Source organism: Lepisma saccharinum, chromosome 22 (assembly GCF_977018435.1).
Source record: "Lepisma saccharinum chromosome 22, izLepSacc3.1, whole genome shotgun sequence".
Lineage (NCBI taxonomy): Eukaryota > Metazoa > Arthropoda > Insecta > Zygentoma > Lepismatidae > Lepisma > Lepisma saccharinum.
In genome coordinates, this window is record NC_139250.1 from 61,363,519 (window position 1) to 61,507,697 (window position 144,179).

Genomic DNA, 144,179 nt, shown 5'->3' on the forward strand with positions numbered 1-144,179 from the left:
TCGAATACGACGTGGACGTAGGGGACGGGTTCGTTCATCCTCACAGAGCGGACCTCTACCTTCAATTCGACGTGGTGAAGAAGGAAAGCGGAGACGCAGGTGGAGGTGAGGAAACACAACACCGTCATCGACAGAATCGATTATCCAGGCATCACGTCGACGGCAGTGGGAACGTTAAAATTATCCAAAACGGACGCAGCATACTATCAGGCCGGGGGATTCGAAGCCGGGACCAAAATATCGACGAGAAGTCACACGGTGCTATTTCCCATGCGTCTGCTGCCTGGTTTCTTCTCGGACTACAAGGAGATCATGTGGAAGGGAGGACTGAGGATCACGTTTCGAAGAGCGGCCAACGACAACGACGCACTGATGCGATACGCTACTTTGGGTCCGGACTGCACCACGCCGATTGCCAAAACTTTACCCGAAGCAGCCAAGTGCGTCATCCGGAGCATGGAATTGAGAATGCCGATCGTGGAATACGAAACGAACTACGCCCTCAAGTACAAAGCGGAGATCTTGAAAAGTCCGCAGGTGCCGATTCACTTTCACGGTTACCAGTGCGTGCAGAAGATGGCGTCGGGAAGTCACATGGAATTCGACGTGACGACGCAGTTCAACAACATACAGTTCGACATGCCAGATTTCGTCGTTGTACTTTTTCAGACCGGGCGAGATAACGATCAGGAAAAAGATTCCAGCAAGTTCGACGACTGCAAGATCAAGAACGTTTATCTGAAGAACGGCAGGAACGAAGTGTTCCCGCGCGAGAATTACAACCCCGACATGACCAAAGACGATTACCTCAAACTTTACGAAGCTTACACGGCTTACAAGCGCGTGACCGAGCGAAACGTGGACGTGTACTACACGCCCAGCGAATTCAAAGCACGGAGACCCATGACCGTTATCAACACATCTAAGAGAAAGCAGGTGGTTGTTAACAATCGCACCAACATCAAGGTCGTGTGCGAGTTCCACGACGCGCTGCCTGCCGATACTCTGTGCAGCGTCATCCTGATTGCAGAGAAGTCTTTTGTGTATGATGTCAAGAATGAAAGAGTGACCGAACAGTTTTAAGTACAAGAAAAAAAAATCACATAATTCTCAAAAAAAAAACCTACTGACCGTAGGTTCAAACATTAGATTAACTTGCAACGCAATGTTTAGGATGTACTGCGAGGAACACCTTCTTACATTTGTGAGAATAATCTGGAACAAAAAAAAATTAAAAAATTAATTTTGGTGCATTTTAGAAATAAATCACACTTGAACGCACAAAGGAACTTCCCCTTTAGCCCTGCGTGTGCCCCATATTCACCCCGTAGGGCGCGGCAGGGAGTTAGTCCCGCTAAAAAATCCCAAACCTCCACCTGTTTTTTTTTTTTTTTTTGCATTTGAAGATAAACACTATTGTTCAAGTATCTTGGCTATATTAAATTAGAACATCTGTTACATGAATTTTTTTTTGTTATTTTTTCTTCATACATACATACATACTATTTACTACATTTGAGGCATATCTTACTAGTTTCTAGACGAAGGTGGCCCCATGGGAGCGTGTGAATCCCACATTGGAGAACGCACCTCTTGTCGTCGTTGGGATCCAGGGCAATCTTCCTCACCTCGTTGGTGGTCAACATATGGTCGACGCTCTGGACGATCTGTTCTGCTCTTAGAACCGACGACCTGGTCTTGAGGCAATCGACGAAGTCCTCGAATGTGAGATGCTCCCGAACCACCTGTCTGCCGACACCCTTGGCCTTCTTGGTAACGCTGCCCTCGGCTTTGATGGCATAGGCCTTGGCGCGAAGACCTGCAAACTCGAGAATTACATCACCGTCCTTCTCGTCTTTCAGTTTGCCAGGCACCTTCTTGTTGCGGGCCAGGATGCCGTACTTGTTTTGCTGGGGATAGCCCGAGGTGTCGAAGAGGTTAACCAAAGATGGAACTGTGGCTATATCCCCGTATGCATCGGGTGAGCGGACGTGGTACACCAAGCTGTCCGTGTCCGTGTAGAGAAGCGAGATGTTGTCGTTATAGTGCTGGCGTAGTATCCCATAATATGTTTGAATCATGTGCAGCTTGCTCAGGTCTAATACTGAGGCACCAACATAAATTGGCTTGTTGAGCATCACCTCGTTCTTCCTCATATGCACCAGAGCAAGCTGTTCATTGTAAATGGTCCTCGATTTGAATAACGGGTTTGCTACGAGCCTGCGACATTGTGCTTTGTTTGATATTAGCCTCACATCTACACGATTTCGCACATACTCCATGGTCTTGCCAAACACCGCATTATTCATGAGCTTGAAGAAATCGCGATCAAAATCAGAAGTGGCGACTGTGCGATGTTTGGTGTTGAGCTCGATGTATGGCCTCAACCATAGAGAATGCTCGAACATCAAAACTCGATGTACTGTGCGGACGGTAACCCCATGCTTCATCAACCACCGGAGGTTTTTGTAGTGCAGGACATAACGCTCTTTGGGCTCGAAGTCCATGACGACCTTTGCTTGGTTCGAGCCAGGCGAGCATTTGAATTCCGGGACTGGCGGAAGATCGCAGAACAAATCCTGCAGCTTCTCGGAGAACTCAAGGTCCACCTCGGCAAAAAATCCGCATTCCACATCGTCGAAACCTTCAACGTCAAATTTGGAGGGATCAGCCCACTCGAAGCCTCTAAAGGGGAGTGGCTGCATCATGGAGTGTCCGTAGAGGTTATTGACGTCCGTGTACATGATGTAGCTGGACGGTTGTGAGGGGTCGTAACCGGTGGCCATGTGGTGATTGTTGGCGTGCGAGTGTCGCTGCGACACCTGGACCATTCCACCCCGCACGGCACGTTCTACAAACAGCATCATGTCCACGTCCGAAAGAAGCTCAAGCCTGACTTTCGTAACAAGAAGCATGGCCGACCATGCCAGTCCGGGAAGACTGTAGAAGTATGTAGGGTCCAGCTTGTAGATGGTCTTCGCAGTTGCACGAAACGCCTGGATCACATCAGCGAGGAGCGTCACATCAAGTTTGAGGTACGCATCGTGATAGTCCCCAAGATTTTGGCAATCCAGTTCGCGCCACATGGACTGAGCATGGTTATAGTCATCCTGAGAGATGCCCGAGCCTCGCAGCTTGCTATAGAAGTTTGCTCGAGGAGGTAGCGACGTCTCCGCAAACTTGGTAGGGTCTGTGACGTATTCGTAGGGGTAGACCCCCTTACGCCTGAAGAGACCGGCGTCCAAGTTCGGAAAATTCGCAGAGGTAATGTGTATTTGCTCGTCGCTGAGCTTCCCCGCGAGAGCATCGAGGCTGGCCGGGAGGAACCTCAGGGAGTCGAGGAAGCGAAGCTCGACGGTAGAGCGTGATCCCGGGATTCGCACCCACTTGCTCAAGCTGATGTAACGCTCCTCGTTCTGCGCCAGGACGTTGATTCGCATGTCGTCGTACCCAAAGTGAGGCACCAGATGGTGGAAGTCGTATCCCGAGCCATTGTGAAAAAACACAGGGATGAAGCGCGGGTCCCGGGCCATGAGGTTGCATCCGTTGCACCAAGGACGAACATACCTACCGTTAAAGTGATCGTGGTGTTGGACTTTACGGTTGTTGGCGGTGTACTCCTCGACGCAGACAGGGCAAGCGATGGCCTCGTCGTGTCTACGTTGATCGTCGGGGGACAGTGAGAGCATAGACTTGGAGGCCAACAGTACCTTCCCTATCTCGTTGGCTTCCACAACCATCCTGTCTAGAAAATGTTTAACTGCGTCGGGACCGCGATACACATAGGGCTCGGGGGCGATGTGCTGGTCTCGTCGCACCACAACGTATGCGAAACTGGATGCCTCGTGGAGTTGGTAAGGGGTGGTGGAGGAAACTTCGGGATCGGGATCGCAAGTGGACAGGGGTTTGAGGAAGGCCATGGCACCGTGCATGCTAAATTTTTCTGTCACACCAGGATTGGGTAGAATAGTTCGTGCAGGTTTGTTGGTACTGCAGTAACGCATGTGGCGAGCGAGCTTTTCGGCAGCGATGTTTTCTCCTTGTAAGGTCTGGTGTTTTTGTTGTTGGTTGTCAAAAGTGATCAGACACCTTCGACAAACTTCTATGCTACCATGATGCTTGCTTTTTTGACTCGACACCAACCGGGAGAGCGAGCGAATGAGGGTGTAGTGGTGTTGTGTCTCGTCCTTGATGAGCAGGAGGTTGATTTCTCGTACCTCGTTGTTGTTGCTCACGTTGCTCACCCGGATAGGGTACACCACATTTTTGTTCTCGGTGAGACCGTAAACGTTGATGGCCAACCGAGGGTTGTGTGTACGGGCCTAAAAACTTGCCAACATCCGAAAGCGCCACCGGGTAGTCGATCCCAACCATCGCATCTTCCAGCTCTGGCTCGTAATGCATGTAGTGGTTAACCCGGCGTGGTTGGTTTTTCCAGTGGACAGGGTGCAACGCTGCAATCACACACCATACGAAGCACTTGGCGTCACTGTTCTGAATGTTCAGGACGGCCTTTTTTGCCGCAATGGTAGGTGGTAAGGGGACGTAGCTGGAGGCGGAGAGAGGTACAAACTTGCAAAGTTTGATGCATAGTTCGTGAGGATCGCCACACAGTGAACCCCCCTAGCCCTTAGCTTGATGTTCCTCCTGCTTTGCCACCAGCTCCTCGGCAAACTTGTTGTAGATGACCTCGAGGTTGTCGACATCCGCCAGATGCAGCGTCTTCGGCTTGGTGTTGTGGCAGAAGCTGTAAATTTCATCAGACGGCTTCTTGTACTGGCCACGTAGCGATGCGTAGAATTTAGTGGAGTGCGTTGCAAGCGCATCGTTGAGGATGGAAATGATTTTGGCTTGCACGTTCTCCAAAAAGCTACGCACGTCGCATGAGCCCTCAGAAGTGAGGACAAAGTCCTCTAACAAACGCTGGAAAGCAGAGTGGTTCGCTTTCGCCATAGGCTTCACACGTTTGGCGGATGGTGGCGAGTCGGCTTCCGCTTTCCTCTTGGTCGAGCTGGTCGACGGTTGTGGAACAGGTGCTCCGACGACTTTGCATGATGTTATATGCCTTTTCAAATTATTAATGGTAATATGTTTGAGTAGTGTATATTAGGCGGTTCTACGCCGTACTTAGTAGGCATGCATTTGTAGCCTCTTTTTTTACCAATCGAATATCAGTTTTTGACATATTTTGACAATTTTTTGTCGATGTTTTAGCGTTTAGTGATGTTTTAGTAAAATTTCTCTTTTTTCCTTTTTTTCCCACTTGTACTTGGTAGGTATGCATTTGTAGCCTCTTTTTTTATCAATTGAATATCAGTTTTTGACATATTTTGACAATTTTTTGTTGACGTTTTAGCGTTTAGAGATGTTTTAGTAAATTTTTTCCCCCCCACTCACACTTGGTAGGTATATTACGATCTTACGTGATATAACTTAACCTATCCATTTTTTATTACGTGCTAAACTATACGAGAGCCTCTACATGCTTTGACCTACTTTAGAGTACACCCAAATGGAGAGTTCACAAACCGAAAGTGGAGCTCGGTGGAGCTCGACTTAATGGATTTCTCTTGTAAGGCATAAGCTCCATTTTCTCGCAGTGTTGCCAACACCTTACTCGAAAAAAATCACCAAGGTTTCTCTCTACGTTCCGCGCCTCATTTATTGCGCTGACGATGTTTCCCAGCGAAGAAAACAGCACCAAAACATCAAAAACTCACTTTACACATTTGGGGTTCTGCCTCGAAGTGAGGCTCGGTGAGGCTCGCCTAAATGGTTTTTCGTGATATAACTTAACCTATCTTACGATTTTTTTACGATCTTCAGTGATATAACTTAACCTATTATTTTTTTTATTTGCACACCGAACTAACTTACATTATATTTTATATAACCTTGTTGATTTTTTTTTAGTATGTGGCAATTTTTTTAGGAATATTTTTTAAAACTGCTCCGTGACTCTCTCGTTCTTCACGTCGTACGCGAAGGACTTCTCTGCAACCAGGATGATGCTGCACAGAGTATCGGCAGGCAGCGCGTCGTGGAACTCGCAAACGATCTTGATGTTGGTGCGATCGTTGACCACCACCTGCTTTTTTTTCGTCGTGTTGATGACGAACATGGGTCTGCGGGTTTTGAATTCGCTGGGCGCGTAGTATATGTCCATGCTTCCCTCGGTTTGAGGTAATCATCTTTGGTCATGTCGAGGTTGTAATTCTCGCGCGGCGTAAGTGATGAATCCGCAAACAGATTTTTCGCAAGTCTTACCGTTTCCAAGATAACCCCACTTCCGGTCGCTATTTTCGATTTCGGAGCATAGGTTCTATTCATGCTTTTTCTCACATATAGGCGTACATGATGAATCCGCAAACAGATTTTTCGCAAGTATTACCGTTTCCAAGATAACCCCACTTCCGGTCGCCATTTTCGATTTCCGAGCATAGGTTCTATTCATACTTTTTCTCACGTATAGGTGTACATGAAGAATTCGCAAACAGAATTTTCCTAAGTCTTACCGTTTCCAAGATAATCCCACTTCCGGTCGCCATTTTTGTGTATATACTTAGTGTATATACTTAGTGTGTTACTTTTTTTGGTTTTGGTATTTATAAATAATTTTTTGGGACTCAAATCATAAACTATATACTTAATAAAACTATATACTTAAATAAACTGGAAAAACCCACAGGGGTGGGTCAAGTAAACCGGAAGTGGACCGGAAGTAGACCGGAAGTGGACCGGAAGTAAATGTGTGTGGGTGTGGGTGTACGTATGGGTGGGTGTGGGTGTGGATGTAGCTAATAAGATTACATTTTACAAACTAATACACTAAAGGCAATAAGCTGATATGAGCATCTTGGCTTAGTTTTAAGTGTACCGAAAACAATGCCAAGAGGGCAATATTTTTTACAATCCTATGGACAACAATCTGACAGATGCAGCTTTTGTACGTGTAGGGGGGTCATACTTTTCACGGGAAATCCCCGAGGACTATTTTACTAAATTCTTGGATTCGACAGAGTAGCACACTGTAGGCAATAAGCTTATATAAGCATCTTGACATAGTTTCGTCTTGAGATACAGGTCTCTTTTAGATTAAAGTAATTATTCTATTGGGGGTTAGCGGTAGCTCGTAAGCTCTCGCTTGGCTGCATCTTCTATCTGCGGAGGTACCTTAATAAACTTAACCTACACAATCTTTTATTTGAATGGCAACTCTCATATTTTCGGTTAAAATGACCTAAAGACTGCAAAGGCAAGGTTGGCTTGAGAGAAAAGCGTATTACCTGTCACGTTCTCGAAGAGAAGACCAATGAGTTTCCAAGTTAAACTCTCACTCACTTGCTGACGTTAGCCTCTTAAATTCTCACTCAGCTTCGCTGCACTCCACTCCCAAACAAGTTTCTGAAAGTCTGAATCCAGCCTCAATCTCCTTCAAAATCCAACTCACTCTCCTCTCTCCAAAACTCAAAAACCCGAACCACTCTCCTGTTCTCTCCCAAAACTCAAGACCAACTCTCCTGTCTCTCTCGAGCCAGATCCAACTTGCATTCCTCCTAATGAAAACTCCTCCCCTTTTTCTCTCTCATCAATTTTCCTTTGCAAATATTGGCGAATGCTTTTCGCTGAGCTGGTGCTGAAGTTAACACTTTCCTATACTTCCTGTCAGGCTGCCTAGCTACACGTAACTCGAAAATGAAAATGAGAGATACGTGACGGTATCCAGCTGGGCGAAAAAAATTCCTTTGAATTTTTAAAACGTTTAGACAAGTTGCAGGTACAGTGCCGGTTATGCCAATGCAGTCCCTTAGAAGGTCTATTTATTTAGTGAAGAAAAATAAAAATACATTTCACATCAGTGAAAATGAACACTACAGACTAACTCTAAAACTAAAGGGAAGGAAAAAAAATGCAGTCAAAATTAGATTTGGTTGACAGGTGTCAAGTCGTAATCTAATTTGGACTATCGAAGATCAAGACAAAAGCTCTGTGGGAGCAAACTTAAATTAAAAGCCGAGATGGCAATCAAAAATGAGAAGTCCAATGCCATATTTCGTTCGTCTCTTGCATGAATGAAATGAACGCGTGCGTACTACAATATTTATGCTGAGCACGCATACATTGGCTTCCAAGAAATGTTTATCAACACGAGCTAAGCTGTAACGTCAGCTCGGGTCAGAGAACTATGTTTGATACGTCAGACACACACACCACTGAACTCGGCCAAACCTCCCATGAGAGGAGTTGCTTATCACTTGTCTGCTGAACTGACGTCAGAATGGCCAAAGCCATAAGTTGTGGCTCCACCCACTAAGCATGTGGGGGGGGGGGGGGGCTAACACCAAAACACTAGGAATATGGGAGCAACTGCTCACGCCACAATAAATTGCAAGACAATTTGCACTAATATAAGAGGATCCTGGTGAATATATATTTTATCGAAGCACACGCAAGTTTCTCCGTCCATTGAATCTCTTTGAGAGAATAATATATGTATAGAAGATATAAGTACCATCTTCCAATAAAAATGAGAGAAAAAAAGGTTGTTGAAAATATATATACTGCATTACGTATTAAAATACCAAAATTGTCCAACACCGTCCATGAAATATGAGTAGAAATTTGAATACACACGTGATAAATAAAGAAACCCAACTTAGGCCACTACAAATACATAATGAGTGGAATATTAAAATCAAATGTCCATTATATGTGTATATCTTGGTTAATAAAAAAAAATGAAAATCCTACAGTCCTTGCTGTATGGCGTAAAAGTTCCTATGTAAGGTCCGAAATGTTCTGAAGACACGCGAAAGCACTTGCGTGTAGTATCCACTGCATTCCATGGAGTCCGTGCAAAAGTGTTTGCAACTGCGAAAACCGGAACGAGGGTGTCAAAATTTTCATCCCAATCATCACTTGAGAATATCGGTCCTTTTGTAGCTTAAGGAACGAGAAGTGTTCATGATTGTACCACTGGATGTAAAATTCTGGGTGAGGGACGTTTGATGAGGGGTGGGGGGTAAATCTTGAAGATCGGTGGGTGAACAGAAGGAAGAAACAGTTGGATTAATTTGTGCTGCTAACTGTACTGTAGAATTCATCATCCAGGGGAGAATGCTGTTCACCGGACTAGGGAACCTAGTCTCGTAAAGTCTGCCTTGCTGTAGAAGTAACAGCTAAAGTAGGTGTGCTTGGCGGGTTGCATATGCCTGCACTCGAAGATGGTAACACACTTGTGGTGGGGACCGTACATGAAAGTAAAGCTGGTCTTGCTGCGTACGGACGTCTGAATGGTAAACAAATCGAAGAATACTGAAGAAGGGGTAAAATGTGTCATGTTTTCTTCTGGCCACTTGAAACTTGTAGGCTGGGACCCATGACGGGAAAAGTTTTCATCCACTGCATCACTTTGAGCTGGAATATAGTTCTGTCTGGAATTCCAGCGGAAATAAATAAAGTACTTTTTGGGAAAAGGGGGCGTGTATCCGCTGCATCTTGAGGGCCGGGGCGTAGAAATGGGACAAAATTGTAGGTGTGCTCTGGTGGCTGGCACAAATCCCATCGGCCGACGGTCGCTGTGCAGTCCTGAGTTCGAGGAGGTAATGCGAAGTACTCGGCGGGTTTATGTATGCCGGGTGAAAACTGAAATTGTTGACTCCACGAACTGAGAGGCGATGGTAAATGGAGCTGCTCTCAGAAGGTCACCGGCGCGTAGAATTCCAATGTTGAAGGCGTCTCAGGTAATCTCTGCTATGCGATGTAGACGTCATGGAGATACGAGACATTATTAGGTGAGGATAGGAATGAGGTGGCCAATTAATAAAAAAAGGAACAGGGAAAGGTTTCAAAATACATTCTTTAAAATCACAATAACCCAGAGTATGCCATTCAAATAAAGGTACAATATCACTAAAAATGGGGCCTAATGTCAAATAAAATATAATAACTAATAATAAAAAGCAATAAAGAAAGTAAATCAATTTTAAATAACTGATATGCTAAAAATGTGAAGGATTACGATGTGAGACATTATTTTACCATTACGGGAGTGTAAACGTGGTGAAAATATTGATCGAAGGCTAACAAAATTGCACTAATTGCCTCTAAATCTAAAGAGGTGATAATAAACAAAGTAAATGAGCGGAACCAAATTTTTGAATTTATCTTCAAATGTTAATTATGTAGGTGACGTAAAAGGAATTGAATTGACGCAATAATGACGTAGTATCCCTTAGGTACTAGTAGAAGGGAATTTGTAAACAAACTAAAAATGTAATTGAACATGCCTCATCTCAATTGTCGTGTCCATTGATTGACGAATATGAACAATCTCATCAGCAAAAATAAATTGTCAAAGTACTTGTCATATCCATACTACATTATATATCTGAATACTTTATTTAAATAACTCCAACAGTTCACCATTATTAGTACTGAATTTTTGTCTTAGATGTATGAAGATTTCGAAGTGCCAACTTGGAATTGATGTTTCGACGTCGAACGCTGGATCGAGTTATTACCCGAAGTGCAAGGATGTCATGACGTCAGAATAACTCTCGGGGGAAAATTCTGGGGTGGGGAAATTCTAAAAGCTAAGCATGCTGGAACATGGTTCGATCTTTCCCGGCTGCGAGAGCAATAGAGTCGCCGCTAGGCAACAGATTATGCGAAGTCAGGAAAAGGTAACAAGAGATGTATTGTTCTGCTCATAGTCAGTTCCTTGGAAAAGGAGCGGAGTTAGCCATTGTGCATTGTCATATTGCAATCCTGTCATTGTATCAATTTTCACCTTCGGCCGGAACTGTCCAAGGTTACTGGATGTATGGGAACGCTGAATTGCTGCCTTCGGAGTTTGCTAGAATTAACTGACGCCGGTAAAAGGGAATGGAGGAAATTAACTTGCAAGAAATGTGAGTCGCCGGTATGGGACGAAGCTTCACTGGAAATCTGGAGTGGAAAAGGAAGGGAAGGGAAGGGGGGGATTCTTTATTTGCAGCTCGGATTCATCGCGGCGCTCTGGACAGAAAGAAATAGTGGATGCGCAACATACATGCGCCAAAGATCCAAGCGCGTGTCGTTATGTAACAAACGTGACTACACATTTGTGAATGTATCTTGTTCGAGTTCTATGCAACTTGATCATAACAATGATTCCGTATGAAATGAAATCGTTATCTGGGTCATTCAGTACTATTTTAATCTTGTATTTCAAACTTTCTTTTACAGGCTTGGAGCACGGGAAACGAGAACACAATAAAATAATCGTATTAAGAAAACATATGGCAAAGATCGCTATTATTAATACCTTATGCAAAGTTCATACGGATACTGAAACGCTGCGAAAAATATTTCCGAAAATGATAACGCCTGAACTGACGGGAAATTAAGATATAATATTATATTTACTAACAAACTATGCAAAGTGAAAAAGGTTGCAATCCTTTTTGGACCACTTAGTGCGCTGAATTCTCTTTAATTAGACGTGCTAGGAGCTCTATATTGACATATTTAAGAGGATATCGTAGCTATGCGTTTCCTAGTCTTTTATATTAATGCAAATTACAACTATTCTCTTTGGAACTAAATATATGTAGGGTGGGTGGGCAAAAAGAAAGAGGTACCTTAATAAACTTAACCTACACAATCTTTTATTTGAATGGCAACTCTCATATTTTCGGTTAAAATGACCTAAAGACTGCAAAGGCAAGGTTGGCTTGAGAGAAAAGCGTATTACCTGTCACGTTCTCGAAGAGAAGACCAATGAGTTTCCAAGTTAAACTCTCACTCACTTGCTGACGTTAGCCTCTTAAATTCTCACTCAGCTTCGCTGCACTCCACTCCCAAACAAGTTTCTGAAAGTCTGAATCCAGCCTCAATCTCCTTCAAAATCCAACTCACTCTCCTCTCTCCAAAACTCAAAAACCCGAACCACTCTCCTGTTCTCTCCCAAAACTCAAGACCAACTCTCCTGTCTCTCTCGAGCCAGATCCAACTTGCATTCCTCCTAATGAAAACTCCTCCCCTTTTTCTCTCTCATCAATTTTCCTTTGCAAATATTGGCGAATGCTTTTCGCTGAGCTGGTGCTGAAGTTAACACTTTCCTATACTTCCTGTCAGGCTGCCTAGCTACACGTAACTCGAAAATGAAAATGAGAGATACGTGACGGTTTTATGTGTAGCCAAACCAATCTGAGGGGGTTCATGCTTTTGTGTTCCAGTTATACGACATTCTATACTACCGAAAGAAAATCTGCACCCAGTGTGGCCTGGAAAGTCAATCTAAGGAGAATCAATTTCCTAAAAAATGTGGTCCAAATATATGCATTCCTTGCATGAAAAGAAAAAAAGAATGTAATGGTAAGGACTGCCCCACTTACAAGTTACAGTTACAAAGGTTAATACAAAGGACAGATTATGGATCGTAAATCGGCTGTGAATATAAGAACGACATAGAAAAACAAAAATAGTAAAGCTTCTAGTCGTTTTCGCTGCAACGAGTCTAGAGCGGCAGCTTACAGGGAAAGGAGAATAAAGGAAATTAAGCTTCGTCTAGCCAAAATTGAGAAGAATAAAATGGACAATTATCAAAACATAAAACTACCAGAAACGTTTTTCGAACATATAGAATCTTCTGCCTTCACGACACAGGGAAATGAAAGAACCATAAACTTCATATTAAAAAACAAAATATATATCTAGATTCGAACCACATTAAAACACCAGTACAACCATCACAGCATCTACTTGAAAAATACAGAAACAATAATCAATAAAACATCTCATACATCCAGATTATTGCATGCAAATTTCAACTACAAATATCTTGCCTGTTCCTACACACAGACACGAGCCTGGCTGATATTTCTACAGCACTGATGGGCAGGGATGGAACTGCACGTGAAACAAGACAGGAAAATTGTTACACTGCTGAGGAGAAGAGCCTATTAAGAATTAAACTTGTTAGAATTGATTACTGACAAGAATAATTATTATTGATTACAAATATGTTTTCATTGAAGTTGTTAGAGCATATAATCATAGAACATGTGGCAGATATTATTATAGTGATGCAGAGAGAAACATGATTGTAACAAGAGAGCCTGAAAAATATGTCCCTATCTCTGACAGAGCTATGCTGTGATGCTATTATTAGGTACAGGCTTCAGAAAATTATACCCAAGCAGATTTCAAACAAATATCTTGCCTCTTCCTACACATAAACCCGAGCCTGGCTGATATTTCTACAGCACTGATGGGCAGGGATTTGGAACTGCATGTAAAACAAGACAGGAAGAGCATATTAAAAATTAAACTTGTTAGAATTGATTACTGACAAGTTATTGATTACAGATATGTTTTCAGGTTTATGTTGTTAGAACATATAATCATAGAACATGTGGCAGATATTGTTATAGTGATGGCAATATTGCAGAGAGAAACAAGATTGTAACAAGAGAGCCTGAAAAATACAGAATCAATAAAACATCTCATACATCCAGATTGTTGCAGGTTGTGATATCTTATAGAGGTTTGTTCTGAATACTTTATTGATACTCAATGTCCCTATCTCTATCAGAGTTATGCTGTGATGCTATTATTAGGTACAGGCTTCAGAAAATTATACCCAAGCAGATTTCAAACAAATATCTTGCCTCTTCCTGCATACAGACCCGAGCCTGGCTGTGATGGGCAGGGATTTGGAACTGCATGTGAAACAAGACAGGAAATTTGTTACACTGATGAGAAGATCATATACAGCATAAAATCATAGAACATGTGGCAGATATTATTATAGGGATGGCAATAGAGAGAAACAAGATTGTAACAAGAGAGCCTGAAAAATAGAGAATCAATAAAACATCTCATACATCCAGATTGTTGCAGGTTGTCATATCTTATAGAGGTTTGTTCTGAATATTGATACTCAATGCCCCTATCTCTATCAGAGTTATGCTGTGATGCTATTATTAGGTACAGGATTCAGAAAATTATACCCAAGCAGATTTCAAACAAATATCTTGCCTCTTCCTGCATACAGACCCGAGCCTGGCTATGATGGGCAGGGATTTACACTTGCAGCAAATATTTATTTACCTTGATTGCTGTCTCTGCTAAAATAATCAGGGCTGCCTGCTGCGAGTTGATTCCCAACTGCCAGATTCCTGTGCCTGAAATCACACTGAGAGGCTGGACAAAACTCTCCCACAGTTGCATATGTCATGCAAATTATTCTGCCCCAGTGCCTCAACAATACAATCATAAGTGCAATCTCTAAATTTTTGCCTTATAAAATACATGACAAGCTCATTCAAATATATATAGTTGGAATATGATACAAACTCTGGATTGAAATCTTCACCACTGTACAAATTCCCATTATCAGTTGTAACAAATTCAATCTTCTTATTTTTAGATATCTTGTTAATAATTTTATTTGAATATTTATAATGTCTCCAATTTAAATTCTGAGATGCAATCATGGGCATCCTATACTCAAAACAATGCTCATAGCAATTGTTGAACCAATAATTGTCAAACAATTTCAACCTTAAATTATAATGGCACCTGTCTCTATAAAAATTAACAAACAATCCAACAATTCTCTTGTACTTGTTGTATACAAGTCTTTCAATCTTGGTGATAAAATTGAGAGAGAGGCATTGGAATGGCCTGTCACTGGCAAGCACCCACTGCATTTCAGTTCCATTTTGCACTTTAAAAAGGTCATACTTGGACAGGCCAAAAAGATCTAAGCTTTAAATCATCAACAAGTGACTTAGATTTTATGTATTTTGAAATACATCTTCTCTCAAAAAATCCTGTGTCAAGATTATCCATGCAATTAGATAGGATACACACTGCCTTCTATAAGTTATTTGCTTGATGCTGCTGCTGCCTTGTATTCCTCAGAAACTGCTTATGTGCTCAGAACTTGTTGTACCTGTTAAACAAAAATAAATATTAGAATTTTGTTATGTTTATTATATAAAATTTCTTGGGGTTCAAATCAAAATTCTATGCTCAATAAAAAAATATCAGTTGGGTTCAGCAGTGTGTTTTGTATATTTAGTGTGTGTGTGTGTGTGTATGTGTGTTAATATTTTTTGGCTTTGGTATTTATATAAAATGTCTTGGGGTTCAAATCAAAACTCTATACTTAATAAACCTATGACAGGTTGTATAAAGCTGATAGCCTACATGCACAGAGGTAGAATAAGTACAGAAGCACTGCTCTAACACAAATACATATTTACACAGGCATGTCCTAGAAAAACAATGACCTAATACCATGTGTCATGTATAACAAATTGGGGCAGTTATAAACCTGACTCTAAATATGAGTGGATTACAACAAACAAGCAAGAAGTGTCAAATATCAGACCTGTAAGATGCAACAACACATCTGTACTCCTTAGCCACTCTCACAATACTAACTGATATGTAATGCAAGAGCTCTTGCCTTATAATTTGTTGCATAATATTGGATAATAATTTGTTGCACAACATGATGCAATAGCTCTTGCATCATAATTTGTTGCATAATATTGGATAATAATTTGTTACACAACATGATGCAAGAGAAATAAACATGTGTGTGTGTGTGTGTGTGTGTGAGGGGGGTGTGTGTGGGTGTGTATGTGGGTGGGTGTGGGTGAGGGGGGCTTAATTTTAAGTGTAGCCAAAAAAAAACATCAAGGGGGGCATATTTTTGACAAGCTTATGGACAACAATCTCACAGATGTGGCTTTTGTAAGTGTAGCCAAATCAATCTGAGGGGGCTCATCATTTCACAGGAAATTCCCGAGGGCATTTTTACAAAAATCTTGGATTAGACACGGTTCCACACTTGAGCAAAAAGCTCATATAGGCATGTTGAGCTTGTTTTAAGTGTAGCCAAATCTGCCTCAGAGGGGCTCATCATTTCTCGAGTTTATATTATAGCCAATTACAGAAATATAAAGTTATGAATGTATACATTCTAAAGGTGAATAAATTATTTATACATATATATAGTCCGTCACAAAAAAGAGCACCACTGCGTTTCTGCTCCGTTATGAACTATGTGATCTTCTGGCTACTGAACGATAGGAAAAAACAGTTTCTTTCGTTCCTAGCCTGTGAACCGGATAAGAGCAAGGGTGGATCCATGGTGGCAAACAGGGTGGAAATGAATCATGTTTTTTTATTAAATGAAGCTAAACATACAATTTTTAAAGAGTGGTGTTATTTTTTTGCGATGGACTGTGTATGTGTGTATATATATTATATATATATATATATATATATATATATATATATATATATATATATATCCGTTTTCGCACACCAAGTATAAAATAATCTCTGAGAGGTTAAGAGTGAGATGCCTCAAAAGTTACCAAACATCAATTTAACCTAAGTAAAACCTTTACTTGACACACTTTCAGACATTACTAAACTTGTAAAGCAACGGCGCGAAAGTATTGGAATGTTTTCAATAGTCTGTGAAACGGAATGGTATGGAAAATTGTTTTGCACTGAGACAGGAAATGTAACCTTTGGTTGGATAGTGGGCTAAATAACAAAATGCAAATACAAATAACACTGAATGTGCTCACGCATTTAGTCGACTCAAGATGAGAGAGAAACAATGTGTGGAGACTATGATGGTGACTAAGGATGGGCAGATACCACTTTAAACAGATACCGATACCAATACTTGAAAATTGCAATATTCAAAATTTGTTCAAAATATTGATCAATATTAGAATGTAAATAATGCTCTCAAATTATATGCATCAATTTGCCAAGAAACTTGCTTCAAGAATTACACCAAAATACTAAAAATATGTTACGTAATCACAACATACAGTGTGCTTGCATAATTGGTGCAAAATAAAAGTAAGCTCGAATTTTGTACAATTTCTAAGATAATTAGACTCAGCGAAAATGTCGCACGGCATTTTTGCGGATCCCGTGAAAGACCAATATAACAGATAAGTATCTGCTGGTATCGGTAGAGGAATTCCAACTGATACTTTCCGATACCGATACATCAGCATCGGTATCGGTTCATCCAGACATAAACGATCTTCTCCCGCGGTTTCATTACATAATACACAAATGAACATTATTAGCGGTCGGTTTTGAAATAGCAGATAGAAACGAACATGTCTTTGCAGAGCATATTATGTAAATGGAATAAATTCTACATTTCTTTGGGATGAATTAGATAGAACAGAAACAATCTCAAGACTTCTTAGACGTTAATTCAAACAACACACACAAACGGATTCTAAACAAAAATAACGTCTTTCAAATAGTCACATTGCTATTTAAGTATTTTTCTGACGTTTAACATCACACGCTTCGAGACATAATTCGAAATACTCTAAATTGCTCGCACGGTGCACTGCTTCAGGGCATCTATGATTTCAGGACATGTCTGGAAAACAGTTTACTTCAAATCCCCCACTCCTCCCCCCAAAAGTAAGGAGGACTACTCTCTGGGGATAGTAGAGGCAAATTCAGATCGCTAAATAGGGAATCAAGACATTCTGGATACAGATGATGAAGAGCTTTTACACTCAAACGAACTGTACGATGCCTCGCTTCATCTTGTCGAAACCATGCATTTTCCAGGTTAGCGATTTTGTTGGTAAGTAATTCATCGATCATGGTAGTGTAGCGTTCTGCATTCACTATAATCGCTTCTTCGATAGTTATCTTAGAAAAGGTTCTATCCAATAATGAAGGAAGACAAGATTGCACATCTAATAGTTTTTAGCTATGCAATGTCCTCTGCTGAAATTCATCTGGTTTTATCGTCGCTACGTACCGACAATTATGTCCGTTCACAATGAAAATAAGCCTCATCTGAGCAGAGCAGATTGTTCAGTGATGACATCCATTATTGCCTGACGTATATCGATTCGTTGTTGTTTCAGTGTATCACTTAGTTGGATTGTAAAAATGAAACGGTACATTTTTTAACATGCGGCACAAACGTCGTCTTGACAGATTTAATGCAGCAAAATGCATCGGTATTGATCCCATGGTACTCTGGTTGTCAATACACTCATTCCTCATTGCATACAAAACGACGTCTACCTCTTTGATGTTCATCTGTCTTCGCGAAACTTGGACAATGAACACCCACACCACAATAGAGTTGCGTGACAGAACATCCATATTATTAAGCCTGGTTTACATTGGTAGAGTAGCCGGGAGAGTAGCTGGAGCGAGTAGGGTAAAGCGAGCAACTATCCTCGTGAAAACAATTGGGAAGATTACTAGAGCCAGTACTCGCTCCAGTAGTCAGCACAGTCTAGTGGCTCTCCAAGGAGGTTACCGAGATATTTCCTCTCACATCCATATTTTCGCTCGAGAGAAACTCTCCAGAAACCACTGTAATCAATATAAACGCTTTCTGAGGAGAGTGTAGAGTGTGGGCTGCCGTGGAGTGTTGTGAGTAACTAACTAACTAACTAACTAACTCTCTAGCCTTCTTAAACGTGAAGGTTCATGGCTGCAGCAACACAGGCCTTCTTCCTTCTGTCCGTATCCTGAGCAACAACTAACCACTCTTTTCCATCCATACCGATTTCCTTTAGGTTCATCTCAACGTTGACCCTCCATCTTCGTCTTTCCCTTCCTACAGTCTCTTATCATCAGGTTTACCAACAATAATTCTGTAAACTCCTCTTTCCTCTCCCATACGTGTCACATGGCCTGCCCACCTAAGTCTTTTTGATTTAATTATTCTAATAATATCTGGACATGAATACAATTATGTAGTTCTAAATTATGTAACCTTCTCTACTCACCTGTCTCCTCATCCCTTTTAGGTACAAATATTTTAATAAGAATCTTATTTTCAAATACTCTCAAATTATGTTCCTCTTTCAATGTAAGGGACAAAGTTTCACACCCATGTAATACTACAGGCAAAACTACTGTTTTGTATATTTTTATTTTAGTCTTAGATATTAAACGAGAAGAAAAAGTTTTATGAACAGAAAAGTAACAAGCATTTCCTGAATTAAGCTTACTTTTTATTTCCTCTTTAATATAATTTTCATTTGTTAATATTACTCCTAAGTTTTTGAATTTGTAAACTGGTTCAAACAAGTTGTTATCAATAATTAGATTTTCACTGTTACCTAACACTTGGTTTCGGCTCGTAAGCACATATGTAGTTTTCTCTTTGCTAACTTCTAAACCTATCTCTTTAACTGTTTTGAAAAATATTAGGATTATTCTTGATTGTATTTATATCATCCCCTAATAAATCTACATCATCTGCATATGATAACAACTGAGTCACACTATTAATTTTTAGTCCTTCGTTAGTTGCTTTTACCTTCCTAACAGCATATTCTAAGACAAAATTAAAGAGCAATGGAGATAATGAATCTCCTTGTTTGAACCAATCATGAATTAAAAATTTGTCAGACATATTAATACCGACACGAATTTTACTTTCTGTTTCACTGGTGCATACTTTTATCATATTAATAAGTTTCTTAGGTATTTCAAACTCAACTAATAGATTATATAATTTATCTCTTTTCACCGAATCATATGCTTTTTTGAAATCAACGAATAGCAGACGGACATTTTGATTATATTCTCACTTTTTCTCAAGTGTCTTTCTGATGTGAAAACTTTGATCTGCAGTTGATCTGTTACGATTAAATCTACATTGATAATCACCTATAATATCCTTAGCATATGGGGTTAGTCTTGTTAAAAGAATGTTAGATATTATTTTATATGTTGTTGAGAGTAGAGAGATTCCTCGGTAACTATTGCAGTTCATTTTATCATCTTCTTTAAAAAGGAACAATTATGGAATCTTTCCACTGTTGACAGATTTCTTCTTTATTCCATACTAAACGAATTAATTTATGAATTTGACATATTAACGAAATCCCACCATATTTTATTGACTCAGCTGGTATTAAATCAATGCCAGATGCATTGTTATTCTTTAGCCTTTTAATAGAATCTTTATCTCCGTCAAGTTAGGTTCTAGAACTAAAGGTTCTGCTGTGTGTACCTCATTTACTTCTGATTTATCTCGTACATGAACATTTAAATTGTCTTTAATGTAGTTCTTCCATCTATTTAGAATATCGCTTGGGTTCGCTATTAATGTTACTTTTCAAGTAATCTTTTTTTTTAAATTCTAAACGTGTGGTTGACTTCTCTCTTTATTTTATTATAATTGCTTCAATTTGTATAATCAGGTATTTAACCTCCTAATTCTAGACAGATATTTTATTTCTATTAGATTATGACATTCATTACCAAATCATGGCTTACTTTTTCTTGGTTTAAGGTATTCTAAACTTTCTTTAGCTGCTGATTAAATTGCATTACTTATGTGCTCTCAAATCTTATTTACGTCTGTTTAATTTATATTTTCATCATCATTTAAATCCTGCAAAACATAAAATCTATTTGATTGTTTAATTTGGCGATTTTTCTTAATTCTTTCATCAGCAAATTTTCCTGTATTAAATTTTATAACTTTTAGGTTTTGTTGCTTATGATTTATGTCTGCGAGTCTTTCTCCAAACTTAGTAAATACTAAATAATGGTTACTGGCACAGTCAGCACATCTATGTGAACGAACATTACTTATACTATGACAGATCATAAGTTCTCAAGTAGAAAATGTTCTATATAAAAAATAATCAAGCTGTACAAATTACAACTTTACCAGCAATGTGTAAAAAGCTACAATGGAAATCGCGCTGTATGAATTATAACTTTGACAGCGATGTAAAAAAAAAATATTTATAATCTCATTGTATAAAATAGGGTAATAGGAGTGTGGAGATATTCTGTGGCTTACTGAATGGAAGCTGTGGTTGAAAGTTTTTGCGATGCATGTCAATCGGATTGTTTTCTAATAAATTGCACATGAAAATTAATAAAAACCTGAACTTACAAACACCATACTTGTTTTTGACATTTGCATGAGTAAGCGTATGTGGTTTAAGCCTGAAAGGTAAGAATCCTAGTAAGGAAGTTGATCCCCTGTGATTCTCCAGTTACCAGAAGTGTTACGAGAATTTGAAGGCGGTCGCAGAAGATTTTGTGAGACTCAGTACGCTGTCTCAAAGATTATTTGTCTTAAGATAGAGAATGTGTTTTTTTTACAATATCGTAGCAACTAGTTTGTAAAAACGAAATACGTGATTCCGCTATTGTGATAGTGTTCAACTAGTTCTCATGTTTGGTGCAAAGTGAACTTTATGTTGTTTTACGTGAAAAATAAGAGATATGGATCAAATATTGGCTGAATTGCGAGCTATCTCGAAGTCACAAGAGGAACTTGAACAGGGGTCAGGACAAGTGAAAGCAGAATTTAAGAGTGCTTTGAAGAATCTGGAAAAAAATATATAAGAGCTGATCTGAACATCCGACTGAATTTGATGCAGAAGGATGTGTCAATATGCATGCCCGAATGCATTTCTAGGAATGAGAAGGTTAGGAGTGAAACCCAGAAAGTTTACACGGAAGTGAGAAAATTGATACAAGAAAAGGATGATTGCGTCAGGAACTGTTGGTTGTGAAAAACAAACCTGTTTGAACTGAAAGAAAGAGTAGAAAAGAATGAAGCCAAAACTGTATGGTGTCATCGTCAAGTACAATACCAGAGTCTGTCAAAAAGAAACCTGCATTTTCACCTCTAGATCACCAGGAATCTACTGAAGAGTTATCAGAAGCTGAAGAATGGTTTAATTTTATTGCTGGTAAATCCCACACAAGTGAAAATATTCCCATCGAAACTAGTGAATTACATAATGGTAATATTTCCCATGAGGTAGAACATTTAGTGGGTATTGTGAACAATAGAGTGTTGCACGTTTTGTCAGGTGTAGCTGAACAAGTTTAAGTTCGACAGAATTCAACTACTAACATGCTACACAGGTTTCGGAAAGGTGATTCAGTTAGTTCTCCCAGCACAATTAGCTTTCATTCATCTAGGTATAAGAGTAGAAAAAAAAGAATAGGTCCAGGAAAAGTCAATGTGAATAATAATGATAGTGTAGCAACACTTTTCCCTAATTGAACAAGTAAGAGTGTTTCTAGGTGCAAAGATAATCAAGTTTCCTCACATGTTACTAAAATAAATTACTTAAAGTCAGATCAATTAAATAGGTTTCTAGTGAACTAATACCATCTGAATTCCTAGATGATGTCGAAGAGAATTTTGAGTTATTTCAAATCCCAGAAACAGATTTTATGACTTCTGTACCAACGTTGCTCACAAAGGATGCTAAGCAATGGTACAAGATCTCAAACCAAAAAATTTCAGATTACCAGTCATTCAAAATTCGAATCATTATCAAAATTCTAATTGGAAAACAACGTTATTCACCAAAATCATGAATTCCCAGTATCAAACGTCTATTAATGGTTCACTGCTAACATTTTTCATGGACCAATGGAAAATTTTGCAGATTGTTCAACCTAACACAGACGAAGATCAAAGGCTAGCTCAAATTGCTACTTTGATGCTTTTCAAAATCAAGGAACGTTTCATTATGAAACCTGTTACCGAGCTGAGTGAAGCCATCACGGTAATAGAAAATTCCGAAGCCCTTAGCAAAACTTCATTATTTGAAAGGCCACAGGCAGTTTTAAACAGTAGAACTAAAAACTTTGATAATAATAGCAACGTAGCAGTTATTCAAACTAAATGTACTGATCAGACTAAAGACAGGGGTGACAAACTCAAGTGCGAGGTTGTTGATCATGCCAGCACACAGCGTAACTCGAAAAGAATTGTAATCACCAATGCTAATAAGTCTATTTTCTCGGGAAACGAGTAAGTCGCTCATGTCGAGAGGGAGGTGTGATGAGTGTACTTACTAATCCTATTTGCAACAACTAACAATAGAAATCTAAATCACACACACAAAATATTTTATAGTTCAGTCAAAACAAATACCTACCAAAGCACAGGTCATTCAACCCTTGTACAATAATGTTCATTTGCTAGGTGATTCCATGATGATTCGCGTAGCTGAAACCTTGGCAAACTACACTGTTTCATATGATGCACTATGTAAACGGAACATAGGGTTATGTACTAGTGGCAAAACTATTTCCAACCTATCTCAAAAAATCCATCCAGATACCAAAGTTTGTCAAAAAGTGATGTGTCTTATTGGCACCAATGATTTCTTGAGATATACAGAGCTACACAAAATGAAAAATGACCTCAAAGGTTTCATACACAAGTTATTACCTTTAACTAATCAATTGATATTGCTCACGTTACTACCAATCCCAAAGTTTTGAACTGCTGACAACACTGATTTGTGGAGTAAGTGGAGCCAGTAGAGTAAATTTCTAGTAGAGTTAGGGAATGATGAGAATCTCATTGTAGTGAATATTAGTAATCTGTTTTTGAATGCAGATTCTAGAATAAAACTGGATCTATTTGAAAAACACTTAAGAAATCCAAGGAATGGCCGAATTGATTTAATTCATTGGTCAAAGTCTGGGATGAATGTAGTTTTTGATTTCTTGAAACAAAATAATCTGTTCAATGATGTCAATTAGAATGAAATCACAGTCAAGGCAGACATACACCAGTTTAACTCGTTAAAGTAGTTATGAGCTCATGTCAAAAATCAGGTGATGTGAGTGATGCGATAAATCCTGCTATTTAATTCATAAACTTAAGTGAATGTAATGAAATAGATTGCAGTGCAGAAATTAAAAATTGTAAGCAACCCATAAATACTAATAGTAAGCTTAAACCTTCTGCTCACATAAAAGTAAGAATAAACAATAATGAATATACTTCTTTACTCGATAGTGGGGCTGAGGTCAGTGTTCTCTCGGAAATCCTGTGGAAGTTTATTTGTAGTCAGGCTTCTAAACCACGGCTATTGCCAGTTACGGGAATTAAAGTAGTTGACTATACAGGGAAACTAATAGGTTCCACTCATTTGAATGTGAAAATTTGTGGACTTTCCTTTTACATTAAATTCCTGGTAGTCAGACATTTAAAAGTAGACATTATTCTCGGTTTAGATGTCCTATACAATATTGACAGTACTTTAGACTTTGTCCAGCGAGGCTTACTCTTGGAATCGAGAGAAGGAAGCAAATTATCCAAATTTATCGCTGTTTCAAATGAAAGTTGTTCTGAAGAAGAGTTAGATTTCAGACCATCTGTATCTAACATATCCCCACAGTCATCCTCAAATCCTTCTGATGAAGACTTGTGGAAAAGGGTTAAGGATTGTGAACATTTGAATGAATCACAAAGGATAGCATTATTTCAGTTGTTAAAATAACATAAAACATTGTATTCTGAATTACTAGGTCTCTGTAACAAGTATACACACACAATAGAACTTCCACGCCAATAGTTAACAAAAACTATCCAATACCATTAACATATAGGAACGAAGATGGCAGGCAAATACAACAAATGTTCAAAGTAGGCATAATTGAATATTCTGGATCAGAGTACTTATGTTCTCTCTAAGTTGTAGTCGAGCCCGGAGGAGGCATTCGTCTCTGTTTAGACAAACAAAACATCAACAAACATGTCAAGCTTGAGCAATTACATACTATGAACATAAATTAACTCTTAATGACTTTCCATGGATGTCAATGTTTGTTCTCCCTACATTTGGTTAATGCTTTCTGGCAGGTCCCCCTTCACCCCAAAGCAAGAAAGTATACTGCTTTCAGTTTTCAGAGAAAACTTTACCAGTTCACAAGGGTATTGTTCGGGTCAATCAATGAAAGTCTGCTTTCATTAATGCTCTGACATGAACCTTGGAAGGAACGGAATCTTTTACAGTATGTTATGTAGACGATGTAATTGTCAAAAGCATGTCTTTCGAACAACATCTTTTTCACTTAAGACTTATTTTTGACAAGTTACGAGATGCCAACATGACACTGAGACTGGATAAATGTAGGTTTTGTCAAGTCAAGGTGGAACTTTTAGGGCATTTTATCAGTGCACAGGGTTATGAGAAATCTCCCAAGTATGTTCAAGCCATAAAAGACTTACCTGTCCCTTGCAATATCAAGCAACTGCAGAAAGTCTTGGGAAGTTTCAATTGGCTATCAAAATATGTTAAAGATTATGCCATCATGGCACATCCCTTGTACAGTCATGGACACTTCTGGGTTGGAATGATTGCATTGAAAGTTAATGGGATTTTTATATCCCAGAAGTGACCGTGACTGTACCAGTTATTGAAAAAAGGCATAAAGTGGGAATGGAATGAAAGTGCACAATACTCTTTTGAGTTGTTGAAACAGTCCATTATTGCAACGACAATGTTTACAATCCAGATTTGAAAAAACATTCTATGTTCAAACTGATGTATCAAATATAGGCATTGCAGGATATTGTTTTCAACTTGTAGACATCAACATGCATCCGATTGGATTCGTGTCAAGGATTTTGAAACCTTTTGAGAAATGATAGATCCAGTGAAGCAGAAGTGTTAGGAATACACTTCACACTGGACAAATTTAAATCACTGTTGTTAGGTAGAAAATTTACTGTTATCACAGATCATAAATGCCTCACGTGGTTAGAATATCCACACACTTGGAACATTTGGCTTACTAGATGCTCTATTCAAATACAATAGTACTCATACCATGTCGAGTATTGTAGAGGTAAAGAAAACCTCTTGGCAGACCTGTTGAGCCGATCTTTTAATGACTATAATAATGAACACATATTCATGAATAACTTTGAGTATCTTGATGAGTCATTAATATGTGATAAAATCAATTTTCTTAATGAACAAAATAGTGATCCGTATTGCAGTGGTGTTAAATCTGTTCTCGCTGGTCGTGTAAGTTCACAACAAAACAAACATCGAAACTGGAAGGATATATACCTCATTCACTATGACCTACTTACAATCAAAGATTTTCACAATCCAAACCGGATAAGATTATGCGTGCCTCAATCATTAGTAAATATTGTACTGCACAAGTATCATCAAGGTGGTCATTTTGGTACTCACAAGACACTCGGTAAAATTTACCAAATATTTTACTGGCCTCATATGAAAAGAGACAAAAAATCTTACATCACTGATTGTGAAATTTCCATGAAAAATACACCAGATAATCATCCTCCTAATTATCTGGAAATCATGCACAAACCATCAAAACCGGGGGAAATATTATTTATTGATTTACAAGGTCCATTCATACGTTCTTCCAAAGGTAAAAAATATTTACCAACAGTATTAGATTCTGCTAGCCGTTATCTTGTAGCATATCCTATTGGCAATAGTACAGCATCCATCGTAACTAGAAAACTAACGCGTTCTTACTTCATCATTTCGGAATACCAACAATCATTAAATATGACAATGGTCCACAATTTCGTGCAGAACATTTTACAAAAGGTATGAATGCTCTCAATGTAATTTTTTTTTACATACCCAATTATCATTCTAGTGCCAACTTAATGGAGAAATATCATCAGGAAATAAATAGATTGATGCGCATATTTTGCAATGGTAAACATAAGCAATGTTCTAGCCATGTTGCTGCCATTTTATATCTGTTAAATAATTCAATTTGTTCCAGTGCAGGTTATGCTCCTATAGAACTCAGGCTAAATATTGAACCTGAAAATATCTTTAAAAAAAGTACTAACGGACCGCATTCCTGATGTGGAGTCGTGGAAAAATAAGTTGCTTATGGCAGAAACATTTAGTTTAAATAAGAGACAAAAACATATTATAACACAGCACGAAAAACAAGCATCAAAAATTCCAGTAAAGCACGGCGATTTGATTTTCATAAAACTGCATCCTCAAAGTAACACTCTCACTTGTATTGTATAAAACTATTGTAATTTATACAAAGGTCCTTTTGTTTGTATGCAAATTCATGATGATAACAAAGTGAAAGCCAGATGAGGAACACTGGACAAGACATTGCTAATGTTTCCGTAAAAAAATACCAAAGTTCGGCATTGTTTATTGAACAAACAAAAACTTTTGATAAACACACTTTAAGCATCCGTAACGATTTGAGTAGATACATAGCTCAGTTCTGGAACATTCATTTTGTACTTATTCATTTTACCCCGATTTCAGCTAATTTTGCAAGAGAAAAATATCTAAAATATCCATTTTATATTTTTATAGTGTAAAACATAATTATGTTTTTTTACCAAAGCTCAATCACTCATTTCTATAGGGCAAAATTCACAAAAATTGCAAGATTTAGATAATTCCCCCTATATTTTTTAAAAAAATCGCCTTTTTAATAATTAAAGCGAAATGGATTTGTTTTTCTAAGTGTAAAAGAATAATTGAACCCAGGTTCAATTTTAATTTTTTTCAAAATACCCCAGTATCAAATCGGTCCATTTATCTGAACCGAACATACTGCACTTGCATATTTTCATATTACTATATGTAGTACTTCGTCTTTTACACTGTTTGTGCTTGAAACTAATCAGTATCATAATGGCGGTATGAAAAATATACAAATAGAAAGTTATTTTAGCAATATGCGAAGTCTAGCAATTAGCTACGTGAACTCGAGAGCGCTCTGTCATATGTCTTCAGCTAATCGTATTGCTACCGGATGATATATATAATCATTGAGTAATGAATCTTTTTCCAACAAGTACGTTTCTTTGCAACTAGATGGCAGCATACTTACTGCTTTCATGTTCTACAAGTACATCTATTTGCAACTAGATGGCATGGGTGATATAAATCACTGTGTAGGAAGTATCGTCGGGAACCTAACTTGCGTGACATGCAAGAATTCTCATGTAACCTAGTTTTTTTACTCAGACAAATCAATAGTCTTGTCATGAGAATTCTTTGCATGTCAAACATTCCTGAGTGTATTCGTGTGTGTGGAGATTGATGCACTAACGGGAGTGTGTGAATATTGAGGCATTGACCTGTTAAGAATGAATGAATCTAAGTAAGGTCGTAGGTTTTCGTAGTGTTTTTTTCTAATTTAAGAAAACTTTTTTCTTAAGCACTTACTTCAAGCAAATTAATTATTTACACAAATGTTGTAAGAATTCTTATGAAAAATAGTTTTTTTTTACTCGGACAAAATCAATAGTCATGCATTCCAGACATTCCCGAGTGTGTGCATGTGTGTAGAGATTGATGTGACGTCGACCTGTTAAGAATGTCACATCAATAATACTGGCTCGGGAATGTGAATAAATACAAAATGAATGTTCCAGAACAGGCCTATATATCTGCTGATTTACAACTTCATGAGTTAGGTTTGGTTCAGTTGTATAATGCTGTCTAACTATATCTAATGAGAGCATAATAACAAATTGTAGATTTTAGTGGTACCATATTTGTGATATGTGGAGTTTGTGCATATATATTGTCTTTTATACATGTCTTCAATGCATGCATGCTAATTTATGCTTATTTATGTATGTGAGATGCATATGTGATGATTATATCTGTGCATGCAAATTGTACATGATGTGTTAACTTTTTTTACTGGTGCATGTGAACTGCACATGTTGTTTTGTGTTGATGCATGGAAATTGTACAAATTTGGTTTATGCGATTATGCATACACGCTGTACATATGTATTCTCTTTTGTGTTTATGCATGTTAAGTTATTTAATATATGAATCTAATATTTTGTCAAAATCTTACATGTTATATCTTTGTTTATGTGGTGTTTGTTTTGTAACTAATTGCTTGCATGTAAACAATGTTATAATTTTAGTAATGCATCAAGGAGTTGACATTTCTTCTTGATTCTCAGTAAGAAAGTCAAATTTCCCAACCCCTTGGAATTTATGACAGATCATAAGTTCTCAAGTCGAAAATGTTCTATATGAAAAATAATCACGCTGTACAAATTACAACTTTGCCAGCAAGGTGCAAAAAGCTAAAATGGAAATCACGGTGTATGCGTTTTAACGTTGACAGCGATGTATAGAAAAGCCATATTGGCAATCGCATTATATAAAATTGGGGAATAGGATTGAGGAGATATTCTGTGGCTTAGCTGAATGGAAGCCGAGGTTGTAGGTTTTTGCGATGCATGTCAATCGGATTGTTTTCTAATAAATGTCAAACATGTTTGCATGTGAAAATTAATAAAAAAACCTGAAATTATTAACCCCAGACTTGTTTTTGAAATTTTGCATGAGTAAGCGTATGTAGTTTAAGTCTAAAAGGTAAAAATCCTGGTAAGGAAGTTGATCACCTGCGATTACCCAGTTTCCAGAAGTGCTACGAGAATTGGTAGGCGGTCGCAATACTAGTATGCCTTCTCTTATCAATGAGAATATGTTCTATCCGATTATGAGTTTTACTATCTGGAGAAGACCAGGTATATTTATGAATATCTTTATGTTTCAAAGTTGTACTTTCCACGATTAAATGCTTTGAGGTTGTAAAAGTAATCAATCTTATACCATTAGAATTACTTAATTCATGAATACTTTCATTACCAGTCCTGGCTTTAAATGTGTCGTCTTTACCAATCTGTGGATTACAGTCACCTAACAGAATTTTCATATCATATTGTGAAAATTTATCAATGACCTGTTCTAACTCTGTACGAAAATCATCTTTAGTATTATCATCTTTATCTTCCGTTAGTGCATGTATGTTTATTAAAATTATGTTTCACCACCTACCCTGTAAAACTGCATATTATATCCTATCATTAATAAATTCTACTGTTTTTAAATTAATTCTATTATTTATGAAAAATCCTGTTCCAAAATTATGATTTTCAGTACCACCATACAAAAAAGTATAATCTTTTGTTTTACAATTCCCTTCTCCTGGCCATCTAACTTCCTGGAAAGCTACTACATCTAATTCATACTTAACTATCTCATTAACTGTACACTGAAATGCCCCAGGTCGGTAAAGGCTCAGAACATTCCTAACAGAACATGTCTAATTTAATATCCTTTTTTCCTAATGTAGATCTTATCCTTAGTCCAGGGGCCTTCCAAAGACATCCGAGTGGGAGACTATTTTAACTCTGGAATATTTTATCTTGGGAACATCCATGGCCTCATATTGCTGATTCTTGACATGTTTTTTTACAGTGCAGAGTTGTCAGCTCTACGCCTAACCCCCAATATGAATGGAGGACTGCACTTGTCGTTGGTCAGCGGATCCCTCGGATCTACCTGGGAGGATCACATTGTAGTCCACCAGCCATGCCCAATTTCTGCCAATCGTGAGACGCGCATAGAGCTATGACAGGACAGCTGTGTAAATCCCAACAGAGAAAAATGTTGACCATTTCACTCTGTTGGTTGACTAACTGCAGTGAACAAATCACTGGGCAATGAGGCAGTCACATCGCTACGCCTTTTTTAGAAGCTATGATAGACATGGAGTGTTGTAAGTTTACTTATTATTAATTGCAATTGTGTTTTTCAAAAATCAACCATGAATATGAGGTGATTAAATAGAGATAACGTTTCCTCTTAGGCCAGGGTCTTCTTTTCTTTTCGAAAATATTGATATCCTATGAATTTTCATGGTTTTGGAACCCTCTCCAAACGTCTAACGCAACCTAAATATAAACAATTTGTTGGAATTTTACGATAATCTGAACATAGCTGTATTCTCACCTCAAATTAAACCCCTCTCTTAATGTCGCGGAAATTCTGTTGTGGTGTTCGACGATGTGATTCTCGAAAATCAAAATGAAATTAGAAATTATTTTACACAAGGGCGTCACAAATATATGGACTGCTTTTATCACCAGCAGACTTTGTCCATAATTCCCAAACAAGTACTTCGCGACAATGCTAATTTTATATGCTTATTTCGGCAGTATGACAAAAAAAATGTACATGATGATTATGCGGGAGGCGACATGGGATATCAAGAATTTCAAAACTTCTGTCCACGTTTCTGGTTAAATTATTTTGGATTTGCTTCCATCGACATGACAAGAAAACCTAACGATGGAAAATATAGAAATTGATTGATTGATTGATTGATTTAGTTTATTTTACTTCGCGTTTTGTGCCTCTCGGATAATTTGCGAACATGGGGATGAATGATGAAATTATGAAATTGATGAATGGACATTCACAAAAAACCAAGCCCGACCGGGATTCGAACCCGGGACCCTTGGCGTCGCAGCGCGATGTGCTAACCACTCGGCCACAGGGTCGGGCAATATAGAAATTATATTATGTATATATATACAGGGTGATTCGTAAGTTCGTTTACAACGTTTGGGAGGTGATTGTACGAGTGAAAATAGGGTAGAAAGTTCATGTAACAAAATTCCGGAAACGGCTTTGTTGCCGAGTTATTGACGTTTCAAAACGTGGGAAAATATTTTTCCGAAATGAATAATGGCAAAACGGGTGGAGAGAAGTCATCGGTGTTGAGCGGTGTAGGATGTGTGTTTCATCGCGATTGTTTTGTGTTGTACTTGAAAATAATGCAGTGATGCAGCGAGTTTACGACAAAATCCCAACGAAACTCAATTACACCAATAGTGAAGAAAGCTTACGAGCTATATTTCGGATGCAAAATCGGAGACCAAGATAAAGGGTGGGCTCCTCATGTCTGTTGCAATAGATGCTCGCGATATTTACGAGGGTGGTTACATGGTACCCATCTATCCATGCCCTTCGCTGTTCCCATGGTATGGCGGGAACCTCGAGATCACGTTACTGATTGTTACTTTTGTGTAACTAATGTAACGGGATTCTCAAGAAAATCCAAAAATATCCTACAGTATCCAAATTTACCTTCTGCGATAATACCAGTGCAACATGTGAGACCTGTTCCAAAGCCACCGTTGGAATGGTCCTTGGAGGACGAAACAGAAACTTCCTCAGATGAACCGATATCTTCTTTAGGACATGATCCTGACTTTCAAGAGTCACGGAAGACACCGCATCTAACCACCCAGCCAGAATTTAGTACTTGATTTGAACCTGACAAAGAATGAAGCGGAACTGCTGGGTTCAAGACTGCAAGGGTGGAACCTGCTGGAACCAGGGACAAGTATTACATTCAGGAAACGTCAACTAAATTTGTCTTCCTTCTTTTCTATGAATGGGTCCCTGGTATGCTGCAACAATGTCGCTGAATTAATGTAGGAGTTGGGAGAAAACTATAAGTCAGACTAATGGAGGTTGTTCCTTCGATGCGTCAAAAACTAGCTTGAAGGAGGTCCTTCTGCATAATGGAAATGAGAAACCTTCAGTGCCAGTTGCTCATGCGAGTGAAATGAAGGAAACATATGAAAACGTTGCTTTTATTCTCACAAGTGTTAGCTACGACAAACACCAGTAGAATATCTGTGCTGATCTAAAGGAACTTGAAATTCCTGTGGGGATGCAATCATGTTTCACGAAATTCTGTTGTTTCCTCTGTCTATGGGACAGCAGAGCAAAGGACATGCATTTGAAAACTAAACACTGGCCTCCCAGAGAGTGTTACAGACCTGGAGAAAAAAGTGTCTCTCACAAACGTCTTGTCGAAGCCAACAATGTGATACTCTCCCCACTGCACATCAAGTTGGGGTTAATGAAGAACTTTGTGAAGGCCATGAACAAAGAAGGAAAAGGGTTTGAGTACTTACGAAGAAAATTTCCTGGTGTAAGCGATGCTAAAATAAAGAAGGGATATTTGTTGACCCTCAAATCCGGGAGGTAATGATCGATCCCAATTTTAAAGAACAGTGAAGTGAATGTGAGAAAGCAGCATGGGGTGCGTTCAAGGGTGTGTGTCGCAATTTCCTTGGCAACCATAGGGCTCACAATTACTCTGAATTTGTAGAACGTATGCTGGCAACATACAAAAAAATGGGATGCAATATGTCTCTCAAGATGCACTTTCTGTGTTCCCATTTTGAATTTTCCCCCTCTAATCTGGGTGCAATGAGTGACAAGGGCGAACTATTTCACCAACAAATCGCAGAAATGGGAAAGCGTTATAAAGGCAGATGGTCTCCCAGATTACTAGGAGATTACTGCTGGAGCACAGTCTCAGATATTCAACACGCCTGCTACAAGCGGAAATCATACAGAAATACGTTTTGAAGGTGCGTTAGTTTTACTGTTTAATTTAATGTTTACTATTTTATTGCAACTGCAAATTTTAGTGCATGTCTTAACTACATCATTTACAATCATATTTGGCATTTTATGAACACAATGTATTACTACAATTCACATTATCATATTAAAGTTTGGAGCAATATGCTATATTTTACCCTTCTTTTAATGTGCTGTGAAAATTTTTCCAAATTGTTTCCGCCAGATATGGTACGTGATACAGCATTTTTGTTATGGTTTTTGAAATCAGCGCACTCGATTTATTAAAGATCACCTATTTTCATCAAGCGGCAAAATAAAAAAGTTTTAATTTGTTCCTCAGTATAATCAGTGGAATTGAAAAGTTCCACGGACGATTGCACACACATCATCGTTATCTCACCTAGTATGCCCATTAGCGTTGTTGAGCAATAATAATAACCCTTGGTGGCCTCACTTCCACATGTCTCAACATAAGTGGGATATCATCCAACCAGTTACACGATAACGTGTGATCATTACAACGAACAACCTGTTGTTGATGCAGGTTTTCCATGAGCAGGTTACGCTACTCATCCGTAGCTCCTCAATTTCCTAAAGATGGTGAGTGGCCACCAGTCCCATACACAGGAGGAAAGTTGTTACGGTCCCCCCTCCTTCCCACGTAGCCCGAGCACAACGCTTGAGCCTTAGACCACGTGACCACGTGCCGGACTGTGGTAGTACAAATATTTGGCATTAAAAAATTGCAAAAAAATTCAAACAATACTTACTTTAATTGGTAGGAGTTGATAGACATGCAGTTCGGAAAATCTGATGGCAACTTTTCAAAGTAGGAGCAACAGTTGAATTTCACTCCACTGATGGTGCAGTTGCGAAATATGTCTTCGCATAGGCTATGAAAGCAGAAAGACACACATATAACATATTATTTTTGGAGTGAAATCTAATTTATATAATTAACACATACTACTCCATTATGAAAAAAATTACAACTTAACGATTTAGTGTCTGTTCGTCGCTTTTCTTATACTTTAGCATAGTTACATTAAAATCGTGAGCGTAGGATGAAGTCATACAGTACCAACCATTGCCATTTCATGAGATTAACACACACGCAGAAGGTTAATATAGCTGTGTGCATGGTCGTATTTAAGGGGGGGTTCAACGGTCCAAATCCCCCTTTTGGTTCATAAATTACCAGATTATCTGTTCTATCCGCTATGCGCAGAGATTTGTTCCTAAAAATTTATTCAGACTCATTTTGTTCTCATAAATTACAAGCGTATAGAACGGTATACGGATGGAAAGTAAATTAATTCCGCACACCAGATGGGACTGCAAAGCAAATATCTGCAATTTCCTGATAGTTTCGGAATTTCTCTGAAAAATACTCAGAAAACCCCTGATATTTCACAAATTATATTATTAAACATGTAATTTCTGGCCGAAGCAGCTGCTTGTGAACGTATAGCGCGAGGATTATAATTTCATTTGAAGTTCCCGATATGGTTTGTTACCATTCAAGATTTAAGTATTCCTCAGGTTCTATTTTTTATATAATTTGAAATTTCCCAACTGTTTGATAATCCCGAAAGTCGATAAACCATTTTCAAAACATTACATTGGAATGATAAACTTGTCCCTCCCTATTGGAGATTGTAACTGAATCTGGGTTAGCTTCAGCTATTAGTACTTCTACTCTCTCTGGGTTGAGTGGGTGTGTATTTAGAAAAAAAAGGTAGTGAAGAATATCATGATACTGATATAGTGGGTGGTAGAAATTAGGGGGTGAGATAGATAGATAATTTCAGATAAGTGTCCAAAAGCAATTTTTATACATTGTTCAGAACATATTTTAACCCTGACTATAGCCCATTTCTGTGTAATTTCTGCGATATTGACATTGTCAAATCAGTTACATTGTTTTCCCTTGAGTCTTGCCAAAGGAACAGTCCCCAGTGGTTAGTAAATCGCGGGTCCCGGGCTCGAAACCCAGAATGGGCATGGACGTTTGTGGGTCTCCATTCATCAATTTCATCATGTCATCACTCGCCCGATCTTCGGAAATGAGCCAAAACCGACACAAAATGCTAAGTAAAGTAATGCAAATAAACGAATCAATCTTCTTAAAGTAATTTGGTTATAAAAGATGCAAATACTGTAACGTTCTCAAGTTGTTTGACACAAGCTGGACAGAAAAGTATCAGTACTCTGTAAGGTGACTTGTGAAATCATATGCACTAATAGTAGAAACTTTACTGTTTTCCATTTTTGGACCATTTTAAAGTAGAAATGAACCCAAGTTTCTCTGAACACAGTCAACATATTGATATATTTCAAAAACTTATTCCAATATGAAATGCCTATTCCTCATTCTTTGGAACAGTGTGTCAAAATGCTGGATGGCCTGGTTGCTGTTTTTTACATTTTCAAATCTGAACGAAAAATTTGACAAACAGTAATTGAAAAGACATGTCCAGGGTCTGCATTGTAGGCAGTAGAAAATTGTGACAAACTCTTGTTGTTGGTGATCTTGGCTAAACAGCCAGTTTCATCTTGAACAACCGAGAGGATTTGTTTAACATGAAGGAGGTTGAAATAATGTCATTGCATTTCAACGGGAGATCCTCGACTAATGGCCCCTGCACGGTTAGGTGTAAATACAAACATACATATATACATACATACATGCATACATACGAATATTAAAATAATATCGATGATGTTATTTTCAACTTTGTAGCAAGGAGGAAAATACTAATTCTAACATCATAATTCTTTCTAAAGAGAAGCTGGCATTATCTTTTTTAAAAACATTTTCCGCTCATCTTATGTAGAAAAGCTAGAAGTTCGTAAATAGAGTTAATTTAATAAATGTGTGACCTTTCGTGTGGTGACAGAGTGGATTTTGATAGCCGCCAGATCATATCTAGGGACGCTATACGTCCCGAATTTTCAGAGACAATCCGGGAATTGTATAATTTGTCCCGGAGTTTCGAATAGTTTCATCGGGATGCAGAAATGTCCTGGAATCGGGTGGAAAAGAAGAAATGATTAAGACTCCTATTTTCCTGAACTTTTCTTTTATATTTAAAATGCGTGGATCAAATTTTGAAATGCTCATTTTAAATAATCTAAATCTACATTGAAGCACTCCCTTTCCATAATACAAGAGTTAACGAGGTACAGACGGTACTGCAAACACCTTTGACATCACGATGGCGCCGCCGTCTGCTAGCACGGCTGAATTTCAGTTACGATTCTCTTCCATTGTAAAGTAACCTGCTTACTATAAAGATTCAGTGCTTGGGTGCATATCTGTTCAGTCCGCAGTTTTCAAATAAAGTTCCCCCACAATATGGATGTAAATGACAATTATGTTGTACATAATCTACAACTTCATCGGGTCTAGCCCCCCCCCCTCCCACTTCCTAAGAAGCTACCGGTCAGTAGTGTCCCGGATTTTCACTTATGAAATATAGGATCCCTAACTGAAACAAAAGTTGAACCTCACCCCCTCATGTGAGCTATATATACGCCCATGGCTGGGTGTCATATACTTCTGGAACTACGCTTTGTGTGCGGAGTTAAGGTACGAGGCAGTGAATATATTCATTGTTATTGATTGTTCCCTAAACATAAAAAGAAGATCGTGCTTCCCCTTCTTGATCTGAATTGATGATTTTGATGCAAGCTATGCTTTATCTACACTATATTAGGAACAGTTGTGCGATATTTCCTGTACACAATGTAGCATTGCCAATAACGGTGGCATGTGGTGTTTCTCCAATACCGACCAATTGTCTGATAGTTGGCTACTCTCTGTTATTCTCGAGTGCTGTGTTGTCACATTTACGAGTTCAGGACTTAATTCTTCTTCAAGGTGTACAAAGAAATATTTGCGTATGAAGTGTATGGCTATTTCTGTCCGATTCCTACAGCTCTGGTGTTTAGTGTTCTTGTAGAGAAATAGTTTTCTCCAGATATGCATTCAAATGTTTCCCCAAAGCGTAGACTTACTTTATAGTCATACCATATGTTTATTCCTTGCCTATCACTAAATATATTTGGCAGTGTCCTACAATGCTATACTAAGCTACGTGACACTGTACGCTATAATACCCAACATATGGCGTGGGTAAGGAGAAGGGTGTGTTTTAATTAAATTTTAATTTTCCATTGAGCGTTGAAACTCAGCATTTAGGGCATAATTAATAATTTACATATCTTGAGAAATCAATTTACCAACTATCAAACACTGAATCGTGACAGTTATGTTTTCTGGGAAAAGTTATTTAACTAACTAACACTCTACCCTTTATACAGAAGTATACCCGAAGGTTTATGGCTCCTGCAATACAAGCACTCCATCTGTTCCAATCCTGGGCAAGATCAATACAATCTTTTAAATCTTAAACAATTTCCTTTAAGTTCATCTCAAAGTTACTCCTCTATCTTCATCTTGGCCTTACTACAGGCTCTTACCGTCAGGTTTCCCAAAAAAGAATCCTGTCAACTCTTATTTCCTATTCATTTGTGCCACATGGCCTGCCCATCTAAATCTTCTTGATTTAATTATTCTAATAATATCTGGACATAAATACAAATTAGGTGGAAATACATATATATATATATATACATATATATAATGTAGGTACAGTCCCGATTAGCCTTACTGTCCATACAGTGGACTTAAAACTCCAACTCAATCAATCAATCATATATATATATATATATATATATATATATATATATATCTATACACACACGCGCGCGCGCAAATACACACACATATACGTGCTATAGGTGATATAAGTTGAAGAGAACGTCAGAATTACATTGCTTCATAGTTGAAATATACTATCAAGGCACAGAAAGTAATAAATATTTAATATTCGCAAATTTCCTACATATCCACTGTTCTATAAATCTTGATGGAATTATATTACTTACGGAGAAGTCCAACCAGAACCTCCCATAGGGCAAACGCTGAATGCTGGAAAACTCGCGTTCCATCCCAAGTAGCCAGTCTCCATTTCATACGCCACTGAGCTGTGGTAGTAGGTGCTCCAGAGAGAGTTGGATATGTAGACGGCAACCGCTGCAGATGATACGAACACCAAGAGCCAGAAGAGCCTGGAAAATTTGATCAACTCCTAATGTCGCTTATGAGCCATTCCATGTGAATGTGGACAAATAAGGTTAATTCATTTTTGTTGAAAATATCACTTATTTTGTATGAAATTAAATAAAGAAGCTATGGAGAATATGGAATTATTAATACAAACATTAGTTCCGTGTCAGTTTAATAACATTGTTTCAAATCTATTATTACTCTACTTTTACAAACTCACCCCAAAAGTCCGTACTTATCTTCAGGCCCGTAGCCAGACAGGGGCCAGGCGGGCTCAGCCCCCCCTGGAACAGCCATCAGTCCCCTTTCACATTAGTTAAATTATTTTGCATAATTTGTTTGTAGTGAAGAGTGAACATGTAGACAACTTACAACTTTAAGGATAAATCCACAGAATATGAACAGTAACTATTACATTCGCTCATTTTGTTTATGAGCAGAAATAGCTGCAAGTATTTAGAATATTCTCTAGACTTCAAAAAGTTCTTTCATAGGGGAGCTTCTTTATTTGTACCTTCACTGTCCCTGTTGCAACCTCCCGTTTAGACAAAAATCTGTGACTTTGATGTCATCATGCAAGTTCCCTCCGCATCTGCGTCAAAGGTCAACAACAGCTCTCACGTTTTGGGAAGGAAGAGGAGTTTAATTGCTTCGGCCGGGGGTGAAATATACTGTAGGCACTGTGATTAAATATTGTGCGTTTTTTGTGTGTGATATACATATCTGTATCATCTAAAATAGGGGTGTGTAAGGAATAATTTTAAAAGACTTCAAGAGATGTTTAAACCTTTGGTTTACCAAGCCCATTTTGCCAGGTAAGCTTCTCTCTACCGGGCCAATTTTAAGCAAAATGCAGAGTTTCATTTAAATTACTGTAGATCGGAGGCTAATTGTCCTAGACAGACGAATGATATATCGGTAAAAGCGGAATGAACCATACATTCGGACTACATACAATTTATGTAAGTAGTGTAATTGGATCGGTTCTGCATAATACTTGATACGAGGCCTATTAATTTTATTAATTTAAGCACAATAGAAAACCTATTTTGACGATGTTTTTGTCGATTTTATACTTTTGCAACTCTATGTTTTTTCACCTCGTACTTGGTACGAGTGGTACGAGCCCTATTACTTTTATTAATTTAACCACAATGGAAAACTTATTTTGATGACGTTTTTGTTGATTTCATACTATTGTAAATCTGTGTTTTTTCATCTCGTACTTGGTACGAATGTGATAATTTCGTACCAGTTAAATTACGCCTACACATATCTACACATTGCGTAAACGCTGAAACGTTTATATAAGAACGATGGAACGTTCTGTCATCCTCATCTTCACGATTAGTCAAACGTAGCATTCATTCGCTGTTCATATTTTCCGTTCTTAAATTCTAATAATTATGTATTTTATCTAACAATGGACTAAATTATAGACCAAACATTATCGAGAAGCAATTCTCAAGACATTATGCTAAAATATTAACATTGTAATAAGTGTCCTTCCATAGCCCTTTCAGTCTTCAAACTGCTTCCAACGGCTTCCACTTTCTTTTCAATAAAATCTAAGTTATGTTATGTTCAATTTACGGTGCTACCATGTCTCACTACTACACAAAAAATCCTACAGAAGTTTATTTTCCTGGAGGTCCGAGACTCAAAAAAACCATATAATACTAACTATCCTTATCGTTGCGATGTAAAAAGAACATAAATGTCTGTGTTGTAAGTAGAAGAGCCAAAAAATCGAATGTCACAGCTTTTGATGTTATCTGTAAAAAATAACAAAAGCCATGATCTTGTCGAAAATAAACTTGTAGAATCTGTCTCCATCCATACCTAGATCAAAAAATCGAAACATTTCTCAGCCCCTTGATACTTATTTAATTATTTACGCTTGTGTTTGCATTTGCTCTCCTCGGGTTTAAGAAGTCTAGAGAGTTAGTCAGTTAGTTGTTTCCCACTGCACTTTTTGAATTTTGAATAATCATATGTTAGTTATAAATGCATCGTTGACATCCTGTCTGATCATATATGTGTTTGGGTTGAAGCTTCGTAACTGCCTGCAACATTTTTTTCTTCTTTTTCTTATCTGCTTTCTATATAGAATATTAGAAACAACACATTTCCATTAACAGTATTTCATGTTATGCAAAACATTTAAGTTTATATACCATCAGAAGTGTGATTGCAACAATGTTACCACTACATCATCCGACAAAAGCCAGAATCGGTATTGTTATATTTTATTGATCAGGTCATTTCTTTTTTAATATGTACAACTATAGGTGAACATAGTAACTTAAGCCCTCAGAGTCGTAAACCAACAAAAGTACACCTCTGTTAACTGCCTTGTGTTGGGGAAGGGGGGAAAATTGTAGCTGTTGGTGCAATACACTGAAATTTTGTTTTCTAAGTGCCACACATCAATTTCATCATAATTATCATTGTTCATCCTCATCGTTGCCATTAGCCAAAATAGCCTCTTCTATTTTACAAATTTTCGTACTGATATCCGTACACCCAAAGCCTTAGCAGATTAACAGAAATCGTCTGAAGTTTGAACTCGTGACCCCTCCCAATACCGTTGCAAGCTTATTTGTGATTGTTCTTCTCAGTTATTCAAAGTATTTCTCTTTCATATTCATATACACACAAGTAAAGGGGGTTCATATCACATTAGTGATTTTAAATTGTATTCTTGGGGCCACGCACACACTTTCTAACATTGTTGCCTGATATTAAAATAAGCGAAAAACACACTGCTATGCTTAATATAGAGAAACATCCATTCATTGCCAGATTGTACACCTGTATAGATAGAGGTTCATAAGTCTCATCCATCTCATTCTAGGGACTGCATATTTTGTATACAGTTTATAGTGGCATCACAACACAGGTTATAACTCATTTTTAAGTCTGTTAAATAAATCGTCAGTAAATATGAGAATTCTTGCTGTAAAATGTTTATGCTGTTTAACCTAACAGAATTCGAATCACTGAGGGAGCCAATTACTGAGCTTTTGCATTCCACATTAGCAAAACCTTTATATTTATAACCTCAATTTACTAATCGGGGAAATCCCCTTAGCAACCAATCAGCACATTCACATAACCTCCTATAAAGAAAGGGGTAGAAGCATGACATTCCTGAGCTAGTATTATTGATGTGACATTCTTAAGAGGTTAATGTCCATGCATCATTCTCTATGCAGACACTTAGGAATGTTTGGAATGCAAAGAATTCTCGTGAATTCGGGAAATTGCCCCTTAGACAACCATTCGCTCAAATCACATAACCCTCTTTCTCTTTTTTATAAAGAAAAGAGAAGGGTATAACATTCCCGAGACAGTATTATCGATGTAACATTCTTAACAGGTCAATGCCTTAATGTTTACACACATACATAAGCGCATCAATCTCTACACACATACACTCACTTCACACACACATACACACAGGAATGTTTGGAATGGAAAGAATTCTCAGGAAATTCCCCTTAGCCATGCAAGTTACATGATCCTCTCTCTCTTTTTTATAGAGAAAAGAGAAGGTCGTGACATTCCCAAGCTAGTATTATTGACGTGACATTCTTAAAAGGTCGACGTCATATCTACACACACACAAGCACGCACACTCGGGGAATGTTTGGAATGCAAAACTATTGATTTTGTCTGATTAAAAACAACTAGGTTACATGAGAATTCTTGCCAACATTTCTGTGTTGAAGAAGTTTCTTTGGAAAAATAATTGCAATTAAGAAATTATTAGCCCCGTCTAGTTCGCTACACTTTTAGACATATGGTGGAATGCAGGTGCATCCCAGCGCCAGGCAAGTGTAGTAGAACTGTGTTTTTTGAACTTCTGCAACTATAAAAGAATTTTTGTACAATAAAATTGGAATTTAAGCTCTTGCGTAAAACAAATTTTTAGTTTTTACACTTGGAAAAATCAGCTAAATTCAAGATTTTCAGTTAATTACACTAAGAAAGCTCACCATGAAATTGTTAGATTCCTTTTGGGGTTTTCTCTCATACCCCCTCTCTGACTACTAATTTTCTCAGTGGAAAAATACAAAACGCACAATCAAGTCAAAATTCAATCTGTGTGAAAAACAACTTAAAGCACCTTCAAAATAAAGTAATTGTAGTTATTACGATACATTTTTCAGCTATGTTATTTATACATAATTTCCGGAGACAACAAGTACTATCTGATCACACCAAAACTCAAGCTGATCGAAATTACTATGAGCTATGTAGCTTTTATTTATTAATTATTTTTTTTATTTAACAACCCTCCCCCCTTTCACACATGTTCGTTATCCCCACTGAGCTTCTTTGCTCTCTTTACCCAGGCGTAGTGTAGGAAAGTTCCCAGATTCCTTATTTGCGCCTCCCATCTCTCGGTCTCTCCCTCCTAATAACGCTTGTCATTATATTCTCAATGTTATCTTCATTCATTTAACTGATATATTTTTGTCTTGCCTCCCCTGCTTCTTTGCACTGGAGGAGAATGTGAAATTTCGTCTCGTCTTCGCCGCATAACGGGCATTCTACGCTCCCGTCCTCCCGTTTACGTTTAACTTGTGCCCATCCCCCCAGTCTGAACCAGGCCAATCCTGACATTTCTTTTGCCCCACACAAATCTACGTAGTTCCTTCTTCCCCATTCTCGATCCGTATCCACTATTTTCGCTGATGTTAACGATATTTTTGCGTCGCATTCTGCCAAAATTTTCTGTTTGGTAATATATTCCAGTCTGGCACGTATGGCCCCTAGCATCTGCATATCAATTCTCCCCTCTATTCCCTCTTCCCACACCCATCCTAGCCCTATACTGTGTAATTCCGTCTTTATTTTTGCTACCCATTGCCTCCCATTCCCCCCCCCTTATCTGTGATTGTACACAGAGTTTCTTCAAATTTCCCCCCTCCATGGTGATCAGTTTTGCCCAGTATTTAATGCTCCTCATTTTGGCATCCACTTCCTCTCTTAATTTTTTCATTTCCCTAAGTGCCCCACATGTTGCAGTACCCCTCCCTACTCCTAGCCCTTGTTTTAGGAATCTAGACTGTACGACGTTTACCGTTTCCCCTCCCTCCCAGACCCATAGTTCGATGCCATAGAATAGTGTTGCTTCAACTGTGGCCTCATGGACCCCCTCCAGAATTTTGATTGGAATATTTGGTACTTTGTATTTTATTTTTCTTGTTTTTTTCTAACGTAAAACTTGCTTTACATTTATTCCTGTGTACGTGCCTTGCCCACCTACCCGTCATTGTCATCACCATGCCTAATAATCGTACTGTTTCATCCTATCGACACTTGTCTCTCCGTATTTCCATTGTTCATCCTTACCAAATACGTACCCATTCTTAAATACCATTATTTTGGTCTTCTTCATATTTACTCGCATGGCCCATTTCCCGCAATATCCGTGTAACGTGTCTAGACCATTCTGTAGACCTGCTGTTGTGTTCGAAATCAGTACCAGGTCGTCTGCGTATAACAAAAGTGGTACGTTTACGTCGGATATCATTGGTGGATCCGTGTCCCTCTGCGTAATTTCCTCCACGATATTGTTGATGAAGAGGATAAACAGCAGAGGGAAGAGGACGCACTCCTGTTTCACCCCCAGTATTGATTCATTTGCCCCTGAAACGCCCTCATTCCCGCACTTTACGTAAAACTTAACTTTTTCATATGCCGCTTGGAGAGCTCTGATCATTCTGGCAGATATCCCAAAGACCCACAATTTTGCCCACAACATTTACCTGTTAACCATGTGAAAAGTCTTTTCGAAATCCACGTAGCAGCAATATAGTTTTCCCCTTTTGACCCCTAGTTTTTCTTGTATCAATGCCTACAATAAAAGTACATTGTCTATTGTCTGAAATTTTTTCCGAAATCCAGCTTGCAGAGCAGAAAGAACATCAAAAATTTCTCACCATTTTTGTAATCGTCTATATAATATCTGACAGTAAACTTTGCTCAGTACCGACAGTAATGAGACCCCATGTAATTGTTAGGATTGATTTTTTCCTCTTTACCCTTGTGGATGGGGCAAATGATGGTATCCGACCATCTTTCCGGAAACAGCCCCTTCCGGTAGAGTCCATTCATAATTTCCCTGCCCATTTTCGCCATTAGTTAATTTTTATTTGTGCCCTTTATAATCTCAGCGGTTAAGCCATCCCTGCCTGCCACCATTCCTTTTTTTAGCGAGTTGATTGCTAGAGAGTATTCATTTTCTGTTATATCTTCATCTAGAATTGGTACGAAGGTGCCCAATTATCGCAGGTTGTGGATATTGAACTTCTAGCGGATCGGCTGGAAAAGCGTGCGAAATCTTGCAAAGGATGATCAGTAGCTTACCACCGAGCCATATATCAATATTCCTTTGAGATATGAACGTAAATTTGCTGAAAGATGACAAAGACTCAGATACATTAATGGAAACGTTATCAGTCCTAGGACACACACAACTCGTTACTCTGCCTACAAGTATTACGTGGACATCCGAATCGTTAATCGACCACATTTATTCTTCGAACCCTCACTTGCACACAGTTACACGTACTGTCTATGAGGACATGAGTGACCACTTTCTCGTTTACACCACACTCAAAATTAATATAACGAGCACGCCAAGGAAGCTAATTACTACCCGTAAAATTCATAAAATATATGAACCTAATTTTTTCACATTCGATTCTTCTCTTCCGTTCCACACAAGTACATCTCCCGACTTAACCGTGGACGACATGGTCAGTCATCTGGAGTTTCTCATTACGACTGCACTTGGCGAATTTTCTCCCTTGAAAACAGTGAGGGTGAGAGAAAGCAGGAAGCCCTGGATTACCCCTCAAATTATTAAATTAATATCACAGAAGAACGGCTTGTTGAAGAAAGCCGTGGATCCTTCTTGTGACTATACGTGGGAGCAATACAAATCTTTTAGAAGTCATTGCACAACAATTACTAGGCAGGCAAAAGTAAATTACTACAGAGATATGGTGAACCAGACCACTAGCAATAACAACTGCAAATGGAAGGTAATCAATGAGATCACAGGTAGAGAATCAAAAACTACAATGAATCATTTACTAGTCGACAATGTTCTCCTAACGAGCCCGTCCGACACAGCCCATTATTTAAATATTCATTTTTCTAATATCTGCAACGCATCGGCGCACGTTAATCCTCGCAATTCGAACATAAATATTCTAAGAAAAGACCCCAATTCAGCTGTTGTTCAACAAATTGAAGAGTTCACATTAAAATCTGTTAAGGTCGATGAAGTTTTGGCAATTCTTAATAAATTAAAAGTAGAAAAGGCAGGAGGTTCGGATGGCATTCCCAACAGCGTTCTGGTGGTGTTGGCTCCACTTATAGCGGAGCCCCTCGCCGACATAATAAACACGTCCTTCAAAAGTGGCCAATTTCCAACGACCTGGAAGCCCTCCATAATAACCCCAATTCACAAATCTGGATCTCCTACCCAGGCGTGTAACTACAGGCCGATTTCCTTAAACCCAACATTAAGCCGAGTTATGGAAAAAGTAATAGAGAAGCAACTGACAACATTCCTGGAAGTCAACTATCTGATGTCTGATCGACAGTATGGATTCAGGAGGGATGTATCCTCGGAATTATTATTACTTACTTTAATTAATGAATGGCGCGAGACACTGGACAAAGAAAGCAATTCACTGTTAGATTACTTTCCCTGGACTTATGCAAAACCTTCGATACTCTTGATCACAATTTGCTAAAAGAAAAATTAAAGAACAGATTTGGTTTCAATAGCAAAACAATTCTTTGGATGGAAAGTTTTTCGCAAATAGAAAAATTTCAACGAAAGTAGGATTTTCAATTTCCACCGAGCAGTCAGTGTCTGCAGGCATTCCACAAGGCTCTATACTTGGTAAAAAAAATTTCAACCTATATATTGACGATATCACACTAATAAATTCAGATTCATCGATTACGTTGTACGCAGATGACTGCCTTCTCGTCCATGTAGGAGATACGTACTAGGATGTAAAGGAGAAAATGAAAAACTCATTCCCCAAAGTATTAACGTGGTACAGTGTCTCTCAAAATTTTTAAGACAACATTTTAAACCAGGCAACCCAATACACACAAGGCGTTGGTGGGTTGCATGTAGAGTTAGTCTCAATTTCAGGGTTGCCACATGCACAATAAATATTTATAAAATACGCGAAAGAAATAAAAACAAGTATTAGTGTATAAAAGTTAGTAGTGTAAACCTATTGGTTGTACACCACCCTTGCAGGTATGCCTAGTATTTAACCTCAGTTGTGACATATTTTAATGATTTTGATGATTTTTTTATGGAATTTATTGCGTTCGACGATGTTCTAGCCCTATTTTTTGCTCAATCTTATTTTTGGGGCCTACCTTTGTAGGTATGCTATGATCTTACAAGATATAACTTAACCTATTCACTTTTTTACAGCCTTTTACGGGTGATTTTATAGCATTTGACGATGTTCTAGCCCTATTTTTTGCTCAATCTTATTTGAGGGCCTTATTTTTTTAGGTGGAGGCCCTCAACGTAAACGCCTACGATGTATTTTGGGGGCCTTATTTTATTTGTAGGTGGGGGAGGGGCCCCATCAGCGTAAACGGCTACGATGTATTTTTTATGATGTGTGAGGCCCCCCTTTTCACGATGTATGTCGTGGCTTTTTACAATGGGTTCAATGCCCCCACTACTTTTGGAGGGGCCACAGTGGGGGCTCGCAGTGTTGTCAACCCACCCCACGAAAATTTCACCATGTGATATTTTGCAGGTGAAGCTAATTTATAAATAGGAGTTGGCAACACTGACTAGTACCAGAAAGTTGCTACACAATTTATTTATTTTTAAATTTTGCCATATGATATTTCACAGGCGAGGCTAACCTACAAATAGGAGTTGACAGCGCTGACTACTATCTTTGCTGTAATATTTTGTAGCCTTCTAAGATGATAAGTATGCAGTAAGATGGAGAGTTGGTGACAAATGACTACGATCTAACACATGCTAACTGGCAATAGTGGTGGTGGTGCAGTGTTGATGCCCCCTCTCCTCTGTTTTTTCTAGCATACTGATCTATTGCATGCTAACCAAACCTTTAAGCAGGATCATCTCTTGTAATGCCACGGACGGCAACATGCATACCTCTGTCCCCCACATGTATGTAATGTGATTTGTGGGGGGAAGGGGGGAAATTTTAACCTTACAGCTGGCAATGTTTCTATAAAACAACAATCAATATGAACTCTGTTTTGTAAATTTCCGAGCATAAGTTGTATTCATATTTTTACTTATCTGCGAGCGTACATCACAAATCTGCAAACAGATTTTGGCTATGTCCAACAGTTTTCGAGACAAACCTACTTCCGGTCGCTATTTTGGATTTCCGAGCATAGGTTGTATTCATACTTTTACTTATCTTCGAGTGTACATCACAAATCTGCAAACAGATTTTGGCTAACTCGTACCATTTCTTGAGATAAACCTACTGCCGGTCGCCATTTTTAATTTCCGAGCATAGGTTGTATTCATACATTTACTTATCTTAGAGTGTACATTATTAATCTGTAAACAGATTTTGGATATCTCGTACCGTTTAAGATATAAACCTACTTTCCGGTGGGCATTTTTAAATTCCGAGCATAGGTTGTATTCATACTTTTACTTATCTTCGAGTGGACATTAGAAATCTGCAAACAGAATTAGCCTGTTTCTCTCCGTTTTAGAGATATTCCAAAAAATATATACAGGGTGTTTCTAAAGGTCGTTTACAACGCTTGGGAGGTGATTCCTCACACGAAAATAAGCAAAAAGTCTAAGTTCCATTTTTACGACTGAGGCTTCGTTTCCGAGATAGGAGCCTCGCAAAAGGTGACAAAGTGATCGTCACACCAGACTGGGACGAATACTATAACAGATAGAGAGGCGGTTCCAAGGGAATCATAAAGGAATCGTATGTGCTCAGTCCGGAAGTCACTATGAAAAGTTCACTGCACGCATGCGCAATGGAGTCCTCAAAGGAATTGGGGATTTCCAGCAAGAACAATGCATGGAAAAGGTATGTAACGCAGCAAGAAGGACCGTGACAATGAGAAATGCGTTCAAGACAACACATACGGACCTCAAACATCAAAACATGAACACGGAACACAAAATCCGAAAAGTTGAGCACGGTTGCATACCCCAGTTACACGCGAGGAATGAACGAATCATGTCATGTGGCATACGAGAGACACATTACTCCACCAGGAGGAGAGAAAGAAAAACACAATATCAGATGATTACGACATCGTGTATTTTTACACACGACAACTACGTAATATCCCCCCACACACACACAACAAACAACAAATGCTACAATGTCTTACGCACCGACAGTCTGTGTTACTGTACAACAATTGAAGATGTCACTCTCACCACACAAAGGGGGTGGGGAGCAATACCAAGAGTGTTCTCACTAGGATTTGCCGAGGGCGATAATCACAGACGGTTTTAAAAATGTCTGCCGCTCACGTCTACGCAGAGATGACAGTGACGAATCAAGGATTGTCGACTACGAGCAAACAAGTCAGGTGTATCTGCTACCGTCGCGGCGGCGACGTTGATGCGGGCAACGAGGTTCTCAGCTGATGTGACAGGTGTGTCTTATACGAGGGTTTTCATTTCTCCCAGAAGAAAAAATCTAGAGGGTTGAGATCTGGCGACCTCGGTGGCCAAAGCACAGGCTCATCCCTACCAATGAATCTATTGCGAAACTCATCATGCAGAAAATGTCGTACATACGTGCGACCATTCAGGCGAACAGGGAGAATGTATGATCCAATTAAATGATCGATCATGTACTATCTCGCACCTGACATTCACTGAAAACCTGTGATGTTGATGGGCCACAAAAAGTGCATGTGGGTTGTCAAAGTCCCACACATGACTGTTTCTACTATTGAAGACATCCATCCTGGTGAAAATGGCTTCATCTGTCCACAATACCTTTGCCCCGAGGTGAGGGTTTGTGTCCAGCTGATGCAACAACCATTGGCAAAACTCCATACGAGGGCAAAAGTCACGAGGTAACAGTTCTTTACTTTCTGCAGTTTAAAAGGGTGCATTCCTTCCTCTGACAACACTCGCCAAACATTCACATGAGACGTGTTTCGTGCCCAAGCGAGCACGCGCGTACTGGTGCCAGGATGTTCTGCGACCCCTGTTAACACATCTTCTGCAAACTGATGTGTGCGTACACTTCGGGGTCTTCCAACTTCTTGCCGCGGTGGAAACACTGACCCTGTTTCACGCTGTCGACTGGCCACTACCTGAAAGAAGGCGTGAGACGATAAACGTCTATGTGGAAAGCGTTCTCCATAAAGACGCCTTGCCTCACGGCTATTACCTCGTGCCTCCCCATACATGAGATGCATGTATGTTAGCTGCTGGGTCGTATACGCAGCCATCTGTGTAATAGGGAGCTGGAACTGCAAAGTATCGTTTTTGTTTAACACTGACACACTGCACAAATTGGCCGTATCACCGTACGAACACCACAGACCAATTGTTGCGATATTTGACTTGCCCACTCCACCACGTCAACTTCTTCCAATACAACATACTACAGTAGTACTCTTCAATGCGTTAGGCAACCTAGAGCGAACTGCTGATCATATCCCAGCACCTGCAACACGACTGGGACGACTGCCGGAGAGAACCAACCCTTCGAGCTCCTCTCGCGGGTACAGCAGTCATGAAGGTCAAACGTAGACTACGAGAGCCAGACTTGCCTGCGCAACGCTTTCAAAACTGGTCTCTTTTACGTCACAGTGATCGCTTGCGAACACTCTTGGTATTGCTCCACACCCCTTTTGTGTGGTGAAAGTGACATCTTCAGTTGGTGAACAGTGACACGCACGGTCTGTGTGTAAGACATTGTAGCATTTGTTGTTTGTTGTGTGTGTGTGTGTGTGGGGGGGATATTACGTAGTTGTCGCGTGTAAAAATACACGTTGTCGCAATCATCTGATAATGTGTTTATCTTTCCCTCCTCCTGGTGGAGTAATGTGTCTCTCGTATGCCACATGACATGATTCGTTCATTCCACGTGTGTAACTGGGGTTGACTTTTCGGATTTTGTGTTCCGTGCTCATGTTTTGATGTTTGAGGTCGGTATGTGTTGTCTTGAACGCATTTCTCATTGTCACGGTCCTTCTTGCTGCGTTACATACCTTTTCCATGCATTGTTCTTGCTGGAAATCCCCAATTCCTTTGAGGACTCCTTTGCGCATGCGTGCAGTGAACTTTTCATAGTGACTTCCGGACTGAGCACATACGATTGATTCCTTTATGATTCCCTTGGAACCGCCTCTCTATCTGTTATAGTATTCGTCCCAGTCAGGTGTGACGATCACTTTGTCACCTTTTGCGAGGCTCCTATCTCGGAAACGAAGCCTCAGTCGTAAAAATGGAACTAAGACTTTTTGCTTGTTTTCGTGTGAGGAATCACCTCCCAAGCGTTGTAAACGACCTTTAGAAACACCCTGTATATACGTATGTTCTCATTGATAAGAGAAGGCATAATAGTATAATTGACGTTCGTACACATGGAGGTGCTGACTGTGCCAGTGACCATTATTAGTAATTGTTAAATTAAGAGAAATACTCTCAGTGATAAATCATAAGCAACAAAATCAAAAAGTTCTAAAATTTCATACAGGAAAGTTTACTGATAAAAGAATTAAGAAAGATTACCAAATTAAACTGTCAAATAGATTTGATATTTTGCAGGATTTAATGATGATGAAAATATAAATGAAACAGACGTAAATAAGAATTGGAAGCACATACATAATGCAATAGAATCAGCAGCTAAAGAAAGTATAGGATACTATAAACCGAGAAAAAGTAAACCATGGTTTGATAATGAATGTCATAATCTAATAGAAATAAGAAATCAGGCTAGACTTAGGTGGCTAAATAACTCTGATGATACAAATCTAAACAATTATAATAGAAATAAGCGAGAAGTTAACCGCACGTTTTGAAGTAAAAAAGAGATTACTTGAAGAGCAAAATTGACGAAATTGAAACAAACAGCAATAATAAAAATATCAGAGATTTATACAAATGTGTAAAAGAGTTTAGAAAGGGGTCGAAACCTCAAGTAAACTTGATAAAAGATAAAGGCGGTGATTTTCTAGCTGACCCAAGCGATATTCTAAATAGATGGAAGAACTACTTTAATGACCTTTTAAATGTCCATGTAGGAGATAAATCAGAAGTAAATGAAGTCCACACAGATGAACCTTTAGTTCCAGAACCTAACTTGACTGAAGTTAAGATGCTATTAAAAGGCTAAAAAATAACAAAGCATCTGGCATTGATTTAATACCAGCTCAGTTAATTAAATATGTGGAAATTCATTAATATGTCAAATTCATAAATTAATTTGTTTAATATGGAATAAAGAAGAAATCCCTCAACAGTGGAAAGAATCCATAATTGTTCCTGTGTTTAAAAAAGGTGATAAAATGAACTGCAATAAATACCGTGGAATTTCTCTACTCTCAACAACATACAAAATATTATTTAACATTCTTTTAACAAGACTAACCCCATATGCTAATGAAATTATAGGTGATTATCAATGTGGATTTAAACGTAACAGATCAAATACAGATCAAAATTTTCACATCAGACAGACACTTGAAAGAAGTGGGAATATAATCAAAATTTCCATCATCTATTCATTGATTTCAAAAAAGCATATGATTCGATCAAAAGAGATAAATTATATAATATATTAGTCGAGTTTGGAATACCTAAGAAGCTTGTTAGTATGATAAAAATATGCACCAGTGAAACAGAAAGTAAAATTCGTGTGGGTATTAATATGTCTGACAAATTTACAATTCATGATGGGTTAAAATAAGGAGATGCCTTATCTCCATTGCTCTTTAATTTTGCCTTAGAATATGCTGTTAGGAAGGTAAAAGAAACTAAAGAAGGACTAAAATTTAATGGTGTGACTCAGTTGTTAGCATATCCAGATGATGTAGACTTACTGGGGGATGATGTTAATAGAATTTAGAATAATGCTGAAATATTTTTCAAAACTGCTAAAAAATAGGTTTGGAAGTTAACAAAGAAAAAACTAAATATATCCTTACAGGCCGAAACCAAGTGTTAGGTAATAATCAAAATTTAATTATTGATAACAACTCGTTTAAACCAGTTTCCAAATTCAAATACTTAGGAGTAATATTAAGAAATGAAAATTATATTAAAGAGGATATAAAAAGTAGGCTTAATTGAGGAAATGCATGTTACTTCTCTCTTCATAAACTTTTGTCTTCTGGTTTAATATCTAAGAAACTAAAAGTTAAAATATGCAAAACAGTAATTTTGCCTGTAGTATTATATGGATGTGAAACTTGGTTCCTTACATTGAAAGAGGAACATAAATTGAGAGTATTTGAAAATAAAATCCTTAGGAAAATCTTCGGGCCTAAAAAGGATGAGGAGACAGGTGAGTGGAGAAGGTTACATAATTAGAACTACATAATTTGTATTAATGTCTAGATATTATTAGAATAATTAAATGAAGAAGACTTAGGTGGGCAGGCCATGTGGTACGAATGTGAGAGGAAAGAGGAGTTTACATGATTGTTTTTGGGAAACCTGATGGTAAGACACCAGTAGGAAGGCCAAGACGAAGATGGAGGGACAACGTTGAGATGGATCTAAGGGAATCGGTAGATATGGAAAAGAGTATATAAAACTTGCTTAAGATAAGGAAAGATGGAAGGCCTGTGTTGCTGCAGCCATGAACCTTTGGGTTTAAGAAGGCTAGAGAATTATATATATATATATATATATATATATATATATATATATGATAAGCGACAACAACACAGCCATCTATGTGCAAATGTCTGAACTCGATGAATGCTTGAGGGGGACAAGTCATTTTTTTTTCTGTACGTCAACATTTTTAACTCTCTTTGCCAGTGAATGGGTTAGTTAACTTGCAATGACGAAGGCCTTCTAGCAATACGAACTTAGCTTTGCCGGTGTAATTCGCTATAGTATCTTTAAATTTGCATATTTCTCATACCGTCGTTTCTTGTTCTATTAGACGTCTTCAAGAAAATTGCCAATTAGTGAAAACTAATTGAGCACAACAGCAAAAGATGCTAATAAGGCATGCACACAATGATATGGGGATATGTGAATTGTCGGTTTCTTCGGTTCAGACAGAAGGATCGAATTGAAACTTGGATATTTTGCATTTTTTTAATATGATAGCTAAAAAACAGAGATTTTGATTGGCTAATAATTTATACGTGGTGTTTTCTGATTGGTTTAAGTAAGCAAGATTTCTATTGGCTCTATAAATCTTTATAAGTCAGAGCACAGTGCTGATTTCTTACCTTTGCTGAATCGGTGGAGAAACCCATATCGCGGGGGATAGAACCTGAACGGGCTCCACTAAAGTATATGAGACTAGATGCATATAATTTGGCGGAAAAACCCAAGTAAGCTCATAGAGTTTTTTTCGTAGAGCATAGTATTATCTGGTTGAATTTTAAGTTGGTGACATCCCATTAAATTTTATATAAAAAAAATTTAAATTTTATGTAAATAACATATCTGAAATTTCTATTGTTTGTTTGCTCATATTTTAAAGCATATAAAAAAATTTGAATCACCTACCTGTTTTACTCGTAAGAATTATAAGATCGAATGTGTCACTGGTGCGAAACTAATTTCAAAGAATAATTTATCAATACATAAGGCAAGGTGTAACGGAGCAAATCGTTTGTTACCTTCTAAAGATTCTGCTCGATGTTGAAAAGAAATTAGCATTCCAAATCTAAGTAGACATTTGAAAATTTACAAACCATCGACTGGAGAAGGAGCATTGAAAAGAAAAATTGATTATTCTGAAGCTGAAGTTTCTGCTCCAAAACAAATTAAACTAAAATAAATATAAACCAGTTAGGTCTGCATTTAATGGTCGACTTCAGGAAAGCGAAAACTTTTGTACTGAATACATTGAAAAGTAATATTGAAAATAATTCCATAAAAGTATAAGTTGATTTATGTTCCGAATATGAGAAAGTCGATGGTACAACAAAAGTTTTTTATCATCGTACCAAAAACCAGGCTCTTTATTTGGCAGATGTTGAAAATTTGGATGAGTTTTACGCTAATCTGTCAAATGAGTTGATTATGAAACATGACACTTTCGAGGTTAAGGGGTCGGGATGGTCTTTATGTGGTAGTCCTCATACATTAACCGTTTACGTGAAGAAATTCATGCCTTTTTTGCATCGAGTTACGTTCCTCTACCATCGACCATTCAAAGCAAGAATGCAGTGTTAAATATTCAAAATAATGACTCAAAATGCTTTCTTTGGTGCATATTGGCACCTCTGTATCCTGTTCATTGGAAAAATCATCAAGAGCGAGTTTATCATTACAAGCAGTACGAGACAGAGTTTGAAAATGTAATGTCTAGCATTGAATACCACGTGGCATTGTCAGACATATCAAAGTTCGAGTCACGCGCACGAGATTCTGATGAAAAACGCATTGATATTCATGTATATTCTTAAACGTCAGAAAAACATCTTGTGCATCCCATGAGGATAAATGATATCAACGATAATAATGCTCATATAATTAACCTTCTTCTAATTTCAAACAACAATATTCACCATTACTGCCTTATTTGATCACTATCACGACTAATCAGAAGTCAAGCAACAAAGTGTGCAAATCACATCGTGGTTTGTCCAAGGTGTTTGACCACGTTTAATGATCGAAGAGAATTCAATCACCAAATATAAACCTCACGGCAAATTGCTTTTGAAAAACGTGTCGAGCATGAAATATATTGCGGTGACAACAAACCATCTCAAATGTTGATGCCCAAAAAGAAACAAGTCGAAGAATTCAAAATGTAGAGGACTTTGTTTGATCATCCAGCCATTATCGTTGCAGGTTTTGAATCATTTCTGAAGGCACTGTCCTCCTGGAAACCAAATCCACAAATTTCCTCCACAACGATATACCAGCTTCAGAAACCAAATAGTTTTGGTTACATTGTCGTACGACAAGATGAATTAAATAAACCATATGTATACCGTTGACCGATTGTTATCGAACACTTTTTTGAAAAGATGGAAAAGGAGGTATAGCAAATTGTTAGGTTTTTGCAAATAACCAAACCGATGAATTTGTTGACAACACAGCAACGAAAAATATTTGATGAAACTGTCGAGTGTTCAGTGTGCAATCAATACTTCACAAATGAGAATCGTAAAGCGTTTCACCATTCGCACACAGAAGGTCGTTTCACCAGGGAAATCTGTAATGCTTGCAACCTCAAAATTCAAACTCCCAAATCTGGCCCCATATTTATTTATAATGGATAGAATTACGATTTTCATCTCTTAATTTGGAAACTTGGATATGACACACACAAAAAAGATATTCTTGCTCAAAATTAAGAATGATACATTTCTATAAGTAAGAAAGTTGAGATTTCGGGGACAAATAAAACCATAGACATGAGGTTTCTTGACTCGTTCAGATTTCTCTATGCAAATTTGGACGCTCTGGTAAATAAACTTTGTGACAAACAATTCAAAATTACGAGAGCTAGTTTTCCCAACATAGATATAAAACTGATTAGAAGTAAAGGGATTTTTCCGTATGAATATGTAAACAAAGAATGTAAATTTAATGACAACACTCTTCCTCCTCAAAAAGAATTCTTCAGTCAACTGAGAAAAACAAGAAATACGGACATAGAATTCGAACATGCACAACTGATGTGGGATAAACTAGAATGTAAAACATTCGGAGATTATCACAAGGATACTTGAAATTAGACGTAGAAATACTTGCGGATGTTATTCAAGCATTCAGGAAAACTTCAATGTCTATTTACAAGTTGGACCCTGCGCATTTCTTCAGCCTCCCGGGATTAGCATGGTCTCCAATGTTGTTGCAAACGAAAATAAAGTTAGAATTATTAACAGATGTAGACATGTTACTTTTCATCGAGAGATTGATTCGAGGTGGGATGGTACAATGTGAACAGAGATATGCAGAAGCCAACAACATGCACATGGAAGAAAAATATGATGCGAATAAACCATCGAATTACATTTTTCCATCGACGTTAATAATCTCTATGGATATGCTATGGTACACAAACTTCCTGATGGAGGTTTCGAATGGATAGAACCAAATTCCATAAATATTATTGATTTTAACGATTGTGAATTTGTCTTTTTTGCAGAAGTGGATATTGAATTTCCAGAGAATTTGCATGATATTTTTTCCGATGTACCACCGGCACCCAAACTTAAATGTCCACCTAATTCTAATCAACACAAGCTTTTATTAACTTTGGAGAAAAAGAAAGATACGACCTCCATTACAAAAGTCTACAGTTATGATTGCGATGGGTGTTAAGGTATTGGATATTAGAAGAGTCCTCAGGTTTAAACATTCCGAGTGGCTCAAACCATACATTGAAACAAACACACAACATAGAACAGTTGCCACTTCCGATTTAGACAAAGATTGTTTTCAAATTGATGAACAATGCTGTATATGGCAAGTGAATGGAGAACGTGAGAAATCACGTGGACGTGAGATTGCTTTCAGATGAAAATAAATGCAGTAAGTGTGTGGCTGATCCTAGATTTAAATCACGAAACATTTATAACGAGAATCTCTCACTTTCAATGTAGATATAGAAGTAATAAAATTCCTATAACCAATTGATGTGGGAGCAACAGTTTTAGATTTATCGAAACTTCACATTTTTCAATTTCACTACAATGTTATGAAACCTTTCTACAACGATAGCATTTCATTACTTTACTTGGACACCGACAGTTTTATTTATAGCATTAAAACATCCAATCTATATGAAGATGTTAAAAATCCGTCCTTGCTTGATTATTATGATACTTCTTCCTACCCTCAACCGAACAGATTTGTAATTCTATCTATTAACAAAAAAGTTCTAGGTAAATTAAAGACGAGTGTAATGGTGACATCATTCTCGAGTTTACCGGTTTGCGTTCCAAAATGTATATATTAAGAACTGAGAGCAGCATCATGAAGAAAGCTAAAGGTATTGGTAAAAATACTGCACAAAACAAACTTTCATTTCAAGACTATATTGATTGTCTGAAGGAATTGGAGCGGCAGCTACCATTGGAAAAAGAATCCAAAGTGTAGACAATGTGATTACAACAAACAAAGTTAGTAAAGTCGCATTAGATCCGCATGATGATAAAATATATATTTTGTCTTGTGCGATCCACACGTTGCCATGGGGGCACTATCGTTTAAATAGTAGTAACAATGCATACAATGCACTTAAAGAAAAAAACATCGTACACATACAAAAAAAATCAATTATTATATCATAAAAAAATTTACATGCAACTAACCTTACGGCTGGCAATATTTCTATCAACACAAGCATATAAAATAACCTAGCCTATGAACCTGTTTGGCTTCAGGAAGCAAGCTATCGAAGTGCCCGTCCAAACTGCACCATCATCATCACCTCCAAACTTGGACCTGTTGCCCTCCCTACTATTTAAACTTAACGGTTTGCTCATTATTCATCTCAACAGCATCCTGACTCATAACGACGGTGACATGGGCAAAATTTCCTATGTATTCAACAACAACTTGAATTATTACCGGTTCCTCATCTCCGGCAAACTGCAGTTCAACATGAATCCCGAGAACAAAGGGGAGGTCAAGGTCTCCTCTGGCAAGAACATCTATCGCATCAAGCATGATAGGATGGATGTAACTAGAACGTACGATGTGTCTGCTTGCTATTGCCTGTACGTGGAGCTCTAGGACGACTACAACAAACTCATCCCTCTTTTCATAGAAATGAAAATCACTTACCCTATAATAAATAACCACAGTGGTAACAATGCCTTACGATATTTTTGGCCACACGAAACGCGACGACCACGGCAACGAGCTTCTCATGCTCGACGTCAGGGTAAATTAGCTGCGAAGCCACCTGCAAGCTCTGCAGTCCACGCTCAACTCTAGCCTCCAGTAAGAGATAGCCAGCCTATAGTCTCAGTGCCTAGACCCAGTACTCAAGATCGACGCCGAGCTTATATCGCTGCTGCAAAAATATACCGATCTAGCGTCAATAAACAACCTCGAGAACCTCGCACTGAGTGTAGGCAAGCTCCAAAACGAAATTGTGAAGCTGCAGCAAGCGCAATCTTCTGACTTGGAACAGCTGAAGCGACACTTCCAGGACCAAACTAGCACCATCCAGACTACACTGCAAACCATCATCCCGAGTATAAAAACTCAGGATGACTACGATCGCGTGAATGCCAGTATTGCCAAATTGCGTGAACAGTTTCAATCGTTCAAAATTCCTACGTTGGAAAGCTTCAAGGCTGAGCTTCTAGTGGACGCTTTGCATGCAGCCATCAACGCTACAGGACTTCATCGACAATCAACATTCCTCCAGCGAGCTGAATCCTATTGTCCATAGCGTGGCCAATATCAAACTCCAACTTGAGACCTACGAGTATTTCTGGAAGCTGCAAGGCACCATAGCCCACATTGAGGATGCTCTCGCCGTCATCAAAAATGATCTAGCAAACATACACAAAGCACTGGAATCCAAACTGCCTTTCATCAGGATACTCTGGCCAGCGTCCAACAGCAGATCACCAAGTTGGAAAATGTAAACACCGAATCAGAGTTTTCGCATTTTCGTCACTTGATCGACGACATACAGACTAAGTTGGAAACTTTGCAACAATCCACCCCCATCGAGGACGACATAACACAAATACAAGAAGGCATACGCGCTGCTTCAGCTGATTCAGAGTTTTGACCCGATGAAGAAAGCTTTGGAGTAGCTCCAAAGCTCGGTGGCCACCCTGCCTACCTCGCAGGAATTGAAAAGCGTGAGGAGGGCTCTCAACCGTATACTCAAATCCGACGACATAAAAAACATCCAAACCAAAATTGAATTGCTTCGGAAGTCTGTTGCAACCTTACCTACCAACCAGAACATTAGCGAGCTACATGAAATGTTTGCGGAAATAAGAACCCAGGTCCACGACCACGGAATACAGAGCTCCAAGTTGTCACTTGTGGAAAGTCTACAGCAGATTAATGCCAACGTGAAAGAGCAAATTGGGAGCATCGAGGCGAGGCAGGAAGCGACCATAGCCAATTTCAGCACCCAACTACTTGAATTAAACGAAAAATTCAAGAAACTAATTGTCGATGTGAAGATCATGCCTGACTATGATACTTTTGTTCATGCTATCGGGGAGCATCTTGAATCGGTGAATGGTAGATTGGAAGATGTGGAGAGCGAGGTTCGAACCAATGTAAACACCTTGAACGCCAGCATCGGCAATCTCAAGTCCACTGTTGTCATCGAACTGTAGAGCATTCCAAACAGGGAGTTTTCCTCGCCCTTCAATCCAGGTTCCAAACTTTACATGGTGACTCCTGCAAAAGCCTATCACCAATTTTTCCTCTCTGGCACATTTCAGTTCGTCAAGATTTCCTACTGGTCTTTGCCTCACGCAACCCACTACCCAACCATGACCGTAACGAACATCGGTGACGAGCCTAAAACAAGAGGAGTGGAGTTGGTCGATTTCACCCACCCCGAAACTCGCGAGACAGCCTATGCCGATGATGCCACTCAAATTATCGACATAGAAATTGGTGACAAGCTATACATAGAAAACCCTGCATTGTCTACGGCCAGAAATCCCATCTAAGCTATATTTTTTCACACAATGTCTAGGCAGGCTATTGTAAACGAGCTGCACAAACCTGCACAGCGAAACTACAAACGACTGCCGGTAGTGACCAAAGGCATAGAAGACTTGTGGCAAGCTGACTTGTGGAAATGAGCAGTGGCAACTTGATAAATTTACATAAAATCAACAAGTGATACAAGTATCTTCTCACCGTTATAGACACATTTTCAAAATTTGCGTGGGCTTCAACCCTCAAGGCAAAAACAAGAACTTGTGTAGTGGAAGCATTCAATACTATTTTCGATGAAAGTGGCAGGCGACCTCGATTTCATCAAACGCATAACGGAAAAGAATTCTACAACTCTGTCTTTCGGCAATTTATTCAAAAACTAAATATTCAACATTATTCGACCTTTAGTCACATCAAAGCTAGCCTAGTGGAACGTTTCAACCGATCTCTCAAAACACGCATGTGGAAACAATTCACGCTTCAGGGGAATTACAAGTGGCTCGACATGCTTCCGGAACTTGTTAACAGCAATAATTAAAGTTTGCCTCGAACGATAAACATGAAACCAGCTGACGTCAACAAATCTGACGAGCAGCGTTTAATTTCTACGGTTTTTTTTTTCAAAAATACAAATTTAAAAGCAAGAAACCGAAATACAAAATTGAAGATCATGTTGGAATCAGTAAATTTAAGCGTGGGTTTGAAAAATGCTTCACTAAAAATTGGAGTACGGAACTTTTCACCGTAGTTCGAGTCTTACTTGGAAACCGTCACACGTATATAATAAAAGATAATCGCGACGAAATTCTGAAAAGAAGATTTAACGAAGAGGAACTTTCTAAAACAAAATACCCCGACACGTATCTTATTGAAAAAGTATTACGTAGAAAAGGTGACAAACTGTTGGTGAAATGGCTGGGACTCGAGGAAAAAAGTTGGAAAGACGCACACGAGGTGATTGTGTAACGGGTGTTTGGGATGTGGTACGACGACTGACAGATTTTCCATCGAAACTTGAAGATAGGAAAAATGGCGAGCTTCTACACGACAACATTCACTGCCTCATTTTTGGACCTTCTGGATGTGGAAAAACAACGATACTTATTGATAATTTTCTTCTTGCACCCATCTGGTTAAATTGGAAAAAAAGACATCTCTATGTTTTCTCCAAAAGCTTGGCGCAACCGAAGTTTCGTAAGCTGTCGAAAGTGTACGAGAGGTTAGACATAGCTATATTTGCTTCTGAAGTGTTACCACTAGACTGCTGTCTCGAAAATTTGGTGGTGGTTTTTGACGATGTGATCCTGGAGAACCAGAACGAGATTCGCAATTTTTTTACTCAGGATCGGCACAGAGGCATGGACTGCTTCTACCTTGCTCAGACATTTTCCAAAATCCCCAAGCAGCTTCTCCGAGACAATGCTAATTTCATTTGTTTGTTTCGTCACGACTTCACCAATTTAAAACACGCTTACGATGATTTTGTAGGTGGGGACATAAAATACAATCAGTTTTCCAAATTTTGCTATTCTTGCTTGAACCAATATGATTTCGGATTTGTCACAATAGACATGACGAGGAAACCCAATAACGGAAAATACAGAAACAAAATTATAATTTTCTAAAAGTTGCAACGTTACAAGAAACGTCTTGACCTATTATAAGTAACTACATACAAAAAAATGAAACGTAACCTTCCAGACGACAACCTGAAGCTGCGTACCTACCTGGCAAAACGGTTTAAGGGTTGGAAATCCGAGAATCGTGTAATTTACGAAGAGAAAAAGCGTCAGGTCCAACCTATCATCCCTATAAGCACCGGGATATTCGAAAAAGACGAGGTATTCGGATTGTACCCGTTAATGGAAAATAACGAGGGTGTGGTTTGGAAGATTGGAAAGTAAAATGTAACGTTCGAGGGCGACGATGTAAAAGTTAATTTGGCGAGAAGAACAGCTGGACCAGGTATCCAGGCACGGTGGGACTGTGGGAACTTATCACTAAGAAGCTACCTAAAGATTATACAGAAAGGGATTACCAAATTTACAAGGAAATGCTTTTATCATGATGGACGCACTGTACCAAAACAACGATGCAACACAGAATCGCGTGAAATCTAGCAGTGGAGAAAAGTACAGGAATCTCATCAAGCCAATATGGACCCAGCTTAAGACTGGCAGCGATGTCAAACTCTACAACAACTTGTCCAAGTGATTGTTTGGGTAGACAACGTAAGAAAGCTTGGAGATCGATTGCTTGCCAACTTCATTGTCAACGACAACAAAGGTGTAGGTTATCTTATCAAAATCATCAACACCCTGCCTCCCAAATTTTGGAATGTAGCCGAGGGTCGAGGTTTGGTGAAAGACATTATCAACAAGCTACCCTTATAGATGCATCTGCCAGGTTACCAGTACTGCGGTCCGGGTACGAAATTGAACAGCAACTGGAAAGAGGAGACAAGGGAGTGAACCCACTGGACGCAGCGTGCAAGGACCACGACATTGCCTACAATCCTCACACCAATCTTGACGCACGTCATGATGCTGACAGAAAGTTGGAGCATGCGGCTTTCGGGAGAATCATCAGCAGAGATGCCTCGCTAGGTGAACGGGTTGCTGCATTGAGTTCGACCATCGCCATGAACAAAAAACGAAAATTATGGTGGGGATTGAAACTAATTAACATTAGTGAAAAAAAAACAACTTTTATAACCACCCTATCATCACTTCATTGCATTAGGCAAAGCAGATATTGTTTCTTACCCTCCCACGATATATAAATAACATACTATCACCATTAAACCCAAAGGTGTCGTTTACCAAATACCCTACGCAAACCTCAAGTCTCTCGGAACATTATATGGAATGCTCACCAAAAAGAATCGCGAGAAGATACATTCCTGCTTGGCCAAAGGTCATGGAATGAAATTGCTGCTCAGCATTCATCAGTTGAGGAGGTTACAGTGTTCGCGAAAGCAGCAGAAGACTGGAGGTTTCTTATTCAGCATCCCTGCTATCTTGGCAGCTTTGGGTGCAGTAGGCAGCTTGGCAGGAGGCAGTGCCTCCATTGCCAAGACCGTCATCGATGCAAGAAAGAACAAGGCTGAGTTAGAAGAGCAGAAACGCCACAACCTGGCTATTGAGAAGAAGGGGAAAGGTGTGACCAAAAAGCGAAAGAAAAACCTCGAAGCTTTGAAAAAGTTAAAAAAAAAAGAAGAGCCTGTGTCCAACTTCGATATAGAATCTTTGATCGAATCGTTGGGGTACAAGTACTTCAGGGGCGTTTTCATGTCTGATTCTCTACCCTCTGTTGTGAAGAAAAAGAGAGTGTGGTGTGGTTAAGCTAGACAGTTACGAAAATCCAGGTACACATTGGATATGCTACCTCAAAGCCAACAACAACAAAGCATTTGTTTTCGATTCATTCGGAGACATGCCACCTGCTGGCTTGGTAAAGTATCCCAGTGTTGTCATACTCTACTACAATAACGAACGCATCCAGGGTTTCAGCGATGTGAACTGTGGCTATATCTGCGTTTCCATGCTTGTCTTCCTCTCGCAATTAAATAACCCAACAATCGAGGATTTCCAGAAAGCATTGTGGGACCTGAAGCACTATGGGAGTATTCGATCTCACAAGCTAGACTTCGCTTCTGAAACTCGCATTGCATGACGATATCATCTATCCTAAATATATTGCTCTTCGTGCATTCTACAGCATGTACCTGATACCTAATGTGACGGTACAAAACAATACCATCAAGATTGGCAGCGAAAAAATCAGCATCACCTCTGGCCAGTAAAATCTGTCTACCTTGCAGGCTCAATTGCCAAGAAATGTATTGCTGTCGCAAAATTATGTAACTCACAGGGTGGAACTAGTGTCTGTCACGGAAACCGTAGACCTGGGTACCATCTGAGAGCATTTGGGATTCGAGAACAACACAAAGCTCGAACGTGGCATCAAGCACATCGGTGCTAACATTCCTAAATTTCTAGCGATCGAGACTCTGAACATACATTGCAATGAGGCAGAAGGTATGATCACCAAATCCTTGGACGGCATCCCAGGGAGTCACAAGCGGACAAGTATTATCGCTACGTTCAAACCAAACTCTGAGTTCATTGGAGACAATTATCTACACACCCTCCCCACCGATATACTTTCCTGTATCTCGTAACCGCATAGACAACATAGAATTGGCAATTACCAACGAGAAGGGGCAGGTCGTTGATTTTGCAGGAGCCACGACCACTGCCGTAGTGGAGATTCACATAAAATAAATAACCATTATGGAGCAAATCGAAAGTTACGAATTGCAGTCCTTCCCACCCAATCGTCGTACGTTTGCCAACGTCAATGAAGCGAATCGAGAGATAGAATACGACGTGGACATCGGGGACTGGTTCATTCACCCTCACAGAGCTGACTTGTATATCACGTTTGATGTTGTGAAGAGAGACAACGGCGAAGCATTCCTTGCCAATGCAAATTTAAGACTTATATATAATTTTGTGCCGTACCTGTTCTCGCAGGTGGAAGTTAGAAAACATGACACCGTAATCGATAGGGTTGACTACCCCGGGATTACCTCTACAGCTGTTGGAAAACTGAAACTCTCCAAGACCGATGCAGCATACTACCAGGCAGGGGGATTCGAAGAAAGTACAAAAAGTCACACAGTACTGTTTCCCATGCGCCTGCTTCCTGGCTTCTTCTCCGACTATGATTATGTGGAAGGGTGGCTTGCGCGTCACGTTTCGCAGAAACGCCAACGACAACGATGCGCTGTCGCGTTACAGCACCTTGAGTGCAGACGGTTCAGCAATTCCCAACACACTACCCGATCCTGCCAAGTGCATCATCCAGTCCATGGAGCTGCGCATGCCCGTAGTGGAATACGAAACTAACTACGCTCTCAAGTACAAAGCAGACATTTTGAAGAATCCCCAAGTAGCCATTCAATTTTACGGTTACCAGTGCGGGCAGAAACCTGATTCCGGCAACCATTTTGAATTTGACGTGATCACACAGTTTAACAGCATCCGGTACGATATACCAGAGTTTGTGGTCGTGCTCTTCCAGACAGGGGAGGACAACAACCAAGAAAAAGATTTGAGCCAGTTCGACTACTGCAAGATCAAGAACATCTACCTCAAAAATGGCAGAAACGAGATATTCTCACGTGAGAACTACAACCTGAAAATTGCAAACAACGACTACCTGAAACTATACAAGGCATACACAGCTTACAAGAGAGTGACAACCGGCTATGTGGACGTCTACTACAACCCCAAAACGTTTATAGCTAGCAGACCCATGTTCGTCATTAACACATCCAAGAGAAAGCAGGTGGTTGTTAACGATCGTACCAACATCGAAATTGTGTGCGAGTTCCATGACGCCTTTACTGTCGATACTTTATGCAGCGACATTCTTATTGCAGAAAACTTAAGTGTACGATGTCAAGATTGAAAGAGTGATTGAACAGTTTTAGATACAAGAAAAAAATTGGATAATTCTATAAAAAATACACTGACCAAACATTCTTCATACATAAAAAAAATCAAAATACTATAGAAATTTATGACAATTCTGAGTAGTGCCAACATCTACTTGTAGGTTAGCTTCGCCTTTGAAATATCACATTTTGAAATTTTGGCGGAGTAAGTAGCCAACACTGCGAGCCGCCACTGTGGCCCCTCCAAAGGTAGTGGGGGGCATTGAACCCATTGTAAAAAGGCCACGACATGTATCGTGAAAGGGGGGCTCACACATCATCAAAAATACATCTTAGCCTTTTACGCTGAGGGCCCCCACCCACAAAAAAGAATAAGACCCCGCAAATACATCGTAGACGTTTACGTTGAGGGCCCCACCTACAAAAAAAAGGTCCCAAAATATGATTGAGCAAAAAATAGGGCTAGAACATCGTCAAATGCTATAAAAATCCATCAAAAATCATCAAAATCATCAAAATATGTCACAACGTAGGTTAAATACTATGCCCAAATACAAGGATAACATAGAAACAACCATTTTACATTTTGTCGGTTATTTTAAACTGTAGAAGGCTGTAAAAAAGTGAATATGTTAAGTTATATCACGTAAGATCATGGCATACCTACAAAGGTGAGGCTCCAAAAATTATATTGAGCAGAAAATATGGCTAGAACATAGTCAATAGAAATAAAATCCATAAAAAATTATCAAAATATGTCACAACTGAGGTTAAATATAGGTAAACCTACAAGGGTTACTAAGAACCAATATGTTTACACTACTAAAGTGTTAAAAATATCACTATTATATCGCAAATGACAAAATTATTTCTGAAAGAAAAATAAAAGGTTTTCTAGTATTTTATCGCTGATGACTCTACTGAAAGGAAAAGAGGTAAGAGAAAACGAGAGGTGACAAAGGACGGGAGAATGAGAAAGCGAAAGGGGAAGATTAAAAGTAGAAGAGAGAAGAAAGAGAGGATAGACGAGGAGAGGAGATGTAGTGAGGAGAATGGAAAAATATTCTAGGGGAGATGAGGAAAATGGAGCAAAGAAGAAAAAGGAGAAGGAAAACGAGATGAGAGAAGAGTAGAGAGTAGAGTAAAGGAGAGAAAAAGAGAAGAACGAAAGGAAGAGGAGATAAGTGCTTGGAGTCGTAAATCTAAGACAGGAAAGGTGATACGAGGAGTGGAGATGAGTGGAATGGAGATAAGATGTGGAGAAAAGTAGGGAAGGCGATTTGAGATAAAAGCAGAGCAGAAGGAGGGGAGAGAAGAAGGAGAAGGAGAAGAGAAGAACAGAAGGGACTGAAGGGAAGAGGAAGTTGCAGAAAATATCATCTCAGCGCGAAGAATTGATGAATTGGTCATATTATCGACATGAAAAATTCAATAACATTTTCTAATGTATTGGAGAATGTATTAGATCGGTCCCAAATGCCTTTTGGCTTAGTTCGGAGCAAGCTAAAACCTTCCATGTAAGATCTTTCATTTTACCTGCTATTATAACACTAAAAACATGAATGTAATTTTAATATTTATAAAAATTATCCAATTCTTGTCCAATTCTCGGTTCCTTGAAAAGGAGATTTTGTAATTTAATATTTCCCCTCCCCCCATCGTTAATTCCAAACTGAATCATTCCGTTTCCCACGGCGTGGACAATGAACACTATGGGATAGGTCTAAAACTTAAGAAACTTTTCTACTACCGGAAGGGTTTGAACCTACGACCATCAGATTAACAGTCCTGAACGGTAAACACTACCCTACAAGCTATCGCTCTTGAAAGTAAATAGAAGGAGCTGACCAATGTGAAATGTAGATGCTACTCTCCTCCTACATGTAATGGGCAAACAATACTTGTTTGTAACAAAGAAAACGAAGGTAGTACGACTCGGCAAAAACATTTAATGGAGAAATGCACATGATGAGAACTTTTCATTCGATATTTGCGGAGGTATCCTTGTATTGAACTCGAGTGGGAAAAGGGGTAAAATTAGTATGTCCTGAATTGCCACAAATATAAATAGTTATTTCATTAATATTTGTCAATGTCTTTGAAGCAGTACACAATTATCGTTAGAGTATCATAATTCACGACCTTATACATGAAAAAATCCCTTTGAACGTGTGTCAATTCATTTATTTGTTTATTTTGTTATAAATTCCATTTGCAGAACAATGTAGCCACTATACACTGCTATTACAAATAATGTTACCATGCTCTTGTTTATAATAAAAGGAGAATTAAAAGAAGAACACCTCCAAAGGAGGATCGAATATGGGACCGCGATCAATGCTTTCAAGAACTCTAACCAATACACCCCGCCCTTACCTTCTATTGAAACAACAGTTCTTAATTATTCTGTTGCGTCAATATTGTAACAGTTATCCTGCAAAAAGAAGTTCAATACTCTGATATAGCTCCGTACTTCTAGATTTACTCTAAACACATGCATTTGAAATTTAACTCTGAATTTATTTCTTCGTTGTTTGTATATCTACGCTTTTGAATATATTTTATTTGTAATTTTATAACGGTTACATGAACATCTACGAAATAGTTTCTTATAATAACCTCATGTTGACCAAGTTGCCAATATAAACAAATGGAATACAGATTGTCTTGGAGTTTACATTGTTAAAAAGGAGCGGATACACGTATTACTATCCCAATACTTATTCAATAAGGTTTCTCGGTTGTCATAAATTATCACTTAAACTATTGCATGTTGAGCTAGTGCCCACCTAGCCGTCTCTGATGAAATCTATCATTCTTCAGATTCCCTTAAAATTCGACTCTGGTCACTTGTAACTTGCTGGGTGCAGATACTGTGCACAGTGTTTTGGGATAAGAAGCGGCCTTGAATAGCGTTAGTGAGTCACTTTGAACGCGATCAAGCTCCGCTAACAAGGTTGTCTGCCTTTTGAAAACCAAGTCATTTTTGTTCACCGTTTCCGAATGCGATTGCTATTGTAGAAATATATATTCTCTCAAAAGAGCAAGAAAGTAAATTAGACCAATGTTCTCCAGTCGTTTAAAACCAAATATTATCTATTAAACGAAAAGTTCACGATTGCAATAAACCTATCTAAGCATAAGGTGGAAGTAAATAATAAATTTAATACAAAGATTCTCCAAAATTTCTATCCCACGGTCTACGTCAGGCCAGTACCCAGAGGGGGGGCATGAGGGCCATGCCCTTCTCGAACCCTGAAATATTTAAATGTGAAACTTTCAATAACTACGAAAATAACATTGTCGATTTCAGAAATTTATAAAAAATTCAATTTTGTTCTTACATAAATGAATCTGTTTCTTGCGCAAAAGTCTTCAGGCTCCAATATTGGATGGTTTTAGTTTTATAATTGAAAGGCTAGCAGACGTCCGATTAACCGATTTAGTCAGTACAGTGCGTTACTTTCAATCCCTGTGCCCACTTTTTCGAACTGCAATCGTGATGCGAGAATGTCTCTTTATTATTATTTTTTTCTTAACTCACGATTAGACATGTTCCTTATTGTAATAATAATTTCTAGTACGCAACATTTTATTTATATATATATTATTTTCTAAACATAGAATTATCATGACATTTCAATGGCGCTCGCACTATATGAACTATTTTGTAATATATGTCTCCCTCTCTCGTATATATATACATTTGGGTCTGACCCCTCCCTCAAAGAAATCCTACGTACGCGCCTGGTCTACGTCAATGACAGAAATGTAAGCAATATTTTTATTTATATTTAACCCAATTAAAGGAATTTGCAAGCATTTAATACAAATAAGACAGAGCGGAACTACTGTTCCTCTACTTTAAAAATTGTTGTTTTTCGAGGGAAAAAAATAAGAAGGATTTATTCCAGCACCTTAACACAGTGTCCCACGAGTCTCTCTTAACTAATACTGTCAAATGTGAAGTGATTTTATGAATAAAATTTTCCGCCTGTTTACGTCTAACATTGCGCAAATTTGGTAGTAGTTCGCAAACGGTGTAATTATTTCGTGTTACCTTACGCAACAGCAAATACATTTCATAAGACTGTTCTGAACACAACACTTGCGTCAGTAAACAAGCATTTCGTCTGTTGCAGTATCACAGGAAAATAACATCGTCCTGCAATGTTGAAGCCTCTAGATAGTTTTCATTAATAATAATTTATCACAATAATAATTTAGAAGAAAGAACTCGCATTTTCACAACTACCAATATTCTCGTTTTTATTCATCACTTCAAAAATTATTTCTCGAAGATATCTGCTTACAAGAAAGTAATCCAAAAATATAGTAAAAGTTCAACTACATGTATCCCAACGTCATTTACAAGTTTGGAGAGACAGAATACTTAAAAATTGTTGTTCCAATACAAGGTAAAGGCGTAGTGTAGTGGTTAGAGTTCGTGAAAGCATTGATCGCGGTCCCAGCTTCGATCCTCCTTAGGAGGTGTTCCTTTTTTAATTCTCCTTTTATTATAAACAAGAGCATGGAAACATTATTTGTAATAGCAGTGTATAGTTGCTACATTGTTCGGAAGGAATTTATAAAAAAATAAACAAATAAATGAATTGACACACGTTCAAAGGGATATTTTCATGTATAAGATCGTGAATTATGATACTGTAACGATAATTGTGTACTGCTTTAAAGACATTGACAAATACTAATGAAATAACTATTTATATTTGTGGCAATTCAGGACATACTAATTTTACCCCTTTTCCCACTCGAGTTCTATGCAAGGATACCTCCGCAAATATCGAATGAAAAGTTCTCATCATGTGCATTTCTCCATTAAATGTTTACGCCGAGTAGTACTGCCTTCGTTTTCTTAGTTACAAACAAATATTGTTTGCACATTACATGCACGAGGAGAGTAGCAACTGCATTTCACATTGGTCAGCTCCTTCTACTTACTTTTAGGAGCGAAAGCTTGTAGGGTAGTGTTTACCGTTCAGGACTGTTAATCTGATGGTCGTAGGTTCAAACCCTTCCGGTAGTAGAAAAGTTTCTTAAGTTTTAGACCTATCCCATAGTGTTCATTGTCCACGCCGTGTGAAACGGAATGATTCAGTTTGGAATTAACGAGGGGGGAGTGGAAATATTAAATTACAAATTCTCCTTTTCAACGAACCGAGAATTGGACAAAAATTGCATAATTCTTATAAATATTAAAATTACATTCATGTCTTTAGTGTTATAATAGCAGGTAAAATGAAAGATCTTGCATGGAAGATTTTAGCTTGCACCGAACTAAGCCAAGAGGCATTTCGCACCGATCTAATACATTCTCCAATACATTTGAAAATGTTATTGAATGTTTCATGTCGATAATATGACCAATTCATCAATTCCTCACGCTGAGATGATATTTTCTGCAACTTCCTCTTCTCTTCAGTCCCTTCTGTTCTTCTCTTCTCCTTCTCCTTCTTCTCTCCCCTCCTTCTGCTCTGCTTTTATTTCATATCGCCTTCCCTACTTTTCTCCGCATCTTATCTCCATCCCACTCATCTCCACTCCTCGTATCTCCTTTCCTGTCTTAGATTTACGACTCCAAGCACTTATCTCCTCTTCCTTTCGTTCTTCTCTTTTTCTCTCCTTTACTCTACTCTCCACTCTTCTATCATCTCGTTTTCCTTCTATTTTCTTTTCTTTTCTCCATTTTACTCATCACTCCTAGAATATTTTTCCATTCTCCTCCCTACATCTCCTCTCCTCGTCTATCATCTCTTTCTTCTCTCTTCTACTTTTAATCTTCTCCTTTCGCTTTCTCTTTCTCCTGTTCTTTGTCACCTCTCGTTTTCTCTTATCTCTTTTTCTTTCTGTAGACTCATCAGCGATGAAATACTAGAAAACCTATTATTTTTATTTCAGAAATAATTTTGTCACTTGCGATATAAAAGTGATATTTTTAATAGTTTTATACACTAATACTTGTTTTTATTTCTTTCGCGTATTTTATAAATATTTATCGTGCATGTGGTAACCCTGAAATTGAGCCTAACTCTACACGCAACCCACCAACGCCATGTGTATATTGGGTTGGCTAGTTTAAAATGTCGTTTTCCTAAAACTTTTGAGAGACACTGTACAACATCAACAACCTGAAACTTAACGTTGCAAAGACGAAGGCCATGGTGCCTCACACCGGTAAGCGAATCCCCGCTAACATGATAGATATTTCCCTTAATGACGCCAGAGTACCTTTGAGCAAACATTTAAAATACCTCGGAATCATTATCGACCCTCAGCTAAATTATAATCTTCAAATAAATTACTATATTCGTATAGTCTATCACCATTTTTACATATTTCGAAAAAATTAGTAAATATCTCAATAGAAATCTTAGTAGACATTTCTACCCTCCCTTTATTCGTCCCGTATTCGAGTATGGTGCTGGTCTTAGTTTTGGCGGTTACTTAACTCATCTGAAGAAACTTGAAACAATCCAAAGCAATTGTTTTGAATCATACACATGCACCCCCAAGAATATAATTCCCAAAAATTGCGCAAGATTTACAATATACCCACAGTCACTTCGAGAATAAATTACATCTGCCTGAATAAGGTATTCCGTAGTATACATAACAAACCATATCCATTGCATCATAGGATTGATCTCCGTTCTGAGTTCAGCACCCGAAACACCAGATCGTCCTTGCATAGAGACCTAGTAATCCCCAAACCCAACAAAAGCAGATTTGGTCAGAAGTCTTTCTTGTTCCTAGCAGCGGTAACCTGGAATTCACTCCCGACGAAGATCAAACTCAGTACCAGCAAAGCGCAGTTCTGTCGTGTTCTACGTTCATATGCCTATAAATTCTAACTCCAGTAATATTATTTTCAGTGCTTACCCCCCCTACCATTAACCACCCACAAACATATATTTTAAAATTTTCATACCTGTACTTCGAACGGCAATTCCATACACACTCATATCCAAACCCACACAACTTTACACTTTATTTTCTTCTAAATGTGAATAAATCTCAAACATTCTTTATTTCATTGTCACTATAGAACACTATATATACGAATGAAAATTCATAACATTTTCCTTATATGTAACTTTTTCATATTTTTTTACTATATAGAGCATCAAGTCATTATTTGTATTCATTTCGTTCAAAATGAAATGTTCTATGGCTTAATTGTAACCCTATGGAGATAATAAATAATAATAATAATAATAATAACATAAATTGGATTTTATTGCTGGTGTATCAACTTAATTTAGTTTCATTATAATACAGTATTATAACATAACAAAACTAAATTAGTTTACATTTGGTACAAATTGTCTCGCTTATTATTTCCATTTTAAGCTCTGAAATGTCCTACCTCATTTGTGACAAAAACCTTAGTTTGAAGAATCTATTTATGATAGTTTTCATAGCCTTTACATTGTTCATAATCTTACATGTGCATGTTACACCCGTCATAAAATTTGTCACAGGCAAAATATGTTTATACATAGAGAAGGTAGTAATATTTTTAGAATATAATGGCATCTAAATATCTACTAAATTTCTCTTTGTGAAAATATAATAAAATTGTTTCATTAAAGTCATATATTTCACAGGATTATCTGAAAGACTGAGGAAGGTCATATAGTGATGTCACAAGTACGAAAAATGTATTTTTTGTAGCAGAGAATTAAGAGGGGGAGGAATATATTCTGTTATTAAATATCTTTTATCAAGGAAAATGAAATTACATGAAATGATAGAGTTACATATTTGAAGGTGCTAAGCCAGCTCCCGTGGTGGAGTAACTAGCACAATGCGCTACGACGCCAGGGTTCGCGGGTTCGGATCCCGGCCTGGGTATGGACGTTTGTGAGTGTTTATATATCAATTTCATCATATCATCACTCATCCACATCTTCGCAAATTTACAAAGTGGCACAAAATCGAAATAAAATAAAGCAAATCAATCAATTTAAAGTGCTAAGAAAATAATTTCAAAATTAATGTAAATTTGTCAATATGTCACAATTGTCACAGGGGAATTGTCTTTATACAGCTTTCATTGAAAGTTTTTGAAAGAGGATAGTTTAGCTATACTAGACAACCAAATTTAGACAGTGTATCTGTATTGCACATAGACCTAGGTTTAATTCTAGATTGTTGTGAGCAATATACGAAATTATGAAATACACAAAACAAATAAAATATACATAAATTATATATCACATATACAATCATACTTTGTGAAAGTAATAAGAGTTCTCCTATTTTTAAAAGATATCCTCTATTATTTAATTGAAGAGCATATAATTAATATCTTTCCTAAATTATTTTTCCACTTCTTAGCTTTTCTCTCCATTCCTCTTCTCTCTTCTCCTGCCATCTCCTCTCCTCTCATCTATTTTCCTTTGTCCTCTGCTCTTATTTTATCCTTTTTATTTCTTTGACTTCTCTAGTCACCTCTTCATCCTACGTCATGATTAATCTATTTTTTTTGCGACTGCTAGTGAGATCTTCTCAACTCTTACTTATATCTAATCACAGTTTTTGCATTCTCTTCCCCTTCATTCCAGAAAGGAATTAAAAAAGAGAGAAACTATCAAACTCATCATCGAAGTAGCATCTATGACTTTTAAATAATATTTTGTTATTGCAATAATATTCCAGGGTCAGTGAAATTAAAACCATAATCTGTATGGTGTACGAAGTTTGGCACGGAAGAACCACTACCTCCAATGGATTTTGGATGGATAATGTGTCCTGATCTCTTACTCCCGATCTAACGATATCACCGTTGTTTGCAATTGAAACATTTGTCATTTTAAACGATGCAAGTGTAGCAGATCTCACAATATTTTGTTTTATGCGAATGTATCCGTGTCATGAAACATAACATTTGTTCGTTGACTTTACGTCTCGCTGTTCATCCCACAAACGCAGAAAACAATAATTATAATTTCTTTCTGTGATAGTTGCAGAGATAATTAAAAAAATATTATGAACATTTCAAACGTTTGAGATATTTACTCTTAAGAATTCCACGATATGTACGCATAGTGAATTCTTAAGCATTATTATAATTGTCTATTATTTCATCCGTTTTCCAAAAGATGTGCAAATGCAGAGTTAAACAAGATTTCAAAATTAAAAAAACTGTGAAAAAGCATTGATTAGATCGAAACTAAAGGCAACATGTGTATTAGCTATATATCGTGTGGGAAAACTCACTCATTCACTGCAGAGTTTAAAAGGATTCATACAACTTCATTATTTCACCATAACTTACTCTTATATGCATGTAAAATGTATGCGTTACTCTTTCTATCCTATTATGGCAATATTTGATATAACCAAAACTAATCAACACATGGTTTCATGAAATATTTGACTTCAGACAATATTTTATAATAATAATGTTGATTTTGTATTAATTGGTACTGTGTATATAAACTGGGTAGCAAGTCAACTTTGCAGCAGGTTTTTGCATATGTAGATCCAAACATGCTCGGAGAATATAGTTCCGCTGAGACAGGTTCTTTTCCGACACAACTGGATACCTGCAAGAAAACAGTTATTTAACTTGTAATATACAGACAAAATAATACATCCATTAGCAGGTATGGACTTGATCGTTTGCCGTTAAGTAGTGTGATTTGTGGTACAACCATTTCGATAAATGATGAACCCCCCTCAGGCAGATTTGGCTACACTTAAAACTTGCTCAACATGCCCATATGAACTTTTTGCTCAAGTGTGGTACTCCGTCTAATCCAAGATTTTTGTAAAAATGCTCTCGGGAAGTTCCTGTGAAATGATGAGCCCCCTGAGATTGATTTGACTACACTTACAAAAGGCACTTCTGTGAGATTTTTGTCCATAAGCTTGTTAAAAATATGCCCCTCTTGATATTTTTTTCCCACACCTAAAACTAAGCTAAGATGCTCATAAAACCCACACCCACCCATATTTACTTCGGGTTTAAGTTCAATTGGGCGCCAGGTTCAATTTGTTTATCTATTATTAAAACAATGCAATATGCAGAATTCTTCTAGAATTGCTCTGTGACTCTCTCATTTCTTACATCATAAATATATGATTTTTCCCCTATAAGAATAACACTACATATAGTGTCATCAGGGAGTGTATCGTGGAATTCACAGATAATTTTAATGTTTGTCCTGTCATTAACCACAACTTGTTTCCTTTTTGAAGTGTTGATGACAAACATGGGTCTCTGTGCTTTGAATTCATCTGGTGTGTAATACATGTCAGCATTGCCAGTTGTGACCCTTTGTATGCTGTAAATGCTTCATATAATTTAAGGAAATCATTCTTGGACATGTCTAAATTATAATTTTCTCTAGGGAATACCTCATTTCTGCCATTTAAGATATATGTTCTTGATGTTGCAGTTATCAAATCTACTTGAATTTTTTTCCTGATTATTGTGTCTTCCAGTTTGAAACAGTACCACCACAAAATCTGGCATGTCATATTGTATACTGGAGAATGAATTTGTAGCATCAAACTCATAATAAGTACCAGTGGCAAGCTTCTGTACACATTGATATGTATAAAATTGTAAAGGTACTTGTGGATTTTTCATTATATCTGCTTTGTATTTAAGAGCATAACTGGCTTCATATTCAACAAGTGGGATTCTTAGCTCCATAGTCTGAATAATGCACTTGCCTTCATCAGGTAGGGTATTGGGCAGAGCTTCCCCTGTAGAGTTTAATGTGCTGTACCTCATCAAAGCATTATTATCATTGGCAGCTCTTCTAAATGTGATTCTTAAACCACCCTTCCACATAATATCTTTGTATCCTGAGAAGAATCCTGGCAACAGGCGCATTGGAAACAGCACTGTGTGGCTCTTAGATATCATTTTATCACCAGCCTCAAATCCACCTATTTTGTAGTAAGAAGCCTCGGTTTTGGATAATTTTAGTGTGGCCAAAGCTGTGGAGGTAATGCCGGGATAATCTACTCTGTTTATAACAACACCATGTTTTCTGGTCTCAATTTCAGAGAACAGATGCGGCACAAAATTGTCCACCAATCTTATATTTGAATTTGCCGGATAATCTGTACCATCGAGCTTTACAACATCAAATTTAATGTATAGATCTGCTCTGTGGGCGTGTATAAAGCCATCCCCTACATCAAGATCAACCTCAATTTCTGTGTTGGGTTGATTTAAATTTGCAAATGTCCTCCTGTTTGGGGGGAATGATTGTAGCTCATAACTCTCAATATTTTCCATTTTTTTGTATGTATTAAATTTAAATATTAATCTCTATGATAGCAGTTGTTGTGGCTCCAGCAAAATCAACTAATTATTCTTTTTCATTAGTGACCATCAACTCAATGTTATCTATTCTATTATGGCACACAGGAAAATATAATGTTGGTGATGGAGTTTAGATGATGGGCTCCATAAATTCAGAGTTAGGTTTAAATGTTGCAATGATGCCAGTTTGATTGTGAGTGCCTATGCCATTTGATTTGGTGATCATACCCTCAGCCACATTACAGTGAATATTTAGAGTCTCTATGGCTAAGAATTTATGTATATTAATAGCAGTGTGTTTGACGGCTGGTTTAAGTTTTGTGTTGTTCTCAAAGCCTAACAGCTCTCATATAGTATCCAGATCCACTGTTTCTGTAGCAGATACACTCTCTACTCTGTGAGTGACAGAATTTTGAGTTAATACTATACCTCTGGGTAATTGAGCATTTAGAGTGGACAGATTATATTGCCCTGGAGTGATGACAATTTTTTGATCCCCTACTTCAATTTTGTTGTTGTGGTGTGTAATATTAGGGATCAAGTACATGCCATAAAATGCTCTGAGAGCTATTGTTTTGGGATACACTATATCATCATGTAATTTGAGTTTCAATATTGAATTTTGGCTGGTGAGATGGAATACCCCCATGATGTTTCAGATACCACAGGGCTTTTTGAAAATTTTCAATTGATGGTTTATTTATTTGAGACATATATCTAAGAACAGATAAACACAAATGTCCACAATAAACATCTTTGAAATTTTGAACACGGGCATTATTGTAATAAAGATTAGCTGATTTTAGATATTTTATTAAATTTTCAGGTGGAACACCTCCAAATGAATCAAACACAAATGCCTCATCTTTTAAATATTTAAGATAACAAATCCAGTGAGTGCCCTGATTTTTGTACTTATCCAAATTAACAATGCCACACTCTTTGTTGAGTGGTTGTTCTGGTAAAGAATCAGACATGTACACTCCTCTAAAATTTTTGATGCCCAGTGGCTTGATTAAAGCTTCAATATCTTGGTTTGTAAGCGGCTCTTGATTTTTTAAACTTATTCATGGCTCTCTTAACACCTTTGCCTTGTTTCTCCATGACCAGGTTATGGTGCTTCAATTCATCTAATTCTGCTTTATTTTTTTGGCATATATTACTGTTTTTGCTATAGCAGCTGATCCCCCAGCAAAGATCCCAACAGCCCCCAAAGCTGCTAAGATGGCCGGGATAGTAAATATGAAACCACCCACATGTGATTTTTACTAGATTGCTGTAATTTTTTTAATTGGGTGGTACTAAGCAACAATTTCATACCATGGCCCTTGGCAAGACAAGAATTTATTTTCTTGCGCTGCTTTTTGGTTAAAAGACTATCAATAGTTTTAAGAGATTTAAGACCTGCATAAGGTATTTGATACATAACACCCTTGGCCTTCATTCTAGGTTTGTTATATACATATATTCACAGCCCCCACCCCAGTTTTGTTGGTGTTCATACCTATGGTGGTCCCCAATGCTGCTATTCTCTCACTCAAAGAAGCATCTTTGCTTACAAATCTACCAAATGCAGCCTCTTCTAATTTCTTGTCTGCAACATGTCTCTTGTCAAGATCAGAATGTGTGTTGTATGCTATGTCATGGTCTCTACAAGCAGCATCTAGGGGATTAACACCAGGGTCCAATCTGTTTAATCCATGGTCCAATTTTGTGCCTGGACCACAATACTGATAGCCTGGAATGTGTAGTTCAAATGGCAGCTTGTTTATAATGTCATTAACCAACCCCCGACCCTCAGAAATATTCCAAAATTTAGGTGGTAGAGTATTAATAATTTTTATGAAATATCCAATCCCCTTAGTGTCATTCACTATAAAATTAGACAATTTTGTGCTTATCATGTCCATAATTCCAACCTTTTCATTGTAAAAATTGTGGTTCCCAGCATTTTCCTCCCCAGCTATCACCAATAACCTATCTACAAGTTTCCTGACATCATCAACCCACACAAATTCTTTAGGCAGGGTGTTGTATTGTTTGATTCCACTACCTGTCTTGATTTGTGACCATATGGGCTTGATTAAGTTGATGTATTTTGCTCCACTGCTAGACTTGACTCTTTTTTGTGTGGGATCATTGTTCTGGTATAGATCATCTGATTTTATTAATATTTCTTTGTAATGCTCATAATCTTGATCTGTATAGCTGCCAGGCCTTTTCCTAGTCATCAGTTCCCACAATCCAGGTGTGCCGGGATATTTAACAAAAGCACCTCTTTCTCCAAGATGAGATTCTGAATATACAATGAGATCATCTCCCATAAATGTTACTCTGAAATTGCCAATTCTATGTACGATGCTACCATCACGCTCTGTGTCAGCATATAAGCCAAAAACCTCATCTTTGTTGTCTTTAGGTGTGCTTAAATATTTTTGAGCAAGAAGACCCAATTCAATAGGATCCTGAGTAGCTTCAATTCTTCGAGGAGCAACAGGACTAGGTGAATGAATACAGGAAAGTGGGGTGATTGGATAATCTAATATGTTCCTAGCAGCTACAGGTACAAGCTCTGTGATCAAATTTTTATTTTGTTCTGTAACAGTTTTGATATTTTTACCTAATTCACTAATAGCATCAATAATAGGCTGTTCTGTTTGTTTGTGTTGTTCATAAATTCCTCGGTTCTCTGATTTCCATCCCTTAAATCTATTTACAAGATAATCTCTTAATTTAAGATCATCAATAATTGGCCTTTTCATGGTTATTTATATATGTTTCATTGTCTAGAAAATTGTTGATTATATTTCTGTATTTGCCACTATTGGATTTTCTTGTCATATCAATTGTGACAAACCCATAACTGTCCTGGTTCCAGCACCTACTGCAAAACTTGGAAAAATCATTGTAGCTCAAGTCCCCACCTAGATATTCATCATGTATGTGTTTGAGGTTGGTATGATCTTGATGAAACACAAATATAAAATTGCTGTTGTCTCGGATCAGTTGCTACGGTATTTTTGAAAAAGTCTGTGCCAGGTAGAAGCAATCAATGTTTTTGTGTCGGCCCTGTGTAAAGAAATTTCTAACCTTGTTTTGATTATCCAGTATAATGTCATCAAACACAACAACAGAGTTATCAAGACATTCATGGAGTGGCTTAACATCTGATTCAAAAGTGGCAATATCCAGTCCATCATATAGCTTTATCAGCTGCTGATATTTTAATTGTTCCAAGCTCTTAGAGAAAACATACAAGTGCCTGTTTTTCCAGTCTAACCAGTTGGGTGCCAATTAAAAATTATCAATCATTAGTGTAGTTTTACCACAAGCTGATGGCCCAACAATAAGACATCTAATATTATCAGGCAGCAACTTGCCATTTCTCTTAATCTGCTGTTCAGGTTCTGGCAGCCTTTTTATAACATCCCAGGTACTCATATTATCACTTTTTCTGCATCGATCCACCTGTGTTCTGGAAGTCCTAGCCATTTGACAAATAACTTGTTGTCTTTTCTGCGGATGATTTTTTCTATGAGATATATGTCAGGCTGTTTAGTTTTGTTGAGTTCTTCTTCATAGAACCGGCCTTTGAGAATTTCTCCTCGGTGGTCTTTTATTATATATGTATTAAGGGTCCCAGGTTTAATTTGAACCACTGTAAATAATTCAGTGCTCCAGTTTCTTGTAAAGCCTCTTTTGAATAAGTGCTTATATTTGCTGATTCTTACTTGATCACCCACCTTGTATTTGGCATTTCTTGTTGTTGGCTGGTATCTAGGATAATAAACAGTCCTGATCATTTTTTGCTCATCAGATGAAGTTACATCAGAGGGTTTCGTGTTGATTCTGGAATGGACCGAGTTGTTATATTTATGTAGAAGTTCTGGAAGAATATTAAGCCATTTATAATTACCTTGAAGTGTAAATTGTTTATACATAAGATTTTTTAGGGTTTTGTTGAATCTCTCTACAATTGAGGCCTTGAGATCACTGTAACTCGAATAATGTTGTATTGACTTTGTTTTAATAAATTGTTGGAACACAGAATTATAAAATTCTTTGCCATTATCTGTTTGCAAATAGCGCGGTGATCTTCCACTCTGATTGATGATTGTCCTGAAGGCTTCTGTAACACATTTTCCAGTCTCGGATTTGAGTGGCACAGCCCAGGCAAATTTTGAAAATGTGTCTATGACAGTGAGTAGATACTTTTAGCCCTTGTTGATTTTGTCTAAGTTTTTCAGCTGTCCACTTGCCATCTCAATCAAGTCGCTCTGCCGTAAATCATCTATGCCTTTTGTGACTATTGGCAGTCTCTTATAATTATGTCTGGCTTGTCTGTGTAATTCATCAACAATAATTTGTCTAGACATAATATGTAAAAAAGAATATTGCAACTATGGGGTGTTCAGCAGCTGATACTACAGGATTTTCTAAATATAATTTGTCTCCTATTTGTATATGAAATTCCAGAGAGCCATCATCTTCAGCATAAGATGTTTCTAATGTATTGGGATCTGTAAAATCCTCCAACGCTACACTTGTGATTTTTTGTTTGTTGTCAGCATTTGTTATTGATAAGGTGGGGTAGTGGTGTGCCTGTGGTTGAAGCCAATATTTGATCTTGATTGGTCTCAGTGTGCCCCCAACAAAAAACTGGTAATAAAATTGTGCAGGGGACAGCATATATATTTTGCCACCTGGTGTAAATGGTGAATCATATTCTTTGTTGGGGATGCTGTACAATTCAAGAATTACTGTATGTTTTGGATTCTCGATTATGCCTGTTATTTCTTTTTCTGCTGTAAGCAATCTGCTTGTTACAGATTCAAGGTGCTCATTGATGGTCCTAACAACATCATCATGGCCTGGCTTGATCTTTATGTCCACAACAAGTTTCTTGTATTGTTGCACAATCTCTTGAAGCTGGGTGGCAAAAACAGACAGAGCATTTGCTTGATTGGATTCCATGGTCCCTAGCTGTTGCTTGATATTAGCTACAATTTGCTGCAAATTTTCAACAACTGCCAATTTTGAATTTTGAGCAGTAAGATCATGGACCTGTCTTCTGATATCCTCAAACAGGGCATGCAGTTCATTAATATGTTGGTTAGTTGGTAGAGTGGCCACTGTCTGAGTAAGTTGTTTGATCTCTGTCTGGATATTCTTGATATCTTCTGATTTCAATATGCGATTCACTGCTCTCTTAATATTTTTAAGTTCCTGTGATGTAGGCAGATTTGTTACAGTATTTTGCAAAGATTCAAGTGCCAATTTCACATTATTTAATTCAGATGCATCAGCCACATTTTGCATAGCATTTTGGAGCAGGGCTATATCTGCCTGAGTGGGTGTTGATTGTTGTAAAATTTCAAGTTTTGTTTGGATATCATCGATCAAGTGATGAAAATGAGATAGCTCAGATTCAGTGTTGAGGTTCAAGCTTTGTGATCTGTTGCTGGACACTGACAAGTGTGTCTACAATACCGGGCAGGCGGGATTCTAGAGATTCTTGTACATTTGTCAAATCACTTTGCATTGCTGCTATTGTACCCTCAAGATGGGTTATGGTACTTTGAATTTTTCCAAAATCTTCATATGTTTCAAGTTGCAGCTTAATGTTGGCAACACTCCGAGTTATTGCACTCAAAGCATCAGAAGATGGCAAGTTGTTCACAAAAATTTTCAAGTATCTCAATTTTTTCTTTAACCTCGGCTATGGCATTGTTCAAGGGGTCCAGATTAGGTATCTGGAGTGATTGAATCTGTTCCTTTAGAGTGGAAATCACTAGATCAAAATCTTCTTGTGATTTTATGCTTTTGACAATTGTTTGGAGCTGTGTCTGGATATTATTTATCTGCTCTTCCAAATGCTGTTTCAATTGCTCAGAGTTGGTGGCCTGGGTCTTAAATTTGGCTTGAAGAGCTGCTACAGCTTCTTCTAAACTTTGAAAATTATCCAATGTAGCCAAATCAGTATATTTCTGAAGCAATAATTTGAGTTCAGAATCAATTTTAAGAAGAGGGTCCATGCATTGTGATTGCAAATTTGTAATTTCTAGTTGAAGACTAGCATTCAGAGTGGTTTGTAAAGCTTGCAAATCACTTCTTAATTTCTTGACTCTGACATCAAGCATCAGAATCTCATCTCTGTGATCTTCATGCCTTGTATGGCCAAATATATCATTAGGCATTTTTGTTTTAGTGGTTATTTATTATTGAATATCTAATTCTTAATTCTATAAAAAAAGGTATAAGCTTGTCATAGGATCCCGGGACCTCAATATATAAGCAGTCACCAGCAGAAACTGTATATACAGTGCCAGAAATCATGTTTGAGTGCTTAATTCTATAAATATTTCTCCCTACTGAAATCTTGACATTACCCTCAGGGGTTGTAATAAATTGCAATTGACCACCTACAGGTAATTGGTAATGATTTAAATTATTGTTAAATATGTACAATGTTTTACCTGTTTCATCATCAACATCTGTAAGAATGCTGTTCAGATGAATAATTAACAAAGCACTTAGTTTAGATATTATATCAGAAGAGGGTTGCGGTGTTGGCAGGTCCATAATAGCCTGTGTTTTGAACCCAAATAAGTTCATAGGCATGTTTATTTATTTCAAATCATGCTCTGTAATTGGGCATTGATTACCACTTTTCAAATCACAATGACCCCATGGTAGAGTATGTATGCCACATGATAAAATGCATCTCTTATCATCATGTGGGTCCAGAGCCACTTTTCTTACAATATTTGTAGTCAACAAGTGATCCACACTCTGAATTCTATCTTCTGATGTTCTGATTGTGCTACATGATTTGAGGCAATTTTTGTAATCTTCAAATTCAAGCTCTTTGTCAACATTTACTCTGCCAATGCCCTTGGCTTTTTTTGCAACAGCGCCACTACATGTTTCAAAACTGTACATCTTGGCCCTTAACCCAGCAAATGCCACAATAACATCACCAAGTGCCTCATCTTTTAACTTGCCAGGCACCTTTTTGTTGTGGTGTTTAATTTTTGAATGTTCAGTGGTATCAAAATATTTAAACAATTCAGGCTATATCTTGATAAACATCTTCTGTTTGAATATCAAGAACAAAACTATCTGTGTCCATGTACATCAGTTTTACACGATCCTTATAAAAAGGCTTCAACACATTATAAAGCAATTTTAACATGTGTAATTTGGCCAATTCCAATATCACAGCCCCTACATAAATAGGCTTATCAAACTTAATCTTCGTTTTTTTCATGTTGAAAAGTGCCATATTCTCATCATAAATTCTTCTGTAATTGAAGTTGGGCTTTGCAATCAATTTCTTGCTCCGGCTTGGGTCAGTAATTATTTTAACATCAATATGTTTTCTGACATTTTCTATTGTTTTGCCATACACAGAATTGACCATCAATTTAAACAAGGTCTTATCAAATTGGCTCATTGCAGATGTTCGAAGCTCTGTGTTTGTATCAATATATGGCTTCAACCATCTTGAGTGCCTGAACCTCAAAACTTTTCCAACTTTGGTCACTTGAACACCATGATTCATCAGGAACTGGAGGTTTTTGTAATATATGACATAACCCTGTTTCGGCTCTAGAGTCATCATCAATTTCTTCTGTTTAGAGCCAGGTGAACACTTAACCTCGGGAATTGGGGGCAGATCAGAAAATGTGTTGTGTAAATAATCTGGAATTGTCAGATCAACCTCTAAGAACAGGCCATAGTTACTGTCTTCAAAATCCTTAAGATCTTCAATATTGAAATCTTTAACCCACTCAAGCCCTGCATATGGCAGTTTTTTCATCATAGCATAACCATAGAGGCTGTTTGCATCTACATACAGTATATAATTTTATGGCAGTGCTGGATCATAATCAGGAATATATTTGTTATTTGCTCTGGCATATCTCTGAGAACATTGCACCATGCCTCCTCTTATATATTGTTCCATAAACAGATACATATCTTGATCCTGGATCAGATCCAATTGCATTTTAGTGTTTAAAAACATTGCAGACCATGCTAGGCCCGGAGCACTGTAAAAATACATTGGATCCAGCTTATAATTTTCCATGGAAGATTTTCTGAATGCCTGCAGTATATCAGCTAAGAGAGTGACATCAAGTTTTAAATAAGCCTTGTGATAATCACCAAATGTCTGGCATTTTAAATTGTTCCACATCAACTGGGCATGGTGTCACGTGCCAGTTTCACACGACACAATGAATGTTGCAAGGAGGAATGGTTTCTCGGAAGCGACGATAGATGGCAGCACGCCATATAAAGAAGAGCAGAGCTCATTGTACAAACTAGGAGCGGAGAAGAGGAATTATATATATTATAGTAAATTGAGAAATATATAAAAGAAGAGTTCAAATACTATAAAAGAAGTAAATAGAATGATGTATATAGTAAATTAAAAGAATTAAGAATATGGCCGCAGATGAAACATTTACGAAAGTCATTAAGCGAGCAAATGAATTCAGAAATGTAACTCATCTCAATTTCTTTTTGATTCTCTGACGAGGAGAACATCGTCAGCTTTTGCATTTGTCCGTTCCCCGGTGGCGCTGTGTCAAATTAGACGCCCCGAAGCACTTTTCGGTTGCGCTTTTTATTAGTCGCACTGGGCCATTGGCAGCGCTTTTTATTGGCGATCCTGGTTTTCCCCTTTGGTCGTCAAATAGGAGGTGGCGCTATTGTCAGTTTAGTCGACCCTACTCTTTCTACAAGTATAGCTTGTATTGTTTGACAAAGAAGCGGGGGGAAAGCGAGCACATAAATAAGATTACGCTTTAAAGGAAGATAATAAATTAAACGAAGAAAAGAAGAAGAAGCCTTTTCGATTATCAAAGAAGAAGAAGCCTTTTGATAATAAAAGAAGAAGAAGCTTTTCCATATTGAAAGAAGAAGAAGCTGTTTCCATAATAAAAGAAGAAGAAGATTTTTCCATATTAAAAGAAGAAGCCTTTTAGAAGAAGAATAAGCCATTTCCATAATAGAAGAAGAAGAAGCTTTTCCATATTAAAAGAAGAAGCTTTTTAGAAGAAGAAGAAGCCATTTCCATAATAAAAGAAGAAGAAGCTTTTCCATATTAAAAGAAAAAGAAGCCTTTTAAAAGAAGAAGCCATTAAAAGAAGAAGAAGCCTTTTCGATTATATATATATATATATATATATATATATATATATATATATATATATATATATTCTCTGTATTTTGTCAAGTTCTCAGAATATAGATCCGCATTTTACTATATCCTCTTGGCTATAAAACGCTTTCTTATTTGGAATTCTCAAACAAAGAACCTATCCCCCCACAATCACATACCGGGCATTTTTCTGAATTGTTGAAATCTTTAATCTGTTTCTCTGTTAAAGGCAACATAGGTTTTGATTTTAATAAGACATTAGATGCTATGTCATGGCACTCATTTTCTATTCTATCTGCAAATTCTTTGATGGCATCTGCTCCCATGTATAAATCTTCTTTACTAACAACACCATTCTGTACAACAACGTAATAAAAACTAGAAGGTTCATGTAACTGGTATGATGTAATTGAAGATTCTTCAGGATCTGGGCTACAGAATGCAAGAGTTTTGAGGTTTCATTCAAAATCACAGACTATATATGCTGGGTGTTCCAACAAGGCTTCAAATTTTTTGAATTTGGCATTTTCATTTGGGTTAGGCATAAGCATATGAACAGGTTTATGGTTGCCACTGTATTTCAGATGCTCAATTAACTTGTTTTTAGCAATTTCTGCATTCTCTTCACAAACACTATTCACCATTTTTCTACCATCAAATACAATTAAACATCTTCTGCACAACTTGAATATTGTATTGGATTTGTCTAGTTGTTTTCTGACTAAAGCTTCAAGACTGTGTATCAGAGTATAATGGTGTGTATCATCCCCTTCAATTAAGAGCAGATCAATCGGAACAGCAGAATCATCATCAAATGTACTGATTCTGAGAGGTGCTATCAAGCAATTGCCACGGCCAGTAGAACAAATAAATACATTAATAGATAATTGCTTACCATTAATATCCCTGGCCTTTTTTTCAAATTTATCAATATTCTGAACAGACATTGGATATTCTAAACCCTCCATTGCCTCATCAAAATCATTTTCATGTTGTTTATAATAATTTATTCTCTCAGGATTCCTTGAAACTGGATACAAAGCAGATAAAATACACCACAAAAAGGATTTCTCATCATTATTTTTTATGTTAACCACGGCTGTTTTGTTTTTGATATTGGCAGGTAATGGCAGATATGTAGATCCTTGTAATGGGTTGAATTCAGAAATATTAATATATAACTTGTGTGAAGTTCCGCATAGGCTCTATCCTGATTCTTTTGCAGCAAATTCAGAGTGTTTAATATTCAATTGATCTATCAAACTGCTTATTATTTTGTCTGAATTTGCATTTGAATATACCGGTACAGTTTCTGTTATGTGGGGCTGTGTAAATTTTGTGCCATTTGGCTTCTTATATTGTGTAAACAATTTGAGGGACAGCTTATAAGAGCCATTTTGTGCATTTAGAATTGCCTGCACATCTGGATTTATACTGTTCAAGAAATTCTTAATGTCACATCTTGGCTCTGATACAAAACGGTGATCCCTTAATTGGCCGTTAAAACTGCGATGGATAGGTGGTGCATAGCGTGGCTGCTTTGCTGCTCTAGCATTAACAGGTGCTTCATGCTTCCTTTTCAGACCAGATGTAGATGGTTGAGGGGGCAATGTTGATGACTGTGCAGAGCAAGTACCTTTATGTTTATAATTGAAGTATTCCATGCTATATTTTCTATGGCATTTAGGGCATATTTTTGTGGGAGTTCTGCATTTGTCTGGATTACAATTCCTTTGATGCCTGGCCCAATTGGGGCTGGTTATATTCTTATTGCATTGATTACAATATTTTTGATTTGGCATTTTTGTTGTTGTTTGTTATATAAGATTTATCGGGGATCAGATCAAAATTCTATGCTTAATAAAAAATATCAGTTGGGTTCAGCAGTGTGTTTTGTATATTTAGTGTGTGTGTGTATGTGTGTGTGTGTGTTAATATTTTTGGCTTTGGTATTTATATAAAATTTCTTGGGGTTCAAATCAAAACTCTTTACTTAATAAACCAATGACAGGTTGTACAGGATAGCCTACATGCACAAAGATAGAATAAGTATTGATCCACTGAAGCACTGACCTTTCACAATTGCATGTCTGCACAGGCATGTCGTGATGTGCATGGAAAGGCATTGACCTAATACCATGTGTTATGTATTGATCTTGTATAACAAACTAGGGCAAATATAAACCCTTTGTTCAATATATTAGAAAATTCTATATATTGAATCAAACAAACCTATAATTCAATTTATACAAATCTGCTATATTTTAAAAAAAATAAGAGGAGCACTGCAACAACACATCTGTACTCCTCAGCCACTCTCACAATACTAACTGATATGTAATACAAAAAAGCTCTTGCATCATAATTTGTTGCACAACATAATTCAAAAGCTCTTGCATCATAATTTGTTGCACAATGCAAAAGCTCTTGCATCATAATTTGTTGCATAACACAAAAGCTCTTGCATCATAATTTGATACATAACATGATGCAAGAGCTTAGTTTTAGGTGTGGGCAAAAAAAATATCAAGAGGGGCATATTTTTAACAAGCTTATGGACAAAAATCTCACAGAAGTGCCTTTTGTAAGTGTAGTCAAATCAATCTCAGGGGGCTCATCATTTCACAGGAACTTCCCGAGGGCATTTTTTCAAAAATCTTGGATTAGACGGAGTACCACACTTGAGCAAAAAGCTCATATGATAATGTTGAGCAAGTTTTAAGTGTAGCCAAATCTGCCTGAGGGGGGGTTCAGCTTTTATCGAAATGGTTGTACCACAAATCACACTACTCCGTTACTGATCAGACGAACGTGGAACCTCAGATTCGTCAACTGAGGTGTCTATTGCGTTGAAGAGACACTGAAACTCCAGAGCGAGTCGAGCGAAACTGAATATGTTGCAGAGCTCGTAGAATCGGTGATACCAGTGTTGCAAATCCCACTATTTTAACCCTTTTATCGTGATTTATTGCTAATCCTGCTATACAGCGGCGAGAATGGCTGAATCGAGATCGCCTTTCAGGGCGAGGATTTGGCCGAGTGTTATTTTGGGCACCATCCGAAGGGAAAGGCTCTTCAAAGTCAAGCAAGTTGTTTTAAATACATATTCCTCCTTACAGCAACAAGACCAAAATAAAAATGGGCGTGAGGTGATTTGCCACCAGGAGGAGGAAACGATTGTTTGTTGATTTACGACAAAAGAATTTCCGCGGTATTAAAAGATTTCGCCGTGAGAATAAATTTGATTTTTATTTGGATTAGACATGCGTCAAAGCGGGTTTTACATTAAATCAAGCGTGATACCACCTTGCAAACCACCGCCAGGGCTTAAAGCAGACGACAGAAAAGGGGAATGGGGCGTATATTTTTTCACCCACTGGTGGCAATGAAGGCTTTTTTGAAGACGCATGTTTACTCTTCCATGCAAGGAACGGGAAGGGTGATTATTACCAAGAAATGCACAGACGAAGATTTGAATCCTGGTTTAGTGAAGTGATTCATAAATTGAAACCAAACAGAGTAATAGTAGCAGACAATATTTTTCATTGTACATATCACCAATAACAAATCATGCTTTTTTGGTGTTATAAACTTGAACTGCGTGTGTCTTATAGAAACGGATCTATTGCGAAAGAAACAGCCAAGTTTTTGATAGATTATTTCTTTCGAAACCAAAAACAATAACTCGTCATTGAATTCAAAAGGGGTCTGTCGTTTACTTTTGCCTTTGTCTTTTTCTTTTCTGCGTGCTCAAAAATACACACATGCCCTCGTGTTTCGAAGATATTTCGCGATTTGCATTAAGTAATGACACATTTATTTTACTTTTATTTTTATGTTGTCTTTTCACCATTTCACGTATCATTTTATTTCTGTAACATTTATTATAATTTTTTGATGAAAAGCAGTAATTTATATTTAAATCGTACGGTTTGTTTTGTACGTACATACAAGAAATGTAAATTTAAATGTACTCAATGACATGGGTTAGGTGGCAGATCAGCCTCAGGCTGAACATGGCCCACTCAAATAAGGAATATAGAATTTGAAATAATCTATGCGCAGAAAGTACTTTAAAAACTATATGTTTCAGGAGACAGAAAGAGGCAAATATACATTCCGCATTACATGCATGTGAGGGTTTTCATGTGTTGTGCGGTTGGCAATACTGCGGAATTTCTGAGTGTCTGCGATGTTAGCAGCTCGGCAGTTGAGGCAAGACTGGCAAGGAAGATTCTGAGCTCAGATCTCGCGTGGAATGATACATAAAACCTGCTTCAAACTTAACCTGTCGCGGAGCTTACTATATACGTGCACGTCATTATTATACATTATATCTATAGCTGGGGTTCATGTGACGTCAGGATGCGCACAGCCGCCATGATGAATGCCAATTTAATTGTCGTTTGCAAGGAAATAGCCACCACGTAAGCGTTTGTTATCTCCCGCTCACCCGATATAATTGCGTATCCTTACAAGAACGGACCTCAATCATGGCTGCTAGACGCCACATCGAAACAGTTTGTGACGTAGGTGAGACACACAGTTACCTAGGTACTTACGTGTAATACGCATGCGATTTCATTTCACTCAAATTCATATTTTTATATTTGTGAGTCTGTAGTTGGAGATATATCTTTCACTTTAAATGGCAAATAAATAAATAAATAAATAAAGTAATCTATGTTTGGACCTAATATTAACCAATTTTGGTGAACTTACTTGAATGAACAAGGTAGTGAAGATTTCTTCAGGTACGAAACGCCATGAAGTGAAGAATTCTCAGCATATTCTTGAATTGTTGAGGATAGAATTTTCCAAATACTATATACTCTTCTTTGGGTTGATGCCCCGTTTCTAGAACTGTGCATAAACATTGATTCCATTACCATTTTTGTGTTATATTGTACTAAGTAAAAAATATTCTCTCTGAAATTAAGACTTGAATATAAATGGAGCAATGAAAACACGGATAAAATTTCAAGAATGGATTCATTTGCGTTATTGTGACAATATATTATCCGTTAAAAACTACTTATAAAATAAAAGCATTTTATGTATTAACAAATTTACCCATTAGTGCATAGTGTGCAATATATTCTGTATTCACTAATATTCTTCTTTCTTCTATCAAATTCTTAAAATGATTCTGTATTTCTATAAGACGGTTTTCGGAACATGAGAAATCACATTTTTAATAACGTCGTGGCAATTGTGATTGTTGATGCTGAAGAAGAAGAATAAGTATTAAAATGGTTCAAAGAGATTTTCAAGTAACACGCACTGGGTAAGCAAATTTCAAATAATAAATTTTATTTTACATTTCATGTAACTTTTTTTGTTCACCAGGAAGCTGTGTATTGCATGTTTGTGTACAGTCCATATTTGCACAAAGAACCGGTTTACATAGATATCTGGAAACAATAAAACTTAGGTGTACAATAATTGTACGCTCTTCTTAGCAACCTCTTTGAAAACCATTGTTTCGTGATTGCGGCTTGCATTCTGCTTGAAATGTTGCACTAGCTTTTCCTTCATGATTTCTTTATCTAGTAATTGTTGAATCTTGTTACACAACAATGTTTGTATTTTGTTATTGTTAGAAAATAATTAAATTTATTCATAAAGAGGGCATGTACTGTTTTCGTTTTTACTTCAAACACTAATTTATCAATACGTTCTATGCTCTTCTTCTTCAAAAATCTTTTTCCATGAATCAGGTTGAATATGCACGAAATTCTAACAACTCTGGAGGAGGAGGATTGCAAAGAAGAACACCTCATATATATTACTCCACCAATTGAGGCGGAAGACACTGATCAAGACAGTGATAAGTCAGATGATGACCATGATGCCAACTTGGATCATCTTGGCCGGAGAATATAGCTGAGTATTTGTGAACTGCAAACACTTCAAGACCATAATTCAGATAAAGAACAGTGTGAGAAAAATTTATTGACTGACAGACTTGACCATTCTCTTTCGCCAGAAATTGTGAAACCTGTGGGATCAGAGGAGGGAACATCAGAACCTGTATGCAAGAAAAGCAAGGTAAGTGTTGTGAAAAGAAACATCGCATGGAAGAAGACGGTACCTTCGTTTCAGCAGGTTACTGTTTGTACTCCGGTTCCTCCACCTGATGTGGCTAGTGAACGTAAATCTTGGTTGGATTTCTTCCGATTATTTTTCAGTGACGATGTTCTTGACTTGATATGTGAACAAACAAATCTGTATGCTGCCCAAAAAACATAAATCTTTCAGTTACAAAAGAGGAAATTTTGGTTGTATTTGGTGGTATTCTGTTGTCAGGGTACGCCAAGTATCCAAATAAACGCATGTTTTGGAACAAAGAAAATGACAGTCCAACGATTCTTGCAGAAAGCATACGATGCAACAGGTTTGAATTAATTTTCGGAATTTGCATCTCAATGACAACAGTAAGAATGGTGGCGCTGACAGACTTTTCAAATTGCGGCCGTTTCCGGGAAAAATAAAATTTGCCTTAAAAAATATTGGGGGATAGATGAAAATTTGTCTATCAATCAAAGCAATATACCATATTACGGAAAACATTCAGCCAAACAATTTATTAGATGAAAACCAATTCTTTTCGGTTTTAGAAATTGGACTCTGTGTTCAAGTTCTGGGTACTTGATAACATTGCAAATATATACTGGAAGAAAAGCAGTGGCATTCACCAGTTTGGACTTGGAAGAGATATTGTTATCTTTGACAAAATCAACTGATATTCCTCCAAATGCAGGCCATAAATTTCTTTTTACAATTATTTCACCTCTGTAGCTCTTACGAAATAGCTATCTGCATATGGTATATGCGCTACAGGGACAATACAGGATGGAAGAACAATAAAATGCACTCTAGTGTAATAGAAGGACATGAGAAAGAAGGAAAGAGGAGAGCATGATTATTATTCGTGTGATGATGTACTTCTTGTACAGTGGAACGACAATAGTGTCGTTACCGTATCTACAAACTTTGATGAACTCTCAATGGGGCAAGTCAATCGTTGGTCTCAGGCAAAAAGAAATTCACGAATTAAAGAGATAATTTAAATAAGTTGATAATTAAAGAAATAATGTTGGGACCAGTAATGGACGGCAGAAACAACTTTTTGGAACAATTGGAAATGACATTAAAAAAAGTTATTGAAGTGTTAGTAACACAGCAAGAAACAGAGCAGTTAAGAACAGTGAACAATGTTGGACCTCATAAAGGGTGTTAAGTTGAATGAGATGAAGACAACAATGTTTAGCTTAGACGTAAAAAGTATGTTCCCGAGCATCAAGAGGGGACACGTTTTGGACATTTTTAAAAAGAGACTGGGAAAATAAATTATAGGAGAATGGGATAGTGAAAGGGTAGTGAAGGCGATGGAAACCATTTGGAATAACGGTTACAGTGCAATAGAGGTAAAATAATGTTAATGAATGAAGGATTGAATATAGATTCTAGCCTAAGCCAAGCATTGGCTGAATTGGTTATGAATGAATGGGAAAAGAAAGTGATAGAAAAATAAGGTGACAAAATGATTTTGTTTTGTAGATATGTGGACGATTGTTTTGGCATATGGAAGGGAACGAAGAGGCAGCTCGACATATTTGCCAAAGAAATACAACATGAAGAAGAAGGGATATTATTCGAACTCGAGATAGAAGAAGAAGACAAGATTAGCTATCTATATATATTGATTCAAAGGAAGAGTGGAGAAGAAATTGAAACCGCTTGGGATCAGAAGAAATGTGTGCAGCAGGGGTATTCTGCCACGAATGAAACGATGTAAGTGAGGTGACAAAAATAAATTTTATAAAGAATATGGAGGACAGAATAAATAAAATATGCACGAAAGAATGTGAAAAACAGGGCAAGATAAATAGCCTATAGAAACAGCTATAAAAGAATGGCTATGAGAAGGAGGATAGACTGGACATAGACAGAAGAAGGAAGAAAAAGTGGCAGGGGAGAATTGGAAGAGAATGAAAAAGAGGAAGGAAAGAGAGGAGGTTTGGAATATGGAGTATGGGGAAGACCACAGAAAAGATACGCAAAGTGTTTTGAAATGCTGGCATTAAAACTTACAGGAAAGGAGAGAGAAGCATCTTAAGAATAGTGAAGAATACAAACAACAAAAAGGAAAACAGAGAAGAGGAAGGAATTATCTACGAAATGAAATATAAAGAATGTAAGAGTGTGTACATAGGAGAAACGAAAAAGAGGCTGAAGGACATGTTGAAACAACATAGGGATGATGTACGACTTAAGAGAGAGAGAAACGAAATATTTAAGCACACGAGAGAAACAGAAATGACACAGAGTTGGATGAGGATAATCAGATAGGAAGGGAGAAGAGAATACAAGTTAGAAAATGGAAGGAGTCCAAGGAAATAGAGGAGAAAGGTGAAGAAGACACAATGAACTGGAATGGGGACTGCAGTTAAATGATGAATGTAAGAAGGTTTTAGAAAGAGTGGAAAAACAATAGAAAAAGAGAAGAGAAGAAGGAACAAGAATGAAGGAAATAGAGCGTGAGGTAAGGAGTCCAACCACATACTCTTTCAGGTGAAAGTAGAGTTGTCAAGGGAAAGCCACCTGCTAGATTGTTCCAGAACTACTTTGTAATATTCTGGAGGAAAGTATTTTTGTGTGTATATATCGTCCTGCTGTGTACCTTGCTACATTTGTAGTTGGTACAGAGCCTGAAGAAGACCTTGCTAGAAGGTTGAAACGTTACGTTTAGTTTATGTTTTATAATAAAATAAATTTCTGCCTTGGTCAGCATATTGAATTTTTCATATCATGGAAAGAAAGCTTAGTGGTGTTTTAATTCTAATTCTTATAAAACTCATTAATCTTATACAGTGCTAATTATAATTCGTTTTTAAAGATGATGAATATACTGCAATTATACCAATAAGTATGTGTTAGCAAGGCAAAAAATGTTAGAACCGTATCCTTCAACATTGCTAAAATTTTATGAGAAAATTATGTATCCCATACCGCGCTAATAACACAAATATGTATAAAGTAAAAAAAAGTACCAGGAATTTGGCTGGAAAAAATCCCACATTGGAGGTATCGAGAATTAATTTTGTCCGTAGGAATACAGCACTACTAAATGACCACGCAGAGGGGTAGAGTAATCTACTATTTAGTTTGTGTACAGCAGCTGTTTACGTTAGTTGTGTTGACGAGTGTCCTGCGATATGCAGAATGGAGACAAATATCGAGCAAAGCATTTGTTCGAAATTTTGTGTTGCCAACAGACTGTCGTTTGCTGAATCGTTGAAAATGCTACAAAATGCCTTTGGTGATTAGTGTCTGTCGAAAACATAAGCGTATGCATGGTACAAGGCTTTCATAGAAGACAGAGAAGTTGTTGCCGATTTGCATCGTTCTGGTCGACCTTCCACATCGACGACTGACGAAAACGTCGGAAAAGTCAGGACAATGGTGTGTGAGTGTGAGAGAGGTGGCTCATTTGCTTGGCATATCACACATGTCCGTTCACAACATTTGGACTGACGTGTTAGACATGAAACGCGTCGCGGCACGACTTGTTCCGAAGGAGCTGAATTTCCTGCAAAAAGTACATCGCAGGGATGTTGCTGAAGACATGATTTCGCGAGCCTCTAGTGATTCAACCTTCATGAAATGTATCATAGCTGGTGACGAGACATGGGTGTATGAGTATGACATGCAAACAGGTCAACATTCTTCGGAATGGTGCTTCAAATTTAACCAAAACATAAAAAAACACCCCAAAGTCGCTCGCAAATTAAGGTCTTGCTCATTGTTTTCTTTGATTATCGTTGTGTTGTGCACTCAGAATTCCTTCCAGCGGGACAAACTGTGAATAAGAAGTTTTAAATGACCGTTATGAGGGGTCTGCGTGAGAATGTTCGCAGGAAAAGACAAGAGTTATGGAAAAACAATTCTTGGATTTTGCGCAACGATAATGCGTTGACGCATACGTCGACTCTTGTTCGTTCACGAGTTTTTGGCCAAAAAATCAACACATGTTCTCGCCCAAGCCCCATATTCTCCAGATATGGCTCCGTGTGATTTTTTAATCTTTCCGCGAATCAAGTTACCACTTTGGGGAGAGCGTTTTCAATCAATTGAATCAATTAAAGGAAATTCGCAGAAGGAACTCAGGGCGATACTGCCTTCTGCGTTTGAATAGGGTTTTGAAAACTGGGTGAAGCGTTCGCATATGTGTGTTGCATCTGATGAGGCCTATTTGGTAGGCGACAAAATAAATGTTGATGATTAACTACGTATTTTGTGTTTTATTCACAAATTCCGGGAACTTTTTGTACGTAGTAGTATAGTTACAATCCTAGTTATTCTTAACTTCTCAATTTGTAATTCACTGATCTTCCCCTGATTTGCCTTTGATATAGGTATGTTGGATGTATTGGTGGCTGCTTAACATTATCTTTATAATTCCTTATTCGCAACAATGTAGGGTTCTCCTTTCTGCCTTGGTAGATTGGTATGTGTTGCCTGGTATAAACTTTCTTATCATATCTGTTACATCCCATACGGGCAGAACTGACTTTCCTTCTCCCAAATATGTAAAGTGCATACATTGTAAATATGTACACAACTTCTACGACTGAAAGAAGACTTCCTCCAAAAAACAATCCTGCGATGCCACCAAAAGACACTGCAAATTAAGATTGCACACCATAATGAAATCTCTTAATTGCAGATATAGCGGTAGAGTAAACATAGAGGATGGATCAGAAGTCTACCGACAATCTTTCATAGGTCGTTCAGGGATGTTGGTTGAGTGTTTTGATATGAGGAAGCCATGGTCCTCGGTGCCATATTTCAGAGTAATGTCATGATGATGCGTTACACTTATGGTATGTGTCCTTTATATCTCGATATTTGGGTTCTGATATTTTACAAAAAAATCATCAACTACTCAGCATCATCTGTAATATCATAAATATCAATACAAAAAAATACATGGGTAAAGAAAAAACCTAGGACAAAACTCACAATTGTTTCTAAAATAACTATACGGTATGATAGGTTCGAGTGAAGGATATGGTAATGAAGGTTAATACTAGTTACACAAGATGAAACCAGACGGTTGAAAAACAACATATTTAATTATAAACTGAACGTGTCTCCGAAGTATGCAGGTACAATGAAGCACGATACAGAAAAGCTGTACACAGAATGCATATGTGTATAGTTTCTATTCTTCTGGCCGTGAAAGCCAAGGCTAGTAGCAAAGCACTAACTAATACCTGCATCGTATCAATGTACGTGCAGTAGACTACACTGTGTACTCTTCAATACGAAATGTTTCTTTAAAGCAGCTGTTGAAAATGTCGACCGCCATGAGTGTACAGCGACGCAGCATGGACTGTTACACACGCTCTAGCATCCCAGGAGTTCGGTTGGTTGGTTGGTTGGTTGATTTGGTGTTTTAAGTCCACTTTATGCCCAGCAAGGCTAATCGGGACTGGATCTACTGTTTAAAGTGGGATCCGAACCACTATGTGCCTCCACCGGGTATCGAACCAAGGACCCCTTAATTACAAGGCAACGACGCTACCACTGCGCAATCGTGGAAGCCCTCCCAGGAGTTTGACGCACGTCCTCAGCTGCTGCGAAGATCCTAGCAACGAGGTCCATGGGAGTGTCGATTGGAGTCTCGTGGACTAAGCTCTTCACATAACACCCGAAGAAGACATACGCAAAGGTAGTTTAGTTCGAGAAACAAAACAGATTACGTGTAAATATAAACAAAGGTAGAAGAGTTTGGATAAACGAATGAAATGCAAATTAATCTGTAATAAAGCACCGAGGACCATGGCTTCCTCATATCAAAACACTCAGCCAAATTCCCTGAACAATATGTGGAAATTTGTGGGTGAAGCTCGGTTTCACCCTGTATATATAATTTATGTACACGTTTTGTAATAAGTTTCATATTAAAAAGACCATTATATTCATAGATATATTCTACAAAATCTATTGAATCTCGCATTTAATATGCTGCCAAATTGATATAAATGAATCACTTCATTACACTATTAATTGAACCATTGAAGTAATATCTATGGACCACTCTAAGAAATATTTGCCTTCAAATACAATTTCTTCCAATAGCCTTCTTGTAAGGAGACTTAAATTTAAAAAAATCCTAATCCGTCTTCTTAAAATCTGATACAATGCTAGTTGCAAGTTGTATATATATATGACTCAGTGATCAAATTGGGCCGGTATGGAAGACCGGTAGTAAATTAAGATGCCGAGAAGATACCAGCTGTAAATAGTAGTAGGAAGCGGGGGTCGAGCAAACAACCTCCCAAAATCTAACAATTTCATAGCGAGCTCTCTTAGTGTAATTTAACTGAAAATCATGATTTTAGCTGATTTCCCAAGTGTAAAAAACTGAAAATTTGTTTTACGCAAGAGGTTAAATTTCAATTTTATTGTATAAAAAATCTAAGATTTAGATAATTTCCCCTATGATACCCAAATTTTACGTATTACCCACACCCACCCACGCAGACTCACACCCACCCACGCATACCCACACCCACCCACGCATACCCATGCACAGCTATTGCAATTTTGTGATTTTTACCTCATACTTGGTATGAGGCCTATTGTTTTCATTAATTTAACACGGTGTTAAACCTATTTTCATGACGTTTTTGTTGATTGTATACTATTGCAACTCTGTGATTTTTTCATATCGTATTTCGTACGAGTGTCATAATTTCTTACGAGTTAAATTACGTAACATTACATAATATTGTGATGCCCCTATATTAATCTCCCTTTATTGTATTTTTATAAGGGTAAACTATTGCATCACGCTTATGTATCAGGTTATTACATAATATTACACATCATTACAATAGGTAACTTGTTGCATCATGTTTATGCAAACAGGTTATTACGAAATATTATAATGACTTGTATCTGACGTGGTGTCTTCTGTTTTTCAACATGGTGTTCCACTTAGGCTACTTAAACTGTTTTCGCATTACACATTAGTCAGTATCGTGAGAGTGGTTGAATAGTACGGAGGTGTTGTTGCTGTACTTTTCATTTTTCATAAAAGCTAAGTTTTTTAACTTATTTCAAAGCTACATACTATTTATTATTTTAAGTTTTAAAAAGTGTATCAAGTGATTTTCATAGTAATTTCGATCAGATTGAGTTTTGATGTGATCAGATGTTACTTATTTTGTCCCGAAAGTCTGTATAAACAACATAGTTGAAAATTTTATCGTTATAGCTGAATTATTTTATTTGAAGGTGGTTCAATTTGTTTTTCATACAGATTGAATTTGGCTTGATTCCTTGTTTTGTATTTTTCTCTGAGAAAATTAATAGTCATCACCCTCCCCAAATCTAACAATTTCATAGTGATCTCTCTTAGTGTAATTTAAGTTTTGTATACTAACATATAAAAAAACAAATATTTATTACAGTGTATAGTACATTTTTATATATTTTTTTAAAATAACATATATTTTTTTAATTATTTTAATTAAAAATATGTCATCTTAAAAAAGTTTTTGTATATAATAAACCAATCTCAAATTTTATATTTTTTAAAAATTAATTTAAGAAACAGAAATAATAATTTTTATATATTTAAAACTAATTCATGAAATTCACATATCAATTTTATATTAGTTCGATCATTTATAACTACCAATTTCCTTTTTGACGCATTTATTAAAAACATTGGTAGGTGAATTATGAACTCATCTGGATTATAAAACATGTCTATGTTTCCTTCAGTTATTCTTTTCAAAGCACTATAAGCTTCATATAACTTCAAATAATATTGTTCTGCAATGTTTAAATTATAATTTTCACGAGGGAATACTTCATTTCTACCATTTTTCAGATACACATTTTTAACTTTACAATTATCAAACTGACTGATATCCTTTTAATGATTGTCATCTCTCCCTGTTTGAAACAGCACAGCTACAAACTCTGGCATGTCATATTGCAAAGATTGGAACTGATTAGTAAGGTCAAATTCAAAAAATTTACCCTCCACTGACCTCTGAATGCATTGGTATGTATAAAATTGAATCGGAATTTGAGGATTTTTCAAAATGTTGGCTTTGTATTTGAGAGCATAATTCGATTATATTCAACTATAGGCATTCGCAACACCATAGACTGGATCACACATTTCGCAGCTTCGGGTAAACTAGCCTCATTAGCTGTTCCATCTGCATTCAAAGTTTTGTATCTCATGATGGCATTATGATCAATGGGTGCTCTGCGAAATATGACCCTCAAACCACCTTTCCACATAATTTCTTTATAATTTTTGTTCCAGCTTCGAACCCACCAACTTTATAATATGCACTCTCTGATTTGGACAGTTTCAATGTCCCCACCGAAGTAGATGTAATTCCAGGACAATCAATCCTCTCAATCACTGTACCATGTTTCCCGACTTCAATTTGAGAAAATAAGAATGGAACAAAACTATTTACAAGTTTTATATTAGCCCCTGGGAGGGGATATTCTTCACTATTACTTTGTTTTACAATATCAAATTTTATATACAGATCAGATCTACACTATGTTGACAATCGTCACCGGACACCCCTCAAAAAGGGCTTGGGATCGTCTGTACACGTCATACAACCTATAAAAGGTGTTGGCGGTTGAGAATATACTCATACAAGCTACAGCAGTCAATATGGATAGACCACGCGAACTGAGTGAGGCGGAACGAGGGATGATCATTGGAGCCCACAGGTTTGGGCATTAGACCCGTGAGATTTCCAACAAATTTCGGATACCCCGGTCGACAGTGTGTGATGTTATCGTGAAGTGGAAGCGAGAGGGGGTCATGACATGCCGACCCAGACCCAGTAAACCGAAAATATTAACAGATCGTGACCGTCTATGCTTCAAACGTATGGTGAGGTCAAACCGGAAGGCGTCGTTACAGATGGTGGCACAGGAGTTTCGATCGGCTTCTAGTAGTGCTGCAAGTGATCGTACTGTCTGCCGGGAGATCGTCGCACTTGGTTTTCATGGTCGCGCAGCAGTTCACAAGCTGCATATCAAAGCCCGCAATGCGACCCGTCGGTTACAGTGGTGCAAGGAACGCTGCCATTGGACTCTCGAACAATGGAAATCCGTCCTATGGAGTGATGAATTTCGCTACCAGATGTGGCGGTCCGATGGAAGTGTGTGGGAGTGGCGTATGCCTCGTGAACGCTGTTTACAGGACTGTACCATACCCACAGTGAAATTCGGCGGAGGTGGCATCATGGTGTGGTCCTGGTTTTCGTGGTATGGTCTTGGTCCTCTTGTTTTAGTTCGGGGAAACATGAATGCCAATGCGTACCAAAAAGGTCTGGACAATTCTGCGCTACTGACATTGTGGGAACAATTTGGTATTGGCCCATACCTGTTTCAGCACGACAATGCTCTATGCCATAAGGTAGGCATTATCAACACGTGGTTCGAGGACATGGGTGTGGAAAAACTTGATTGGCCGACCAAAAGTCCAGATATTAACCCCATTGAACACCTTTGGGACGAGTTGGAGCGCCGCTTGAGAGCCAGGCCATGCCACCCAAAAAACACCAATGAGCTGTTTGCCGCTTTGCAGGAGGAATGGGTCAAGATTCCCGTCGACACGTATCGTAAATTGGTGGAAAGTCTTCCTCGAAGGGTTGCGGATGTCATTGCAGCGAAAGGTTGCCCTACATGATACTGATGTGGTGCTGCGACCGGATTAACATACTGGTATGGGGTGTCCGGTGACGAATGGCAACATAGTGTATGTGGATGAATAAACCCGTCTCCCACCGTGATGTCATACTGTATCTCTTTATTAGGCTGGTTCAAATTTGCAAATGTCCTCCTGTTTGGAGGGAAAGGATTGTAATTCATAACTCTCAATGTTTTCCATCTTGGTATTTGTTTATATATTTTAAATATTAATTTCTATTATCGAAGTGTTATTAGCACCAGCAAAATCGATGATTTCATTTTTCTTATTTGTAATTGTTATCTCTATGTAATTAACTTTATCAATAAAAACAGGGAAATAGACTGGTGGGATTGGAGAATAGAAGATAGGTTCCATAAATTCCGAATTCGGTTTAAATGTAGCAATAATACCTGTCTTTGATAATCATACCTTTGGCAATGTCACAGTGAATATTTAATGTCTCTATAGCTAAGAATTTTGGTATAAATTTACCTATGTGCCTAACACCTGGTTCTAATTTGCTATTGTTCTCGAATCCTAAAAGTTCTCCCATGGTAGATAAGTCCACTGTTTCATTGGTAGTTACAATCTCTACTCTGTGTGTTACAGAATTTTGAGAAAGCAAGACAGTGATTGGAAGTTCAAATTGTAAAGTAGGTAAGTTATACTGTCCAGGAGGAATAATTATTTTTTCATTACCTACTAATATAGTATTGTTGCAGGTTGTTACATTCGGTATCAGATACATACTGCAGAATGCTCTCAGAGCTATGGATTTTGGATAGATACTATCATTGTGAAGATGTAGTTTCAAAATCAAAGTCTCGCTGGAGAGATAAAAAATTCCCATATTTGATATATAATACAGCTTTTTGAAAATCTATTAATTTGATGTTTGGTATTTTATTTAAAATTCTGAGCATCGTAATGCAAACATGGCTACATATAATTTGATCAAAATCTTGAATACGATCGTATTTGTAATACATTTTAGCACGTTTCAACTCTCTAGGGGTACCCCTCCGAAAGAATCGAAAATAAAAGCATTGTCATTTTGTTTATAATGGCATATCCAATGGGTACCAACGTTTTTGGACTTGTCCAAATTCACCACGCCACATTCTCGAGAGTGAGAACTATTTTTATGGAGAGAATCAGACATGAAAACCCCCTGAAGTGTTTAATTTTAAATATTTTAATTAAAGATTCAATGTCTTGGTTGGTAAGACCTTTTCTTTTTTTTAATTTTCTGATTGCTCTAGACTTCACACCTTTTCCTATTTTTTTCTCCATGACAAGATTATGACGGTTTTGCTCTTCTAGTTCTGTCTTATTTTTTTTTTTTCGAATCAATCACAGTTTTGGCTATAGCAGCAGTGCCCCCAGCCAAGCTCCCAACCGCCCCCAATGTAGCCAGGATAGCTGGAATGCTGAATATGAATCCTCTTCTGGGTGTTTTCTTTCTTGCATTTTTCAATCGTTTAAATTGCGGCGTACTGAGTAATAATTTCATTCCGTTCCCTTTAGCTATACATTGCCTCTTCTTTTCTTGTTGTTTTTTAGTTAAAATAGAATTAAGTTTTAAATTTTGAAGATCGTGATATGGTATTTGGTATACAACACCTTTTGGTTCCATGTTGTATCATTATTATTATTATTTTTCAGGGTATTTATATTACAAACCTCACCCTAATTTTTGTTTTGTATTCATAGGAATAGTTGTACCCAACGCAGAAATTTTTTCATCCAATGATGCATCTCTGCTTGTTAATCTTCCAAAAGTTGCCTCTTCCAGTTTTTGATCAGCCACATGACGATCATTCAAATTTTTGTGTATGTTGTATGCAATATCATGTTCTTTACAAGCTGCATCCAGAGGATTAATACCACTGTCTTCACTTTCTATTCATTTCTAAAATTTTGTACCAGGACCACAATATTGGTAACCAGGTACGTGTAACTCGAACGGAAGTTTATTAATAATATCATTTACTAAACCTCGACCCTCATATATATTCCAGAATTTAGGAGGTAAAGTATTGATAATTTTAAGTAAGTATCCTATACCTTTAGGATCGTTTACAATAAAATTTACTAATTTGTCAATAATCATGTTTACAATACCCATTTTCTCATTATGGAAATTATTGTTCCCAGCATTTTCCTCCCCTGCTATAACCAGCAACCTATCTATAAGTTTGCTCACATCGTTTACCCACACAAATTCCTTAGGTAGAGTATTGTATTGTTTTATACCACTACCGGTTTTTAGTTGATTCCAGATAGGTTTAATCAGATTTTTGTATTTATCCCCGCTGCTCGATTTTACACGCTTTTGACTGACATCGTTATTTTGGTACAAAGCATCAGAGAGTGTCACAATTTCAGAGTAACTTTGATAATCATCTTCTGTAAAATTTTTTGGATGTTTGTTGGTAATGACCTCCCATAACCCTACGATACCAGGATATCTGGACCAGCAGTTTCTCCTACCCAATTAATTTTTTTGTTGTCCCCTTCGAATGTAACTTTAGATTTGCCAATTTTCCATACCGCACTTTCATTACCCTCCATAGTTGGATACAAACCAAATACCTCATCTTTTTCGAATTTTCCTGTACTCAGGTAATCCCTTGCAGGGGACCCAACTCGATTTTCTCTGGTTCTTCTATAGCTGCTCTAGCAGGTGTTTCCTTAAGTACCAGAGGAGTGCGGATACTAGATAATGGCGTAGGAGGTTTTTATTTTCTTCTGTCACACCCTTAATCTCTTTACCGAGACCACTGATTGCATCGATAATAGGTTGGTCTTGACGCTTGTGTTGTTCGTAAAAACCTCGATTACCTGGTTTCCAACCTTTGAAACGTTTGGACAAGTACTCTCGTAATTTCGAATTATCTTCTATTTTATGTTTCGTCAGATTTATTTTATGATTAATTGCTATTTTATATCGTTTCAACGTTTAAAAAGTCGTTGATTTTATTTCTAAACTTACCATTGTTAGGTTTAGGAGTCATGTCGATAGTAACAAATCCAAAATCGTCTCTGTTCCAGCAAGATGAACAGAATTTTGAAAATTTTTTGTAATTTAAGTCTCCTCTCACATAATCATCGTATACATGTTTCAACTTAGTATTATCTTCACGAAACAAAGAGATTAAGTTTGTATTATCTCGTAGTAATTGTTTGGGAATTTTGGAGTAAGTTTGAGCTAAATAAAAGCAGTCTATTTCTTTGTGACGACCCTGTGTAAAAAAATTTCTAATTTCATTCTGATTTTCCAGAATAACATCATTGAACACCACAACAGAATTTTTCAAACATTGGTCGAGAGGTTTTATTGTTGATGCAAATGTAGCTGTGCCCAATCAATCGTACAACTTCATGAGTTTTTGGTATTTCGGTTGTTCTAAACTCTTTGAGAATACATACAAGTGTATATTTTTCCAATCAAGCCGATTGGGGCAAGCAAGAAATTATCAACCAGCAAAGTAGTTTTTCCACAACCGGATGGGCCTACAATGAGGCATCTTATGTTATCAGGTAACAACTCTCCATTTCTTTATTAGTTTCCACTACATCTGGTAAACGCTGTACCACATTCCATGTTGGTATCAAAGACTCACCTGGTTTGCTTCAATACAACTTTTGTTTGGCAGACCTAACCATTTCACATACAATTTATTATTTTTCTTCTTCAATACTTATAATGGCTACGTAGAGTAAATTGGCTCAACATGCGATTGTTTAATGTTGTGTTGAATCGTTCCACTATTATAGCTTTCAGATCACTGTATGTAGAATAATGTTTAATATTATGTTGTTGCATTAACTTAGCAAATGTAGAATTGTAAAATTCTTTCCCTCTATCTGTCTGTAAATATTTTGGTATCCTTCCCTCACTAAATATCGACTTAAAAGCCTCGATAACACAAGTAACTGTCTTGGATTTGAAGGGAAGAGCCCAATGCATATTTGCTAAAAGTATCAGTAACTGTAAGCATATATTTATAACCATGATTTATCTTATACACATGTTTTAAAGCCCCCCTTGGTGGGGCCATCTCAATCAGATCAGCCTGGAAGAATTCATTTATACCTTTTGTTACTACACTTAATCGCTTGTAATTGCAACAGGCTGGTTTGTGTAATTCGTGAACTATATCATGTCTTGACATCGAGTTCGAAGTAAGAATATCGCATAAAATGGATTGTCCTCAGGGTATAAAAGCTTTATGTCAAATACTAGATTGTCACAAACTTCAATATCAAAAGCTGATAATTGTTCGTGATCATGTATTTATATTTATTGGTAGACTCATCCCAGTATGCAATAGGTATTTGAACTGTCTTGTGTATACCTTCTTTTCGCACTATAGTAAACTGAGGAACTTCAATATGTTTTCCATGTTTTAGAAAACTAAACTTCAGAAATCGTCAACTACCATCAACAAAAAATTCATGTACCTGAGTGTACGGATATAATTTGTAAACATTGCCAGCATTGACGTACGTCCAATGCCCTCGAGCATTTGGAACACTTTGTAACCTAACAATTTCCATAGAATAAAATTGACGAGTATCTACGTCATCTGGTCTGCTTAATACCGGTTCCAAGTGTTCGTTGATAGTACGAACCTACTGATCTTTGCTAGGTTTGATTTTTACATCAAAATACAGTTGATTATATTCCTCTTTGAGATCTTGAAGTTGAGTAGCAAAACCTGATAAAGCAGATTCTTGACTTGCTTCAAGAGTAGTAATTTGTAACGTAATATTAGAAATAATCTCCTGTAAATTTTCTACAAGTTTCAATTTAGACCTCTGGGTAGCAAAATCGTGCACTTGACTTCTGATTTCTGTAAATAATGCATGTAGTTCGTTAATTATTTGATTGTTGGGGAGACTAGCAACAGTTTCTCTGATTTGCGCAATTTCTGATTGAATGTTTTTGATATCCTCAGCTTTTAAAATTCGATGTACTGCTCTCCTCATAGCTCTGATTTCCTGAGAAGTAGGCAAAGCAGCTACAGTATTCTGAAGTGTGGTAAGAGTTAATTTTATACCATCGAGTTCTGTTGCATCAGCTGCATTTTTCAAAATTTCTTGCAGTTGCGTTATGTCATCCTGCGTAGGTATAGACTGTTGCAGTGTCTCTAATTTACTCTGAATATCGTCAATAAGATGATGGAAATGCGATAATTCTGATTCAGTATTCAAGCTTTCAAGCTTAGTAACTTGCTCTTGAACTATAGCTAGAATATCAATAATGCCAGGCAGTTTCGATTCCAGAGTTTCCTGTACACTTGTTAGCTTATTTCTCATCGTTGCCATAGTATCTTCAATGTGAGCTATGGTACCTTGTATCTTCCCAAAATCTTCATAAGTCTCCAACTGTAATTTGATACCGGCAACGCTTCGAGCAATAAATAGCATTTAATTCAGAAGATGAAGGTAAATTATTGATAAAATCTTCCAATGTCTGTAGTTTCGACTGAACTTATGTTATAGCTGTATGCAGTTCATCTGTCTGTAATTCAGATTTGATACTTTGCAATGTAGGCACTTCGAAAGATTGAAACTGTTCTTGCAATTTAGCAATACTAGCATTTACATGCTCATATTATTCTTGAGTTTTGATATTCTGGATGATGGTTTGCAGTTCGTTACGAATACTAATTGCCTGGTCATTTAATTGCTGTTTAAGCTGTTCGGTATTCGTTCTCTGGATTTGTCTAAATTTATCAAGTTCTTTTTTCAAGTTGGCAATATTCTCTTCTACGTTCTGAAGATTATCTATTGAAGCTAAATGAGTATATTTCTCAAGCAAAGATTTGAGTTCTCCATGACATTTTACTCTAGGATCAATCAGTTGAGTTTGAAGATTTGTAATCTCTGCTTGAATATTTAGATTTAGCGAATTCTGTAATATGAGTAAATCTAATTTAAGTTTCTTTAGACGTACATCTAAACTAGCAATCTCGCTGGAATTATCTGGAATCTCCTGTCGCTTTCTATTACCAAATATATCCATGTTTTTTTGCCTTGTTTTTAGGTATTTTACATATTAATAAGCAGATAGATTATTCTTATTTAGATAAACAGAGGAATCAACATATCACTCTCCAATTATCTCAGCATACAAAAATTTACCAGCTTCCACATCATAAGACGTATCAGGAAGTAATGTACTATGTTTAATTCTATACAAATTTCGACCTACGTGCAAAACTGCCGCATTCGGTGGAGAAACGTTTATTTGAATTTTCCCACTAACAGGTAACTTATATGATGATAAGTTATTATGGAATACAAATAAGTGCTTTCCAGTATCCTCGTCAAAATGAGACCAAATACTGTCCAAGTGAACAAGAAGTAACACTTTCAATTGATGATAGATTTCGCTAAATACATCCATGTTTACTGAAATTCTATCTACAGGCTGATTATGTAGGGGCTTTTTAAACCCAAAAATATTCATGACGTTTTATTTTATATTAGCTATTTTTTATTATATATAAAATATATATTTGTACTAAGTATAAAAAATAATAAATACATCAAAATTCAATCTGATCGAAATTACTATGAAAAAAAATCACTTGATACACTTTTTTTAAACTTAAAAAAATAAGTAGTCTGTAGCATTAAAATAAGTTAAATACTTAACTTTTAACACTGCAACAACACATCCGTACTCTTCAAAGCACACTCACGATACTGCCTGATTTGTAATGTGAAAACCCTTTAAGTAACCTAAGCGCGGATGAAAACATCCGAAAACAGTAAGTCAATCAGAAGACTCCCATTACGTCATAACCAACAACACGCTAGATACGGGTCTGCGTAATAACTTGTTGCGTAAACATTGCGCAATAACGTGTTGCGTAGCGTGGGTGTGCGTGGGTGGGTATATGTGTACGTAGGTGGGCATGGGTGGGCGTGTGTGGTGGGTGTGGGTGGGCATGGGTGGGCGTGGGTTTGCTTGGGTGGGCGTGAGTGGGTGTGGATGGGTGTAGGTGGGCATGCCTGTGCGTGGGTGGGGATGGGTGTGCATGTGTGTGGTTGTGCGTGAGTGGGTGTGGGTGATACGTAAAAAGTGGGTATCATAGGGGAAATTATCTAAATCTTAGAATTTTTATACAATAAAATTGAAATTTAAGCTCTTTCGTAAAACAAATTTTCAGTTTTTACACTTGGGGAAATCAGCTAAAATCATGATTTTCAGTTAAATTACACCATGAAATTATTAAATTTTTGGAGGGTGTTTGCTCGACCCTCGTTTCCTACTACTGTAAATTTTTGAAATTGACATTTTCACTCTATTTGTTTACAACAATTATGAATACTACACCCTGGAAAAATTACCCTTGCAAGTTCTAGCGTTTCTCTGTGTCCAGTTTAAGGTAGAAACGAGACTTCCAATGTTGCGAGGCTAGCGTTGCGCTGAAAACACGCCATGTTATTACGTCACTAGTTAGGGAGAGCTCGTTTGTCTTCTGCTTCGAGCGTCCAGTTCCGGATGGGTAGCCCACGGTGAGAGAACACATGCAGCAGTTTTACAAATCTGTACCGATTTAAAAAATGGAAGATGGAGCGACAGGAGAAAGGAGAGCTATGGTTTGTAATGATCATTCTTCCATGAAATATCTGTGCTGCTCACGTGCAAGATAAATGATAAGGTTCAGCTGCGTGTGTGTTCTCAGGCCATGCGAAAAATATTGCTTATAAAACTGGTTGCTGACCAGACACTCAAAAATATTTTTAAAACATATATTTGCCGATATTTACCTTAACCTATGTAGTGCAAAATAAGAATTTTCACATTCTTCACTTTAGTTATAAAGCCTATTTAACTTTCTCTTCCATAAAGCAATTTCAGTTTGTGTTCCATTTCTCTTGCTCAAATTATGATCAAGTATTTTCCTTCAGATAAGAGAAAATACACTGAGAAAATTACATTAGTTGCACAGTACATATCTATACTTAGTTGATGTATAATTATTACAAGGAATTAATGTGTATAACCATGGGCGTATTTAAGGGTAATACAACGGGTCCAACCCCCTATTTTATTGGTTCACTAAAATTACCAGTTTCCTTGTTCCATCCGCTTGTTCATAAAAAAATTCCTTCCGACTTATTTCATTCTCTTAAATTAGAAACGTATAGGACGGGATACGTATGGGAAGGAAATTTTGTAATTCCACACACGAAATGGGACTGGAGACCAATATCTGCAATTTCCTGATAGTTTCGGAATTTCTGCGATAAGAAACTGCATTGAGACTGTCAAATGAGTTATCTCTCCCCCTCGAATCATATTAAACAAATTTGGTTCTAAAAAGCGTAGTGACACAAGATGAACAGAAAAGTATCAATACTAGAGAGTGACTTCGTGACCACAAACACATAACTTTGTCGGGTCCAGCACCCCCTGCTCCCCAACAAGTTCCGGCCAGCAGTGTCCTGGATTTTCACTTACGAAATAAAGCAACTCTAACCATACCAAATCATACTGGCCGCTGTGGCTCAGTCGATGTTGACCTCTGTGGCGAAGTGGTTAGCATAGCGCGCTACAACACCGGAGGTTGCGGGTTCGAGTCCCGGAAAAGGCAAGGGGTATATGTGATTATCTGTATTAAAAAGTCCTGAAATAGAAATGTGAAAAAAATTATATGAGTGTATGAAGTGTGATGGGGGAAGATTCCGCTTAGGGGCTTCCTTTTTTTAAAAACAAATCGGTAACTCGTCTGATCCCCGGGCGGTTCAAATCCGGGAACTTTTCTAACGTGGAAGCGACCAATGACATGGTACCTAAGGGAAAACCTTGGGAGTAAATGCGGTGAGGGGCGTGATGTTGATCACATCACCCCCTCTTATGACCGGATCAAGAAAGTGTGGGGCATTACCCCCACAGCCCTATACGTCTTCATGTCGTGGTGCTAAGCACAGGGGAGCACTTTACTCTTTCCTTTTTTTACTAATCATACCAAAAGTTGATCCACCCCCCTCCCTCCCGCCAATGTGTATAACAATATCCCATACTGAAATGGTACGATATATTTTGAATTTTGTACTGCGAAAAAAGGCACCTCACCTCGTTACCTCGAGCGCATTAATTGGTTGGTTCACAACTTTACCACTAAGGATCCTATCGAGACAAAACATGGCAGCCTTGGTCTGGTCCTCGTTGAAAGTTGTAAATGTCTGTCTCGTCTCTATTTATAATCATCCGTCTCGGTTTTGGAGGGCAATTCTCGTTCTCTTCTCAAATCTCGAAAAATATAGAGTTAACAACGTATGCAAAGGCTTATCATTATACAAATACAAAAAAAAACATTTTCAATATTTTTTGACTCCTCGTTTCGACGGTGTGAGACCTCAAAAACTTAATATTATACTCCTTATATATGCAAAACCAAACCGCAGATTCAAAATTACCAGGAATGAACTGGCGTTATAATTATTATACACAAAATTCATGATTTATCCGAGGAAGTCGCATGTTCCAGGTTTGACTCGCGACATGTGCATGACTCTTTCCTTGTGAGTGACATTTCATTGAACTGGAAATTGTTACATGTGAGGATGTTTGCTCGAGACTTTGGGGACAGCTATGGGGATGCTTCTATTGTTAATGTTTAGTGTTGCTCAAGAGACGAGACATTTTCCGTCTCATCTCATAAAAGGAGATGGGACAAGTGAATGTTTTCGAAATGAGATGGGATAGAAGAAAAAGTTCGTCTCATATCGTGGCAGGTTGGGTGATACTTAGATTGTGCTTGTTGGTGGTGGTGGTAGTGAGAGAGGAAGTTTTCAAATCCGTGACGTAGGAGGTGAATTTCAGCGGTGTTTGAATGCGTGTTTCTCGAGAACCAAAACAAATATCACCGAGATATTTTGCACATCTCATGTTTGTTTCATTATCTGTAAAATAAATGGATTTAAAACCTTTTTCATGTCAAAGTGGAAATGTCCATTGGCACTTATTTATTGGAGGTGATCGTTCAAGTAAGTACTCAATGGCCAACAATGTACTCGCTAATTTCTCTCTCACTCCTTTTTCCACGTTTGAGTTGATCGTACAGCAGCTCTCTGCACTCTTCTCCCTCCCCGTCGTCCACTGCCGAGCGGTACTTTGTGGATCATACGTCACCAGAAACGTATCAATAGCGACTATAAGGTGCTAAAAAGTTCTAAATTGGACCAAATATAGGAATTAATTTAACATACTCATTCAAATAAACATGCAATCAACAAGGAATGTGTTTAGAATTGTATATATGAATAATATTGGTAACAAAGGACGGACATTTAAAGGTTTACCACATGACGTAACTTGCAATAAATTAAACAATGTATCAGTTAGCAGGATAAATCAGTGACCTTGCAAGTTAATTTTGGCGAAAATTCCAAAATTGAGTTTATACTTCAGAGTACGGATATCTTCGTCTCAATCGTTTGTGTCGGATGCAATTACTAGTTCGAATGCTCCTGAAGGCCAGGCCAAGCAAGATGAACCTGTCGAAGCAAGAGAGAACAAAGAGCGGGAAAGTTCAGGGGGGAGAGAAGTGGTGAAAGGAGACTGTATCTCTTAAGCACAAGCGCCGACGCTGGAGGATTTCCCCAAGGATTTTGTATAGTTGGGTGAAATCAACGATGACACTCGAGAATATTGGGACAAGGAAGGTCCAAAAGAATGCCAACACACTGAATCGAAGTTTGAAGAAAATGCCAGACAATGCCCAGGCGAGTCGTTAAAACGTCGATGCACAAAGAATATATTCGTGCGTACGTATCTGCTCAATGGCCAAAAATCCTATAGACAACGGTTGTGCTACTCGCCTTCGACAAGGAGGATGTTCTGCTTTGCATGCAAATTGTTCGGCGCCAGTGCTGTTCAAGTGACCAAGTTCGTTTCTGGCGGATTTGACAACTGGAGGGCAGGCGAATCCAGAATATAAATGAATGAAAGCAGCGACGGTCATGTTGACTATATTTTCCTTTGCGAGCCGACAGAGGGAAGCCGGTCGTGTTGACTACCTAGCTGCGAAAACAGGCCAAGGAAGAGCGGTGATACTAGCGCCAGATTGTGAAGTGGGTCATCGACACTCTGATATTCCTAGCTGAGCCTGGTCTTGCTATAAGTAGCGCGGATGAGATTATAGGTTCCGCTCATAATGGTAACTACCTTGGCATCACTGAGCTTGGCGAAGTATGATACTCTGCTGGCTAGCCATATTATAAACTATTCTAACCGCGAGAAAGGACACGTTTCCTATTTTTCATCCACAATATGCGATGAACTGGCAAAGCTCAAGGGAAGAAAGGTGAAGGACACCACCGTAAATAAGCCAAGGAGGCGAAGTATTTCTCTGTCTAAATTGACCAGACACCTTATGTATTACACCTCGATCAGCTAACGATTGTAATCCTTTACGTTCTGCTCGATGGTTCAGTTGAACGGTTCCTGACTTTCATGCCAATGCTGAGACACACAGCGGAGCAGATGGCTAGAATCATACTTCTGAATTTTCTGAAGGAAAAAGGCTTGGATATTACTAACTGCAGAGGCCAGTCGTATGACAATGCGTCAAACATGTCAGAACTGTTCAATAGTGTACAGGCAATTGTGAATCGAGAATGTAAATACGCCGCTTTTATTCCATGCTTCAACCACAGCCTAAACCTGGTAGGAGATTCGGCTGTTGAAAGCTGCAGTAGTCGAAAAGATGAGGGAGTTCTGGTAAGAACATTGTCCAAGGCCAATTGATACTATGGTCTATTTTGGTCAAAATTAAGCTATATTTTCACATCTTCTGGTGGATTTAGCTACTTTATAGGTGTAACAAATTGCCTAATCATGCCACGAATTCAAAAACCCTCGTACTAGGGTGATTAACATTCTTGAATATCTAGCTTGGGAATACTATACCGTCTGAGTCAAGTGATACTCTGTTGATTGGTTGAGAGTGTACTTAAGTTATGCTCCAAACAACTCTACTCCCAGGTGGTTAGTCTTGTTTGAGAATGGTGCCAAGGTAGTTTATTTATATATATACGAAAACTACTGACTACTTGATACCTAGTTATTTTTAGAACACCCTGCTTAACATATACGTAAGGTAGTTTCTTAAATATTATTTTGGTAACTAATATTAAGAAAAAACTTTTGGGGCATCTTATGTGAGAGACTAGTCTAGTGTAGTCTCGTAAATAAAAACATTTTATTAGCAACTAAAATTGTTCTCTCATTCTTCACATCATAAATTTTTCAGAATATTGCTTTATATTTGAGAGCATACTACTATTATTCTTATCTCCATGGTCTTGATGATACACTTGGCTGCTTCAGGTAGGTTGTTGGGAAGTGTTGTACCATCTGCATGTAAGGTACTATAACGCATAAGAGCATTATTATCATTGGCTGCCCTACGAAAAGTAATTCTCAAACCACCTTTCCATATGATGTCCTTGTAGTCTGAGAAGAAACCTGGAAGCAGACGCATGGGGTGCAGTACTGTGTGGTTTCTTTTCAGAATTTTGGTTCCTGATTCAAATAACCCCTCATGCTAATATGTTTCATCTACTTTGGAAATTTTAAGTGTTCCTATGGCAGTAGAAGTAATACCAGGATAGTCAACTCTATCTATCACATGTTTTCTAATTTCTACTTGAGAGAACAAGTGTGGAACAAAAGTATCTACCAGGAGGAAATGCATCATTATTTTCATTTTTTACTACTTCAAATTTAATATACAAGTCAGCTTTGTGAGGATGTACAAAACTGTCACCCATGTACACGTCAAATTCAATTTCACGATTGGGTTCATTGAGATTAGCAAATGTACGACGACTGGGAGGAAAATATTGTAATTCATAACTTTCAATATGCTCCATGTTAATGGTCATTTTATATATTAATTTCAATTATTGCTGTTGTAGAGGCACCTGCAAAATCTACTTCACCACTTTTCGTTGGTTATTACTAACTCTATGTGGTCTAGACTATTGTGGGATACTGGAAAAATTATAGTTGAGTAGGCTGTGTAGATGTTAGGCTCCATAAACTCAGAATTTGGTTTGAAAGTTGCTATGATTCCAGTTTGCTTGTGACTACTTATGCAGCCATCAGAATTAGTAATCATTCCTTCTGCTACATTACATTGAATATTCAGTCTCTATTGAAAATAATTTAGAAATATTGTCTCCTATGTGCTTGATGGCAGGCTCAAGGTTTGTATTATTCTCAAAACCTAGTAATTTACCAAGTGTACCCAGATCAACTGTTTCAGTTGCAGAAACTAAGTCCACTCTGTGTGTAACAGAGTTTTGTGATAGTAACACATCTGTAGGCAGATGAGCTTGTAATGTTGATAGATTATACTAACGAGGAGTAATAATATTTTTTTATTTCCTACTGGAACCCTATTATTGTGTTCTGTGATATTAGGAATAAGATCCATACTGTAGAAAGCACGTAGAGCTATAGATTTAGGATAGATAATATCATTGTCTTAGCTGAGTTTCAATACTGAAGTCTCACAATAAAATGAAACACTCCCATGATGCTTCAGGTGCCACAATGCTTTCTAAAAATCTTCAATTGATAGTTTATTTGTTTGAGATAAGAGGGCCAGCATTGAAACACATGGGTGACCACAATTTAAGTCCTGAAAACCTTGTATACGCTCGTCACTATAATACAGATTAGGATTATTGAGATAAGTAACTAAACCTAATGGAGGTATGCCACCAAAATGATCAAAAACAAAAGCTATGTTAGCTTGTTTGTAATAACCGATCCAGTGGGTGCCTTGATTTTTGAAACTATACAAATTAACTACAGAAAACTCTTTTTTATATGATCCCTTAATACGTAGAAAATCTGACGTGGAAACACCTCTGAAGTATTTAATTCCCAGTAATTCAATTAAATTTTCAATATCAAATTTGGAGAGTGTTTCTATTTGTTTTATATATTTTCTCAAAGCATGAATACCCTTGCCTTTCTTCTTCATTACCATATTATGACGTTTTTGCTCTTCAGTTCAGCTTTGTTCTTCTTTGTGTCAATAACTGTTTTTGCTATAGAAGCACTACCCCCTGCTAGATTCCCCACAGCAACCAGAGCTGCTAAAAAAGCTGGGATGCAAAATATAAAGCCACAAGTGTGTTTCTTTTTTTCTGGAACTCTGTAATCTTTTCAACTGAGGTATACTAAGAATTAATTTCATTCCATGACCTCTACTCAAACAAGATTTCTTCTTCTCCTGTTCTATTTTAGTGAGGAGACTCTCTAAGGTCCTAGAGATTTTAGATCTGAATTAGGTACTTGGTATACAACATTACCTTTAGGTTTCATGATGATGGGTTTTTATATATATATATATATATATATATATATATATATATATATATATATATATTATAGTCACCACCCCAATTTGTTTTTGTATTCATAGCAATGGTTGTACCTAATGCTGCTTTTTTCACCTAATGACACACCCTTGCTGTATAGTCTTCCAAATGCTGGTTGCTCCAATTTTTTAATCTGACTCATGACGAGCACTAATATCATTGTAAGTATTGTAGGCAATGTCATGGTCTTTACAAGGTGTATCCAAAGCATAAAATCCTTTGTCTCATTTCTCCAGTCTCTGTTTAGTACCTGGACGACAGTATTGGTAACCAGGTAAGTGCATTTCGAAAGGAAGTTTGTTAATAATGTAATTAACTAAATCCTTACCCTTCCAGAATTTAGAAGGTAGAGTATTTATAATTTTAATTAAGTATCCTATTCCTTTACTGTCATTTACAATAAAATTTGCTAGTTTAGTACTAATCATATCTACAATGCCTATTCTTTCATTATATAAATTATTGTTGCAAACATTTTCTTCTCCTGCTATGACCAACAATCTATCTATGAGTTTTCTCACATCATACACCCACACAGACTCTTTGGGTAGAGTATTGTAGTGTTTAATGCCACTACCAGTTTTAAGTTGGTTCGATATATGTATAATCAAATTCTTGTATTTATCCCCATTGCTAGATTTAACTCTATTCTGACTACCATCATTGTTTTGGTATAGAGCAAGCATCAGACAGTATCAAAATTTCTGAGTAACTCTAGTAATCTTCATCTGTATAATCTTTCGGGTGTTTCTTAGTCATGACTTCCCACAGTCCGACAGTGCCTGGATATCTGGATCAGTTATTATTTTCGATTTTCACATCATCCCCTTAAAATGTGACTCTAAATTTTCCAATTTTCAAGACTACTCCTTCGTTAGGCTGCATGGTTCGATACGATCCAAACACTTCATCTTTGTCAAATTTCCCACTACTCAGGTAATCTCTTGCCAAGGGACTTAACTCATTTCTTTCTGATTCTCGTATGTCCTTAGTAGGTGGTTGTTGGAGTACTAGAGGAGTATGAATACTGGATAGTGGTGTATGAGGAATATCTGCATAAATTCTAGGAGCAAGACGCGCTAGCTCATTCATGAGATTCTTATTTTGTTCTTTAAAACCTTTAATTTCTCTACCAAGACCACTGATAACATCAATAATTGATTGATCCTTACGCTTATGTTGTTCATAATATCCTCTATTTTCAGATTTCCAGCCTTTAAATCTTTCTTGCCACAAATTCAAATTATCTTCAATATTATGTTTTGTTGTTTTTGTTTGCAGTTATTTATAACGTCACAACGTATCGTGTAATGACTCAACAATTATAAAATTGTTAATTTTGTATCTATATTTTCCATTGTTTGTTTTTGAGTCATATCAAATGTAGCAAATCCAAAATCATCTTTGTTCCAACAGAAAGAGCAGAATTTTGAAAATTGGCTGTAGTTTTAATCTCCTCCTACATAGTCATTATATACATTTTTAAGATTAGTATGGTCCTAACGAAACAAAAAAACTATATTTTGTATTATCACGAAGCAACTGTTTCGGAATCTTAGAATAAGTCTGAGCCAGATAAAAACAGTCTATTTCCCTGTGACGACCCTGAGTTAAAAAAAATACGAATTTCATTTTGATTTTCTAAAATTACATCATCAAAGACTACTACTGAGTTTCATAAAATTGTCAATTGACTTTTTTAATCAGAAATAGCTATGGCCAGTCCCTCATAAAGTTTCATAAGCTGCTGGTATTTGGGTTGCTGCAAATGGTTTGAAAATATTTACAGGTGTCTGTTCTTCCAGTCTAATTAATTGAGAGCAAGCAGAGAATTATCTACAAGTAGTGTAGATTTTCCTCAACCAGGTGGATCTACAATAAGGCATCTGAGATTGTCAGGGAGCAGCTCACAATTTTTCTTTCTAGATTCTAGTATATCAGGCAAACGTCTTAGCACATTCCATGTTGTTGTTATAGAATTTATTTATTTATTTATTTAATAGAAGATTCCAAATACAGCGTTAGCCATTTTAAAGTGGAACAATTTTTTAGAACATAAGGACAAAAATAATAACTAAATACAACAAAATTAATAACATAGAAAAATTACATGTTGTAGAGAGACTTACATGCTTTTAGGTAACTTTTTTTTCTAAAGCGGTCCAGATTTTCAAAAATATCTATTTGGCATCTTAGATAATTAGAGTCACTGGGCAGTCTATTGAACAGAGATCGCTGGATGAGGCATAATCTTAGCCACATCGGGATTCGGTGTCGAACAATTGCCAGGAAGAAATTTAGGACGGAATTTAGTCTACCTGAATTTGATAGACATGCCATAGACTAGATCGGAGAACAGTATTCAATTTTAGGTGACACAAAAGATTTGTAAAAGATGGTGAGGGCAGTCAAGTTGTTTATTTCCGTGAAACGATAGAAAAGACCCAGCATACGCATTGAAACCCTTGTGACTGTAGAGATGTGCTCAGCAAAAGAAAGTTTCTCGTCAAAAATGACGCCCAGGTCCTTTTGTACGGCATCTCTTTCAACACAATTATTTTTTATGAAATATTTAACGTGTCAAACGTGTTTTTCTTGAAGGAGAAGGTCATCATGGTACATTTTTGAGAGTTGAGTTTTAACTTCCATAATTCGCACCACTTTATCAGAGAATCTAAATTCTTTTGAAGAAGTGTCATGTCAATGAAATTGGAGATTTTACTATATATTTTGCAATTGTCAGCGAACAAGATAAGGTTTTTGCACGAATCGGAAAGAAATTATGGAAGATCATCAAAGTACAGGAAGAAGAGAAGAGGTCTAAGAAAACTGCCTTGAGGTACACCAGAAGATACAGCTTGATAAAAAGAAGACATTCCGGAAAGAACAACTTTTTTTTTTCTGATTTGGAGGTAGTGCTTGAGCAGAGAGAGAACATTTCCATGAATATTGAATATTGAAAAGGTGGGATAATTTATGAAGCAGGAAATTGTGGATTATAGAGTCAATACCTTTCGAAAAATCCAGATATATTACATGCAGTTGACGGTTTTCAGATGGCGTCAGATAATAAAATGCTTAAGTTGGTTAAGCAGGAGCTGAATGGAAAGAAGCCGTGTGCTGTTTTTATATATGGAGAGGTAAATTTGCAGAGTCGGTCCTTTATTATATTTTCACAGGTGAAAGTGGTGAAGGAAGGGAAATAGGCCTATAAGAAGAAAAAGCACACTTGTCTCCAGATTTATGTAATGGTACCACGTTAGCATTTTTCCATCAATCTGGAAATGTACCCTCTTTGAAGCATCTGTTTAATAAAATAGAGAAGGGAATAGCGCGAGAATAAGCAGTGTCTTTTAGGAAAATAGAAGGGATTTTATCAGGACGATTGGCGCAATTTTGAGGCATTGAAGATAGGATGTATTGCACTTCTTCCGGAGACGTGGAGAGAGACGTTAGAGAGTGACAGCAAACTGGAAGGAGGTTGGGAAAAGATAAAGCCGGTGAATTCGAGGTTGTATTTATGGAGGAATAAAAGTTTAAAAGATTAGCTTTGTCAGGGCCCTCTGCGCATACTGAGTCATGTTTTACTTTCAATGGTATTCGGGAATTTTGCCTCCTTATTCAGTGGTAATCCAACTTCCTTCTGGAAGTTGTTACGACCTTACTTATTTTGTAACTTTTCAATTCCATGTTAAAAGAAAAATTGATATAGTGTGACCTCGAGTTATTGTTAATGTCTATGATTCTACAAGTTGTGACGCAAATATGAGCGCGCCAATCAAGGCGTTGTTGAACTAATGTATTAACCTTCCCGTAGCAATCTAATGAAGTCAGCTCGCTTAAGACAACGGGCATTTATTATGATGTAAATATAGATTTGCCAATCAAAGATTACCAATGTTTGATGAACTAACGTAATTGTAATTAAATAATGGCGGAACATTTAAATTTGTATAATTCCAAAATGTAAGATTTTATCAACCTTAAAGAAATAATTGTTAACTCAAATGAATATGTAAACTTTCTTTGTAAATTATTAATAGCCAAACTATGTATTTTTCAAATATCCTTCTGTTGTAATTTGGAATACTGTATTAAGAAATTACCTAAAGACAGGTGTTCGAGGCTGGAACTTTCGGTGTAAATACAAAGCAGTTTGGTCTGTGGGGAGGTCTGTACTGGTGTCAGTCTAGGAAGAAGTGAATAGGTTCAAGCCGCTCTTCTGTAAAACCTAGACTGGCCAAATAGGAACGATCTAATCTAGGAAGAAGTGAACAGGTGTATGCTGCTCTTTTGTAAAACCTAGGTTAGCCGAATGGTATATAAATTCCAAATTAGGAGGAAGTGAATAGGTGTTAGCCGCTCTTCTGTAAAAGCCTAAATCGGCCTTCTTGGGTGATAACTCCAAGTCTAGGAAGAAGTGAATAGGTGTATGCCGCTCTTCTGTAAAACCTAGGTTTGGGCCACCCTAGTTTGACGTTTCTAGTAAGTTTGAAATTATTTACGGTATTAACAAATGATCTCCAAGTTCCACTTACGAGTTACCTAACCACTGGCTGTAAGTACTCAAGCTGTAAATAAACATTTCATTAAAACTTTACGACTTCGGTTTGATTTGTTCTGCACCTACCCTGAAGATAGGTTTCAGTGTAGACCCTTAGAGCCTCAATGCTCCCGGCTATAGGAGTAAAGGGTGAGGAAAGTTACTAGGAACGTAACAGATCCTTTTGGCGCCCATCGTGATATCCACGACAGTATAGAACTTCAACCACCGACGTTGGACACTTAACAGTTTCTTCTTGGCGTACAACGTAGAGGCTGGACAATTGAAGAATCCAGCCACGCAACTATTACGGAAGAGTTCCTTGTCAGAATCGAAGTTGCAGTAGCGCCATAGAAACGGAAGAATTCTGACCTCTGCAGTCGAGGAAGATGACCAACGAAGAGTAGAAGATTTTTATAATAAACAATAACTTGAAGACTTCATTAGTTTGGTTCTTCAAGAAAAAGGATTTACATTTTAAAAGTGTGAAAACTGAAATATTAGTATTTAGTCACGTCAAAAAATATTTTAGGGGGGAACAAAGAAAATTAACCTTGGTGACCTTCAAGTGCTGCTCTGATGACTCCAAGTCCAAAGAAGGAACAGTCAAATGTCAGGGATGCGAGTGTTTGTTCCACTTCAGTTGTTTGAATATGGATGCCACGAATGAAGATGTTGATAGAACTAGTTTTAAATACAAAAGTTGTCAAAAAAATCTGAATCTGCGAACCAAAGGATAGATTTATTGAAAACGTGGAGACAAGAAGATGAAGAGAAGAGACAAAAAGAAAGACAAGAAAATGAAGAGAATAGACAGAAAGAAAGACAAGAAGATGAAGAGAAGAGACGGAAAGAAAGACAAGAAGATGAAGAGAAGAGACATAAAGAAAGACAAGAATATATTAAAAAGATGAAAGAATTAATAGAGGAAGTAAGATTAGAGTGTAAATACAATAAGAATAAGTTACAAAAAACTGTAGAAGAATTCCAAAAGGGAATGAGGGCTGAAATGGAAGAATTTAAACAATTAACGAGTGAAGATGTGAAAGATCAGATGGAAGCAACCCAGAAACCTTATTGAAAGAAATAGATGAAGAAAAAGTCAATGGCAATTTCACAAAACTTCAAGTGAAATAGATTCTTTAGCCATGAAATTAGAACGCCTACCTTTGAGTGCTAATTCTGTAATTTGAGTTGTAATTCAGTAGTTTCTATTACAGTAAGCAAATACGTAAAACCATGATTTATTTTATTCCGATTTTTAAAATTTTCTGTGTTCACTTGAATCAAATCTGCCTGCCGTAGATCATCAATCCCTTTTGTTACCACAGATAGTCGTTTCTACTTACAACGAACTGGTCTGTGTAGTTCATTAACTATATCTTGCCTAAATATTGTGTGTGATAAGAGAAGATTACATAAAAGGGATTAACCCCAGATTACAATTGTGTAACTTCAAATAATAATTGGTCACAAGTTTCAACATCAACAACAGACAATTGTTTGTCTTCATGTATTTTATATTTCTTTTTAGTATTATCCCAAGATGCTATTGGTATTTGAAGTACTCTGAAGAAACCATCTTTTCTTTGTATGGTGAAGAGTGATACGCACACACTTATTGTATCATTTTAATATGTAAATTGTGTATGATGATGTAATTTGTATGGTTCAATTGGGATGTCTGTTATGGTTATAGACTAACCTTAAAACATTTGATTGTGGGTTGTGAGGTGACAGATATTATAAATGTTGCTGGATAATGGAAGTGATCTTGGAAATGTGAATGTGTTAATTTGTGTAGTGTAAAACAATTATGATCTTAACATAATTTTGTTTCTAATAAGGAGTTTAATTGCGAGTGCAAGTGTAATATATACATTACATAGCTAAGTAACTAACTCTCTAGCCTTCTTAAACCCGAAGGTTCATGGCTTCAGTTGCACAGGCCTTCCATCTTTCCTTATCTTGAGCAAGAGCTATATACTCATTTCCATCCCCACCGATTTCCCTTAGGTTCATCTCAACGTTGTCCCTCCATCTTCATCTTGGACTTCCAAGAAGTTTCTTACCATCAGGTTTCCCAACAAGAATTCTGTAAACTCCTCTTTCCTCTCCCATTCGTGCCACATGGCATGCCCACCTACGTCTTCTTGCTTTAATTATTCCGATAATATCTGGACATGAATAAAAAGTATGTATTTCTAATTACCACTCACCTGTCTCCTCATCCCTTTTAGGTCCAAAGATTTTCCTAAGGATCTTATTTTCAAATACTTTCAATTCATGTTCCTCTTTCAATGTAAGAGACCAAGTTTCACAGTCATATAATACAACAGGCAAAATTACAGTTTTTTATATTTTAACTTTTAGTTAAAAAGATACTAAACGAGAAGACAAAAGTTTATGAAGAGAGAAGTAACATGCATTTCCTGAATTAAGCCAACTTTTTATTTCCTCTTTAATATAATTTTCATTTGTTAATATTATTCCTAAGTATTTGAATTTGGAAACTGGTTCAAACGAGTTGTTATCAATAATTAGATTTTGATTATTACCTAACATTGGTTTCGGACTGTAAGCATATATTTAGTTTTCTCTTTGTTAACTTCCAAACCTATTTCTTTAGCAGTTTTGAAAAATATTTTAGCATTATTCTTAATTGTATTCACATCATCCCCCAGTAAGTCTACATCATCTGCATTTGATAACAACTGAGTCACACATATTAAAGAGCAATGGAGATAATGCATCTTCTTCTTTTAACCCATCATGAATTTTAAATTTGTCAGACATATTAATACCTACAATAATTTTACTTTCTGTTTCACTGGTGCATACTTTTATCATACTAACAAGCTTCTTAGGTATTCCAAACTCGACAAATATATTATATAATTTATCTCTTTGACCGAATCATATGCTTTTTTTAAATCAATGAATAGCCGATGGACATTTTGATTATATTCCCACATTTTTCAAGTGTCTGATGTGAAATATTTGATCTGTAGTTGATGTGTTACATTTAAATCCACATTGATAATCACCTATAATTTCATTTGTATATGGGGTTAGTCTTGTTAAAATAATATTAGATAATATTTTGTATGTTGTGGAGAGTAGAGAAATTCCACTGTAACTATTGCAGTTCATTTTATCACCTTTTTTAAACACAGGAACAATTATGGATTCTTTCATCTGTTGAGTGATTTCTTCTTTATTCCATATTAAACACATCAATTTATGAATTTGACATATTAATGAATTTCCACCATATTTAATTAACTCAGCTGGTATGAAATCAATGTCAGATGCTTTGTTATTCTTTAGCCTTAAAATAGCATCTTTAACTCAAGTCAATTTAGGTTCTGGAACTAAAGATTCTGCTGTGTGTACTTCATTTACTTCTGATTTTTCTCCTACATGGACATTTAAAAAGTCATTAAAGTAGTATAAATCTTTGATACTTTTATTTTTCTGTTTGTTTCAATTTCGTTAATTTTGCTTTTCAAGTAATCTATTTTCTTTACTTCTAAACGTGCGGTTAACTTCTCGCTTTATTCTATTATAATTGTTTAGATTTGTATCATCAGAGTTATTTAACCACTTAAGTCTAGCCTGATTTCTTATTTCTATTAGATTATGACATTCATTATCAAACCATGGCTTACTTTTTCTCGGTATATGGTATCCTGTACTTTCTTTAGCTGCTGATTCTATTGTATTACGTATGGGCTCCCAATTCTTAATTCTTTCATCAGTAAATTTTGCTGTATCAAATTTTATAACTTTTAGATTTTGTTGCTTATGATTTATCACTGAGAATCTTTCTTTTAATTTAGCAATTACTAAATAATGGTCACTGGCACAGTCCCTTCTCTTATCAATGAGAATATGATCTATCTGATTATGAGTTTTACGATCTGGAGAAGACCAGGTATATTTATGGATATTTTTATGTTTAAAAGTGGTACTTTTCACAATTAAATTCTTTGAGGTTGCAAAATTAATAAATCTTATACCATTATCATTACTTAATTCATGAAGACTTTCTTTACCATTCGTGTGTTTGAATGTCTTCTTTGCCAATCTGTGCATTACAGTCACCTAACTGAATTTTCATATCACACTGAGAAAATTTATCAAAGACCTATTCTAACTCTGTATAAAATCATATTTAGTATTATCATCTAATTGACATTAACTGACATCTAAATATATTTTTTGTGTGCGATGGTTAGTAAGGTTTACGTAAGTATATCCTTATCTGATTTCCCACAACCTGAAGGCTTCATAGTAGGCTGATAAGTCTCATACTCGCCGTTGAGGAATAAAAGCAAGTAGACACATTGAGACTAAAAAGGGGAAAATAACAGGTATGAACCTCTTTCGCGCCCAGCGCGTCGCTCGATAAATGTGCTTGAGTAGAGTATGCAGAAGCGTAATTTAAGAAGTGATCGTTGTAAGTTAAAAATGGATACTTTAAGTTGCTGTTCCGATAAAGGGAAAGCTGATGATGAAGAGGTCGAATGCAACGAATGTAAGAGAAGCTTCCACTTACGTGGTGCTAGTTATACTTTGTCAAAATCGCAGTATAATGGGGAATAATTGAAATGTCTTATTTGTAGATAGAAGGGTAACAAAGGAAGTCCGTGTTTGGAACAGTTGTTTCAAACCCTGATAAAGAAAATGGAAATGGGAGGAAAAGAAGTTAAAGAGGAACGGGAAAGGATAAGAAATGAACAAGAAAGAATCAGATGAGAAGATATAGAAGAACAGGAAAGGATAAAAAGTGAACAAGAAAGAATCAGAAGAGAAGATAAAAAGAAACAGGAAAGGATAAGAAATGAACAAGAAATAATAAGAAGAGAAGAGAAAGATTAACAGGAAAGGATAAGAAATGAACAAGAATGAATCAGAAGAGAAGATAAAGAGGATCAGGAAAGAATAAGAAATGAACAAGAAAGAAAAAGGAATGAAGAAAGATGAAAATTGATGAAGCTGCTCAGCCAAGATAAGGAAGAATTATTATATCTAGAATAGAAGAGGAGCGAAGGGAATATAGAGAAATTAAGGAGACTCTGAGGAAGGAAATTGCGTGTGAGAGGCAGCAAGTAGCAGAATTAGTACCAATGCTGGAAGAAAAACAAAAGGAGGATTATGAAAATTGAAACTTAGACTTGGCACAGGAGAAAACAACTAGAGAAGCTAAAGAAAAGGAAATGAAATTGAGAAATTGAGGGAACGATTAGAGAGTGTTGAAATAAGCCCAAGGCCAGAAGCAAAGCAGGGTTCCTCAGAATTACTTGTTAATTTAGAGCTAAATCAGAGAAGGCAAGAAAAGAAACTTGAAGAAGTTACGGAGAAGGTAGCGTCTGTAGATAAGCAGGTCGACCTACTATAGATGTTAATGGCAGGCTGTCGGGTTCTAGAAACTTTTGAAAATGGTGAAACTGTATTTCAACCGGGAATGAACGGTTCAACAACGAGAGATGATTCCAAGGGGAAGATGAGGAAATGGAATCGTTACTCGTCGAGTTCTTGCTCTGCTGTTTCCTCTAGTTCTGAGGACACTGAAACTAAGAAAATTACGAAGCCCAGGAAGAAACATAATAATGGAAAATCTGAGAGATGGAAACAGGATGAGATATCTCGTGACAGTGTCTATAAGAATAGTTCCTACAAATCTTTTTGCATGTTTGATGTTAACGCTCTTTCAAAGTTTACTGGAGAGATTAATACTCTCTCTGCTGAAAGGTGTTTAAAAAAGCTAGTAACATACCTGGATCTAATGAATGTCCCTATGATTTTTAGATTGAAATTGTTTTACTCTCTTATGGTAGGAAAGGCTAAGGCGTGGTTTGTTACTAACGACAAGAGGTGGAAGACATTCAAACATTTTTGTGCTGCCTTTAAAAAACAATATGCCTCTGCGGATGCCAAGCAAAATGCAGATGCTGAAAAACAAACGGTATTCAAGGAGCTGTGGCCTCTCACTTGAAGAATATTGCTGGGACACATATGGTTATTATTGTAATCTTGTGGATAGCGTTGACCAAAGCGAAGCGCTGAACTTGGTTATTAGTCAACTTCCGCGTCAGTTGGTATTTACTCGCGACATGGACCAACTAACCAGTTTCGTGGGAAGATTTGAAGCCTCGGAACAACTAGCCGGTAGGAGGAGAGAAAACCCGAGATTCGAGGACAGAAGATCCAACCAAGCTAGATTTAGGCATTTGACGTTCTCCAGAAATCAACCCAAATCAGCGAAGGTGCCTGCAGGTAACGAAAGATCTGATAATGGTTACATCAGTGGTAGTACTCGACGAAGTAACAATCCTTCAGAAGAAGAAAATAGAAGCTGATTCTAGAGAACATAGAACTCCGAGGGATCACAGAGATCTTCTGGAGAACGAAGAAGAACACCATTCCGAAGAAGAAGTTCGTATGGTAATAATAATTTCTCCCCACATCGCGATAACCGGTATAGGAATAACTACAATTGGAGGAGGAAAGAAAGTGCTACACAGATGGAAGATTTCGATAGTAGAAAAACTAGCGTTAAACAATTAGATGTTACCACTTGCAATATGTCTTCTCTGCCCTACACTCCTTGAAACTGAGAAGCTGTTGTTGAGTTGACTGGATGGCACCAGAGTTTTGAAAAATAAAATTTACTCCATTTTCATTTTGTTAATTTTCTCTTTGTTTGTGGGAGGATGCCATGATACGCACCCACTTATTGTATCATTTTAAGTGTTTAATATGTTTAATATGTTAATTGTGTATGATGACGTAATTTGTATTGTTCAATTGGGTAGTCTGTTATGGTTATGGACTAACCTTAAAACATTTGAATATGGGTTGTGAGGTGAGAGATATTATGAATGTTGCTGGATAATGGAAGTGATTTTGGAAATGTGAATGTGTTAATTTGTGTAGTGAAGAACAATTGTGATCTTAACATAATTTTGTTTCTAATAAGGAGTTTAATTGCGAGTGCAAGTGTAATATATTAACATTAACTGACCTCTAAATGTATTATTTGTGTGCGAGAGTTAGTAAGGTTTACGTAAGCATATCCTTATCTGATTTCTCACAACCTGAGGACTTCATAGTAGGCTGATAAGTCTCATACTCGCCGTCGAGGAATAAAAGCAAGTAGATCCATTGAGACTAAACCGGTGAACGTAACATGAGTTGCACCTCAAATTGTTTTCCATTTTTCAAATATCCAAATTTTAAAAATTAAAAATAGTACCATTGAGGAAAAATTCATGAGTCGGTGAGTAAGGATATAATTTTTAATATTACCAGCCTTAACATATGTCCAGTTCCCTCGTGTATTTGGAATACTGTGAAGTCTGAGAATCTCAAGAGATTGTATGACGCTCCAGGAGAACTGAGAACTCCAACCGGTATTTTTTTACTGTACTTTGGAGGAAGCCCCCCACCCACACAGGTCACTCTCGCAGCGCCTGAAAGGGCAGGTGGGAGGAAATTTGCCAGGAGGATCAACTACCCCAAATAAAATATGACGTCAGAAACCCAATCTGAGTATCCGTAATCTTTATATGACGCTCCAGGAAAACTGAGAACTCCAACCAGTATTTTCCCTTGTTTTGGAGGAAGCCTCCCCACAGGTCACTCTGCATAAAATTTAAATTACCATAATTTCTATACCATTCATGGTTTTTAATGCACTCTCAATGAGTTACATAAACACTGTACAAAGTTCAACTGTTATATATAGAAAAATACAAGATTCTTGTTTTGATACCAATGTGTGCTTGTACCAGATAACACAAAAGCTTTTCAATTAATATCCATAATAACGCTTCACACCATTTTGTGCAATTAGTCCAGTGACACACGCCTCACGCGAATGCATGCATTTTCTTGCACAGTTAATTCGGTAGATCTACCCACTTAACGACGACATGAGTTCATGTTAAAGTATGGAAAACAACAGCTTACCTCTGTAGCCGGGAAAAGACGCCATGCCGCTGTCCCTCTGCGGGCTATTTGGGCACGTTACTTTCGTCATATAACTTACACCACTTCATTGTCCAATACTTGCGGACATTCCTCGACCGTTACCGGTGTGGAAACAACACTCAGTTCTCGTCTCGCAAATGTGTGATCACCAAAATTTTACGGGAAAAGATTATCCCTTCACTTCCCCAACAAGCTTCTTCCGCTTCATCTTTGTTCGATCTTCCTCCCGCTTTTTTCTTCCTCTTCTTCTAACCTGTACCACCGTCTTTTTTGTACAACTGAATTAACTCGGATAATTTGTCAGTTTATATAGTTGTATATTATCACAATACTTGCAGATGTATATGACCAAGATATTTTGTAATAAATGTTTGAACAAACTTTCTGTCTTTATTCATGCGATAGCATGGAGAATATCACGCTGTAAGTTTTATAGGTTATTGCCATTACTGCAAATTGTCCTCGCGTGCAGCCGCCATCATATCAAAATGTCCTTGTGCATAGCGATAGCAAACTCTTTTGGCGGTAAATTTTACGACAATAAGATCTTCAACAACAAGAGATTAAAATTTGTTACAAAGGCACTTGCAAAACCATGACTTTGAATTTAACTTCAAAATAACATTCACGTACAATGTGATTTAAGAATTTTACAATTTATAATGACTTACAAATGGTGCCATCTAGCGTTATTTTTTGAAATTCGTATTGTACAGGTTTATGGACGTACGTAGATTATTTAAATGTTTTCAACATTCATTACATTCTTTTAATCTTATGATGACATATGACAATAACCTTCACAATTGACTACATTCTTCTTCATCCAATTTGCTCAACAGTGGTTCCTAGTGTTCCCCTATAGTACGAACAACCTTACCATAGCTAAGTTTGATTGTTATATCCACATAGAGTTGTTTGAATTGTTCTTTTAAATTATGAAGCTGTGTGGTGAAACTTGATAATGCTGATTCTTGATTTGTTTCTGTGAATCGAATTTGAAGCTAAAAATTTAAAATAATGTGCTGTAAGCTCTACACAAGTCTTAATTTGGAGCTTTGGCTAGATAGATCTTGTACTTGGCTTCTGATGTCCATGAATAATGAGCGAAGGTCACTTAAAATTTGGTTAGTAAGCAAAGCTTCATTAGTTTCTTGAATTTGTGCAATTTGCACATGAATATTTTTGATATCTTCAGATTATAACAATAATTAAAATTTAAATAATAAAAAAAGGGGCGTTTAGGGTTCGAACCTAGGTTACGTTACTTAAGGGCATGGACGTTCTTTCATGTAATGAGAAATTAAAATGTACCATTAAAATTAGTCACGGTCCAAGCTCCGGCCAATGTAAAAAGACGATGATGTTCCTTCTACATTGGTCTTCGTTTACAAGCCAAGTTTACCATGAATTTATCATGAATTTAAGAATCGGGAATCGGAAATCGGAAATCAGAACACTGGACACTGAAATAAGTTACGACATAATATTTAATACACCACTGTATACATACTTACAATTCCGCTCGCCTACTGAGGCTCCATAAAAAAAAACACACTGTCGCGAACCACAATGCACCGCGTCTAGACAAGCGAGCAACGCCGACCGCTGATGGTCGACTTCATACGTAAACTCTACATTCGGGCACCCAAAACTAGGAATTTAATCATGGTCTAGAGAGAGAAAACAGTTTCTATCTGACCTACAACGGTGCTGAAAATCAAAGTTTCTATCTGAAACTTTTAACTGTGAATGAATGTTCTAAAACTGTCTCTCTATAAAATGTGAATCTCGAACTGCTAAAATGAAAAGTCTATATCGAACTGTCTATTTCCACTCTAACTTTCCACTGCCCCATGCTAAGTCCTTCCTTCGTCTTTTCTTTCCGTTCTCCGAGGAATTGTCCTTCACTCTATTGGTCGTTGAACTTTTTACTCCGCCCACACGTGGTCACTTCTGTATGTAGGGGCGATAATCGTAACACACGGGGGTGTTAAGGGTGAGAATTGCTTACTGGGAGGCGATAATCGCATAGCATGAAAACACAATAGCACCTTGTTTGAGAGCTGATCTCGAGGATCTATTCTAATTAATTTTAATGGCTCTCAGCTCAACTTTTATCGCACACAACTCGGACACTTCGGTAAAGTTATTCCTTCCTTTGCTGTCGAAAACCCATCGAAGCGAAGATATTCGAAGAGAAATGTTCTGGCGGGGTTGAAGTTCAAAATTCGCCGTTATTTACTCTTGTCAATTCGACGTCAGTGAGCCAGACGGGTTGGCGGCGATCGTGGAAGTTATGCATCTCGTGGAGAACACCATGTGTAGGGCGATTGTCTAGAATCCGAGCCTGGCCACCTGCAAAATCTCACGAGAACAGAGGTTCCTTTGTTTAAAACGGGGAAGAAAGTTTTTAAATTTTAAATGCCTGAAGTTCCAGGTGATTAGCTCCTTCTCGGCCGAAATTATCTCGATAGGCTCCATCTGGGCTGAAATTATCTTGACGTGAACCAGAGTCTCGATGAATTTGTACAGGACAGATATGGGAGTTTATGGGAGTTTATGCCGGACACACTGTTTCCTTCACCTTGAAGTAGGGGCGGTGATATATGGGAGGCTTCATGTGAACGAACGCTCAGCGAGGCAGCTGGGTTTCTTCTCAGAGAGCAGAAAATAAGATCTTGGGGGAAAGCGTAGAAAGACCGATGGAGATTTGTAAATGGCACATCTGGGGATTTGTAATTGGCACATCGGTCATACATCCCCCTGCTCCCGAATAAAATTTGCTGAACTGTAGGGAAGCAAATTTTTCAGCTAGCTGTTGCGTTGCCTCCTGCAGGACCTCTGATGTATCTTGCCTCACGATGTTAACTTAGGTCAGAATATAACCCTAGCACCCATAGACTTAAGTGTTCGGGTCACATCTGCCTCTTATTGGCAAGTCTGCCTGCCTCCCTCCTTCTCCCATGGCTGTAGTTCCCTTCTGCTGCTTCTCCTCCTGCCTGGATTGGCTCTGGGCAAGTGAGTCGTGCCCTCGCTGCTTCATTGGGTGTCCCTGGCATCTTCTTGTCTCTTCCGACTGCTGACTTGGGCGTCGAGTGGCTCAGGAATACGGTTGGTAATAAAGGTGGGCTGCCCTCCTTGTCTAGTCATCCTGGAATAGCGGTCCGTCCTGGCCTCTTCTTCTGCCATCTGGTCTGCCTGGCTGGAGCTCTCGTATCGGCTGGAGAAATGTGTCTGGAGTCTCCTTGGTGCATCTTCTCCTGCCAACTCTTTGGCTGTAGTATCTTATTCTGTGAAAGTTTTTAAAGGCGTTAGAATATGCTTAGTTGAAAGTCTTAATTTATCTTCATGCACTTTCTTCTCATGTCACAACTTCAAGTCTCTTTACCACTTTAAGTTCCTTGTCTTTGTGCACTTGACCACTATGTCTCTTGATTACAATTTTACGAGCAACGAAAATTACACAAAGTTTTGTAGCTTCTACATAGATAGTATAATTATGAAAATCAATACATGGTTTAACAAGATATTATACAAAAATTTGTCTGCTAGTTTTGAAATTAAAAATTGAAAAATTACCGATACGCATATTAAAATAAGAAAATTCCCTTTATTTTATATTCTTCATGCACCCTTCCCTTCAACTTATCTCATTGTTTTTAGCTTATTTCATATCTCATTACTGGGCTCAAGGCTTTACCAACACAAGTCTATTTCACTAACACACTTCATAGGTTAGGCAGTATTTACTGCACAGGCATTCAGCCCCTTACATGTGCATACTTAAAACTATAATGGCCACTATGGGCAAATCTTCTGCTCTATGGCAGGAATTATGTGTGCATCATAGGCACATTCTTTATGCTATGTAAAGCATAGGCCTCCTTGGGCAAATTAAAATCAACGCAACCCTCTTATAACACCAAAATCCTTGTTGTGTGTTGTCGGCAAGTGTATGTGGTAGATGTATTTATTCTGTGTCTTATACCTTACATTAAGTAAAATTATGCAACTTGAGCCACTTAAAATGCCAAAATTTAAATACTCTCCTTATCAACATAAAAACAAACAGTGAATAATCATTATGGAGATCTAGCCTCCATTTTCTCCTGATCAAAGCTAAATGGTGCATGAAACTAGTTGTTATACAAACTTAATCCTTATTTTACTATACAGACCCAACTTATTTTCTTCATCATACATCACTGGCCGTTCCATGCCTTGGTTGGTCTGGTGTGTCTAGCCTATCAAATATTAACTATAATAGATCAAAATACACCCTTAGATAAAACATAGAAATAGATTAATCAATAATCAATTGATATTAATATTTTCTGTAAATATTGACAAACAAATGAAAAAGAAAACAAAGAAAACTACTTCTTCTTCTAAGTAAATAAAGGATTACATGGCACTATGACTGTGCTAAATAAACAGACTTATAAGTTTCACCACTAACTAGACATTAATAAAATGATAAGGTGACTTATTGTGTCACGTGTGTGCATTTATAGTGTTGCACCTGATTACACAAGTTTACAAAAATTAGAATTACAAAATGATAAAATCATAAAATTTAAACACATCAAAAATATTAAGAGAATATTATCGTTTAGATATAATAAAGAAGTTAATATGAGCAAATGTATGAGATTATTACAAACAGATGACTTAATACCACCTTCTGTTAGTTACATCATAAAACACAAATCAAAAGATTAAAAATACATTTATATTACAAGTGTACCCATGTGTACGAATCTTTGCTTTTCGGTCGAGTGTAATTGTTGTCTTACTTATTCTTAAGCAATAGTTGCAATGTGTTAGCCCCGTAGGGCTATTTTATGAGGACTACATAGTTAGGCCCTAACTTCTAGCAGCCAAATGTCGACCTTTCACGTGGCTGATAGAATCCAGGAACCGAACACGTCCAAACCCAACCCGCATGTATATATAAGAGAGTCCCCCCCCTTGAATCCGACAGCAAGATAATATGTTGAAAAAAATCCCTTAAAGCCTAAAGAAGGCAAAGTGTAAAATAAAATATGCTCCGCGCATGAAAACTGTCGAATTCCGCAATGATTAAGTCAAATCCACATTTAAAATCATGTTTAGCTCACGCTGCCATAGCGTCTTATGAGCTGTTGGGAGGACAGGTGACACGCGGTGTGTCCCAATCTTCCTCTTCCTAACTCCTTAACTTCCACACCAAAAAAAAATCTTTCAAGTTACCCGGGGTATACCAAAAGTATTCCAAAATGGTGGCAAAATAAATTTTGGGTTCTAGTCTCCTTTGAGAATAGAAAATTTTGATCTTTGAGGTTCTCTATAACAAGAAATTAACCCTAGGGAGATATATAAAACGAAGAAGTTGGTCTCCCTTTTCATTTTAAATTCTCATCTATCATCAGGTCATTCGTCGCATTCAGCATGTGCAAGTAAGCACGCATGCTGAGAAAAATATTCAAGTTGATGGTTGCAAAACCATTTATTATGAATTGTTACTTTGTAACTATTATACTGTATGATTACACAAGTTACAGGTATGCTGGTTTAATCAGTACATCGAAGAAAGGTGATTTCGGAAAATAATTCCTCCTAACGTCAAAAATTTTCTAAAAAATTAGCTGGCAACACTGATTTTCACTAACTTTAAATGGTAGTTGGGTGCAAAACTTCTTGAACACTTATATTAAATAATTAAACAAGTTTGAAGTAGATATATGAAACAAAAGTAAAATTTTCACATAAATTCGAAGTTTCTCGGTTTACGAGCCTCCGATACGACACCTTCGTATAAAAACTGGATATTTAAAAATAAAATTATGCAAGTCCTGGTTGATTTTTTGTAATTTCCTTCAAGGTTAGTCTATTTATGACTCCAGTAATTAGTTTTCATAAAGATACAACTGTAATTAAGCATTTTATGGCTGATTTAAAATTAAAGTTCTCCGCAAAAGTACTAGTTTAGACAAAATTTGGATTTTTATGTCACAGTAGTTCAATTTTATGAAGCAATACAAGCTTAACTCTTTATATTTAAGTAATTTATAGTTTAATTGTTATTATTAAGTTCTAATTGTAAAAATTTGTTACAAAAATTGTAGCTTTTATGCTGAAAATTCATTTTAAGTGCTTTATTTAACAGCGTAACGCTTTTGAGTTTGGAAAATGAAAGACAAGCCAAATATTGTTTTTAAGAACCAATTTTTAGGTTGAAGGAGAAATAAAGAACAAGATTCTATTTACGCCATCCTGAGAATCAAGTGTAAAAGAGTCTCCCAGCCTCCAGTCCTTTAAGAGGACTTCCTTTTCGGCATGGGATTACGTAATGCTATTCGTAACATATTATCAGACATCTATCTACATATTTCCCCAAAATACAGTTTTATAAATCGTTTTCTCCCTTCTTTCTACTCCATAAATGTATTAAAATATTATGGTAGTCTAAAAACACTACTGGTGCCAATAAATCTGGTATGCAAAGTTTTTATTTATTCAAAACTGATAATCATAGTGGCTGCTATGCCATCTTACAAAAATTTTGTAAAATACAGCTAATTTCTGATTCGATTTACTTTTCGTTTTGTAAACAACTCAAAAACTGTATGTTGGTAAGAAGTATGAGGTGTTTCTGCTGTTCCGCAGCTACGAAGTTACTGAAAAAATTAATTCTGGAAGAATTTGTTCATTATTTACACTCATATTGGTGTAATAAGTGTGTACATTGCACAGTCATCATAAAAATCTGGCCTCTTACCTTCTGGTACATTTGTGTACTTTACCTCTCTTCTTTTTTCTGTTACCCTTCCATACTTGAAACATTTTATGCATGTTGGGTGTTGTCTGGCCTACATGGTTATGGAACAAGGCGGAAACGTCGTGCCGTCCTTTACCTCTGACATTACGCAGAGCCGTATGGGTGTTGCTCAATGCTACATTAGCTTCGTCTACTAGAATGCTAAAAAGATATGCTTTAGTGTCTTGGCTAAAGTTAAGATTCATGAATGGTTTCATACTTCCATTGCTGGTTAGGTTAATTTTAGCTTCGGACCATTTACTGCCCTTGACCAGTTCCTTGCTGGCAGGCAAATTAAAGAGGGGTTCCATTAATTCATTCACGTACTTGCTACCTTGAGCTATCATTAATGTAGATGCATTATTCTTGCCATTATTCTCTACTTTCCCCCTTATTTCCCTTCTCTCATTAATCCTCAAACTTTCAAAGCTACGCAGCCTACTCCTAACCTTCCCATTACGGTACATCCATCCTATTTCACCATACTCAATTAGCCTTAATTCATCAGCAATAATCTTCTTAAAGTGGGTCATATCCCCCCTCACTCCTAGCTCAAAAGTTACTTTATTGCTACTAGCAAACTTATGCTTCTTGGCTGTAGGAATATCCATAACAATAACATTGTCATCATTAGGAATAACCTCTACTGACTGTATATAATGCCCACTGGCATTATAAAAACAACACTAGAAAATTTTAATGCTTGGTCGTCTATTTATTTATCATACTTCATATTCATGGTAGCGATTAAGTTATTTTGCCCCAAAAATTAGCTTTTAGCTCCATAGTTCCCCTTTACTTGTACTTTCACTTTTTACGTATGTGCTTTTCAGTAATATTGTCAACTCATCGTTTCCACTTTATTAACTTACGCTACTCGGAAGTTAGTTCACTCGCGAGGCATGCAACTACTATTGTAGTGTCCTGATTTCTTTTAAAATTTTAGGGCAAATTTAAAATTTTAGCAGTACATAACAAATGACAACTTGGCTTTGTAAACAAGTCCCTGTTCGGGAAAAGCCATTTATAACAATTATAAAAAATAATAAAAGGGTTCAGACCTAAGTTACATTACTTATTTATGTCATGGATGTTTAAAAATGGAGAAATTTAAACGTACCAACTTAAATACAGCACGGAATTGTTCATCGTGCAATTCGGTCCAAGCTCCGGCCAATGTAAAAAGACGATGATGTTCCTTCTACATTGGTCTTCGTTTACAAGCCAAGTTTACCATGAATTTATCATGAATTTAAGAATCGGGAATCGGAAATCGGAAATCAGAACACTGGACACTGAAATAAGTTACGACATAATATTTAATACACCACTGTATACATACTTACAATTCCGCTCGCCTACTGAGGCTCCATAAAAAAAAAACACTGTCACGAACCACAATGCACCGCGTCTAGACAAGCGAGCAACGCCGACCGCTGATGGTCGACTTCATACGTAAACTCTACATTCGGGCACCCAAAACTAGGAATTTAATCATGGTCTAGAGAGAGAAAACAGTTTCTCTCTGACCTACAACGGTGCTGAAAATCAAAGTTTCTATCTGAAACTTTTAACTGTGAATGAATGTTCTAAAACTGTCTCTCTATAAAATGTGAATCTCGAACTGCTAAAATGAAAAGTCTATATCGAACTGTCTATTTCCACTCTAACTTTCCACTGCCCCATGCTAAGTCCTTCCTTCGTCTTTTCTTTCCGTTCTCCGAGGAATTGTCCTTCACTCTATTGGTCGTTGAACTTTTTACTCCGCCCACACGTGGTCACTTCTGTATGTAGGGGCGATAATCGTAACACACGGGGGTGTTAAGGGTGAGAATTGCTTACTGGGAGGCGATAATCGCATAGCATGAAAACACAATAGCACCTTGTTTGAGAGCTGATCTCGAGGAATGAAAAGCATCTGTTCTAATTAATTTTAATGGCTCTCAGCTCGACTTTTATCGCACACAACTCGGACACTTCGGTAAAGTTATTCCTTCCTTTGCTGTCGAAAACCCATCGAAGCGAAGATATTCGAAGAGAAATGTTCTGGCGGGGTTGAAGTTCAAAATTCGCCGTTATTTACTCTTGTCAATTCGACGTCAGTGAGCCAGACGGGTTGGCGGCGATCGTGGAAGTTATGCATCTCGTGGAGAACACCATGTGTAGGGCGATTGTCTAGAATCCGAGCCTGGCCACCTGCAAAATCTCACGAGAACAGAGGTTCCTTTGTTTAAAACGGGGAAGAAAGTTTTTAAATTTTAAATGCCTGAAGTTCCAGGTGATTAGCTCCTTCTCGGCCGAAATTATCTCGATAGGCTCCATCTGGGCTGAAATTATCTTGACGTGAACCAGAGTCTCGATGAATTTGTACAGGACAGATATGGGAGTTTATGGGAGTTTATGCCGGACACACTGTTTCCTTCACATTGAAGTAGGGGCGGTGATATATGGGAGGCTTCATGGGAACGAACGCTCAGCGAGGCAGCTGGGTTTCTTCTCAGAGAGCAGAAAATAAGATCTTGGGGGAAAGCGTAGAAAGACCGATGGAGATTTGTAAATGGCACATCTGGGGATTTGTAATTGGCACATCGGTCATAAGATTTGAGTATTCTACTTAATTATAACACCATTAAGCCTTGTTTCCATGATTATGAGAAACTAAGTATGCTGACCAAGGCAGTAATTTATTTTATTATAAACATAAACTAAACGTTTAGTATATGTTTTTAATAAAATACATTACTGCCTTGGTCAGCATACTTAGTTTTTCATTGTATTTAATGCTCTCTTCACAGCTCTTAGTTCCTGAGAAGTAGGTAAGCTAGCTTCAGTATTCTGGAGTGTCGTCAGAGCGTCTTTCACAGCATCTAATTTAGAAGCATCAGCTACAGTACTTAAGGCATTTTGAAGTTGTATTAAGTTGTTTTGTGTAGGTGTTCATTGTTGACGTGTTTCCAATATGTTTTGTATGTAATCTATCAAATGATGAAAATGAGATAATCAGATTCAGTGTTCAGATTTTCCAACTTAGTAATTTGTTGTTGGACATTACTCAGAGTTTCAATAATGCCAGGTAATTTTGATTCCAGTATTTCCTGTACACTTATTAGTTGATTTTTCATAGTTGCCAAAGTATCCTCAATGTGGACTATGGTACTTTGAATTCTTCCAAAATACTCGTAAGTCTCAAGCTGGAGTTTGATGTTAGTAACATTACGAGCAATAGCATTAAGTTCACTGGAGGAGGGTAGATTATTTATAAATTCTTCCAATATTTGAAGTTTGGCTTGGACCTTAGTTATAGCAGTGTGCAGCTCATCTGTTTGTAGTTCAATTTTTATATATTTTAAATGTAGGAATATCAAGTGATTGAAACTGGTCATTCAAATCAGCAATTATACTATCATAATCTTCTTGACTTTTGATACTTTGGATAATTGCTTGTAGTTCTGTACGAATACTGTTTGTTTGATTATTTAATTGATGTTTTAGTTGTTCTACATTACAAGTCTGAGCTTGTCTGAATTTCTCAACCTCACTTATTAATTTGCCTACACTCTCTTCTAAGTTTTGAAGATTGTCCATTCAGGCCAAATTAGTGTATTATTGCAGTATGGATTTTAGTTCAGAAACAATTTTGATAATAGGATCCTGACACTGAGACTGGTGGCATGCTATCTCAGATTGGAGACTAGAGTTGAGAGTTTTCTGTAATGTTCGTAAATTAGTACGTAATTTTTTTACTCTAATATCAAGTACAAGAATCTCATCACTGTCATCATTGTGTTTTGTATGACCAGAAATATCATTAGGCGTTCTGTTGAGGGTTATTTATTATAAAATTGATAATTTTAGACTCGGGTATTTTATTGTGTTCCAACATTTACTTAATCAAATCTACATTCATTTTCAATGTTGTGAATGATCTTCATATTGAATGAAACAACTGCATACAATATAAAACTTGTTTCAAGTGCACATGGGAAAATCAGTATTAGTAATTTCAGATAATTTCCGAGAAAATAAAAAATTCAAAATTTTTAAAAAATCATTTTTTTTCAAAATTTTGAAACATATTGAAAAATAAAAAAATTAAAAAATAGAAAAAAATGAAAAATTTGAAAAAAAATTTGAAAAATATATTTTTAAATTTCAACTTTCAAGTTTTTGGGTACGACAATATACTACCATATTACTCTAAGATCATATACAGTTTAAAATAGACTATGATCATTTAATATAAAACATGTGAAAACATATATTCATAAACATAATTTATACTTATATAGTTCCTTGGAAATTGTTAATTTTTAAAAAATCTCTTATTTTCTGTTTCCTCAAGTAGTATTATATGTAAAAATAATTTCTACCTAATATAGCCTCTTGCTTATGGTAATACATAGACTATAGCTGCTTTATTGAGAAAGTGTAAATTACTTTTTACACACCCTGTAGTCTCATCCTGCTTTTAAGGCATAGCATAGCCTAAATAGTTCATCCAATATATAAGAATAGTTTCTACTTAACACAACTATTTTTTATGGGAATACATAAACTATAGCTGCCTTATTAGGAAAGTACATGCTACTTTTAACACACCCTGTTGTCCTATCCTATGTTGAATGTACTCCTTTTCCAGGCAGGTAAAGAAAATAAATGAATGTGGGGATATTGATTTTTCCACGGGCAGACGAAGTAAAGACGTTTCTACTCCCAAGGCTAATTATGGCAGCATGCAACATTGCAATTCCAGCACGGGGTCAAACAAGCTTTCAGGTATCCGTATGGTGCAGAGGAACATGTAACTTGTTTTCTCATATTGCTTATACAAGCATAGTAGTTTTGTTATGGAACATTTAATCTGGTAAATAAAACTTTCTAGAAAGCTTCTATGAATAATTTTTCTTGTTTTCTTGTTGTCATTAATAATACATAGCCTACATATATAGGAACCAAAAATATCATTAGGCATTTTGGTAATTATTATTTATTATAGGATAGGTAGTTTTCAACTCTTGAAACAGAACAATAAGTTTATCATAATCTACCAGCAACTCTATATACAAACAATCAGTTATAGATATATCATACGTGGTGATAGTATTCATCTTATCAAATTTAATACGATTGATATTACTCCTAGTAAATATTTTTATCTCACATTTGTTCGCAGGATTTATAGTAAATTGAAGATTCCCACCAATGGGGAATTTGTAATAATTTAGATTATTATTGAAAATGTAAAATATTTCACCAATATCATCATTATATTCTGCTAGGATACTGTTCAAGTCGATAATTAGTAGTGCATTTAGTTTAAACAAGAGATTAGTAAGGTTTGGTGAGGCTATCTGAACAGGCACTTCCATAGCCTGTTTTCTAAACCCAAACAGATTCATAGCTATTTTCTTGACACATCATATTGGATGTCATTTCCTATGCAATAGTAACTGCATGGTAATGTATGTATTTCACATGAGAGAATCTTTCTCTTGTTATCCTCTGAATCTGAATCCAGGGCAATTTTTCTTATTATATTTGTAGTTAATATATGATCAACACTTTGGTTTATTTTTTCCTCCTTCATTTCCGGAGATTTAGTTTCGCGACAGTTGTAATAATCAACAATGGATAGTTTATTCTCTATTGTAGTTCCATCTACTCCTTTGGTTTTTAATTGCTCCTAATCCTATGTAATTATATTTTTCATCGTTTAGTTTGCCAAGCACCATTTTATTGTTGGAAGGAATATGAAAACTAGGAGGATATAAAGATTTATCAAAATAATTAAACAACTTAGGGTGTTTTGTGTCTTCATCGAGATTAGGTGTTTTTATGTGATAAATAAAATAATTGTGTATATATACAGAAGAGAAAGTTCATCTTTATAAAAAAGCTTCATTGTATCATATTGAAGCTGGAACATATGTAGCTTAAACATCTTTAGAACTGTAGCGCCCACATAGATAGGATTGTTAAATTTAATTCACGTTCTTTTTCCATTTGGAAAAGTAACAAATCTTCATGATATATTTCTTTTTACTTAAATTTTTGATCTGCCACTAATTTATTTCACTTTTTTGTATCAGTGACTAGTCTTACATCTACATGCTTCCTAATATTCTCCATGGTCATACAATAGACAGCATTATTAATTAATTTATAGAATTACTTATCGAAATCTGAAGTAGCAAGTATTCTGTGTTTTGTGTTAGCCTCAATATAAGGTCTCAACCACTCTGAATGCTTGAATCTAAGAACTCTTCGAATTTGCACTATATGAACCTTTTTCTCCATTATTCTTATACAGTATGACATATTTCTCGTTAGGGTCAAGAGTCATTAGAAGCTTCTTCTGTTTTGATTCAGGTGGACACTTGAACTCATGAGCTGGTGGCAAATAAGAAAACAGATTGCGTAATTCATGAGGATAAACAAGATCCACCTCAGCAACTAAACTATACTTAGTATCATCAACATTTTAATATATATTAATATAGGTTATATCCACTCAAAACCACCATACGGAAGTTTCTTCTTCATTGAATAACCATATAAATTATTTACATCAACATATATATGTAGCTAGAAGGTTAATTTTGTGTTATATTCTGTCATATGTATGTTGTTGGCCCTTTCATATCTTTGTCTGCATTGTACAAGCCCCCATGTATAGCTTTCTCTATAAGAACAGACTTAACATCAGTTGTGCATGATGGTAATCTTTATCTGTAGAACTCCTTGAGAGGAGGAAGAACTTTATCATCAAACTTAGTGTGGTAAATCACGTATTCATATGGTTACCACAACTTTTGTCTAATATGTTGTATGTCCAAGTCAGGAAAACTATTAGTTGTAATTTGGAACTGGTCATCAGATAGTTTCCTGGCAAGAGCATCCAATCCAGCAGAGAGAAATTTCGTGGAGTATAGGAATCTCATCTTAATAATGCCACCACCAGGAATTTTTACTGTCTTGCTAAGACTAATATATCTCTCTTGATTCTCTGCTTGGACTTGTATGTTCTCTGTATGATAACTAAGATGCTTAACCAAAAAGTGAAAATCATAGCCACTGCTATTATGAAATAATATACGAACATATTTGTCTCTCTATTTTAAGATTACAGCTATTAAACAAGACACAAAAATTCTTTCTGTGATATGACAATGGTGATAAACTTTCTTATTTTAATCTGTAAAATATAAATTGCACTGTTGGTAAATCTCAGTAGCATCATATAATTGCTCTTCAGCAACAGATAATTGTACTCTTCGTTTTGACACAGGTAATACCATATCAATTTTCCTCACTTCCTTCATTTTTTGGAAAAAATGTTTGACAGCATTAGGTCCTCTGTGTACATATAAGGCTCATTAGGTTTTAATAAATTGCACTACACAACTACATAACCATAATTACAAACCTCATGGAGCTGATAATGTGCAGTAGAAGAGATTTCAGGATCAGGATCTGAACAGTTGATTGGTTTGAGAAATGCCTCAAAATCTGCTATTATTATAGCTGGATGCTCCAACAGAGCCTTGTGTTGTTTGAATTTCTCAACCTCTTTTGGTTTGGGCATAATCATACGTCCAGGCTTGTTCTCACCTTAGTATCGTTTGTGTTCTTCAAAATTCTGGTTTGATATAGTTCTGTTGAACTTGATTATCAAATATGGTCAAACACCTATGACAAATCTTAAGTTCTCCCTTATGTTTGGTTATTTGACTTCTAACCAGTCGAGAATAAGAAAGTAATGAAAATTCTTGTCATCTGAAATAAGTAACAAATCAATCTCTGTAGCATTATAATTGTTGTTGGTGCTTATTCTGAGAGGATATAAGAAAATATTCTCTGTATAAGCATACATATAAAGTCCCAACAATTATTTTTTGCCTGTTTTTTTTTCAAATTTTGTTATATCAAATATAGCAACAGGGTATTGGATACCTGGCATAGCATGCTTAAACTTTGTCTCATACTGTATATAATGATGAACTAGCTGTAAATTCCTTTCAACTGGGTAAAGAATTGCCGAGACACACCAGAGAAAACACTTGGTATCTTTATTTTTATATTGAGCACTGCTTTCTTATTTTGAATATTTACTGGAAGAGAGACATAGGTATAAGAAGAAAGAGGTGAGAATTGACTTATTTTCTGTACCAATTTGTGTAAACTCCCACATAATTTCCAACCAGATCCTTTGGCCTCAAAATTCCTCAAGTTTTGTGACTAATGTGTCCATACTCTGGAAATTGATTTGTTCCAAATTATCTCTATCACTCAAATATAGTCTGGGTCTTGGAACATTGGCAAAATATATGACGTTTTTCATAAGGTTTCTCTTATTCAGAGAATAGAGTAATTTTAAACTTGATAGGTTTAATTTCAAGTTTTTTTCTCAGGAGTTCTATTATTAATGATTATATGTTCTCCAAAAAATTGTTGATATCACAGTGTAACTCTGATTTAAAAGAGTGATCACTGAGTTGACCACCAAAAGCTGTTGCACTAAGTAGCCTAAAATCAACTTTCTTTTGGTTTAGAACCATCAGTTGGATCTATATCTTTTTCTCTTTTTCTAGGGTTAGTCTCGCTGGTTGATGGTTGAGATTTGCAACTCATCTTCTTAAGTCTTTTCATATGGGGTTTGCTAATAACCGTT

General features: G+C 37.1%; 1 protein-coding gene across 1 annotated transcript; it reads right to left on the bottom strand.

The window, feature by feature from the left end:
• Positions 1 to 33,819: 33,819 nt before the first annotated feature.
• On the bottom strand, positions 33,820 to 90,876 carry LOC146004894 (uncharacterized). Its single transcript, XM_083143922.1, has 3 exons — positions 90,707 to 90,876; positions 38,007 to 38,189; positions 33,820 to 33,946 (listed from the first exon to the last, which is right to left on the bottom strand). Exons 1-3 carry the CDS (start codon positions 90,874 to 90,876, stop codon positions 33,820 to 33,822), a joined length of 480 nt encoding a protein of 159 aa, XP_083000048.1.
• Positions 90,877 to 144,179: the final 53,303 nt, after the last annotated feature.

Bases quoted from the DNA above. Each gene is read 5' to 3' on its own strand.
- LOC146004894 (XM_083143922.1), bottom strand. From the start codon at position 90,876: ATGGTAATGGAATCAATGTTTATGCACAGTTCTAGAAACGGGGCATCA. The intron at 38,190-90,706 runs GTAAGTTCACCA...CAAATTTTCCAG, and splicing joins TCACTACCTTGTTCATTCAA to GCTCTTCTGGCTCTTGGTGT. The intron at 33,947-38,006 runs GTAAGTAATATA...CTGCTTTCATAG, and splicing joins GGTTCTGGTTGGACTTCTCC to CCTATGCGAAGACATATTTC.